A 128,506-nucleotide genomic window follows, 5' to 3' on the forward strand; every position below is an offset into this window, starting at 1 on the left:
TTGGAAGGAGTTTTGCAAAGCTCTTGGTGCCTCCGTAAGTCTTTCGTCTGGATACCACTCCCAATCTAATGGACAGACAGAAAGATGCAACCAGGAACTTGAAGACGCCTTGAGGTGCGTAATAAATGACAACCCCTCTTCTTGGTGCAAACATCTCACATGGATCGAATATGCTCACAACACACATACTTCCTCTGCTACTGGTTTGTCCCCCTTAGAGGCTTCACTGGGCTATCTACCCCCGCTGTTTCCCAGTGTTGAATCTGACATCCTGGTCCCCTCTGTTCAGCAATATGTTTCCAGGTGTCGTAGGATCTGGCAACAAACCAGGAGGACCCTCCTACGCACCCTGGAACAAAATAAGAGGTTCGCTAACCGTCACCGTTCTGCTGGACCTGTCTACCGCATCAATCAGAGAGTCTGGCTTTCCACCAGGAATATTAAATTAAAAGATACTTCTAGAAAGCTGCCCCCCCGTTTCATTGGCCCTTTTCTCATCGAGAGGATCATCAACCCATCTGCGGTGAGACTCAAACTACCATCTTCCATGCACATTCACCCTACTTTCCATGTTTCCCAGATCAAGCCAGTCTCGGAAAGTCCCCTGAATCCTCCCACCAAGCCCCCTCCTCCTGCTCGACTCACTGATGACCACCCTGCATATACGGTCAATCGTATCCTGGATGTTCGGCGTTGGGGGCGTGGTTTTCAATATCTTGTGGATTGGGCAGGATATGGACCTGAAGAGAGAACCTGGGTTCCCCGTTCTCACATCCTGGACCCTGCTCTCATCACGTCCTTTTACAAACGCCATCCTGAAAAGCGTTCTGGATTGCCTGGAGGCAATCGTTGAGGGGAGGGTACTGTAGGATCTCTGCTCCTCCCCTTCTGGTCGGGTCTGGCAGCTCATTGTCTGCAGCTGCAACGCATTCTCCTAATGAGCTCATGGGCTTCTTAAGGTAGCTGCTGATACAGACCTTTGCTGGAACATAATCTCAGTTATGTGGACTCCTGTCTGTCTGCCTATCTGTCTGCCTGCCTGTCTGCCTATTGACCTGCCTATCTGCCTACCAACATCTGGTAATATTCCTTCTTAAGGACTGCACTGTAAATATTCTCATCACCAGTACTCTCTTTCTCTCTCCTTGGATTCCTGGGTTTACCTCCTCGTCCTCTGGCTTCTGGACAACTCCAGCTCAAGATTCCTTAAACAAAGTCTACAGTAGAAATAAACCTCATTTACCGTCTTATCCTGTGTGCTGAGTGTGTTTCATCCTCTGGTTTTGTTCTACTTCGACTATCTAAGCAATTCATGATAATTGGTGGGTCATATATAAGAAATCAAAAAGTTTTCCTGTTCAAAAAATGCATTGAAACTAAAGACTTCCCACCTTTTGAATCTCTAAACTTTAATAAACGTAGTTTGAGATTAATAAAATACAACCTGATAAAACTACCTGATGAACTATGGTCACTGTTTGTTTTGTTTGAATATTGAATTAAAACATTATACATAATGAGTTTATATGTGTTATATTCTGCAGAAAATACAGCAGAATCGCCCAAAATCAAAATCTGGAGGTAAAGCCTCAAAGAAAACACAAAATAATGTTGGTTAGTAAAATTCTGGCAACTGTATCTATGATTTAAACCTAATTTTTATTATAATATCTGGAAAACTGGCACACAAGAAATGCAAATCTTTCACTTAATATCAATTAGCCTAATAAAAAAAAAACTGCGCCACGGAGTGGTGCTACAGGCGAGGTTACTTATGGTTGTGTGTAAATAAAACAAGTAGCTGTTTTAGCTAAAACCAAACCTTAAAGAGGTACTAGACTCGGTGATATTTTTTTGATATGTGCGATATGGCTCTCTGCCCAGGGCAGCACAGCCTGAGGGTAACTAATGGCTTTCATGCTAGGTTCTGTTAATTATGCTCTGAATGAGTTTCGTATTGCTACACTAAAGAGCTATTTCTCTATATGTAAGAAATTGTTGCTTCATTTTAGCATCTGAAATCTACTACTACTACTAAATTACTGAAGTGGACTGATCAAACCTGAAATAAATATAGTAGATCTGTCTGTCCGTCTGTCGGTAGAGCTTGCCCAGGGTTGCCTTCTTCCAAGAAATACACAGAAATACATGTGTGCATGAGTTTTTTGGTGGATCGTTTTTGGTGAGGGTTTTATTTCTGGAGATTCTTTTTTATATTTTGTATGCTACAGTACAGACAAGAAACATCTGAGTGCATAATGATGGGTTCATTGTAGTTCATTAGAAACGCTGCTGTATGTACGTCCTTTTCCTCAGAACGTGCAAAAACCTCTGTAAATGAGCAAATATATATCGTATAAACCCAGACAAGGAAATTTACTTTTACAGTCCCTCTTTAATTTATCAGTAAAGAGTTGCAGTACGCGGTAGAGCATGCACCCCATGTACAGAGGCTATAGTTCTCAACACAGCCATCCTGGGTTCGATTCCTTATCTTGAGACCTTTGCTACATCTCCTTCACCCTTCTCTCTCTACCCCTAAATGTGCATATTATTGGAGCAAAAGCCTTCCCCAGCTCCACCCATCCTATTAACAAACCACACATACACACCACCCTATCTGACCACAGTGACGATCCTGTTTGACCACATTTGACTCCAGTCAAACAAATCCTCAACATAAACAGTGACAATGCTTTACAGCCCTAAGCTGAGCTGGCTATGCTGTTATATAATAGGGAGAGCAGGATAATGTGTGGGAAATTTCACTCATGGACACACAGAATATTTTTGTTGTTACAGTGGGAGTCCCATAGTTGCTTTCTGGTTGTGTAAACATTTAAGTCAAGAATATATTGAGGCAAGGCAAGGCAAGTTTATTTATATAGCACATTTCATTAGCAAGACATTTCATAGTGCTGTACATGAAAAAAGAGAAAGAGACATAATAGAAAAAGTACATCACAGTGGTATAAAGGTGATTAAATAATTAATGAACACAAATAATTAAAAAAAATAAAAATGAATAATAAAAATGATAAGATGATAAAAAAAATTTTTGCTTTCATTTTCTTATCAATCATAAAATGATTGATAAGAAAATGAAAGGCAAGTTGGACTAAAAACTTAACTAGTAATGATTAGATGGCACAGTCAAAGGCCACTCTAAACAAATAAGTTTTTAATCTTGATTTAAAGCAACTTAGAGTTTCAGCGCTTTTACCGTTTTATGGGAGTTTATTCCAGATTAGTGGAGCACAAGATTTAAAAACTGCTTCTCCATGTTTGATTCTGGTTCTGGGTACGCAGAGTAGATTTGAGCCAGAAGACCTGAGAGGTCTGGGTGGTTGATACACTGACAACAAGTTTGTAATGTATTTTGGTGATAAGCCATTCAGTGATTTATAGACTAACAGAAGTATTTTAAACTCTATTATCTGAGCTACAGGGAGCCAGTGTCAGAACTTTAGAACTGGGCTGATGTGCTCCACTTTCTTAGTTCTAGTGAGGACGCGGGCAGCAGCGTTCTCGATCAACTGCAGCTGTCTGATCAACTTTTTTAGGCAGACCTGTGAAGACACCGTTGCAGTAATCAATTCTACTAAAGATGAACGCATGAATTCGTTTTTCAAGGTCCTGCTGAGACATTAGTCCTTTAATCCTGGAGATGTTCTTTAGGTGATAGAAGGCCGACCTTGTTACTGTCTTTATATGCCTCTGAAGATTCAGGTCTGAGTCCATCACTACACTCAGGTTTCGAGCCTGACTGGTGGTTTCTAGCTGTATTAACTGAAGCTGTGTGCTAACTTTTAAACGCTCTTCCTTTGGTCCAAAAAAAATTATTACTTCAGTTTTGTTTTGATTCAGCTGAAGAACATTGATTTCTTCTAAGCATTTACCCAGCCCTTGAATTGGTTCATAGTCACCTGGTGACATCGTAACATATAGCTGTGTCGTCTGCATAGTTATGATAACTTATGTTGTTGTGTGTTATAATCTGAGTTAGGGGGAGCATGTAGATATTGAATAGGAGGGGCCCCAAGATAGACCCTTGGGGAACACCACATGTGATTTTCGTAGTCTCTGATGTAAAGTTACCAACTGACACAAAAAAGTACCTGTCCTTCAAGTAGCATTTAAACCAATCAAGGACTGTTCCAGAAAGGCCAACATAGTTTTCCAGGTGCTCTAATAAAATGGAGTGATCAACTGTGTCGAATGCTGCACTAAGGTCCAATAATACCAGTACTGTGGTTCTTCCACAGTCTGCATTTATACGGATGTCATTGAACACCTTGACAAGAGCAGTCTCTGACATCAAAACGTCTGGTCATTGTTAGGAAGTTGTTTAACTGCTGAAACACAGCTTTAACAATAATCTTACTGATAAAGGTCAGTCATCAATGAATGATATTGCTAAGTGAAAGATGTGAATTAACCCAGGGAAAATTTCTGCTTTAGATTCCCTCCTAAGCACTCATGTATGCAGTCACGAGCACATCTGCCTGCAGGTAAAGCCCCTCAACAAGCACTTGCTGATCTAAAGTAGATATTTATTGTAATATAATATACTGTAGCAATAAAAGTCAAGCACTGTTATATGTAAGATTGGTGTCGGGTGCTGGTATTTCACCTGCATTGTCCTGAGCGTTAATATCTGGCACATTGACCAGATAAATTGTAAAGTGCAGGTGCACTGCCCTGTGGACAGATAATTGGTGGGTGAGGAGTTTTTTATATGCAAACACATACACACTCACTCATACTTGCACAGCTGCATCCAGGTAGATAACCCAGTGTCCAGCAACGCCACACAGTGCTTCACACCTGCAAAAAAAAGATAACTAGATCCAACATTCATTTAAAAAAAACGTCTTAAAGATTTTGCAGGCATGGTGTATGGAGACAGGTCCAAGACCCAGAAGAGAAAAGAAGAGGACATAGAAAATAAAAACAGCAACAGTCAAAAAACATTTAGAACACAGACGAAATGGTTCTAAATGGGTAAACATGCAGTTCAGTGGTGGGTATGCAAATCATCAAATTTGCAAAGAGTTGGAAGATCTGTTATGGGCACCAGAGGGCATAAGCTGTGAAGGTTTTAGTGACATGTGAAAACAGTGAAGGTAATCAGATTTAGAGGATTCTTCCTGGACGCATTAGACTACATTATCAGCACTAGACAGAGTTTAATAGGAGACACTTTGTGGGTTTCAAAAGAGGCCTTGTAGAAACATCAAACTTACCTGCAAGTAGGGGAAACAGAGGTCACAGTGACCCAATGTTGGAAGCACTGGGAACCAGCATATGTTATGAAGATAGTCCAAACAAGGGAGGAACCTTTGTATTCTGTACCCCAGGTCTAGACACATTCTAGATATTGGACCTTTCACAAAATTATGGTATAAAACATCGTCAGTGTTCCTGCTTGGTCTTAAACATTCTTACACTTAATCTTCTCCATTTTAGGCTTTGACATTTTTAAATAAAACTTTTCCATCGGTACACTCAGTGCAACACATGACTATGGGGTTTGCACCTTCATAACACCAACCTTGAGACATTATTGCAACATGCCTATCAAGACGAATGACACAGTTAAAACCCAGGGAGGCCCTGCCCTTTACTGCATAATCTTCTTGCACTTCATCATGCTACCCTGAGTCACTGGCACCGTATATGTGACCTCACTTTCCAATTGAAGGTGAGCTAACTCCCTACCCAGGGCTTTACTATAAGGTTTAGTCCTGCTTGCTAGTTTTGCTTTCTAACAATCAGTATTTCTCTTTTCCATGTTTAGAATAAGCTAACCTACTGCTACAAATGTTTAGCCTGTATTAAGCCTATTTGTTTTACGAACTGGAAAGGATTAAGAGCCAAATGATTATCTTACTATGACAAGAGAGAAATGAACAAAGATCCCCTGTATTTATAGCAAATCTTTCAAGCAGGCAGCCACAGCTCAAGCACATGCCCAAGCATCTGTGGACTTCTCCTGTTGGAAGCAGATACCCCTAATACAGTACTTGCTAATTGTAACCGATTTCAAAAATCAACCCTGAAAAGGCATATGGTCTTCTTGTTGAAGATTTAAGTTTATTGTATCAGAGTACTTACTATAGCCCCTTTTGGATTATGGTTCCACAATAAACAAGCAATCACAAACCCCCATTATGGATCAGTTTTCCTTTTACATCAGACAATTTGATCTGCTGAAATCCTTGAGCACTCTCAGAGCATGTGGGTGCCATCACATATGCATTGATTCCAACCCTCCACCCAAAGTATTCACATACACCTGGACACATTATGTCTAATGAGCACATAGAAACATAAATGTGTTGAACAAATTGTTGTATATGAAGAGGAATAAATGGAAAACTGTAGAAGCAAAAAGTGTAAAGTCATCTGAACATGGGATTTTTATGCAAGATGAAGTATCAGTGTTAGCTAAACTAGCTAGCTTTACCTGATAACATCTTGCTAGCATTTTATAATGGCAAAATACAAGTCGCTTTATACAAAGAGGCTGTTTACTTTTATGACCGATTATCAGAATATTGTAAATGTTTGTTATTCCCTTCAACAAAATTATTTTATGCAGTATCAACAATGTATTTTTAACATAGCAATCATAAGCAGTCTTGTTCAAAAAATTGCATCTCCAAGCAATGCTAAAATGTTTTATTTTTAGTTCAAGCTGCCATATTATGTGCCTTCAATACAATTATGAATATAGCCAGATGGTACCATGCATTGTATGGTTAGTTTATCTGTTTAATGTGTTCCTTATGGAGTTGTTTTTGATAGAGGTTAGCCAGTTGGAAGTGTTTACAACTCTGTTCCATTACAGTTCCAGCAACCATGTAAAGCTGTGAAGGTGTATTGATCTCAATCATTTAGATTTACCAGACTCTTGTTTTCCTAGAATAGAGTACATGACATAAAATGTATTTTTGTTCGCTGGATAATTACTTATTCATATAAATATATATATTTGAAAGATTAACCTGGTATGAATCAGTTTTGGACTTTACAGCTATTTCAATAGATGCTTCAAGTTTGCAAATTAATGTTCTGGCTTCAAAATGCTTAATACCTTTTTAGTTTAATAGCCAAAACCTAAGCTCAGCCTGCAATTTAAAGTGGAAATTGACTGCTTGTCTGCTATTTTGGGTGTATTTAATATGTTTTTTATCTTTTGTTTGTTTAGGGGTTTTATGTTTTTTTTTTTTAATCCACCGTTAGATGAAATTTTAATTATGTTTGGGAAGATCATGTTCTCAATCAAACAAATGACAAACAAACACTGAAACAGTTTGTCTAAGCAAAGCATTAATAAATATGCCTCAGAGCTGAATGCCCTCTTAGAGGGGGGCAGAAACAGGCTGTTCCTGAATCAGCTAGGGCCAGGCGTTGTCTGGGAGGCTGTGGTAAGGCCACGGGGAGGATTGCAAAACAGGAAACATAGGGCCTTGATAGCTCTTACAGAGATACAAAACACATGCAAACAGTGTGTGGGGCATTCAGAGATGGGTTAGATTGAAAAAGAGTGCTTAAATGTGGCACAGCAACAGGGCCCCATCTGATGCTTTCCACTATTTACTTCAGTACAGGATGTATGTGTGTGTGAGGGAGTTGGAAAGATGGAGATGTGTTCAGAGCTTATGGTACTGGTGTGATTAAGGGTGCAGAGGCTTTTAGGTGCCTTTCATGTGCTCTGCAGGACAAACTGCTAACAGACATGGATAGAAACAGAAAGACACCAATCAATGGGGCACACATGAAAAATAAAGAAAACTAACTGAAACAGGTTTCAGCTGAGCAATTCCTCTCTGTGTGCATATTTCTATGAAATACTCACACATTCACATTATGTATGTTCCGTGAATCCTGAACAAGTCTGAACATGCAAATCCGCCCATGATCAGATCCCAACACACCGTACGTACGTGTTGAACCAGTCAAACAACACTCTGTGCCTTTGAAGACTTCATTAGAAACACGATAGGGTTAAGTTATGAGTAGGGCAGGTGTTGCACTTGACAAAATAGCTCCTGAAAGTTGTTGCTACAACATTTACAATATCCTTTACTATCTACTATCAAAGATTAAAGCAATTATTTTTTTAATCTTCGATTCTTCTGTGGTTGATAACATGTAGAACAGTTACAGAAGACGCTACCTACTTTAAAAACTGAAAGAAAAACCTGAGTCTTTTTGATTGAAATGTCTTAATTTCGAAGTAAACGAAAATCATTTTGTATGTCATTTTCACATGTTAATATATAACTATGTCATCTATCTTGTATCTTAGGTATATAATTTAACCTAATATTGTCTTTTTTTATTTTGCTTTAACCGGAAGACAGAAATTCATTATTTCTATGTACAACTCAATACAGCATTAGGGGAGGGGAGGCTATTGATGGATTCAACATCGCGTCACTTTCTTGTCCTGCAAACAATCATGGGAAAATGGACACTATGGTTTACAGAGTTATTGCAACTTCTGGTCTAATTGATGGAACGAAAGCTCAAAATAGGTGCTTTGATGTCATGCCAGACAAGGCACATAATTATATGATAGCTGATAGTCATCAGTTTGCAAAGTTATAGAAAACCTTTAGGGATGTTAAATGTAAGTAGGTTGACAGACTTTTTGTCCTATTATATAAATGTTTTCAGTTACAAAAGTTAAAAATATGCAAACCGTATTATTGTTTAACTTCTATCCTATCACATTCAAGAACTTGAAACTCACCAAACACATTTGTTAGCTTGTTTTTTGCTTTGATTGTGCCAAACCCCCAGAAGATAAATCGATTCCCATTCATACCATAAGGAAGCTTCTAAATAATGTTTGACATAGCAATTTTATTAAATAAAATGGAAATTGAAACAGTTATATTTTTAAATGGTTGCTTCCTTTCACATTGGTTTAAAATCTTTGGAGAGGTGGCCATCTCATTTCCTCTCAGAAACAAACTTAAGGGTTAAATGGAAACTATTTTAGATCTAAACCAGGGGGTGAATAATCTCATACTTTACAGTAATGTTGGGCTTGGTAATAATCAAATATTAATTTATGAAATTAATTATAAATAATAATAACTGTATTTAAAGTAAACATGTGAGTTGGCGCTGCAAAATATAGCTAATCGCAATCATCATTACAATATCAGTGTGTGTATAATCGCAATCGCAAGGTACTGGCTGGATGCAACTTTCGGTTGGATATAATATGTTATGTATCATGCATTCATGCCCTGCATAGCTATGATATATTTGACCAGTTAACCTTAATGCACCAGTAGTCAACTGTGCGAACATTGGTAATTGGTTTTCAGTTAGATTAGATTAAACCTCACACCTCAGTGTATTTTATTCAGATTTTATGTGTTACACCAACAAAACGGTTTGCATAATTGTGGAGAAGAAGAAAAACAATTTGTGGTTTTCATATGCCCTATTTTGTCATGTATTGTGAGTTTGGTTTTTGGTTTTGGGGATTTTCCTTATGTTTTTCACTGTTCACGTTTTGAATCATGTTTCTATTTATTTTCCTGGTCATGCTTTAGTTTTATCGTCTTGTTCATGTTTTGTCAAGTTTGGTTTTCGGATCTGGTTATGCTTTTGCTTCATGTTTTTCTAGTTTGTGTTCAAGAGTCTTTGTTTTGCTCCAGTCACGTTTTGTTCTGTTAATTAAGTTTATTCAGTTCACCTGCTTCAAGTTAATCTGTCTCCTTACTCCACCTGGTTTTCACACCATATATTCACACCTGTTCTGTTAGTCTTTGCGGAAACATCTTTCACTCTCATGCTCATGTCAAGTTTGATGCTCAAGTCTTATTTTTTGATCATGCCATGCCTGTCTTGATTGCCCGTTTGTTTTGTTCCTGCCTCCTGCTGCTTTTCACTTAACATCACGCTGCCTACTCGTCTGCATTCTGGGGTCCATTTCCAAGTAAACCGTGACAGAACCGTGACAGAATGTTTCCGCCAAACATGGACCTCGCGGACAGTAGGCAGGAGAGTGCCAGGGATCGCTGGGTTAAGCAGCAGATGAAGGAGGCGATGAGACTCCTGCCGACTGATTGGGAGGTTCTGCCGTCTCCTCTGCTGCTGGAAGAGATGGAGCGTGAGGCGGCCCAGCGCCAGAGAGTTTGGGAGGGCTGTTCTGTCCCTCCGCCTCAGCTCCGACGTTCCCCACCTGCTTCCATACTGGCAACAAAGCCGTCATCTTCCTCCCGCCGCAAGAATCACCGTCATGCAGGGATTCCCAGCCGGTCGCCTGGCGAGGAGTTGGTTTCCCTGCCAGCTGAGTGAGGGCTGCAGCAAGTAAGCCCTCACCTTCGTCTGCCACAGCACTGTCTCCCAGGCTCGCTGCACCTCCGCCCATGCCGTCTGTGCTCGCTCCAGCCTGGTGTTCTGGGGCAACACCTGCCGAGCTGTAGCAGCGCTTGAGGTTCACTGCAAGCCAAATAAAGATCCTAAGGACGACTGGTCTCCTGTATTCCTCTCCTGAGCTGATGGAGAGGAAAAGGCAGATCGAGATGGAGTATGAAGCGGCAGTAAGGCTGTTTTACTGCCATCCTCCATCGCCCACGTCAAGTCTCCAGGGCGCTGCTGCTGCAGAGCAGCCCACGTCAGGACTCCAGGGAGCTGCTGCTGCTGCAGAGCAGCCCACGTCAGGACTCCAGGGAGCTGCTGCTGCTGCAGAGCAGCCCCCGTCAGGACTCCAGGGAGCTGCTGCTGCTGCAGAGCAGCCCCCGTCAGGACTCCAGGGAGCTGCTGCTGCTGCAGAGCAGCCCACGTCAGGACTCCAGGGAGCTGCTGCTGCTGCAGAGCAGCCCACATCAGGTCCATAGCCAGACACACCACAGCCTGACCCCAGGCCAGACACACCGCAGCCTGACCCCAGGCCAGACACACCACAGCCTGACCCTAAGTCAGCCTCAACCCCCTCCACACGGCGCAGAAGATGTCGTAAGAGGGACGCCCCGGCTCAAGTCATCGGGGGCCCCGGCGATGCCTCAGCCCCTGCTCACGTCACTGAGGGTCCGGTCGACGCCTCAGCCCCTGCTCACGTCAGTGAGGGTCCGGCCGACGCCTCAGCTCCTGCTCACGTCAGTGAGGGTCCGGCCGACGCCTCAGCTCTTGCACACGTCACTGAGGGTCCGGTCGACGTCTCAGCTCCTGCTTACGTCACGGAGGATCCCGTCGACGCCTCAGCTCCTGTTCCTAGTGTGCAGGAGTTTAAGGAACGTTTTGTCCTCGTTCTGGCTTTTGAACCCAGAGCTGAGGGTTCGCCAGGCTCTGCTTCAGCCTCTGAGGGTTCGCCAGGCTCTGCTTCAGCCTCTGAGGGTTCGCCAGGTTCTGCTTCAGCCTCTGAGGGTTCGCCAGGCTCTGCTTCAGCCTCTGAGGGTTCGCCAGGCTCTGCTTCAGCCTCTGAGGGTTCGCCAGGCTCTGCTTCAGCCTCTGAGGGTTCGCCAGGTTCTGCTTCACCCTCTGAGGGTTCGCCAGGCTCTGCTTCAGCCTCTGGAGTTCCACAGAGTGTCTTGGAAGTCCTCTACTCTGCTCAGTCGGCCTCCACGTCTTTGGTGCAGGCCTGGTCGCCCGCCTGAACTCTGTGCCTGCTCGGGACAACCTCCTGGTCGCCCGCTTGAACTCTGTGCCTGCTCGGGACGACATCCTGGTCGCCCGCCTGAACTCTGTTTTTAATATGCTTTTCCCTGCCATGCTCTGATATAACATTTTGCAAAAATAAAGCTTTAACCATTTCATCATCTTTATATTTTATACATACTGGAAGACATTCCCCATGTTTGTAAAAAAAAAAAAACATTCAGGTTCTGTGATGAATCCAAGGAAAACAGCCCTCTCTGTTAAGCCTGTTCAGGTGGCTGAAGAGCCAAAGAAAAAGGTTTACTGCTCTCCATGGGCTCACTATTAAAGGTGCAATGATAGTGCAACAACTTTGCTTGTCCTGTATGTTGGTGTAAGAGAAAATCTCTTTCTAAGGAATAATCTGATCATTTTTCATGTGGTTCACCAGTTTGCATTTTAGCATCTATAAACTACATTGTTTCAGAAGATTGCCTCAATCTCAGATTTGTTGCTGGAGTCTAACTGCAGTGACTTGTGAATATGAGTCATGCATTTGGTTAGAAATCAAAAAATCACTTAATATTCCAAGTCGATAATTTATGTGATGAGTTTCAAGTCTTCAGTGAAGTTTTATGTCCCTGCCATGCAGAGCTGGACTTAGTCGGGACCATGAAGTTTAGCTTTATGCTATGACCTCTGGACTATTAGGCTCATGAGGCTAGCACCTGAATTGCTCAGACTAGTAAACATATTAAAATGCTTTAAATTAAAAAAGTTATTAAAATGCATTTGCTAAAATTGGATTGATCCGAGCAAAAAAATTTAAAGCATAAATCAATTATTTTGATTTTGCAACCACAAAGTAAAAGTTAGGACTCGTACTGGACAATCCTGGACCTTTACACAGTGTTGGATTGTCCACTATTGCTTAAGTAAAGCACAACTCAAAGGTGAAGCTTCATTTTTTTCCATTATGAGGAACTGTCCTGATTGTGGTGTGAGTGGATGTGTGTGTATGTTTGGGTGGGGAAGGGGGGGGGTTCTCTGGAACAGGATGTAGCTTTGCAAACGCCTAAAAGATTCATTTACTTCTGTTTGCACAAGAGATGAAGCAGCGAAAAACCCACAAATCCTTTACTGTAAGCCTCAGGTCTGCAATGCATGCATGGCAGGGATTTTACCATGCCTGACATCTGTTGTCCTATCAGTCAAAAGGTATTAAAATAAAAATAAAAATCTGGGTTCAGGATGTAATTCATTATATCTCAGACTTTTAGAAAAACAGCAAAGTGCAAAATATCCAGCTGAAAGTATAACTTTCCATCCCCACTTGAATGCAAATTATATTCAAACATGCAAATACAATGCAAATAATGAGTCAGTGGTATAATGGAAAATTTCTGTTTGGCTCAGTCACCACTGTGAGTAAGATCAGTAACAGTCTCGAGTCTTTTTTAACAATCCTGGGGGAACTAGATTTGTTTAATTGCCTTTGTGGAGTTGAATTTTAGGCAGCTGTGAGTATTGCTATTGCATTTTTTTTAAATATATTTTTTATAATATATATTATGATATTATTATATTATAATATAATATTTTTCCACCATTTACAATTAATTCTTAAAGTGCCAACTAAACCAAAATCTATTCATTTGGGCTTTGAGATATACTTCAAAAAACATCCACAAACTGGTGGCTCCACTTTGACTCAAATACATCTTTTTACTTTTAAATAAGGGTCTTGCAGAGCATGTTTTTTTTGTTTTTTTTTGTGGCACTAGCGGCATTTATTTGTAAGTTGACAAACAGTAAATGGGGTGGCGAGAGAGTGGAAGACATGCAGCAAAGATCAAATGAGTGGGAGTGAAACCCGTGACGGATGCATCAAGGACTGTGTAGCCTTCATATAAGGGTTGTGCACTTTTAACCCTGCTTCACTGCAGCACCCCTTGCAGAGCTTGTTAACAAAATGCCAATAAGTGCCTTGCCCAGGGGCACAGCGACATAAGGCCAGAATAAGGTGGAATGTAATCCACAGCTTCTTCTCTGCACTGAGCCACAATCGCAATGTTCCTGCAATGCTCCTGCTCCAACTCTTTTGTCAAAGTTGCCATGAGAATGTTGTTCACAGTTCCTTCGAACTTTGAACCAAACAAAGAAATGTTTTGTTGTGGTACTTTAGATGAGCCTAGGGGATTGGTGACATTAAGCAGTGTTTTAAGTGGAATTATACAAGAATCATCGCTCAAGGTGGCAGCAGGTTGGAGTAGCTCTGTTACTTTTCATTTTGATTGATTCTTTTTTGGGAACTCAAATTCCTCTTATGGTGGATACAGTTGATTTTTGTTGGATGACTGTCCTCTCCGGTGTCGGATGCTGTGCAGCTGGGAGGATTTTTCCTAATACTTTTCTTACAGGAGATCCTTACTGCCCACAGCAATCAGCATCTACAACGACTCTTTGAAGAAACCTACATAATGAGCTACAACAACATTTAATTTCCCTTTGGGATTAATAAAGTATTTTTGAATAGAATTGAATAGAATTGAATTGAATTGAATTGAATTGAATTGAATTGCTGTAAACTGGAGGATATTTAGGACACATTTTACTTACTTCATGCAGAAAAGAGCCGGCATGTTTTGCAAATGAAAATCTGTGTCGCATGTAGTTATTTGTACCTCCTTTTAATGGAATACTCCTTCATATGTCATTGAATGTGTAAATCCACATGTAATTAATGAGGTGTGTCCAAACCTTTGGTCTGTACTCTATCTATCTATCTATCTATCTATCTATCTATCTATCTATCTATCTATCTATCTATCTATCTATCTATCTATCTATCTATCTATCTATCTATCTATCTATCTATCTATCTATCTATCTATCTATCTATCTATCTATCTATCTATCTATCTATCTATCTATCTATCTATCTATCTATCTATCTATCTATCTATCTATCTATCTATCTATCTATCTATCTATCTATCTATCTATCTATCTATCTATCTATCTATCTATCTATCTATCTATCTATCTATCTATCTATCTATCTATCTATCTATCTATCTATCTATCTATCTATCTATCTATCTATCTATCTATCTATCTATCTATCTATCTATCTATCTCATCACACATCACAACAAAATAAAAAGATATTCAACTGCATAAAAAGATTTGGTTCATGGTGTTGAGTTTTAAACTTCAGCAGCTGAAACTAACCTTATGGAGAAAAAATGCCAGTCAACTCAAGAGGATTGACTACAAAAACACTTCACACTTAGGCTGCAATGTGTCAGAACTTAGAAATACTTTATGTAAAGGGTGAACTTGCACAACATTGAATTTGATTAACTGGCCTGCTACATCTCTGTCTGTCAGCAGATGACACCAGTTTGCTCTGTTTCTAAGACATACTGTAGCAAATTGTAATACCAGGGTTAATAAGCATTACATCAAAATCAGAATCAGCTTTATTGCCAAGTTCGTACATACAAACAAGGAATTTGACTCCGGTACACTTTGCTCTTTTGTTCTGTTTTTGCATTACAGAATATACAAATTTACAATTTACAATGTACAATATACACATATCTAATAGAAAAGGTGCATTTGCAACATCTGTATGCTGTTGTTCTGTACTCTATTGAATGTTCATCAGAGAAACAGCCTGGGGGAAGAAACTGTCTCTGTGGCGGCTGGTTTTAGTAAACAGTGCTCTGTAACGGCGGCCTGAAGGTAAAGCTCTAAACAGTTTATGTGCAGGGTGTGTGGGGTCTGCAGAGATTTTAGCAGCTCTTTTCTTGACCCTAGACCTGTATAAGTCCTGGATGGAGGGAAGGTCAGCTCTGATTATTCTCTCTGCAGTCCTGATTATTCGTTGCAGTCTGGACCTGTCCTGTTTTGTGGATGAGCCAAACCACACTGAGATGGATGAAGACAGGACAGATTGAATGATGGCAGTGTAGAAGATGACCAACAGCTCCTGTGGAAGGTTGAACTTCTTGAGTTGCCTCAGGAAGTACAGTCTCTGCTGGGCCTTCTTTCGAACAGTGTCTATGTGTGAAGACCATCTCAGGTCCTCAGAGATGGTGGTTCCTAAGAACCTGAAGTGGTCCACGGCCGATACAGTGTTGTTGAGGATGGTGAGGGGGGTGTATATGGGTGGTGTTCTCCGAAAGTCCACCACCATTTCCACAGTCTTGAGTGGGTACAGTTCAAGGTAGTTCTGACCGCACCAGTGTACCAGCCGATCCACCTGCTGTCTGTATGCAGACTCATCACCGTCCTGGATCAGTCCAATGACAGTGGTGTCATCTGCAAACTTAAGGAGTTTCACAAACGAGTCCGATGAGGTGCAGTCATTTGTGTACAGAGAGAAGAGGAGTGGGGATAGAACACACCCCTGGGGGGCACCAGTACTTATTGATCTGGATCGGGAGAAGATGCTCCCCAGTCTCACCTGCTGCTGTCGGTCTGTCAGGAAGCTGTTGATCCACTGACAGGTGGAGGCTGGGACGTTGAGCTGTGTGAGCTTCTGGTGTAGGATGTCTGGTATGATAGTGTTGAAGGCCGAGCTGAAGTCTACAAACAGGATCCTGGCGTACGTCCCTGGGTGGTTGAGGTGTCGCAGGATGAAGTGTAGACCTAAGTTAACAGCATCATCTGCTGACCTGTTTGCTCGGTAAGCAAATTGCAGGGGGTCCAGCAGGGGGCCTGTGATGTCTTTCAGGTGCTTCAGCACCAGCCGCTCAAAGGATTTCATGACCACAGACGTCAGGGCTACAGGCCTGTAGTCATTTAATCCTAGGGTCAGTCATCTGCAACTGGCCCAGAATGCGGCTGCCCGAATTCTTACGGGTACCACCAGATGTGAGCACATCACTCCTGTTTTGTTTTCTTTACACTGGCTTCCTTTCCATTTTAGAATAGATTTAAAATTTCTACAGTTTTTGTTTTTTTTTAGCTTTAAATAGATTGGCCTCATCTTAATTGTCTGATTTGCTGTGTCGTGTGTGTGGCAGATCCCTGCGGTCACAGTTTTTATTGAATGTTCCAAGGACTATGCTTGTACTTTCGGGTGACCGGGCGTTCTCAGTAGCAGCTCCTAGTCTGTGGATCCAGCTACCGCTGGCTTACGCTCTATCACTAACCTGGGCCGTTTTAAATCCAACTTTAAAAACTTTCAACTTTCTAATACTGTCAATTAATATTCGGGGTAACAATAGTGTAGTTTGCCCAAGTGCATGTGAAACTGATGTTCTGTTTCTCCAATTTTCCTTTTAGAAAATTCTCACAATCTCACAATATTACTTCCTGAAGTGACAGATTTACAGCAGAAGTCCTGCTGCAAATAAAGAGACACCATGTAGACGTATTGACCAGGTAAATACTTTTATCTGATTTAGAAGGAGATTTCATCCTTCACCAATGTGAACATTTTATGGAGCACACTTGCAATGTTAATAATGTGTTGAATAATTTATTGATTGCACTAAAGAAGGAACAATGAGACCGCCCCAAAAACAGGAATGGTTTTTCAGCTGGATATCACGGACATTTTTCCCTCCTCATTTTATTTGACAGCTTTTCAGTAGTTTTCCTTTCAACCAGGGTCAGTGTCATTACTATTAACATGAGGCAATACCTGGACCCAACAGAGGTTGCACAGGCAGCCCAACTCCACGAGGATGGAATACGTGCCATTGCCTGAAGGTTTGCTGTCTCCCAGCACAGTCTTAAGAGCATGGAGGAGATTCCAGGAGACAGGCAGTTACTCTAGAAGAGCTGGACAGGGCCATAGTGACCTCCAATGGGTTACTGGGTTGCATCTCTGACCAAACCATTAAAAGCAGACTTCATGAAGGTCACCTGAGGGTCCAGTGTCCTCTAGTAGGCCACCATGGGGTCACTGGCCTGCACCATGGAGCTCGACTGGAATTTGTCAGAGAACACTATTCTTTTGACAGATGAGAGCAAGTTCCCTCTGAACTCATGTAACAAATGTGAAAGGGTCTGGTGGTGAACATTATGCAGGCTGCAACCTTGTTCAGCATCATCAGTTTGGTTGTGGGTCAGTGTTGGTCTGGGGAAGCATACCCATTGAGGGACACACTGACCCATACTGGATAATTGATGGTATCCTGACTGTATCAGGATGAAATCCTTAGACCCATTGCTATACCCTGTAGAATGAAGGAATTGATATCATTGACTGGCCTCCACCGCCCCCTGACCTAAATCCAACAGAACATCTCTGGGACATCATGTTTACGTCCATGCGACGTTACCAGGTTGCACCTCAGACTGGCCAGGAGCTCAGTGATGCCCTGGTCGGGATTTGGGAGGAGGTACCCCAGGACACCGTCCATCATCTAATAAAGAGCAAATATTCAGTAAAGTACAGATCCTCAAAAAATTACTTAAGTACTGTAATAAAGTAAATGTACTTACTTACTATACACCTCTGATACAAACTACTGAGTACCATTTTGAGTTGCTACAATGACATTACAGCAAATTGGACTACCCTACCGCATCAGTTTACAGTTTAAATTTCTGGCTTTCTGACTTCAGATTATGCCCTCTGTGAGGTAATTATTTAGATTTTGTCTATTTTGTATGGGGGTTAATTGGAAAAAACAAGGAAAGGCTTTTAATGGAGAATTTAGAAAACGTTTTAATGTTCTTCTCAGAATTTTTCCTCACATGAATGTTTTAATGATAATATTTTCTGAGCACTCATTATTATTTCCTATGACCCGTTTTAAAGAATAAACTATTTTTTAAGGTGTGAATTTAGATGTCAGCAAACATTTTAAAAGCATGTTGCAGTGTTTTGCTATAGAGGCTTTAGCTAATCTATACTTTTACAATGAGAAGCTCTGAAAATGAGTCAGCAATGCTGATTCTTTTGAACATTTTCTAAACAATATTAAGTCCAGGCGTGGCTGTATGAGTCTATCCTGAGTTGAACTTTTCATACAATAACAACAATGGCAAAAAACCCCATCTGTAGGAGCCGACTGTCAGGTGACTGAATCTAACTGGTAATTCTTGTGGTTTTATTTACAGTACCAAGTAAAAGAAAGAGGGTGACAATGTAGTTTGTTTTTTGCTATTGTGGTTTTTGATGTTTTATTTAGATAAAGCAATAGAAAAAATACAATGTGGACCCCAAAGATATTTTAAGTTTAGATTAATATCACATTGATGACTTCTTATTTTAAGTTTGGAGCAATTTTACAGAACAGAAACACTTTGTTAAATTATTTCATTTAAATAACGTAGTTAAAATTAAAAATGTTTGGAAAGGCCGATCAAGGTCAATAAGTGAGCTAGTTTACGCATGTCAATTAAAAATTGCACACACACATGCACACACTTACAAATAAGGGCAATTCAGAGTTTTTATCTTAATATAATTATGTTTAGACAGATAGAAGAGCCTGGAGTCCCCAGAGGAAGTCAAACCATTTGCTGACTTGGAAGAAGTACAGGTCCTTCTCAAAAAATTAGCATATTGTGATAAAGTTAATTATTTTCCATAATGTAATGATGAAAATTTTACATTCATATATTTTAGATTCATTGCACACTAACTGAAATATTTCAGGTCTTTTATTGTCTTAATACGGATGATTTTGGCATACAGCTCATGAAAACCCAAAATTCCTATCTCACAAAATTAGCATATTTCATCCGACCAATAAAAGAAAAGTGTTTTTAATACAAAAAACGTCAACCTTCAAATAATCATGTACAGTTATGCACTCAATACTTGGTCGGGAATCCTTTTGCAGAAATGACTGCTTCAATGCGGCGTGGCATGGAGGCAATCAGCCTGTGGCACTGCTGAGGTCTTATTGAGGCCCAGGATGCTTCGATAGCGGCCTTTAGCTCATCCAGAGTGTTGGGTCTTGAGTCTCTCAACGTTCTCTTCACAATATCCCACAGATTCTCTATGGGGTTCAGGTCAGGAGAGTTGGCAGGCCAATTGAGCACAGTGATACCATGGTCAGTAAACCATTTACCAGTGGTTTTGGCACTGTGAGCAGGTGCCAGGTCGTGCTGAAAAATGAAATCTTCATCTCCATAAAGCTTTTCAGCAGATGGAAGCATGAAGTGCTCCAAAATCTCCTGATAGCTAGCTGCATTGACCCTGCCCTTGATAAAACACAGTGGACCCACACCAGCAGCTGACACGGCACCCCAGACCATCACTGACTGTGGGTATTTGATACTGGACTTCTGGCATTTTGGCATTTCCTTCTCTCCAGTCTTCCTCCAGACTCTGGCACCTTGATTTCCAAATGACATGCAGAATTTGCTTTCATCCGAAAAAAGTACTTTGGACCACTGAGCAACAGTCCAGTGCTGCTTCTCTGTAGCCCAGGTCTGGGGAATGCGGCACCTGTAGCCCATTTCCTGCACACGCCTGTGCACGGTGGCTCTGGATGTTTCTACTCCAGACTCAGTCCACTACTTCCGCAGGTCCCCCAAGGTCTGGAATCGGCCCTTGTCCACAATCTTCCTCAGGGTCCGGTCACCTCTTCTCGTTGTGCAGCGTTTTCTGCCACACTTTTTCCTTCCCACAGACTTCCCACTGAGGTGCCTTGATACAGCACTCTGGGAACAGCCTATTTGTTCAGAAATGTCTTTCTGTGTCTTACCCTCTTGCTTGAGGGTGTCAATAGTGGCCTTCTGGACAGCAGTCAGGTCGGCAGTCTTACTCATGATTGGGGTTTTGAGTGATGAACCAGGCTGGGAGTTTTAAAGGCCTCAGAAATCTTTTGCAGGTGTTTAGAGTTAACTCGTTGATTCAGATGATTAGGTTCATAGCTCGTTTAGAGACCCTTTTAATGATATGCTAATTTTGTGAGATAGGAATTTTGGGTTTTCATGAGCTGTATGCCAAAATCATCCGTATTAAGACAATAAAAGACCTGAAATATTTCAGTTAGTGTGCAATGAATCTAAAATATATGAATGTTAAATTTTCATCATGACATTATGGAAAATAATTAACTTTATCACAATATGCTAATTTTTTGAGAAGGACCTGTATTTTATTAATTGACTTTTAACTGATAAAAATTAGTGCTTCACAAAAACATAGCATAAAAATTAAAACAGTGCTTGAAAACAAAATAGCACATAAAAAGAAACATACATCAATATTTTAAAAGATCTTAAGATCAAGCATGTTAAGAAATTATCAGCTGTCTTTTAAATGAGTTCAGACTGTCAAAACAAGGTAAAAACAAACAAAGCTTGTTCCACCGTATGAGGTGTAAAAGTCTGGAAAGAGGGATTGCCGCAGGTTTTATAGCTTGTTCTAGGAACCCCGAGTAGATTTTGGTTTAAGAACCGGAGGGCTTGAGCTGGAGTATGTGACAATTTAATAATTTAGAAAGGAGCCTGACCATGCAGGGCCCTGAAAGTTAAAGTCAATATTTTAAAATGAATTGTAAAATGAACTGATAACTAGTGCCAAGACATGGAAACATGGAGTGATTTGAGCTCCCTTGTTTGGTCCTAGTTAAGGGACTTGCTGCAAAGTTTTGGATCAACTGAAGGCAATCAAGGACTTTTTTGTTGATTCATGTCAGACGAGCATTACAGCTGCCTAGACAAGAGAATATAAAAGTCTAAATAACTTTCTCAAGTTCCTGTTTTGACACCAAGTTACTTATTTTGGAAAATTAATTTCTCAAATTATAAAAGCTGTTTCAGACATGTTGTTTTAAGTGATCTGTAAGATACTTTGATTGGTTGAAAATCATACATCAATTCCTTAAATTTGGTCCAATCTGTTGCCTGATCAGAACAACCGTTGACCCTAAAACATGTTTAAAATCCTCCAGATGGATTAAGCTGCACAGTCCTGTTGTAAGTCCTGTGCCTCAGTGGGGAAAGTAGTCGACTTGTGGTTTGATTCCAACTACCTCCTGTTACATATCCTAACCCCAGTTACCTTCTGATCTGTGTATGAGTGTATGAATGTGTGTGCATTTGTGAGTGTGACTGGCTGACCGTGGGTATAGTGTAAAGCTCTTTAAGTGGTCGGCATGTCTAAAAAAGCAATATATAAATTCAGGCCATTTACCTTTTAGGTTGTTTCAAGAGGAAGGAGTGTTGTAGCAAAATGCCAGTCAGTCAGTCAGTCATTTTCTACCGCTTATTCCATAGTGGGTCGCGGGGGAGCTGGTGCCTATCTCCAGCAGTCTATGGGCGAGAGGCAGGTACACCCTGGACAGGTTACCAGTGTAGCAAAATGCATTTTTCCCAAATTCTGTGCACACTGGAGGACCACTAAATGTATCAGTGGTCCTCCAGTATTAAGAGCTTTAGTCTTTGGTTTATTTCTTAAAGTGAAATACAAGAAGCTAGATACAGTGGCAGTAAAGCAGCTATTGTATTTGCAAAAGAAAATATACAACTGCAAAATATTTTATTTTATTTATTGCAACAAATCTTCCTTGATGCATTCTGGGGAAAAAAACTTCTGGTGATGCTGTTTACCAATCTGCTGCCATCTGCTCTGTGTCATACTTTGTTTTATACCTGCAATTTTCCATTTTACCAATAGTTGAGTCGATTTGCATCAACTGCCTGTGCAGATTATTTCATATCTTCTTAATAATACTGAGAAAAGTTTAATATTAATGATTGTTGATAAATTATTACCTACAAATTACCTCTAAATTTTGTTATAATATACAGAAAGCTATTGATTTGGAAATTAGTTCTCCATATGCAGCAGCCAAATTCAATAACAACAGTGGTTTGGTTTTCTATGGGCAGGTTAAAGGTTAGGGTCAGGCTCGTTTTGGGACGTTGCCGGAGGGCAATTTGGATGAGCAGGTGCTGGTCAATCTCAAGTCTTTTTGTTTTTTACTCACCTTGCTGAAATGGTTCACACAGTGAACACGAAGATTAAAGGCTATATTGAAGAATTTACGCCTTTACTTAACTCATAATTGTTCCTTGTGTGTTCCTTAAAAGAGCAGGAAGAGATGGTGAATGAAAAACAATCCTTTCACATCCAGCTGATAAAAGAACAAGAACAGGTTTGACAGCTATGACTAAATGATTTCGACACAGAAGGCGATGGATGATGCGAGCAGTGGGAGAAATAAAGGAAGAAAAGACGAGAAAGGAAGGGAGCAGCATCACAGGCAGTTCCAGGTACATGATAGGACAGACGAGAAGTGCCACACCCCCTATTTTCCAATGTATTTTTGTGGAAACGAGTGGAAAAGCGTAAACTAGAACAAGAGGATTAAACCAGATATGTTATCCTTTTTAGTCAGTGTCATTTATATCCTAATGAAACCAATAGGCGTCAGTTGCTTGTCTCTAAGCTGAACATAGCTCACCAGACTGTTGTGAAAACTTTGTGGTCCAGAGGTGGCCGGCTGATGCCTATCAAGTGGTTTTCTCACTTAATCCCTGTGGGTGTCTTCCTGCTAGTCTCTAAATGGTGTCTTAGACCCCCTCCCATCCCAACCAAAAAAAAAAACAGAATCCTACTTTCCCCCTTGTGGCTCCATGCAGTATCTATCTATATATCTATCACCTTGCTAAGTTCTTTTTTGTCCGCCTTCTACCTGGACCGAAAAACGCCTGGGGTTTTTCTCGTGGGAAACTCTGGGAGAGGTATGCTGCTCCGTGAGCAAGCAATGAGAGAGGAATCCCGTTTTTCCGGGTCCAGTCTCGCTCCTCGCTCCATGATCATATCCCGGGCTCGCCGTCACGACCGGCATCATGTCAGGACTCGTAGTGGAGTTGGGAAACTCTCGTTTTAATCTCGCTCAGCCGGATCCAGTAGTTTTGGTTGTGCACACAACACTGAGGCTTTATTTCACTTTGACTTTTGTTTTATCAACTTGCATTTTTGCCAACTTTGAATAGTATTATATTTTGTATTTTTTTCTTATATTTCCTCTGACATTTAGTAATTTTAGTTCAAACAGTTTGCACAAAAAACATTTCATGATCAACGCATGTTAAATTATAACCATCATCATTTGTATTAATCATTGATTTCATTTTAGGCACTATTTTTAAAAAAATTATATACATTCATGATGGAAAGACACTTTACATATGTGCATGTATACCATGACAGTCCCCACTTGTCAGATGAATGACAAGAAGTCACATGATTTTCAATAAGGAGAATCCTCTTCAAGAAGGCGGGGGAAGGAAATAGTAGGCGGAAAGGAAATAATTTTTCTACAGCTCCAATATGAACACAGATGTTTTGAAATTCCAATATGTTGCTTTATGGTTTTTTACCGACCCTTTGCAGAATTGTTTTAATTCACGTTTTTTGAGATTGAACGGCTTGTTTAAGGTTGTGCCTCAGCATTTCAATTGACTATATGTCCAGACTTTGACTACGCCACTCTAAAACCTGAATTGTGAGATTTTTTTTGCCATTCAGAAGTGGACTACGGGTGTGTTTTGATGCATTTCCCTGCTGCATAATCCAAGTGTGTTTGAGCGCAGGGATCACAACATTCACCTTCAGGATTTTCTGCTCACTCATGGTTCAATCAGTTACAGCAACATATTTGAAGAAGCAAGGCAGCACCAGGGCATTACACTATCACTATCATGTTTGACTGTCAATATGATGTTTTTTTCTAAAATGCTGTGCTAGTTTTACACCAAATGTAACAAGGCACATCTTTCAAAAAGTTACACTTTTGTCACCACAGAATAGTTTTACAAAAGTCATGAAACAGGGCTGTTTTCTTTTTCCTCTGCCTTGGTTTTTCATCTCCCATGCTTGCAATTGTTTCTTGTTGTCCAATCCTGAACACTGACCTTAACACGCTAGGCCTGCAGTGCGACAGATAGTGTTCTGGGTTCTGGACTTACTGGGTGTCGTTTTTAATGCATTCTTTGAGTAGTTTTTGTAGGTCGACCACTCTTGGGAGAGTGTTCCATGTTCTATCCATTCATGGATAATGGCTCTTACTGTGGTTCACTGGAGTCCCAAAGTCTTAGAAATGGCTTTTTAACCATTTCCAGACTGACAGAGGTTGTCTGCTCTTGGTTTTCTTTACATATTACATAATGTGTTGCTGTTTGTGATCTGTAAGCTTACTTCATGTTGTCAAACAGGTTCAAGTTACGTGTGTTCTTGATTCTACAGGTCTGGCAGTTGAATGGTGTGAGTAAAAATGAAAAAACAAATTGGCAATCATAGTAATTTTATTATTTAACAAGAGGGGAGACTATATTTCTCTCTTTTTTTGTTGTACTCGAGTTGTTTGATATTACATCTTATCTACAACTTTTAAGACAAAAAACCTTGTAGAAAGAAATCTGTTTGGGGGCTAGGACATTTTACAATCCACTGTACAGCAAATTGCATGTAGGCCAAAAAGTAACTGACTAAGTATTATTGCTGTCTACTCAGGTCTCCCTTTAGTATGAATATATTAGCCTGCATTCTCCTCAGATAAGGTGTTGTTTTTTAACAAATATACTTGCTGCTCTGATATCATAATGATAGGTATATATTTGTTTACATATGTAATGATGGGAAAAAAAATTATTTTTCTAAACAAAAAAGAGTGACAGACATTGCATTTCCTAACTAAAAGCTGTGAAAATTCTTTAACACATGATTTCGCTCAACCAGATTACAAACATACTCAAAACGTCAATGTATTATGTGCAAAAGGAGGTTTTGGCATAGGGGTTGGTATGTAAGTTACAAAAGCTCGATGTTGATGAATAAAATTAAATACTCATAACAGCTCTAAATCAGACAATCAGAATCAAGATTTTTGTTTCTGGCTGGTTAAAATTGACATTAATGTGTCAGAAAGGAAAGTTGTAAATAACATCCTAACTTCCCTGTATCAAGTCTGTGATTCCTATTTCCAAGAAACTGAAAATACAACATGACGAGCTGGAAATTCAGGAAGAATCATTCTCAAACACGGACACATGCTTTCATTGTAATGCACACTTATTCGTGATCTGTGTGCACACTTTGTCATGATACACAAGTCCAATATGAGTCATTTTATTGATCCTTATTTCCCACGTTAATTGGTTATTTTTGTAAAACTTGATAGCTGAAATAATGAGCTTGAAAACTGTAAATTAACCACAAGCAGAAGTAAGTAGTGTTGAGTTTTTCTAGAATGTCTGCTTTTCAGAGCGAAACATGTCCTCAAACAGATAGAAAAATCTCACATCCGTATCTTTTTTTCTAAATAAAGCCATACATTTTAGGTTGTGTTGTCTAAAATCAACCGTGCTAGCACGGTAGCAGAGAGCACAGAGAGGTGGAGTGCCTAAACCTCTGGGCATTTGAAGCAAGAGAATGAGAAGACCAGACTGCACAGCACTCACGCCGAGGCGACAGAACAGCTGATGTCCTTCCTCAATTGCGCAGACCCAAATACTCTTTGGATTCTCTTTAGTCTCTTAACAAACACAGACAGTGGACAACAGAAAACTGCAGGAAGTGAGTAATATTAGAGGTTGATGTTAATGAGATACCAACGACCCATACTTAAAGCTATCCGTAAAAACATGTGCATTCGACGACAAAAACAAATGATGACGCAAGGGATGCCCTTGTGACCTAACCCCATCTTTGCAAGAGATGTTTGTTTCAGCTGTCGTTTTGCACATTTTAAAATATTTTTCATAGCATCCCTGGTGTAGTATGTTATCTTTTCATTTGTTTAAGCGAGGAAGATCAGCAAAGGTCATGTTAGGAGTTCAGGAAGTATAAAACATAATAAAATTATTTACTCTCACTGGGAAACTGTTTCTTTCTTTATTGTACGCTTTAACAACACTCAAGAGAACTTCTCTTGAGGAAGTCTGATTCAGGAGGAACAAGAGCACAAGTAAATATCCAGTTATGTTTTTGTGCATGTTTATGTGTAAAGAGGCAGGTGTATCCCAGTTTGTACATCATGCACCAGTCCTCTGAAGAAGTGCACCCAGAAACACCCACAGCACATTCACAGAAGAAAAAAAAGAGGAAACTCTCCTTCAATGAGGTGAACAATACTCGGCATATCTTGTCATATTTTTACTACACACTTCCTCTCGTTGTGACAACTTCCCCACAATTTTCACTACCCGTGAAGCTTACTACTACGGGCTGCATATGAATGAAGGGAGATGCACAACACCGAGACAAACACACACACGGAAGCAAAGGCAACGACAAGGAGCACTGTTTTGCAACTAGAAAGAGGAAGGTACAGGTCTCACTCACGCTTTTGTGATGCAATGTGAACACTCTTGCACACTTTCATACACAGTCTTATCCAATCTCGTATGCAAAATATCACACATATCTTCTTAGCGAATTTTCCTCACAAAAAAAGCTCACGTCACCCTATGGACAATGAGTAATCTGAGGGGGGCAAGATGGAGCTTTATCCCTAAAATACACAAATATTTGAACGGACCGACCCTGCTGTGTACACTGCATCTCCCAATTCTTCATGGATCCACCTTTCTGGCACAGTGGATTTGCATTGTATTTGCCAGTCAAATGAGATGCATGGGAAAGTAGGAGTGGATCTTTGGAGATCAAACTCACTCAGAATTCCCCTATCCCTGGTAGATTCCCAAAGCCCATCCAGCACGAAAGGCAAGCAGGATAAGGGCTTATAAGTAGTTGGATATTAACTTCTTTTTACTCATGCATCTGTTGTTTGCATAAAGTCTAAACATGTGGTTGATGGTGTAAATGACTGTAGCAGACTCAGATTGGCCCAAGGGGAGATTCCTGAAATCCTGAAACAGTTTTTACTGTCTGGTGTTGTTGGATTATATATCTGCTAAATGTTGAGTGCTGGCTGTCTCTATGAGTATACCGTTCTCTTAGAGATTTCACTGTAACTGTTACCATTACATCATTCAATCTGTTTAGTTTGTACAGTTCCTTGCAAAATAACGTTTAACCCTAGGATTTCTTTCACATTTAGTGACAAACGTTTTTGCCATTTCTTTATTACAAAACAGTTCAAGATCTGTCAGATTAGAGGCAGAGCATCTGGGAAGATCAATTTTCAAGTCTTGCCACAGATTCTCAATTAAATTTAGGTCAGTGTTATTGTCCTGTCGCGCGTAGCGTTTTGCAAGTAGCTGAAAAAATTCATTTATGGTCTCATCTGACCAGAGAACTTTGTTCCAGATACTTGACGTGCCTCCTACTGGGCTTACAGCAACATTTTAAATAGATCTTTATTCTTGTCGTTCTTTGATAAAAACCAGTGTGGTGGAGTCCATAACTAATAATTGTCTTCTCAACTGATTTTCCCACCCTATTCGTGGATCTTTGCATCTCTTCCAGCGATACCATGGGCCTCTTGGCTGCTTTTCTGACTAATGTTCTTCTTGTCCAGCCTATCAGTTTAAGTGGACGACCATGCCTTGGAATGATTGTCCCATACTCTTTCCATTTTTAGATGATAAATTAAGCAGTGACAATGAGCAGTTCCAAGCTTGAGATGTTGGTTTATCAACCAACCCTACTTGAAGTTTCCCACTTTCTCTCTGACCTGTCTGCTGTGCTCCTTTGTCTTTATAATACATTTTGTTAACTAAAATTTCTAGCAAGAGACTAAATCACACACATATGGGCTTTATTTAAAAATTTAATGACTTTTGAAAGCAGTTATTTGTACTGGATTTTCCTTATACTTCCTAACCATGTGATACTATATGTTGGTCTATGAAATAAAACCCTAGTACAATGCACAAAAATCTGTAGTTGTTACATGAAAACTGATAAAAAAAAGTACAATATTATTTTAAATACTATTGAAATATACTACAATGTATACTCAATCCTTGCAAGTTTGTGGTGGAGCTGCCTTTTTTGGGTGGTCAGTGGGTGAAAGCGGGCTACACCACTGACAGGTGACCACTTTACCATAGGACAACACAGAGACACACCAGACAAACAACCATGCATGCACGCACACACACATAACATCAATTTAAAACAACCAATCAACCTAACATGCATGTTTTGAACAGTCTGCACAAGGAGAACATGCAACTGCTGGAATTGGAACCCACTGTAAAACTGTGGAGCATTTATTGTAATGGTATTTGCAATGTTTTATTTTTTTCTCTAAAAGCGTTATGGCTCAAGAAGAGAATATTTATTGTTTTGTATGGACGGATGATGCTACAATATTTATTTCACGGCTTATTATTATTTTTGAACTTGGTGACATCTAGAGTCAATTTTGCAGATTGCAACCAACAATGAATTTACCACTGCTAAGTCTAGAACTTAGTCTTTATCTAGTACTCTTTGCTTGTATCCAATATTATCTATTAATATATACATATTATTATATTAACACTATTTAGCAAGCAAATCAAGTAGTTTTTTTTGTTTTACAATCAATGTAATATGTTGGGACCCCAGCCATGGGGACAACATGATAAGAACTTTTCTGGAACTTTCAAAATAAATCGCATCAACCTACGTCCAGCACAGCCAGAAACGGGGTAACGGCGGACTTCTGACGTCACTGTCCGAATAAAAACCCCGCTTTTGCAACAAACTGACCTCTTCCACGCAGGTCCCCAGCAGAACTGGACGGAGGGACACAGCGCGCTAATGTCTCTTTGCAGGCAAACAGACATAACTCTTCAAATTGGATCCAAGAGTCATACGATCACGCGATCATATGAACTAAGTTAAGTAGGAATTAATTACTGTATGTGTATCCACTATTCATTCATGAACAGGGTAATGAATGTACAAGCATGGCTTGACTTTTCTCTCTGAGGTCTACAGAAGCAAACTGTGTTCCAGAGTTTTCCCAGCAGAAACTCTGTCTCTACGATGCCGAGTGGAGCAGTTTTCCCGGTCTGAAGGAAGGACAACGGGACCGCATCACCGTGGTTACAGCTGTAACCTGCAGTTTGGCCGGCCAACAGAATGAGCCGCTCCACCCAACAGCTATGGAGGTTAGCAAATTAACCGTTTGTTCACTGTTGTGCACTCAGAAACACATTGCAAATGCAGAGGTGGAAAATTTGACCCAGTTATTTTTATAACTGGACCCTCTGGGTCACACAGCGGTCCACTCCACCCCGTTCAGCCATTTTTGTAGTTTGATGATAGAGATACAATTATCTAGAGACACAGAAACCTTTTATTCCCAAACTGATTAAAATATGTAATTACCCTCTCCATCCATATCATGTAACTACATTATGGAGTGTAGTTTACACTTGTTAAAAGTTCTGAATCTGGGGGACGGTGAAATGAATTGTGTGGATTAGTACACCGAACAACTGGACATCTACACTTATCCACTTGCAGCTTCGGCCTATTTGAGCTTGGACTACAAAATCGCAGCTAGAAACTAAAATGGCGGATTTGCGAAATTAGCTGGAAGTCCATCATCTTGTTTAGCGGACATAATAGTTAAAAAAAACGTGATAGATTGAAAAATATGACCCAAACAGAATATAAGGATATGTACGCAGCACCTGGAGAGATTAAATTAACTTCTGCAGAAACCAAGGGTCTTCTCATAGTCACCATTATGCACCCTCTTTTAACAGACAAATGTTTTCTCAATTACCTACTTTTATTACGAAAGGTAACTTTCTTTAGTGTCCTGTTTTTCTATGCTTTAAAAAGCTATTTGTTTTGGCTAACAAGATAAATTTCTTTCTAACAGTACACAAAACATTTGTTGCTGTTTTGCATATTCATTATAGTGCAAACACCTCTGCTAAACACAAAACAGAATCTGTTGTAAGACCTGATAAAAAGGTAAACATTAAGTTTTCCAGTGTTGTGGTAGAGGTTAATAACCCACAAAAGATCCAACCATAAAACCCTGCCATGCAAACCACAAACAAATATTACATATACCCCCCAACTCTAAACAAAATACACACTGTCACGCATGGATTAGTCTACACCTGTTTTCAGGAGCAACAATATTACTGAGCTAGTGTAATTGTGACTTTGATAGCAATATGGTTTAGACTAAATGATGCTGAACTGGAGACACAGGCTGAGCAAGTTGAGCCACACTTTATTCAAGAGAGCACATGATTTACAGGAAGCTACTCGTGTTTCCTCAGTGAACCAGAGACGCATTAGTGATTAGAAATGGAAAAACACTGAAGAGCAGTTCCTAACAATGTTATTGAAGTTTATCAGCAGCACTAAACTTTAAATAACAAAGGAACATAATTACTATTGGTGAATATCAGTACTTTTCTACTTAACTTTCTAAAGGTATTCAACTTCAATATTACAAGAGGTGAACAAAGTATTTGAAAAGGTGCATAAAAAGACTCCTTTATTGTTGTGGGTTATGCTGCAAAGGTTCAAAGTTCAAACCATAGCATAGATCTATGTAGTACATGGCAGAAATAGACAGGAAACCATAAACATCCCACCTAAACCATATGTTTTTGTCTCAAATCCAAAAGAAACTTTCACTATGTGAAGGCTGCAGAAGAATGAACATCTTAACATAGCTTGAGTGAAAATAGATCTACCAGCGGGATCTGTGTCAAATACCCATTAACCAAACTAAAGTTAATATGTGCCATGTGTCATGCTCTCATCTGCCCACACACTTGCACAAATTTTGGAACAGGCAAATAGTCAAAAGCAGTCGACAAATATGTAAGGTGGCATATGCTTGCACCAACTTAGAACACAAATGAGTTTGTTTGTATCAGATGTAAAGTGCTCACTGGCCATGATTCCCACACACTGAAGGGGGACAGGTGAACTGTGGCAGGTGTGCCTGTACAGGGCAGAGCTTTAGGTTGTTTAATCATCCCATAAACAGTAGCACAGCATGACACTTTATGTTAGGGCTGCAAAAAGGTTTTTTGTTGTTGTTGCTTTTGTAAACTGTTAATTTACATGTTTAGTAATGTACATATTGCAGAGTTTGTGTAGGTGTTCATGTTGAAGATCTGCGGACTGCGTGACAAATCAACGCTTTCCTTCCCCTGAGCGTTCACTTTAGTCATTCTACGACACGATGCGCTGCTTGCAAACCACGTTTCATAAAGATGTTAAAAAAGAAGATATGCTGTTTAAAAAGCAATCAGGATTAGAATATGTTTCAGTTAATGTGGGTAGGAATCATAGTCATAGCAGTAAGATTAGTGTTAGCATCTACCACTTTAAGTCTTAAGTTACCTTCCTCTATCACCCCCTAAAAATTTCCAATATTTGGCTGAACCAGATATTTACATTCACTGTTTAAAAAGACACATACGCTTTATTTTGTGACTGTCTGACATTAAATAGGACTACATTTGTCCTGTTTTAAGACAATCAGGGTTACCAGATTTACCAGAAGGTTTGATTTATTTTGCTTGTTTGTTTTTGTTTATTTTTGTTAGTTTTTCCAAAGTAGGCAGACAGGTTTGTAAGCTGCCTTGCTTACGCAAACATTTCAGCTTTTCCCACAAATTGGGACTGAGATCGGTGCTTTGTGATTGGCCACTCCAAAACATTGACTTTGTTGTCTTTAAACCACTTACTTGTACCCAAGCTTTGACTGTTATCTTGAGATGGCACCCTTTTTCCTCCAAACATTAAAATGGTCATTATGGCCAAACACTTAAATTTAATTTTATCAGACCACTGGACATGTTACTAAAAAGAAATGTCTTTGTCCTGTGGTGCATTTACAAATTGTAATCTGGCTGTCTGTGTTGCTTTACAACAAATGGCTTCTTCCTGTCTGAGTGGCATTTCAGCCCTTGTTGGTCCAGGAATATTTTTAGTGAGGAGGACTTTCTCTAAGCAGCTTCAAACTGGGTGTTTTCATTTGTTTCTGAGGCACATGCACGCGACCCATGTATGAGGCTTCTAGTCCTCAGTGAGGCCCGTGGGCTGGTTCGACTCCCAGTCCGGGCACATTTGCAGCTTCCCCCTCTCTTCACCCCTTTGCTGTCAACTTAAGGAGTAAATAAAGTCCACTATTGCAAAAAAAAGAATATAAAGGTTCATAATGTAGCATTCACCTAAATTGCATTGACTTTTCAATTTGGGGTTATTTTAGGGCAATACAAGTCTGCTTTGGTCTTGGACAATCTGTGACAAACTTTTAGCTTCAGCTGAATTTAGACATAGGAAACTTCAGGGGATTTTCATATGTAAAATAGCTGGGACAAATTTTCATAGAAGAAATAAGTGGTCTATCTAATGCACAATAAACCGATCTCAGTGCTGTATTTTGTTTAAAACAAATTTTAAGCGCCTTTTGCTGTTTTGATTCCCTTTGTGAGATATTAAGGTAAATATAAGGGTCAACAACAGAGCTGGAGTGTACTAGTTCCATTAGGTTGGCTTTGGGAAAACAGGCTCATTAATCTGGTCTACAAGTAGATATCATGTTAGAGGCTGTACATGGAGGAACCTGGAAGTGGAAACTCCATCATATTCTGTTATTTTTATTTCTGTTAAAACTACAAGCTATGGACAGCGGAGGAAACGCTGTTTTAGCTGCTGTTCCTGTGGTACTGATAATAGATTGAATTAGGATCAAACTAATTCCTATTTTGCAGGAGATTAATTACCAGACAATAAAGAAAGAGCAAAGCAAAAAAAAAAAAAAAAAACTGAGAGAGGATGCTGACTAACAAGAGAAGATTAACCCTTTACAGTGCACAGCACAGAAGCCAGACATGCGAACTGAGAAAGACACGGTACATGAATGCCACAAGTTTCATTTTTCACTTTCTGCACATAGCCTTCTCTCCTTATCTTAGCGCTATAGGGCCAAGACAGAATAGAGTTGACATTTCATTTTTTAAATGAAAAAATTTTAATCTACAGTCAGATGTGAGTCCCTCACACCGGGTTTCATGGCCGGGTTACAGCCGGAGGTAGATGCCTATCGGCGCAGTGGTCTGATAGAGCATGTGAGGGAGCGTTTGAATGAGTGTAATTTAAGGGGCTAAAGAGGGGGCTCTGTTTGCAGTGTCAATATTTACAGTGACACATGCTGGATGAACGCTGACTGACTCTGGTGAATTGTATGGGCATGTGTTTGTGTGTGTGTGTGTGTGTGTGTGTGTGGGGCACCTGAATAGGCACCTGATGAAATGCTCCAATGAGAAGGTCATAATCATAACTTTGGTATCTTAAGATCAATAAAATGTTTGTTTTGTTCCCTAAAGTCCCTGTGGTTGGAAGTTTCATGAAGGACAAAAAAGTCCCAGAGAACAAGAGAAAGTCTTGTTGCAGCATCTGAAACAATCTTCTGCTTGTAACTCTGTACAAGATAAACTTTAGAAAAGTCAACCACTACATGTAATGTCATTTATTAGAGGACTCCCCATCTTACACAATATACACTCCTCATTTGCATTGCAAATCGACAGCATGCAAATGAGGGAAACACAGGATGACTGCAACACTTATCTGCACAGAACATCACCCTATGTTCTTTCACTCATGCATTATTGTTGAACTTTAGCTTATTTCTGGCTTTTAGACCTTTTTATCAGAGATGTTCAGTCTTTATAAGTAGGTCATAAGAGCTCGGAGAGCAACTCAGTTTCAAAAGTCAACAGTGTGAGTCATTCATCCTCATCCTCTCTGTTGTTTGACCTGTAAACTACAACCGAACACCACTTTGCCTCCAAAGTTTCTTGTTGACACATTAACTTCATGGCCCCAAGCAATGGTTACATCACAAAAATCATCGCATTGATTCATACGTGACCTAACTACTATTTACTGCAAACAAGGCAGCGTGGAGAGGCCCTGCACAATCCCACCCCTCCATTTTCTCCGTTTTGCTTTTCTCATACATGGTCACCAGAATTAATTTGTTGCCATCTAGTGGTCATGTGATTTTTACAACTTCTCCCTTTTAAAACTTCTGCTGGTAAACACAAACAAGCACACATGGATCTTATTTACCTTGAATGTCCATAAAAAAAAAAACCAACAACTTTATTGTATTGTTCACAGTTCTCAGAAGTATACAAAGAAGCCAGGTGAGCCATCCTGACACCTGGATCATCATTTGAATTGTGAAATGAAAAATTATTTCAGGTTAACATATCTTTATGGGCATTTTTGACACTAAGGGCTTCCATTGAAAGATTACAACCTGCACAAAATGTTACTCCATAAAGTAGTTGTCCTAAAAACACATTAAATCATAAGAAATGCAACCTTCTACTGCTGATATTCAAGGTTTACGATAACTTCCAAATCTTTGACTGCAAATTTTAACATAAAATCAGTACAAAAAATGAAGTAAATCAAAACTTTAACATTGCATTATTTCAAAGCATTAGGTCAGACTTATGACAGTGTATAGAAGTGCACAGTGCCTTGTTATAATATTCACACCCCTTGAATTTCACCTTTTGCCACATTACAACGACAAATTTCAATGTATTTTATTGGGGTTCTGTTATTGGTCAATACAAATTAGTGCTCAAAACTTAAGTAAAAGGAAAAATTTGATTAAAAAAATTTTTTGGGACAAGAAAAAAAAAAAAAAAAGAAAATCTGAAAAATGTGGGATGTCTATTTCAATCTAATACCGCTAAAGTAAATCAAGAGCAACCACCTGCCTTCAGAGATCACCTACTTACCACCTGCATGCAATTTAATCTCTGTATAAATCCAGTTGATCTGTGAAGGCCTCAGAGGTTTGTTAGAGAACCTTAGTGACCAAACTGCATCATTGGGACCAAGGAACAAAGCAGACAGGTGAGAGATAATGGTAATAAAACAATATACCAAGCTTTGAACATCTCACAGAACACCATCATCTAAAAATGAAAACAGTATGGAACAACTGCAAACCTACCAAGACTTAGCTGTCCACCTAAACTGACAGGCCAGCCAAAGAGAGCAATGTTTAGGGAAGCAGCCAATAGGCCCATGGTACCTCTGGAGGAGCTGCAGAGGTCCACACCTCAGGTTAAAATATCTGCTAACAGCATAAGTATTAGTTGTGTACTCCAAATCTGGTCCTAATGAAAGAGTGGCCAGAAGAAAGCCATGGTTTAAAAGAACCCCCAAGTAGTCCTGTTTGAAGTCTTCCAAGAGTTATGCAGGCGATGCAGCACAAATATAGAAGAAGGTTCTCTGGTCAGTTGAGACCAAAGTTTTGTTTTTAACACTTCAGATAACTCTGAACACACCATCCCCACGGTGTAATATAGTGGTGGCACTATCATATTGCAAGAAAGCTTCAGCAGTGACAGGGATTCAGGTCAGAGGTCAGGTCAGAGTTGCTGAAGATAAGTATAAGGCAATTCTGAAGGAAAACCTGTTAGAGGCTGCAAAAGACTTGAGACTGCAAGGTTCACCTTTTAGAAGGATAATCATCCTAAGCATACAACCAGAGCTACATTGGAAAGTTTTAAATCAAAGCAAATCCATGTGTTAGAATGGCACAGTCAAACTACACACCAAAATCCCATTAAGAATCTACATAAAGACTTGAAAATAATGCTCATAGACACTCTCCATCCAGTCTGATATTGAGTTTTTTTGCAAAAAATTGGCAAATACAGGTCCTTCTCAAAATATTAGCATATTGTGATAAAGTTCATTATTTTCCATAATGTCATGATGAAAATTTAACATTCATATATTTTAGATTCATTGCACACTAACTGAAATATTTCAGGTCTTTTATTGTCTTAATATGGATGATTTTGGCATACAGCTCATGAAAACCCAAAATTCCTATCTCACAAAATTAGCATATCATTAAAAGGGTCTCTAAACGAGCTATGAACCTAATCATCTGAATCAACGAGTTAACTCGAAACACCTGCAAAAGATTCCTGAGGCCTTTAAAACTCCCAGCCTGGTTCATCACTCAAAACCCCAATCATGGGTAAGACTGCCGACCTGACTGCTGTCCAGAAGGCCACTATTGGCACCCTCAAGCAAGAGGGTAAGACACAGAAAGAAATTTCTGAACGAATAGGCTGTTCCCAGAGTGCTGTATCAAGGCACCTCAGTGGGAAGTCTGTGGGAAGGAAAAGGTGTGGCAGAAAACGCTGCACAACGAGAAGAGGTGACCGGACCCTGGGGAAAATTGTGGAGAAGGGCCGATTCCAGACCTTGGGGGACCTGCGGAAGCAGTGGACTGAGTCTGGAGTAGAAACATCCAGAGCCAGCGTGCACAGGCGTGTGCAGGAAATGGGCTACAGGTGCCGCATTCCCCAGGTCAAGCCACTTTTGAACCAGAAACAGCGGCAGAAGCGCCTGACCTGGGCTACAGAGAAGCAGCACTGGACTGTTGCTCAGTGGTCCAAAGTACTTTTTTCGGATGAAAGCAAATTCTGCATGTCATTCGGAAATCAAGGTGCCAGAGTCTGGAGGAAGACTGGGGAGAAGGAAATGCCAAAATGCCAGAAGTCCAGTGTCAAGTACCCACAGTCAGTGATGGTCTGGGGTGCCGTGTCAGCTGCTGGTGTTGGTCCACTGTGTTTTATCAAGGGCAGGGTCAATGCAGCTAGCTATCAGGAGATTTTGGAGCACTTCATGCTTCCATCTGCTGAAAAGCTTTATGGAGATGAAGATTTCATTTTTCAGCACGACCTGGCACCTGCTCACAGTGCCAAAACCACTGGTAAATGGTTTACTGACCATGGTATCACTGTGCTCAATTGGCCTGCCAACTCTCCTGACCTGAACCCCATAGAGAATCTGTGAGATATTGTGAAGAAAACGTTGAGAGACTCAAGACCCAACACTCTGGATGAGCTAAAGGCCACTATCGAAGCATCCTGGGCCTCCATAAGACCTCAGCAGTGCCACAGGCTGATTGCCTCCATGCCACGCCGCATTGAAGCAGTAATTTCTGCAAAAGGATTCCTGACCAAGTATTGAGTGCATAACTGTACATGATTATTTGAAGGTTGACGTTTTTTGTATTAAAAACACTTTTCTTTTATTGGTCGGATGAAATATGCTAATTTTGTGAGATAGGAATTTTGGGTTTTCATGAGCTGTATGCCAAAATCATCCGTATTAAGACAATAAAAGACCTGAAATATTTCAGTTAGTGTGCAAGGAATCTAAAATATATGAATGTTAAATTTTCATCATGACATTATGGAAAATAATGAACTTTATCACAATATGCTAATATTTTGAGAAGGACCTGTATTTCAGTCTGTAGCTGTGCACAGCTGCAACCAAGATATCCCATAAGACCTATAACTTTTAACTACATTTATGGTTCTAAACAATACTCCCCTTAGGAGGCCAAATACAAATGAACAAAACCATTTTCAGATTTTTGTTACTATTAAAGTTTAAAAAATATATATATATTATTGTCCCTATACCTCACAATCGTTTTTCTTGGTCTATTGCATAAAAATTCTAATAAAATTTATTAAACTTGTAACATCACAACATGTTGAAATATTTAAGGTGTATGGATACTTTTGCAAAGCTTTTTTATGTTTTATTTGGAAGTGAGTGAAACACACAATCTCTGCTATTTATGTACAAATAAAAACTTCACAGAAAGAGATTTATCTGATCATGTCATGGCATCAAATTACACATTTGATTGTTATAGTTTCACGCTAAACTTGCACATTTTAGTGGTATACCTTAAGATGCTGAACCTAGTGAAGCTGATATTACTCCTCTATGTAGACACACAGTATGTATTAATTTTGCTGAGTAAAACCAGTATGGCTCAGTTACCCTGCAACAGTGTTCATTCTCAGAGGTATTCAAAACAAGGCAGTCTGAGACCTGCTGTCCAGCTCTGCACTGACAGTAAATATGACTCAGAGAATAATCTAGAGCACTACTTCGGTAGCATATTCAGAAAGTGATGTGTCACTTTGTTCCCAGTTCATAGCTGCTTTCAGGTTTGGAAGCTGTAAAAATCAAAACAGGACTGAAACAGACTGTTTCGGGTCACTTTCTGGTGCTCAAAGAGGCAACTGTACGTCTTTGAGTAAGTTAAACCAGTCACAGCTTTCAGACTTATTTTGTCTGTGCTTCCCCGTTGCAACAGTGCTGCTTGAGCAAAGTGAACATTTTAGCAGAGTGCCATTGTGAAGACATATAATTATTTAAGAACAAACAAGTACAATACACAGAAATTTAACATTATTGCACTGCACCTCTTAAAGGAGGCAGATAACAGTTTGTATAACTTCAACAAGCATTTCTTGTCAAGCTGATTATTTTACACCACACTCTGATTGCTGGCTTGCTTTTTTTTTTTTTTTTTTATTCATACAGCTCCTCTAATACTGTGGAAGGATCCGAACTCCAGATATGCAAATACTCCATTTGATGTGTGTGTCATATATCTTAAATTCAACAAACTCTGATATACATATTTTAAGTAGAATGGCAAAAATACATATATTTTATGCTTGTATTTACAAATACCAGATGACCTGATGTCAGAAGCATCATCTTCACGTGGCTTAGTGCATCCACAGATATTACACATAAGTATCTTTTCAGCCAAAGTTGAAAGATAGTAAAGATAGCATATTCTTTGACATTAAGTGCAGGAAATAAATACAGATGCACAGAGAAATTGGCAGGTGACCACGATTTTCAGTCAGTGAACAGCTGACACCAAATAATGTCCCACTGGACTTCTAGCTCCAAGTCTGAAAACCAGTGGGATTTGCACATTTTTGTGGTGCTAACTACTACAGTAGTAGCACTACATGCCAATAACAGTGTATTCCTCTTTATTTTGTGCTTTCAATAATTAAAGGAAAATGTTCGTAAATAGAAGTTAAACATTACCATCTATGCCACTATTTAATTAAATACTAACCATCGGAAGAGCCAATTAATAGTATGTAGCTGCAGCTTTCACAATGGTTTATGTGCCATATTGGAATTTGAACCCGAGCTCTGAAAAGAGACCTCTGACTTTCCAAGTTGGAATTCTAACTCCTGTTGGTGTTCTTGTTGTATTTCAAACCAGAAACTCAGAAAATACGACTTGGGAGTATAAGCAGAATTAAAACGCAGAGCAAGTGCTAACATGTTAGCATTCACTTTTCAGTGTTGAAGAGGTTAGTGATTAAAGAAGAGTGTGAGTTAGCTATTTAAGGTATCAGAGAGATGTTACAAATGAAATCATAGAAAGCACAAAAGGCATAGGAAGTATCCAGAAAGGAAATTGGGTTTTCTAAAAGGGACCCGTCTGCTGTTCATTCAGGGCTGCTACTTTCAAATGGATTTTTTGGGCAAAAGGGTTGAGCATATTACAGCCAAGTTGCTTTGTTTTATCCTCATGAGCTTTAGAACAGCAGTACAAGTTCTGCTATTTTGTTCTCTTTACCGCTTGAGTCCACGTAGAGACAGTCAGTTATGACATCATTTATTGTGTTGGGGGAAATAATTGTTGTGAAAAGAATTTATGAAACTGAAGCTGTTTGCAAACCACCAACAACCCAAGCTGATTGGGAATATTAATATCAGATGACAGATAAATATAAATATTTTAATTACAATACAATAATTGTGTGCCGTTTAGTGGCACTACTCAATGTAACTGGGGTAGTGAAAAAGCCCATTTTAGAATAGTTAAGTATGATTATTAGGGCAGTTTGTGGAACTGTGACTGTATGTAATGATAGATTTATAGCTAAATATAGTGATTATTATTCGAATACTTGATATCACTACTTTTAGGATTGTCGCAATAACTACAAATTGTGGTCATAAAATTTCAAGCCCATGTCAACCATCCCTTGTTCCAAGTATTAAAAACCAGTGGGATTTTCTAAGTAATATTCATATCAACCAGGCTAGGTAATATTACTAATAAAGGCCAATACCCAAAAGTCAGAAGTACACACACACCCCATTTTAACTGCAGCTATGAATAAGGTTTAAATGCAAGGCAGCCATATTGGATTTTGATGTCGGGGTAGGTGAGAAACTCTCAACTTCTACAGGCCTTTTTATTAATGTCAAGCTTAGACATTTGGCTTGTAAGCAGGAATAGAAAGCATAGCTGCACTGTTTTCTTCAATCAATCATCCGGAGCTAATTGGCTAAACCTTTATTTTGTTTTCATGACATAACATAACAAACTGAAAAAGCTAAAGTCTTGTTGTAATACAGTTTTAAAATGTAGGTGAAGATGGTGGTATTTGGAAAATGTGGTACTTTTTGTAATAAGTTTGAGAAGCACTGCTCTAGACCTTTTACAGCTATGAATGCTAACCGTGCTAACTGCTAAAAACAACGTAAAATGTAACCTCCATTGTAATTTTATTTTTAATAAAATAATTGTAAACCCTGTTTAAGAGCAATTCATTTTTTTTTTACACGAGGGTAGACAACAAAAAAACATTATATTGTCTAATTGAGGGACAAGTGTAATTCAGCTAAAAGCAATTCGGGCAGGTCAGAGCTGTACAAAGCTGAAAATCGGACATTGGCCACAAAACCCGGATTGGTGCATCTCTAGCTAATATACATTTAAATTTGATACATTTGTGTTTCTTTTTCAACCTATGAATTAAAAAATACAGCACGCAGGGCCTGCTGCAAGTGTAACAAGAAGGAAGCATTTTAAAACAAAAAGCCTTACAGAGATACTGATGTTTTATAAAAGTACACCGACACCTTGGCAATGCTTCCCAGGTCTGAGAGACCCAAACCTGATACTGGATGAAAGATCAAGCAAGAAGCAAGCTTCTACAGTACTGAGCCTGTGTTTCAGCATGCTGATGTGGCTGACGAACAGGAGGCAGAAACTTTGATACTATGAAACATATTGTTCAAAAAAGCCCATTAAAAAAACATGTTTCACTGACAGACCAAGTGGCTGTTAAGGCTTTGTTGTGTATGAGCTTGTAAAGTGAGGCTGTGATTGAATTCATTTGACTATTAGAGAAAAGTGAGAAGAGTTACATTTCCAAGTGACTTACAGAGTAGAGAGATAAAAAGGTTTTGGCATGGGAAGTGCTGGGGTTACTCATCACAGTATGTACAGTTTATACAACTTATAATATAAAGATAAACCTTTTTTCTAATTTGGCTTTTCACGTTGTTGATTCAGCTCAAGTATGAAACATCAAGCCAGCAACACCGACCTAAGCCACTTTAAGTGTGAATCATTATTTAAATCGATGCGCTGAGTCAGTCTTTCACATAGGACATGCTGTATGTTACAGAGTACAGTACCTCGACGTAGCAACTCAATGCTTAAAGAAAAAAACGCACTTCAGTGATGAAGACCAGTGGTGAGATAGACATGAAAAAACAATGAACAAGAGTGCAAGCATTTTAAAAACAAGAGGGCGAGTAGAGATTATTGGTAGCAAGTTATACAAAAAAATCATAAAAATCAAAATACATACACGTGTGTGTGTGAATACTGTCTTATTTTGTCATATAATTTTCATATAATTCTGCCTTTTTATTGTTCTATCACTATTATGCAAACTAAAACCATATTAGAAATCGTATCTTAACCCTCAGTCGAAATCTTTTAAATAATTAACCTTTTAGTTCCATTTAATTATTTATCTTTTAGTTCCATTTGAGCACAAAGTTCCAAACAAAAGCATGTCAACATTAGCTTTTTTACTGAGATTATTCTGCTCCTTAGTGAATCCCCTTCCATTTCTTTTCTCTCCTGCAATGCTACATTCATCCCCTGCTCCAGCAGGGGGAGCTATTGTCCTTGTTTCCGGCCCACGATGCCCTCCAGTGCTCCCGCTGTAAGAGCAACCAGCTCTTGGAGGAAACATGCTGGAGAATAAACACGGATTTGGATAAAAACGTTTCCCCTCCATGTATAGAGGTGATCAAAAACCATAAACGCAACTGAAGACACATTATGGGATGTTTTCTGCCTCCTTGTGTCCTTCAAGCTCTGGGTCCCCGGGGTGCAGGTGAGTTTTCGTTTCTGCAGGTGTGTGTACGTATCTGAGGCGGCTCCAGCAAGCCTTGTTCTTGTGCAGGTGACCCATCATTATTTGGCTGAGCATGCTGGGTGCAGTGAAGCGCTGCCACTCCTCAAACAAAGGCTCCACGATGTAGGAGATGAAACCTAAAAAATTAGATATTCCTTCATCAGGTCCACATTTGCTACATGGATATTTATGTGATTATTCTGTGAAGTACTCTTGATAATTAAACAGAACACACCAATCTGGATAGCTGGGATAGAGTCTCTCTGTTGGTCACACAGAGGACTGATCTCCAAATCAAATTTCTTCTCCAGGTCACCTTCCAGGTCAACAAAGACAGAATTTATAAAAAACAGTTGCAACAAGAACAATTAAATGAGTGCAGAAAATTGAAATCCAGATGCATCTGTTTTTAAAATGCATCCGTAAAGTCTGACTAATTTGTAGCTAGTTATTATCTGAAACCCTTTGTCTCTATCTTCTAAAAAATGTGTGCAATTATTAAGACTCATTCATTTTACAATTAAATTTGTTATTGTCACCCTAAATCTCTATCTACCTTTCTACCTTAAATAAATTACCTTTCCAGAATTGCACCGCTCAGGATGGAAGCAGGTTGGAGTGCCTCTGTTACTTTTCATTCTGATTAATTGTTTTTAAGAACTCAAATTTATCTTGTGGTGGATGGGTGTTGGTTTTTTTTGGATGATTATCCTCTCCGGTATCAGGTGCTGTGCAGCTGGAAGGATTTTCGCTGATACTTTTTTTACTTTTGGACATTTGTTATGATGCATCATCATGATAACGGGGTGTTTTTTTTTTTTTTTTACAACCAGGAACAGCTGATTAATATCTCAAAAGCTCAAATAATACTACAACACCAAATTATTGAGGAGAATACAGAAGCAACTTAAAGTCAAGATAAGAGACAGCAAGGAGGTGTACAAGAAGAAGCTAGAGAGCAAGCTCCAGCAAAACAATATCAGAGACGTGGTCAGGGATGAAGAAGATCACAAGCTTCCAGCAGAAGGATGATCAGACAGAAGGATGTCTGGAGCCAATGAACTGAACACTTTTCTTCAGCAGGTCCAGTTCAGAAACAAGCTCAGCATCCTCCTCTCCTGCTCAGCCAAACAGACATCCCACCCTTTTTTGACCCACAGCTTTCCTGTCATACTTCAAATGTCAATCTTCCACTTCCGCCATGGTCCCTTCTGCTTCTACACGTTTGCCCTCAACCAAATCAGAAGATGCTGATGCTCCCTTTTCCTCCACCTTCCACCTAGATGTCTCGAGAAGTCAGCTGAAGAGACAACTGGAAAGACTGTCAGAAACTCCAGAAGACTTAGACTCTGTACAAGTCAGACTTCCAGTACAAGACACTCCTGTCATCTGCAGAAATACTCGGATGATTCTGCAGTCGTGGGGTGGATCAGAGATGGACAAGAAGCTGAGTACAGGAAGGTGGTGGACCGCTTTGTGGCATGGTGTGGAAACAATCATCTCATCTTGAACGTGACTAAAACAAAGGAGATGATTGCAGATTTTAAGGGAAACAGGAATAAGTCAAACACTATTTCCATCATAGGAGAAGAAGTGGAGGTGGTGGAGGAGTATAAATACCTCGGTGTTCACCTGGACAACAGACTGGAGTGGAGATGCAACTGTGAAGCCATCTACAAGAAGGGACAGAGCAGACTGTACTTCCTGAGGAAGCTTAGATCCTTCAGTGTTTATCTATCATATCTTCTATAAGTCTGTTGTGAAGAGTGTGATTTCTTCTGCCATTATCTGCTGGGGAAACAGCATCAGAGCCAGGGACTTAAAAAAGCTCAACAAGCTGATAAAGAAGGCTGGTTCTGTTCTGGGGACTCCTCTGGAACCTCTGGAGATCATGGTGCAAAGAAGGATTCTTCATAAAATGAAGACCATTATGGAGAACACTGAGCATCCTCTTCATGACACTGCCCTACAACAACAGAGTGTCTTCAGTCAGTCTTCTTGAGATGTGCTGTAAGAAAGACCGCTACAGAACATTCACAGGGACACAGCTCTGAGCTTTTATTTTGATCAGCTGCTCTTATAAGTGAGCATGTGACAAACAAACCTTTCTCATAAATGTTTTGGTGAGTCTCAAAAGCCATTTTTCTTGGACATTAATACATTAAAACGCAGCATGTATTTTGCCAAAATACTAATAAAAGTAATGTAAAAGTTTACTCACCCTGCCTATAAAATTCCTCACACACCCTCTCACTCCACTGCCTGCTTAGCTCCCAGTCCCGACACGGATTACAGACATCAGCACATTTCAGAGCAATCTAAAGGAAAGAAGAGATATTATTATAAACTATGTCTCTACAACATGGAGGTCTACTCACATATAATTGTTTGAGCAGCTGAACATGTGCATCTTCAAATTGTACCAAAGGATGAACGACCCTTTTGGGAGTCCACAATTCTCTTCCTGATATCTTGTCTATTTTCTTTAGATTGTCCCATGGGAAGCAGTGTGTTTGAGGTGATGTACCTGTCTCTCCAATTAACTCAAATGCTGAGAATTAACTCATCAGAAGCTTACAAAACAATTGCATCATCATCTAAGAAAAATGTTTTTACCTTTTTGTGCAATGTATGTAAATATCTAGATTTAACTGCCCATTTTAAGGGGAGCAAACAGCATACCTGCAGTATGAAATGCCTGTGTGTGACCAGCTGAAGGTCCATGTCCTGGTTGTCCAGATGTTCTCGTAGCGTCATCAGAAATTCATTTTGCCTGTTAATGTCTGTAGCCAAGATGAGAGAGCCCAGCTGCTGCTCTATGTCCAGCCTGTAGAGTTGAGGAATGCAAACCATCAAGTTTATCTTTACCTCCTACAACTTTTTTTAAACATCCACGTGTTTCTTACACCGGTGCCTTCCCTTTAACAGCTAAGGGCTAGTACCCTTCATAGACACATTAAAGATACATAAAGGCAGCAAAAACACTATACAGGTCCTTCTCAAAATATTAGCATATTGTGATAAAGTTCATTATTTTCCATAATGTAATGATGAAAATTTAACATTCATATATTTTAGATTCATTGCACACTAACTGAAATATTTCAGGTCTTTTATTGTCTTAATACGGATGATTTTGGCATACAGCTCATGAAAACCCAAAATTCCTATCTCACAAAATTAGCATATTTCATCCGACCAATAAAAGAAAAGTGTTTTTAATACAAAAAACATCAACCTTCAAATAATCATGTACAGTTATGCACTCAATACTTGGTCGGGAATCCTTTGGCAGAAATGACTGCTTCAATGCGGCGTGGCATGGAGGCAATCAGCCTGTGGCACTGCTGAGGTCTTATGGAGGCCCAGGATGCTTCGATAGCGGCCTTTAGCTCATCCAGAGTGTTGGGTCTTGAGTCTCTCAACGTTCTCTTCACAATATCCCACAGATTCTCTATGGGGTTCAGGTCAGGAGAGTTGGCAGGCCAATTGAGCACAGTGATACCATGGTCAGTAAACCATTTACCAGTGGTTTTGGCACTGTGAGCAGGTGCCAGGTCGTGCTGAAAAATGAAATCTTCATCTCCATAAAGCTTTTCAGCAGATGGAAGCATGAAGTGCTCCAAAATCTCCTGATAGCTAGCTGCATTGACCCTGCCCTTGATAAAACACAGTGGACCAACACCAGCAGCTGACACGGCACCCCAGACCATCACTGACTGTGGGTACTTGACACTGAACTTCTGGCATTTTGGCATTTCCTTCTCCCCAGTCTTCCTCCAGACTCTGGCACCTTGATTTCCGAATGACATGCAGAATTTGCTTTCATCTGAAAAAAGTACTTTGGACCACTGAGCAACAGTCCAGTGCTGCTTCTCTGTAGCGCAGGTCAGGCGCTTCTGCCGTTGTTTCTGGTTCAAAAGTAGCTTGACCCGGGGAATGCGGCACCTGTAGCCCATTTCCTGCACACGCCTGTGCACGGTGGCTCTGGATGTTTCTACTCCAGACTCAGTCCACTGCTTCCACAGGTCCCCCAAGGTCTGGAATCGGCCCTTCTCCACAATCTTCCTCAGGGTCCAGTCACCTCTTCTCGTTGTGCAGCGTTTTCTGCCACACTTTTTCCTTCCCACAGACTTCCCACTGAGGTGCCTTGATACAACACTCTGGGAACAGCCTATTCGTTCAGAAATTTCTTTCTGTGTCTTACCCTCTTGCTTGAGGGTGTCAATAGTGGCCTTCTGGACAGCAGTCAGGTCGGCGGTCTTACCCATGATTGGGGTTTGGAGTGATGAACCAGGCTGGGAGTTTTAAAGGCCTCAGGAATCTTTTGCAGGTGTTTAGAGTTAACTCGTTGATTCAGATGATTAGGTTCATAGCTCGTTTAGAGACCCTTTTAATGATATGCTAATTTTGTGAGATAGGAATTTTGGGTTTTCATGAGCTGTATGCCACAATCATCCGTATTAAGACAATAAAAGACCTGAAATATTTCAGTTAGTGTGCAATGAATCTAAAATATATGAATGTTAAATTTTCATCATGACATTATGGAAAATAATGAACTTTATCACAATATGCTAATATTTTGAGAAGGACCTGTACTTATTGTTATTTAATCCAGTCAAAACTGCCACTGAGCTCCAATTTCATGCTAAACAATTTTTTTTATAAAATAAAAATAAAACTGACACGATATTTACTGGCAGCCCCAATAAAGATGTTTAAAACCCCTTTTAACAATAATATTTTTTCAGTGGCATTACATCACACTGAACAATCCAAGTTTTAAATTTAGTGTGGTATTTCAGTGAAAAAAATCCAATATGAAAAAGTAATTTCATATAAGTTTTTTAACCCCTTAAGATTCGCCCTAAAATGTCTGATAGCTTGTGTTTTTTGTAAAAGTAACACTCAATATTGTGGCATTCCTTTGTGAATAAAAAAAACAATCATAATTTTTTTTTGGCCATCTGGTGGGCCCATCTAACGTCTGACAGTATAAGATGGCCAAAAAATTATTTTGTTAAAACAAGGTTTTGCAGAATGGAGGTTAACAAAACATTGCAAATCTTCTCCATTCAGATTTCCAACGTACAAAATGGTAACAATTTATGGATTAATGAGCTATGTGTAAATAAAGATGAAAACGTTGAGTTAACTTTAAGTAACTACTGTGCTTTTAGGAAATATAGCCCTGTAGCAAAAATGTGGTGTCTGATGCAGTGTCTTTGTAGAGAACTGTAGATCCTTCAAGAAAAAAGGGCAGAAAACTTGCCCAAAATATCAGAATAAAAAAATACATAAAACAAATAAACCTAAAAAGATGATTTCTAAAATCATATCATAAACAATTACAATTAAAAAACAAATTAAATAAGAAATCAGGTGCCAGGGTATGTGTTTGTGCGTTCTTACGACATGTCAGCGGATAGGTGGCTCAGCAGACCCGACTCTCGGAGCATGCCGACAGTGGATCTCCAGTGGTGGCTCTCCAGCACAGAGGTGTTCTGTACAGAGGAAATGTCATTCAGTATGTCCTCCAATACTAAACCCACCATAGGTAAATTTAGACACTGTTTGTGTTTACCTGGTAGAGGGATGCCAGGTGGTGTCTGGTTTTAATAAGAAAAGGCTGGTTGACACCAGGATGATCCACATCATGAGCTGCTGCTGCCATCAGACCCAGGAACACATCCAGAGGAGTCAGCTGCTCTGCCAGCTGCAACACACAAATGTTTTGAGAATCTCCAAGAGAGACGCATGAAAACGTTCTAATTGAGGTATCATTAGTAACCCAAATTCTTACAGTCTATTTTGTCTGGTTGCTTTGGTTATTATGAAATATCTACAACTTGTGAGGATGACCTACAGAATGTTAGCAAAACCCTTAAACAAAACACATGTCAGATTAAAAGTATACTAAAACAAGATTTTTCGATAAAACCGCACCCTTGTCCCACCCCTTATAATTACCTCTGACTATACATATTAGCAAGGTTACGTAAGAAGCCATTTTGTTGTGGCCATTTCTTGACAAATAAAGACCAACACACATCTGTCTTTACTTGAATGGCCAGTTTTCTTGTCTTTCCCATGTTGATGAGTGGCTCAGAGAAATGGGATTCTGTGTCATGTCATATCTTTACCTCCAAATTTGGTTTACCTCCAAATTTATCTCAAAAATCAAAACTGACTTTGTTACAGATTGTTCAATATCCAGCCTCATTAGGCATCATAGCAGGGAGGTAAATCCTGAATGCTAAGTAAAGGACAAAACAGCATATTGATTAGTGAAAATGCAGACTCGCATTTTCTGAGAGCATGTTTGTTATCGTCACTGTATAAATATTGAATTTAATTTAGTGCTTTTAACAAAATAGATTAATCACAAAGTGCCTCTTGGAGCAACAGAAGCAATTATATAATAAGGGGAAAGATGCAGAGACACTTAATCTGGTCAGAGGGCTTCAGAGAAATATCTCCGAGCTCTAGATGGATGTCACTGAGTTCAAGTGAGCGGGAGACGTCCCTCTGGGGGCACAGCTAATAGATTATGTCAAGGAGACGCTCAGGTCTGATGAAGTTTTATAGTGTGGGCATGTCAGAAAAAGACTGACACAATGTGTGTGTGTGTGTGTGTGTGTTTACCTTTGTCTCTTTTAGGTAGCAGTACATGGCTTGAGTTACATCAGCAGCATGAACAGCATTATGATATGGATTGTGGGAATGGTAGTCTTCCTGCACCATTCCTGCAAAACATTGTAAAGCATCAATAAGCACTGATTGTAATAAACAAAACAAGGCTTTTGTTCATTATGGTTCACTGCAACACATCAAGTACAATATAGGTATATTTCTCATAGAATCATATAGGGAAAGTATTTGGTTAAAAAAACACAATAAAACAAAAACAGGTCAGACAAAAGTGTAATTAGAAGTGGTACTAAAAATGAGACATCATATTACTAAAACAGTTCTGTAAAAAAGTAGAAATCTGGTAAGTAATTTTGTTTTAGATTGACAAGCTTTTGGAATTTTATGGCTCCACCGCTGGAAGTTAAAGAGATTAAATATACCTAATGTCCTTTGGCACAGAACACATAAGATATGAAGGATCTAAAGGTACTTAGAATCAAAGCATATCATGTGATTACAAGAGATGTGTGGAGAAATCAGCTGGTGAGCAGCCATAACCTTAATCAGCAAATGGTCAGTCCAAAACTTAAATATACACTTTTCTGATCAGTGAACTCGCTTTACCTTTGTGCTACCAGATCGTGATGATAACAACAGTCCTTGGTGTGGATGCTATTACCAAGTGAAAAACATACATATATTTTCAGTATCAGTGAGGGGTTTAAAAGGGAAGTCATAGAGTTGGCTCAGAGAGAGCAAGACTTTAAACAAAAAACAGGAAGACAGAACAGTGTACAGTAATGTTGCTCTGTTTTATCTCTTTGAGATTTCACCCTCTAATGATAAATATAGGATTGAGAGATTTTGGGATCTTAATGTGAGGTAATATATATATGGTGACTACTGTTCTAATAATGCTAGTCTTACTAACTTCTAATACAAGATGATGGTTTAAAATGAAACCTCCGTAATCATGTAGTAAATTCTTGGCTAAATAATTTGCTGTTTCACAAAATCGGCTTCAGAACTATCCGTGCTCCGACTTCCCTTAGCTTTAGCTTCTTGGAACAGCTAATCTGAATTTAGACATAATGGGGACATTAAGAGTTACGAACTGCACGTAAGACATTGATTGCTCACAAACTTCAATCAGACTCTAACTTCAAAAACTCTAAACCAAAATTCAAAACTTTTGAAGACTTCACAGGAAATTAAACTTCTTATTGCTTATCTGAAAAGCTTGATGAGTTTAATGACCTGGATTTGAACTTTCATGTAAGTACAGAGATAACTAGCAAATGTAACTTGGATTAATTCCCACTGCATTCCATGTGTGAACATAAAAACAGAACGTGAGAGCAACATTTATTATGCTATTGGCTCCTCGATAAATACTGTTAAATACATCAAGGTCAGCACTTTATTTAATCCAAACTAGTTACAGGTCCTAGATTAGCTTATTTCTGTGGACTGACTGTCAAACAAAAAGCAGTTGTGGGATTTCCTGAGGTGGTCATTTTTATATATATTTTGTAATATTTCGATTAATCAGCTTTTTAATAAAAAAGAACAGATTTACCAAACTGTTTATTTAAAAACTGAAATTTTCTTTGCAAGAATGTGGGCCAAAAACAAAATCTATATAAAATACAGAAGCAGTTTAATTTTAAGAAACTATTCATTTTGTAGTTTTATAGTAGTATTAGGGGCAAATGATCACTGATAATAATCATTTTAGGACTTTAAAAGCTCATATCCATTTTGTGACTTGTCGTTCCAGTTGAGCAATATATTATAGTTTCTATTGTACAACTTGTCATATTTATTTTATTCATATTAACTATTATGTTATCTGGTTATGTTGTATTGGTTTTTAGAGTCTTATTCTTTTTTAATTTTACAGAATAAATTTGTGAAGCACTTTGGTCAACTACTGTTATTTTAAATTTGCTATAAAAATACACTTTGATTTTGAATTAGTCTAAATGACCCTGTATAACAGTTTTAAAGCTGTCAACTAGCAGACGTTAAATGTCAATTAGTGTGAACTGGCAATTTAAAAAATACAAAGATGTTATTATAGCTGTTCTTGCTGGAAGAACAAATGAAAACAATAGTAAGAATCTACTGCTAGCTTACCAAGGAATCTGTGTAGTTTAACCATGTCCAGCTGGAAGTGGTGAATCAGTCCACATACATTGAAGAGATGGCACATCAGAGTCACCAGACTGTTACCTAAACAGATTAATTGTATGCAAATCAATCAATCCTTCAGACTTTACAACATAATCATCCCAAAAAGAAAAAAGGCATATAGATAGGAATCATGATAAAATACATGACAGAATATAGATATAGTGGGTGAGGGACATCATTAAATTGATTAATGAACTATCATGTGTAATTAATAAAAAACTCACCATTTGTAAGACGATCAAAAAGGAAAATATCAAAGTTCCATGTGTTTACTTTTGAGAGCATGTGCTGTGAAGAAAGACATTTATCAGAGCTGATTTGTCTTTCACAAACAGTTTCAAAAATTATACATGCATCTTTGTTTGCATGGGAATGTGTTTTTGTGCCCTCACAGCTGCCTGTCCCAAGTAGTCATCATCCAGCAAATGTAGGGACCTGGGAGAGTGGGGCATTAGTCCTTTCAGCAACCTGGATGCATGGCAGTATCTCTGGAAACTTAACAGACGCTTCAGCTTTCTCCTTGTGCCGCACTCGACCTCCCCTGGCCGTGAGCTTGCTAAAATTAAAAAAATTAAAAAGTCAAAGATTAACAGAGACTTAAAGGAATCGGATCAAAAAAAGTTTCAGATTCAGATATACAGGTCCTTCTCAAAATATTAGCATATTGTGATAAAGTTCATTATTTTCCATAATGTCATGAGGAAAATTTAACATTCATATATTTTAGATTCATTGCACACTAACTGAAATATTTCAGGTCTTTTATTGTCTTAATACGGATGATTTTGGCATACAGCTCATGAAAACCCAAAATTCCTATCTCACAAAATTAACATATCATTAAAAGGGTCTCTAAACGAGCTATGAACCTAATCATCTGAATCAACGAGTTAACTCTAAACACCTGCAAAAGATTCCTGAGGCCTTTAAAACTCCCAGCCTGGTGCATCACTCAAAACCCCAATCATGGGTAAGACTGCTGACCTGACTGCTGTCCAGAAGGCCACTATTGACACCCTCAAGCAAGAGGGTAAGACACAGAAAGAAATTTCTGAACGAATAGGCTGTTCCCAGAGTGCTGTATCAAGGCACCTCAGTGGGAAGTCTGTGGGAAGGAAAAAGTGTGGCAGAAAACGCTGCACAACGAGAAGAGGTGACCGGACCCTGAGAAAGATTGTGGAGAAGGGCCGATTCCAGACCTTGGGGGACCTGCGGAAGCAGTGGACTGAGTCTGGAGTAGAAACATCCAGAGCCACCGTGCACAGGCGTGTGCAGGAAATGGGCTACAGGTGCCGCATTCCCCAGGTCAAGCCACTTTTGAACCGGAAACAGCGGCAGAAGCGCCTGACCTGGGCTACAGAGAAGCAGCACTGGACTGTTGCTCAGTGGTCCAAAGTACTTTTTTCGGATGAAAGCAAATTCTGCATGTCATTCGGAAATCAAGGTGCCAGAGTCTGGAGGAAGACTGGGGAGAAGGAAATGCCAAAATGCCAGAAGTCCAGTGTCAAGTACCCACAGTCAGTGATGGTCTGGGGTGCCGTGTCAGCTGCTGGTGTTGGTCCACTGTGTTTTATCAAGGGCAGGGTCAATGCAGCTAGCTATCAGGAGATTTTGGAGCACTTCATGCTTCCATCTGCTGAAAAGCTTTATGGAGATGAAGATTTAATTTTTCAGCACGACCTGGCACCTGCTCACAGTGCCAAAACCACTGGTAAATGGTTTACTGACCATGGTATCACTGTGCTCAATTGGCCTGCCAACTCTCCTGACCTGAACCCCATAGAGAATCTGTGGGATATTGTGAAGAGAACGTTGAGAGACTCAAGACCCAACACTCTGGATGAGCTAAAGGCCGCTATCGAAGCATCCTGGGCCTCCATAAGACCTCAGCAGTGCCACAGGCTGATTGCCTCCATGCCACGCCACATTGAAGCAGTCATTTCTGCAAAAGGATTCCTGACCAAGTATTGAGTGCATAACTGTACATGATTATTTGAAAGTTGACGTTTTTTGTATTAAAAACACTTTTCTTTTATTGGTCGGATGAAATATGCTAATTTTGTGAGATAGGAATTTTGGGTTTTCATGAGCTGTATGCCAAAATCATCCGTAGTAAGACAATAAAAGACCAGAAATATTTTAGTTAGTGTGCAATGAATCTAAAATATATGAATGTTAAATTTTCATCATGACATTATGGAAAATAATGAACTTTATCACAATATGCTAATATTTTGAGAAGGACCTGTACTTTACTGAGCCCCATAGAACAATGATTTTTTAACAGTGCTCCATATGAAATAATAGGCTATGAAATAAAATTAAAAACGAATATAAAACATAATATATCACCGATGGAAAAAAAAAATAACAGTTAGTATCCCGGTAATATTATTATGCCCCCGTCTTGTGTTTCAATGGTGTCTGAAGATGAGCTGCTTAAGGTAAATAACCCTATGGGATCACATTCCTACACATATGACATTGATAATAAAGTGAAAAGGTGCTGCAGGTTATTTGATGGAGAAGTACGTTTTGAATCCAGCAGAGGATAAAGGAATTACAAGATTATCAAAACATATGTCCCTAATCTTTATTTGATTTTTATTAACCTTGCAAAGCTAAATCAAAGTGCATGATGTTGGTTGATTTGTTTATAGTCCAAAAATTGTGGGAGTTCCTTAGTTTTTTTGTATTGATGAATTTAATGAATAGCAATTAAACTTTTTGGTATATACCTGCTTTTAACTGATCAGATCCTATCAGGGCAAGTTCAACTGACTCCAAAATCTGGCCCATTAATTGGTGCATCTCTACCATAACAATACCATAATCTATCGACCGACCCCGCCTCTCGCCCAGTAACCACTGGTGATAGGCACCAGCTCCCTCTGCGACCAAGCCCTAAATTCATCCACAGTGAACAGTATTCCAAAAGCATAAAGGAAGATTTGGAGCATAAAGCCAATGTATAAAACCAAAGTAGGATGTTCACAATTTTAGACCTATTTGAAAGATACTGAAGGTTGGGTTCTATGTGCCAAAGAAAAGATTATCTAGGCTGGTGTTAATAAAATCTGTCTAATAAAATAAAATCTAATCAATTTGATTATATTTTATAAAACACAATAAAGCAATGTGTTTTTTACTCAATTAGAGGTGAAAGAAAAACAGATCGGAGGAAGCAACGAGGAATCTTACTTTTCAGGATCTGCAGATCAATCGGCGGGTAAGAACCTCGTCTCTCAGCCAGCAACACACCAGCATGACCTGAGTTCAGCCTGCCATCAGCTAGCAGAGGAAAGAGAGAAGGACAGGTAGGAAAAAACAGCAAGATTAAAATACATGAAGAAATATTAACATTTGATGGCAAAACAGTATGTCGATCATCAGTGGGGTTTTAAGAGGACAATAGTGCTGCATGTAGATACATGTACATATTTCCATGGAGCTGTTTTTTACATTTTTTATGCAAACCCAAGATTTTCTAAGTCTAATTAGCTAATATGATATGCAAGTACCTGACAGTTGTTTTTCAGCAAAACAAGAAATGTGTAGAGGAAGACGAAACTTAATTGTCACTGAATTCTTAGGTACAATGAAATTTTGTCCATGACATTTCCAGGAGCAGCTACGATGTTTAACAAACGGATTTACATGGATGTGAGCCTAAATTGAGCCATGTTTGTTTTTGTAATTTACTGTAAATATCTGCAGGTCTTTACTTGCTGTAGGAGCTCCAGATTTAGAGAAGTAACAAAAACAAAGGAGAATTCAGAAGTAAAAATGAGCAGTTTATACAGCCGGAGGCCAGCGACTGACTAGATAAAACAGAATGAGGTCTCGAATCATAGTACACACGCACACAAGAAATCTTCCCTTTAACATTTTGAAAACTATGGGAATAATGAATAATTTATAGATCAGCGGTTAGGAACTGGAGCATAGTTTATTCCTAAGGTTGCCAGTTCACATCACCTCAGTGACTCCATCAAAAAGCAGCTGGCAATGGCATTGCTCTCACCATGACAACTGCTGGCATGTGCCAGGTCTTGCCTTCAAACTGCAGCCTCAGAAAGCACTGAGCATGAAGGCAAGTGGCACTTTTTTCAACTTTGTGGGAAACTGGTATCACTTCCTACTTTTGTATGCACAGTTGCCTGAACAAATACACAGAAAAGTGACTCATCGTTTTCAAGTGGCCTACTTTGCGTAACAAAAGAAGCAAACGGGGAAGCACAGTTTTCGTTTAATCTGGAGCGTTGGCAGAGGATGAGGACAAAATGCATCTTCTGGTAAACACCCCAGAAACAGATCACACCCCCAGATTACAGACAAACGCATTCATTCACACAAACAGCCGCCTCTAGCTCTCTTTAACTCTTCATTATTCTCTTTGCCTACTCCATTTCTCCACATTCTTCTTTTAGTTCTGGTTACTGTTTACATCCTCCTCCTTCCATCTGATCCAATCCTTCCGTCTCGCCAGCCCCCTTTCTGCTCTGCCCCTTTCTCTTCCCTTAGCTTGGTGGTAACTAGGTCAATGTTTTCCTACGGCACAGAACTGGGTCATTTACGATGAAAATGCGAGTCAATCAGAAAGTGGGCTTAAAGATGCGCTAATGTGCCCAAACTTTAACACTCGCTTTGCATGCGAAAAACACACACTTGCAAATGAGGTCAAATCCCAGTTTCCACAAGCACAAATATGAGTTTACACTTGGCACACATCACCCACACACACTGACACGGGGAGCTGATTGAAATATGTTGACTCGGCTTCACTGTGTCTGTGGGTGTTTGTGGCACAAACTGTGCTTTGGGGTCGTTTTCCCTTTTTATAATGTTCCTATGCTGAACGGTGCTGAAACTCATATCTACATTTAAATGCACAGAAAGAGACGAAGTTTCCTCCTGCCTGCAGCTGTTGCTGCTTTATTGACACACTTCCAATGCATCCAAACAGCTGTATGTTAATGATCGCCAAATTTTTCTACATACAATTACAGAATTTGTTTTTAGTGCAATATACAGTTGAAATAAGAGATTTGTATACACTGTATTAGGGATTCTCAAACATTTCAGCCTGTGACCCTCAAAATAATAGTCCCAGAGACTGGCAACCCCCTAAAAATACAAATAATTATTTCCCTCTATTCTTACCTTTTACAATGACAAAAGTGAGCGCAACTGCAACACTAATCATTAAACTGTACGTGATATGAAGGAAAGCGATATGTATAAAACAGGAGAACGTTTCTTGCTTTACATTTTGTCCACACATGACTAACCCAAACAAAACATGTTATGAAATGAACTGTCAACATGTCATATCAAAACAGACAGCAGTGTTACATTCAACAGACTTGCTTCAAATGAAAATATCAGCAGAGAAAAATGTGAGTTCATAGAAGAATGCAGTTGTATGTGTAAAGTTAAATAAGAAAATAGAACCATAAGCTTATCCCTCTGAAAAACTTCTTCTGGGACAAAATATTTGTTGCTGTCAAGAGAACTGATTCAGTCATAGAGCACTAATGAAAACCATGTGATCCCGATGAAATGTACTGTGAAAATTAACTGCAAACTATTATGTTTTCAAGCATATATATGGCCTTGATTTTACTGAACTATGCTAGTATGGAACTCTATATCCGGAAATGTCTTTTCTTAAATGGCTGGGACCTATTTGGGGACAGAAATCTTAAAACTTCCCAATATATAATGCTATAATTTTAACATAAGGAGAATACATTAAACTCTTATCCAATATATCATCGCTGTAAAAATAAGGGACTGTTGTCTAATCAGTTCCCTCCAGCTTATGGAGATAGGTAAGGTGGGTATCTTTTCAGACTTCACCTCATCCCTGCTAACCTATCCTTTAATCAAAGTTACCAGATTCTTCAACTTGCAACTTGTTACCTGGGCTTGTTTTTAGAACTGACTCCAACAGGTACGTCTTACTTATTTATTTTGTCAGACCTGCCCAAGAAGCATGTAGTGAAGCTGCAACCACTGTTGTAGCTTGACTACATGCTTTTAGACAAATATTTTATGAACCGTATATTTTCACAAATAAAATAAAAGCTGTAATCAATTGTGATCCAAAAAATAAAATCTAAGACTTCTTTGCAAATTATCAATTATAACATTTCTAAAAACCAATAAGTAGTTGAGCCCAAATGGGACATTTTTAAAAATCTAAAGAATATTACCAAGAAACAAATGGGTCAAGCATATATTTATTATCATATTAAGACTTCAGAAATATACTTCGAAAATATAATATATATTCTTTTTTTTACATTTTAAAGAGTGAAACTGTCAAAAATGAACTTCAGATACTATTTTAAAAGCAACCTTTTACACGCTGGACCTCCTTGGAGAATTAATTTTATGGTTGTTTCAGGTCAGACCTTTTCACCCTTAGGCCCTTTCGAAATGTAGCCAAAGTCAAGCTTGGTCAGCTCATTTTATCACTCCTTATAATTTTTCTACCACATGTAACCCATCTTTAGACTTCTTTATAAAGACACCTTTTTTCACATTTAAAAAAGCAAAGCATTCTGACTTTACATTTAAGATCTGTAATTGACACAATTATCCCAATGACTATCACTGTTTATCTTTTTAAATCTCTCACAGTATCTGGAAACAATAGGCCTGCAATATCGTAGGCTTTTCACAACTTTAAAAAAAAATCATATTTTTGAGGTCATTACAGTTGAAGGGGAAAGTTCATAGGCAAATCTTAGTGTTCCACCTTATGAGTCACCGCAGGGAATTCCCCACATAATTAATCAGAACTTTCCCAGTAATTAGTCAAATTTTCTGTGATTTACAGATGAGTTACAATTATTGACAGTAGTGGTATTAAGTGTCAAGTCTAATGTGTTAAGGTTTGCCCTTTTCTCTGAGGTGATCCCACAGCTTATTTATTGGAAACTCCAGCCCTGATACCCCAAATCCCTCTTTTCTCCCGCACAACTACTCTGCTGAACGCCTCCTAGCCTCCGCCTACATCATTTGTAAACATACGTTGATTTGTCACACATGCACCTGTGCACTTGTCAAAAACCCAAAAGATGAACAGAAGCACAGGGGCAGGAGAGGGATTTTTTTTGCGGCACTAGTGGTCTTCATTTTTGCTATTTTTCTGAAGTAGGCAGACAGGAAGCGGTGCGGAGAGAGGGGGAAGACATGTAGCATAGGTCTCGGGGGTCAGGACTCGAACCCAGGTAGCTCCGTCGAGGTCTGAGGTCTCTGCACATGAGCTGCACACTCTACCGCTACACCACACGCTGCGCCCTGAGGGGGGAGTTCTGATTTAAAGATCATGCATGAACAAACATTGGTTATTCAATCAGGAATCCTAAAAATGGGCTGCTAAAAAAGTTATTAAATTGCTATAGGGGAGAAAGTGAGATATAAGATAAATAACATCACACTGTTAAGAATTGTTAATGGGTAACGGACTTTAAGATATTCCTGTCCAATCTAATGCAGCATGAACTGCTGCTTCCTTAAAGTTCAGCAGACACGCATTATACATTATATATTTATCACAAGCTTTACTTTCCTTAGATGATGTATTATGGATTCTTTACCTTCCAGATGAGCACTGTTGTTCTCTATGACCTGCTTGATCTCCTTAACCTCCTCAACATCTTCCTGTTCTCCTTCCACCCAAGTGCTGCCTTCACTTGTCTCTGGCCCCTGAGGGTTCCTCCTGTGAGATCTACAAGTTTCCCTGAGCTGCCGGGTCAGAGCAGGAAACTCCAGGGCAATAGACAGGCCAGCACAAGTAACAGGAGTCCACACTTGTGAGCCAGGAGGCTCATCTGGACAGACCCTGACACCAAGACTGGGGTGCCGCATCCTAAGCTCTGGACCCCAGGGCCCGTCTAGTACTGGCATTGTAATACCATAAGGAAATGGATGATGCAGAGGCAAGAGGAGGTGAAGCTGGATGAGGGTGACAATGAGACAAGGAGGAAGGAACAGCTCACCATTAGATTGTAATGAAAGATGAAAAGGATTGCTAACTAAGACAGAAACAACTCCAGATTCAGGACAGAGTATCGAAGACTGTGTGGAGGGACAAGATCAGCAGCACGGAGGATAGATTTAAAGGAAGCAAAGCAATCCATAATGGCCAAAAAGATGAGAAGCAGAGAAAGTCCCAACACCAAGATAATAATCTGTCAGTATCCTTCGGTCTCAGAGTCCAGATCTGATATTCTTCTCCCTCCTTCTGCCGCATTCCCGCTCAGTGTGTGCTGTTGAGTCTAAAGCCCCCTCCTCTCTCAGCTCCAAGCACACTTACTGTCACTCTACCAATATACAGCTACCCTAACAACACACCAAATGATGCGGCTGACAGCCATTCTTACCAGTACCATGAAAACAGATCAATGCTCTACCCACACATTTGCTTTTCTAACAATAATCTATGTAAGAGCACAACATCAAGTATAGTCAAGTTTATTCCCAAAAATATTTGACCTAAAACACAAAGACATGAACAAACTAAGATCTGTGTTAAAATGTAAATTTCACATCACTTGTGTCTCTAAACTAAATTGAAAAAACAGTCATATTCAGTTAATGATTTAAATTAAAAGACACATTATTACATCAGGACTTAAAAAACAAATCTAATTTAAAGATGCCGTCCAGTGGTATATATTATTTTTACAAGCATATGTACACTGACAACAAAACCACAGCTGGATAATGAAGTATGGATTTCCACTGCAAGGTTTTACAAATTACAAAGGGTTTAAAAATGCACAGAAGAAAATAACCCCGCTAATGCTGCTTCATGTGAATCTGGGTTGATGACATCACAAAAGGCACAACAAACCAGCTGGAGTTAGCACACACTTGTGACTTTTGACAGGTTAGAAGATAGATTCTGAATTGTTTGAGTTGTAGGTGGTTCAACCCTGCTATTTAAGCCAGAATTTGTCTCCCAGGCTGTGGATGGCGAAGCGGTAACAATAACAATTTCAGAACCTTAGCTGGCACAAATATGTTAACATTCCTGTTTGGTTTCAGTGCATATTTGCCTCTTGTAAAATGTCACTGGTCGTCTTACCGCAAACAATATTAGTAGGTATAGTGGGATTGCATGCAGTCTGAACTCAATCTTTAGTTTACCTGAACAACTGCTCTCTTCCTGACTTACTTTATTATTATTTAATCGTCAGAAACCACATTGAAGAAGAAATCGCATTTTTGTTGAATCCGAGTTGCACATATTGCAAAGAAATACAGTCAACAACAAAATATGCAGTTACATCAAACCGAACAAGAATAACGGCCTAGCAATAGGATACTTTTTCTTACTTCTTCCTTCTGGTTTTGACACAAATAATGGCGATGGTATAGGCTTTACCAAAAGAGTGTGCATGATGGGGGCTCAAAAGTGTCATTGTCAGTGGAAGTATCATGTAAAGCAGCAGTTATGCAGAAAATATCTTTTTCTGTGTGTTTTATTGTTACCAAATTTTCCTGATGTCCATGCAGTGTTCTAATATATGGCTCACACATTTTGCTGCATCGGTACAGATTACAAGCAAACATCTCAGAAGGAGGAACCTCTTTACAGACAAGAAAAATCAAGTAAAAAAAAACATAAAATTAAAAACACGTGGACCCACTTAAAAGAACTCTGATCAGTTGGCGTATGCCTTATGTGATCTCATCAGAAGCATTTGTCTTGATTAAAAACTGTTTACAACAATACCAAAACAACTAGAAAAGCTGACCATGACATGATGTTCTATAGATAATAAGTGAAGAGAGTGTGATTGATATTTATAGAAAAGTCTGACTGGTAGCCTTAAAAAATAAAATTCTTATGTATATATTTTATCTGTAGAGAACAAAGGCCCTTTGTCACACAAACCTTGTTCTAATGTAACATGGCCACAGGTGGATATTCCAACAGAATAAATTTAAGAAATGTGCATGCTGTGTCACTTTTGATTAAGGTTTCCATGGAATAGAAACATTTTATGGGATTGATTTTATGAGTTTTTTCTAAATTGTGGATGGCTGAGTATCTGATTCCTTTGAGCCTGTATCCCCCCCAATTACCAGAAACAATAACCTAATTAGAAACTGACTCACTCGTCAGCAAAATCGTTAAAATCACCTAAAAAATAATTTTAACAAATCATCAGACCTGCTCCACATGATTTACATTCATACAAGCATAAAGGATGCAGTGCAAAAAATGTGCAGACAAATCGACACACTCACTGACCTGTACACACATCACATCTACATCACATATCAGTCACAAGGAGTTGGCTACAAGAAATCTTTAGAGTGATAAGAGCTATAATATAAAGATACAGCTTGGGAGAAAAACAGAAAGGCAGGCAGGGGGATGATGTACAACACTGAAGCATCTAAAGCATCATGGCAACATGCAGCTGTTTCTGTTTTGATTGTTGACAACTCTTAGAAGTAAAATATTGGATTTGTTGCACTCTGTGTAAAAGTGAAAAGTAGCCAAACCACAAATAGGCAATCTACTCCAAGTAGTCAAATAATTAGGTGTAGAATTATTAAAGACAGATGGATAAAAATCTATAATACACTTCACGTTTGTGTGGCAAAAAAAGAACATATATCTTCCAGGAACAGCATATTTTGAATGGAGTTACTGCATAAAACCATACAGTAAATATTTGAGTATATGTATCTAATTGGTAGTAGATTTGTACTGTATTTTTAATCAAATTATTGTTTCCATCTTTGCTACTTAAGATTGTGATAATAAAACTGTTAAGTACTGTAAAAAAGAACCATAGCAAGATTGTCTCAAAACAAGTCTTTTTTGGCAGACAAGCACAAACTCTGTATTATTTGGGCGCCTAATGCCGAACCAGACCTAAATTCTATGTCGTTTTATTTTTGTTGTTTTTTTAATGTGGCAATAAATCTAAAAATGTCACCAGAAACGAAAAGGATCTCAGAAATTTTCTGAATGTGTGACATAAAGAAGATTTTACAGAAAAAAAAGCTAACTGCAAAGAAAGTAAGCAGAATGTCATGATCCTCACCTGTTTGTGTTTCGTTAATTGCACCCACCTGTTTTCCATGTAGTTCTTTTCACCTCAGTGTATTTAAGTTCCTGTTTTCTGATCCCTTTATTGTCAGGTCATCTGTCATCCAGATTTCTGTGCTTCCTCTGTTGTACTGAGTATTCATTAAAATGTTTACATCAACTATGTGCCTGCCGATGTCCTGTTGCTGCTTTGGTCTTTTACAACCATACAACGTGACACAGACAAACAAGGTCAGGGGTTTGATAAACTCTGGCAGGGAGAGGACAGCTGGCTCCAAAGCAATTCTTGCAAATCCTCCCTTCCAAAACTAAACATGGCCTTAATAATGATCACTCAAGTCAGGGGACACCTATACAACTTATACTGTTGCATTTCTTTTGATCCACTTTTAGGCCTGAACTGGTCACGCTTTTTGATAGGTCAGGATATCACCAATCGGGTCAGCCATTAAAATATGTATGAGTCTGTTTTTTCACTTGCAAAAATGTGAACAAGTGAGAACTTCCTTTTACAAAGTCATACACCATATACAGGTTTTCATCTTGCAGTATGTTGAGGGTTACAGCCTCTTACACTTTGGGATACACTTTAGGTATCCGTTAGGAACTTTAAAACTTATGTCTGTTTGTGCAAATTACGTATTAAAAGGATGAAAAAAATTACTCTCACAGGAACTTGACTCTGTCTTAAAATGAAAAACTGTCCTCATCCATTTCTTCACTCTAGAACGGGACAAATAGTTCTGGGCCTTGAGGCGCCAGTGTACTGCCTGTTTTAGATGTTGCTTGGTTAAACACTCAAAATTTAGATTAATGTGCCACCAGCAGGCTCTTGCAGAACTTGGTGCCATGCCAAAGAGATAATAAAACTATCAGAGTCTGATGTGGTTGAGCAGAAACACGGCCAAAACTCTCCTCTTTGTTTGGAATTTGGCCTTATTCGCATTGCTCTGTAAAGGTAGGATGGATATACTTTATCAGGCTTCCTTGTACTGATGTCTAAGGAATGGTAGCAATCTGTTGAGTCAAAAATGAAATGGTCCTCAGATGCAAGCACAGGTAGTCACAGAGCCCAAACTGTGTAGGTGTCAGGAAGAGCTGGCACAACTTCAATGAACATTTGTGTTGTTGCTCAGCTGATTCGGTGAAATCATTGTCCTATTTAAAGACACTATGATGCAACATTGCTTCTATTTTATCAGCATAAACAACTAAAGGGAAACAGTGGTAACTTACTGGTGACATTGTTTTATGCAAATAAATACAATTCTTGCTCCAGTTTAATTGCAAAAATGTACAAGTTTACTTTGGTCGAAGAAATACTATTGATCACAAACCAGCTTTTTAAAATAATTTTTAAATAATCTTTAAACATTTTTTAAATATAGATTTTTAATAATCATATTTTGTGCATGTAATAAATTACAAAAGTAAAAATATTTGACATCAGAAAAGGTTAAAATTGTTGTTATATCTTGCTCTGATTGTAATTGCAAAATATACATTTAATAATATCCTGAAGAGCCAACATCTTAACTTTGTCTGTAATGTAGATCAAATATCCAAAATATTGCACTTATACAAACTATAACTAAGATGTACTGAATGGTCTATTTGCATTTCTGATCCTTGAAATAAACAGTCATTAACTTTTACTGGACTAATACTTTGTATTCCATTCATACTGGAGTCTTTTACTGCCTTTCGATGATGCCTTCGATCAGCGTAACACCACAGAAAGATGTATGCAACATTATCATGTGCATGATCTCTATTGCCAGAGGACCTGTGAGTGATGTCACTGAATTTGGCTATTCTTTAAAATAATTTGATATGGACTGCTTAAATCCTTAACTAAAGACAACATGTAATGATCCTCATCAAGTTCATTTTTAATAGAGCTCTTTATTAGCACAAACAAAGCTTTGTTTATGGTTTATTCATGGTCTTACAGTTTCACCAACTCAATAATGTATAGGCTACTGTTTCATTCTGCAGTGGAAAGGTAAAGATTATGTAGACTTCCTAGAAATCATCTTTGTATTGTGTTTAAAAGCAACTTTTGGGTTTAAACCCTAGAAGCAGTCAAGGTTTTACCCATTTATCTTTACAAAATAGTTCAAGCTCAAGACCGGTGTTCAGGGTGATGCAGAGTGTCGTTTCCCACTACACATAAATGTCGGTTTTATTGGAGAGGCATGACAATAAAATACAGTTTAAAGCAGACTTACTTTTGAACTTCAGGTCATAGGTACACCAACACACTTACACCTGAAGCAAATAACTGCCTTTTACACCCAGTCTACCCTGAGTGAATCACAGAAAGAAATGATTAAAAAGGTACCTAATAAATATTTAAACAAATACAAATCCCTATAACTATACAAATGAAATGTCAACCAAAATAATAAATCAAATTTAGCATAACGTTTGTTCTGACTTTTGCTGCCCACCCTGTTGAGGAGACAAACCAAGAAGCGGTGAGTGCTTGTCCCACTAAACATGTTTATTGTAAAACTGATAAGTTAAATCCTTAGAAATTTAAGGTAACATTTGTAACAGCATTCTATTTATACAGAAAGGATAACCAGACCTACTGCTTCTCGAGAATATCTCTCCAAATGTCTGAACACAGCTACAATAAAGAACTCAAATAACCCAACCATTTGGTCTGTAATTCAATTATACATCAGACAATACCAATAAATAAATTTCATGAAGTAATGGAACCCCTGGTATCCATTGCAACATGGTATTTTGCATCTAGGTCAAAAATTTAGTTGTGGTCCCATCTGAACAGAGCCCTTTCCCCTACATACTGTATTTGCTGTTTTCCCTACATGACTTGTGGGAAACAAGACTTGCTAAGGCAGGGGTCTTAACAATAGCTTCCTTCTTCCCACACTATCATAAAGACCAGATAGGTGGACTGCACTGTTAACTGCTGTATCATCCAATTAGCTAAAGTCCTCCAGACTTACCGTGGACTACTCCTCCAACAGGTCTTTTGATCAATGTCCCCCATAACCTGCTCGTTCCATTTTTGGTTAGTGGATGGAACAGTGCTCTGTGAGATGTTTTTTATACTTTAGATATTATTTTATAACCAACCCTTCTTTAATCTTCTCCACAACTTTCTCCGTGACTTGTCTACCATGTTTCTTGGTCTTCATGATGCAGTTTTTTCATTGGTGTTGCCCAGGAAACCTCTGAGGCCTTCACAGAACAGCAGGATTTATACAGAGAATACAAACACACTTGCACACAGGTGGACCCTACACTTATGAAGACAGTTTGCTGCACTTGATCTTATTTAGGTGCGTTGTAGTGAAGGGGGCTGAATACAAAAGCATTACTCTTTGAAATTTGAAAACCATGCATCTTCCTTTCACAATGATACATTACTTTGTGTTGGTCTATCACACAAGTTTCCAATAAATTACACAGTTTGTGGTTGTAATGTGAAAAGGCTGGAAAATGCCTTCAAGGTCTGCCCTCTCTCACATATAAATAAAAAAAACCTGTTTAAAATGTCAAGCACTAAATCCTCGAGATCTGAGTCTGTGGTTCGGATTTACAGCCACAGGATAATCCACTGATCTAAGTTATGGCAGATTGTAGAATGTGCTAAACTACATGCAAAACACATGCACACAGACTGGACATTAAATACTGAGTATATACAGAGATTTCAAGGGTGTGTCTCTGTGTTTAACCTAGACGTCACACTGGGTAAAAGGCAAGCGAATCAACACCAAACTGCAAGTGGCTGCACACAGTATGTATCTCTCACGTTTTGCACAGGGCTGATGAGGAGCATCAAATGTTCTTACCCAGCATGCGGACCTGTATGACATTCTGCTCCGACCATTTAAATGCGACACATCCACACCTCTGTGGCAAAGAGAAAGATGGAAGAAGGAAGAAAAAAATGAATGGCCCATATTAGTATTGGTTTAGCTAAAAATACACACCGCCTTCAGAGTAACCCTTATGCACAAATAAATTGTGCTAAAAGTCATGAGAGGAGCCGCAGAGCTTTCTCACACTCATGTGATGCATGGAAAGCAAGGACAGCTTGTCCCACAGGCTGTTTTATTTAGTCTGCTATTAGTTTACACCCAGGAGTTAGTCTGTAAAACTTCAATAATTGTACATGTTTAACAAACTGTTATCTATGGCATTCTTTATTTAGGACAAAATCCATAGTTTTAAGTCTGCAAATGATCCAATTACCAGTGTGTACAATCCAATGTTATGTTATAAATTACAAACTTTATTATTTTTATATAAAATATCTACTTTTGTCATAATCGCAGAGGGTATAACAACTGAGTAAGGAGCTGCACTTAGTGACCCTGGCATCTGTTGTTCCAGTATCAACACGTCTTTGTTTGGGCCACTGACACTGGAATAAGTGGGTCAAGCAACACAGTGCCACACACTGCCAATGATCTACACATTAATCACACGCTTCCACATGGCTCAGCCTCATGGACAGTGGGCTTTTTTTAGTCATTCACTATCAGAGGTGTGTTTGTATCAATTTCAGATCACAAGATTATCATGTTTTGTTTCTCTTTCTTTAGCAGAACGCAGAAAATGAAGAACAAGACCTTTTATATTCAGATCATACCACCATACTCGGTTTGCTACTAGACAATTTATTCATATACACAAAACAATCAACACTCTTAGAAGAAAACATTGTGAACCTAAGTGTTTTTAAATAATTGAATTCAGGTCCTGATCTAATCTAAAACTTCTGCACCTTTCGCAATGGTGACGCTGCTCTTTGTCTAAAAATGTGCAGAATCTATTTGTAACAGAGGTGTTTATTTATTTTTTTTTTTTTAAATGGGTTTGTTTGTCTTTTCTGAAATAAAGCTGATCGAATGAAAAACCAGTGTGTGCTTTTGCCCACTGTAGCCTGATTGAGATCAGGTTATTGTAACTCAAAGTTCTGTCTTGAAGTAGAGGAACATGTTCTGATATACAGTGCCTTATAAAAGTATTCATTCTCCTTCAACTTTTCCATATTATGTCACTCTACAATCACAAAATACAAACTTCGTTTCACAAATAAAAATCTGAAAAGGGTGTGGAGTTAATATATTGTGCCCCTTACGCAAATACCCTAAAATAAAATCCAGTTCAGAGAAGTTGGCTTTGGAATTCACCTAATTAGTAAATACAGCTAACTGGTATTTATTACATTTTAGTCTAAACACAGCTGCTCTGCGAAGGTTTGTTAAAGAACACGAGTGTGCAAAAGGCATCATGAAGATCAAGGAACACTCTGGCCAAGTCAGGGGGAAGGTTGTGGAGACGTTACAAAGAATCTCACAAGCTCTGAACATGTAAAGAGTTTGAGACAAAAGCAAACCTACCAAAACATGGCCGTCCACCTGAACTGACAAGGCCAGGCAAAGACAGGGTTTATGTGAGAAGCAGCCAAGTGGCCCATGGTAACTCTGGAGGAGCTGAACAGAGCCACAACTCAGGTGGGATAATCTGTTGATTGGATAAATATTAGTGACGCACTCCAAATATCTGACTTTTATGGAAGAGTGGCTAATAGAAAGCCGTTGTTAATAGAAACTCATAAAGAGATCGTATTTGCAGTTTGCCCCAAGCCATGGAGGAGACATAGCAAACATGTGGTAGACTGCTCTGGATAGATCAGACCAAAATGTGACTTTTTACATGCAAAATACTATTTATGGCTGAAAACTAACACTCCACACAACCCTGAGCACAATATCCACACTATGCAACATGGTGGTGGCAGCATCACATACTGGAAAGCTGATCACAGTTGATGAGAAGATGGGTGGAGCTAAATACAGAGCAGTCCTGGAGGAAAGCCTGTTAGAGACACCAAATATCTTGTGACTGACTGTAGCAGAGCTCATCTTCCAGAAACACAATGACAATTAAGATACAGCCAGTGGCAAGACTTAAAAACTGGTGTTTGCAGATGCTCTCCATCCAATCTGACTAAGCTGCAGCTGCTTTGCAAAGGAGGATTTCAGTCTGTAGATGTGTAAAGCTGCGAAAGAAACACTCCAAACGACTTGGGAAGTTGGTTCTACAAAATACTGACTCGGGGGGCCAGAATACACAGAAAACACATGACTATTTTTGAATTTAATGTTAATTTTAATGTTAATTGTATGTACAAACCATCCATAAATTTACTACAAAATTGAGCAGTACATTGTGTTTCGCTAGAACATAAAATCCTGATGAAATACACTGAAGTTTGTGGAAAATTTGGTAAAGCTTCAATTCACCATAGATCGGGTATAATAACAGCTAGTAATGGCTGTAACAGTTAAAATAACTGTGTGTGAGTACATGGAGGATAAAGGTGAGAGTGGACTGAGTGCACAGAGCTGTGGTATTTTAACCACATGAGGGCAGACATGCGCACATCGACATTTTGGCTGTAGGCTGATAAACTCACTGGCCTGATCAACACTCAACAAATCATTTGTTATCTGCTAGTGTTCAGTCTCAGCCCTCCTGAGGAAGACACTTAACCTTGAGCAGGAGGATTTATATGTGAGCTAGCACACACTGTTTACTGGCAGGCAGGAAACGGGCGGATGGAGGTAACCCAGCTGCAGTGACTGATCACTCATCCTCCCCACGTGGTTATGGCATGTTTACAGGACAACAGATTGGGTTTTTTTCCCCCTCTCTATTCCTGATGGAATATTATTCATCTCAACCTACCACCTGAACTCTATACCCCCTCCTTTGGGTGCTTATGTTTTACAAAACCCTGAAACGGCAGACGTGTGTCTTCAAAAATGGTATTGAGTGCATGTAGATCCCCATGTAACATTTCATGTTTATTTCCCTTGTAAAATGTGAGCATTTCACCTAATCTTTATGAGTCTAAATGTTCCCCTTTACAATACTGTGTCTTAACACTTAAAAAAAGAGGACCGATTATTTAATAGGTGAATATGTTTGATATAACTGAATCCTTTAATGTAAACATAGGCATAGTAAATTCTGTTACTTCTGTGTACTGCTGGTCAGCTGGCTAAAAATAAGCCACAACATGCTTAAAACTAAGACAAATTTGGTAGTTTGGAAATATTTTCAGTCACAAAAAGACAGTTTGAATCTACAAGCTGGCTGGTGAGCTCTTTTTATAAAAGCAGATTATGGTCAACATTTTTGTGTTAGATCTTTGGGATAACATAGTGGACAATGATATTTTACTCAAGAATATAACACCATGAGAATCTCAACTTAAAATGAAAGACAGCTGTGTAAATAACGAGTTATAATGAAAAACGCTTGCTAATAGGAACAAATTCCAGAATACATTTTTATACAAAATATATAGAAATTTCAGCTCAAGTACCTATTTATATGTTCAGGCTGTATTCTACAATGAAACTGTTTGATTTTTTTTTTAGCTTTCCACACATTTTCCTGTAAAGAAAAAAAAAAAAAAAAAAAGCATGTTTTTTAGCGAAAATTTAACAATCTCTGATATGTTTTCAATCAGAAAATTGAAAGAATTCCTACAAAAAGGGGGAGTTGTTTTCCTTGATTTATTTGAAATGCCACATGAACCTTAATTTATAGGATCAAAATCCTGTTTTCCTTTATGTACGCATGTCTATTTAGGCATTAGTTAATGTTTGTACCATGAACTGTCCTATAGGTAAACACAAAGAGCAAGTCCTTCTTGTTTTTATAAGGTGTCTGCGCCCTGTTTGCATGTTTTTTTTCTGCAGCGTGGACGCTGCAGGTAGACTGCTGTAAATCTGTCAATACACTGACGTGACACATTGCAATAATAATAAACAAGGCCTGCTGTACCCTGTTAAGAGAAGGAAGCAAATTATATAAAAGATGAACTTGGCATATACAACCTTACCATTAAAGGTCATTATGAATGTGCAGCATACCATTTTAATAATAAACAAGCTTATGAATATAATATTAAAACACTACTATAAGGACAAGGATATAACATACTGAGACCTTCATAGGTTTAAGTTTCCTCGTATCATTGTAGAGACTTCACAGGTCATTAAAGTCTAACAGTTATTGTCTGTGAGGTCTCAGGAGTACTTTCACATTAACACAACACTGTTCCCTATTTTAAGGAACAGCTGTAAAATTGGCAGTGTTACATACCTCGACCATTAAACAGGACATTTAACCATCCCGGCTGCTCGCAGAGAATAAGTGAAGGCGACGGAACCTGGCGGCGTGTTTTCATGTCAGGAGAAAAACAGGAGAGCTCAGCTCCGCATTCAGCAGGAGAGGTAACGGAGCCCCGGCTGACACCTGTTTATAAACCCGGCTGCTTCATGCTCCACTCGTGGGTGACCTTATTCGTCCTGTGTGGGAGCAACAGGAGGCTGTTTAAAGAAAAACCAGGCGGTGTTTTCCCCCGCAGCGCCTGTCCGCGTGTTCTGCGTGTGTATTTGATCATGAGCTGAACCGCAGAGAGCGGAGAGGGGAGGGGCTGGTTGTAGCATCGGGGGGCGGGACTTAAGATGGAGAGGACCAATCCGGGATTGGTAATATCCCAGCTTTCATTACGATTGGTTAGTTAGAAATGTTGGCAAACAACATGGTTTGTATTATGATTACTAGTCTGTTAAGATTTATTTAAGCTTTATTGCCTTCTTTGATTACAAATGCAATCAAAACACGTTTATTTGTGCACCACGAGGTAAAATTATATTAAAAACTAATAACTGAAGACAGTAAAAATGATCTGATGAAAATAATATTTTACCTTTGATGGGAAAGTTGCTATAACGTTTTCAGGAAATTAGTTCCAAAGCTGAGAAACAAAAAAATTAAATGCTGGTCTCCCTTATTTAGTTCTGGTTCCAGAAGAACTGAGTAAAAATGTCTTTGGTAACCTGAGGGGTCGACATGGTTCATACCTGACATATATGAACCATGTAACCACAAATGTGGTACTCAGATTCAAGACTGTTCAGTGTGTTACAGACCAATAATTCCAAAACAAAATCTCTCATTAGGACTGAACCCACATCAACACCTGTCTTGCTAGCTTGTTTTTGCAGGCCTTGTGGTTTTTAGGCTCTTTGATGTACTCTTTCACAACATAAGAAGTCTTTAAATAAATAAAAAAGTGGTCATTGAGCTGTTAGTTTTTCTTCCTTGAGCTTCCAACTGTATGGACACAAAGAGGGAAAATATTCAAGTATAAGTAAATTAGGTTAGGTGTAACAAAGTGGAATAACACAAGGAATACGTATTGAACAGTCTTACTTATAATTTTGAGCTTACATTTTAGACAAACAAATACTGGAGAGTTAATTAATTCATGTGGCGTCCATGGTGATCCTCTCTGTGGACTGATGCTCAGATTTTAATCTGGCTTCAGGATTGGAAGTACTAAAATAGAAGCCAAACTGACTTCCCTGAATGTTTTTAAAATGTCTAAACAATAAATCTTTCTCAGTTCTCAGTGAATGCTCTGACTTTTAATAAAGCGTATATTGTTGAGATACTTACAACACTAAGACACAATAAAATCACACACATATCATTAACTTAACCATATCCGGAGGCAACTGTATACCCTACTTTGGTTTCTTTTTATTTAAAGAGTGAATTGTGAAAGTGCCTGATGAGATCAAGGCCATGTGAATGTTTAAAAGTGATTCATGGTTGTCACAGGTGTATATTGATTATGTTGTGTTATGTATGTTTAAGTTAAAAGACATTAGACCTTTCTCATATCTAGATCTGGGGTCTGCAACATTTACAATCCAAAGAGCCATTTTGACCTCAGTACAGCAAAACAAAACTTTAGAGCCACAAATGTTACATGACTGAAAAAAATGCCAACTTTGCAACTCCACTATAGGATATGTGTTATTTTTTTAAGAGCCTTCACAATTCTACTGACACACCTATCAACCAAAAGACTGGGGGATGTTACTCTCTTCACTTATAGAATATCTACCTTCTCACAGTCCCAAGGGCCTGGTCTGACCTAGGGAAGGTCTTTTCAGTAGGTGGCTTTCTGTGCCTAGAATCGGTTGCAGAATCTCTCAGGTCTCCAGAAGCATGATAATAAGTAGATCTCTTTGCAAATATTTTTAAACATGCACTTACTTTTATTTGCATTGATGTTTGAAATACTAAACCGTTTACGTGCTGCTGCCTTGGCAGAAATCCTTTTGTAGAAGATATTTTAAATTTCAATGAGTATTTCTTGGTAACATGAAGTGGAGATGAAATGTGGAGAGTACTTGTCAAAATAAAAACAGAAATAACGTTTTCTAAAACACATTGTATTGTGGTTATCCGGTTTAATTACAACGTTTCGGATAAAATCTTTCCAATTTGTGTAGATTAAATTTTGTTTTGACAAATGTATGGTAAAATTACTCAGTTTATTTTAGTTCTTTCAGTCCTGCTTGAAAAATGTTTACTTCAAAAAGAGCATGAACACTCTCTTGCAATCCAAAAAGACACCTACACATATTTGCTTAGTGTTTATTGGCTGATAATGCGGCCAATAAATGAGTGTGTGGGTATTCATGTATTCACTTCTCTCACTAACAAGTACTGTGGTGAAACATGAAGTGAATATTGGGAGTTTGTGATACATTTACTCTGACTCTATTTATCTATTGGAAACTCATCTAATAAAAACAAAATATTTAAAGGGGATGTTTTTTCAGTTCTTAATGAGCCTGAAATGTTTGATAAAAGTTTTTGCAGAATGATCTTTGAAAAGGGAACATGATGGGAGGTAGTTAAGAGACTTCACTGCATAGACTAAACGGAAAAGAAAGTAAAATTGCACTCTGTGCTGTTTCAAGATTTTTACTTTTCTGAAAGGGAAAAACAACCAAGCAAAAATATAATGGTTTCTATACATGAAGGTTTTGCAGAAAAAAAAAAAAACAGATCTACTAGTTCCCCTGGGGAAACCTGTCAGTTGCTACAATATACAGCAACTAATTTTAAGATTTTAACTGTATAAAAGAAAACAAAACAAGCATCAGGAGACATTAAAAATAAAACAGTGCAAATGTATTTTTAATGAGCAAAAACAACTTCAGAAATTGCATAGAATAGCTCTGAATATGAATCTCCAAGACATTCCTCATCAAATAATATCTGTAACTATCAAGGCAGGTAGCTACGAGCTGAAGTCCGTACCTGCTTCAATATTCGTTCACATTATTTTCACAAACGTTTAGATTAGAAACAATAAAACTCCCATGTACAAAAATATAAACAGTACCTGAACCCCAGTTTACAGTGAGTTTTGAAAATGTTTTTAATCCCAACACATAACATCAACAAAGACATTTTGAGACAAATACTGCTCTCAGAACCCCCCAAGAGAGAAGCTAAAACAACGTGGTAATCAGTAGCTGCTGCGGAAATCTGTTAAAAGGCTTGACCATCCTAAGCGATGGTCACATGTGACGTGTCGGGAGTTTAACCAGTTAATAAATGCCGACGACCCTGACTGCGTCTGCCGTGATGAGACACCTGAAACAGAAGAACCAGGTTAATATCTCTGCAGACTGACGCTGGAAAAAAGGGAGTTTGGGCTATGACTGGCAACATACCGGAGGAGTATCTGGACTGCCAAAAGGAGAAAGTTCCAGTGAATTCTCTTTGTCTGTGGAGGTGTTGTGACGATGCTGAGCAAACTTCTTCTTAAGTGCCCGAGCAATTAGAGCTGCGGGGTCATTCCGCAAAGCAGCATCCCCCTTACAACTTTTCCTCCTGACTGGAGTGCCTCCTGGTGATCTATAGAGAAAAGAGTCTGTAATGTTTGCCAAAGAGTTTGTTTTCTGTAACAATTAAACAAGAAGTGTACACAAACACTTCCAATAGGAACTTTCACCTACAAGGGCAGAGCCTGTGAGTGGGCAGCAAAGCCTCGGTGACCTGTCCCCTCCTTGGATGGGTTGTACTGGAATTCTAATTTCCCCTCGGGGATCAATAAAGTATCTTTGAATTGAATTGAAGAACTGCTAGTCTCCAGGTCCCTTTTAAAATGTTCTTCTTGGACTATAGGTCTTATCAAGCTAACGCCTGATTCAACAAAGGTGGCATCCAAAGCTCTAAATAATTGAGGGGCATATGAATTCTTAATTTGCTATGCTGAAAAATGTTTGGTCTGGATGCCCCTGTATGTACATCATCTTCAGGTGAATAATTTTATTTAACTAAAAACAGTAAGTTTTAACTACTAATTAGTCGGAATTGATTCAAACAAGCTCTGGGTGACGGGTCAGACAAAGAGCGGTTCCAGACGCCTTCATCAGGACCACAAAATTAAGGCACTTTACGTTGCCCGGTATGGTGGAGCAGGGGTCCTACCCTGGAGCCAGGCCTGGGGTTGGGACTCGTCGGAGAGCGCCTGGTGGCCGGGTTGCTCCTTGCGGGACCCAGCTGGGCCAAGCCCGAACGAGAGATGCGAGGCTATTCCCCAGTGGACCCGCCACCTGCAGGGGGAACCATGAGGGACCAGTACAAAGAGGATCGGGCAGCGGACGAAAGTGGAGACCTCGACGGCCCGATCTCCAGATGCTTAGGCTGGCTCTAGGGACGTGGAATGTCACCTCGCTGAGGGGGAAAGAGCCTGAGCTTGTGCGGGAGGTCGAGAGATATCGACTAGAAATAGTTGGGCTCACCTCTACGCACAGCGTGGGCTCTGGAACCCAGCTCCTCGAGAGAGGCTGGATTCTCTTCTACTCTGAAGTGGCCTGCGGGAAGAGGTGGATCCGAGTGGTGTTTCATTATTGGACTTCTGTGCTAGTCATGGATTGTCCATAATGAACACCATGTTCAAGCATAAGGGTGTTCACCAGGACACCCTAGGCAGGAGGTAGATCATTGACTTTGTTGTTGTGTCTTCAGACCTTGAGCCGCATGTTTTGGAAACTCGGGTGAAGAGAGGGGCTGAGCTGTCCAATGATCACCACCTGGTGGTGAGTTGGATCCTCTGGAGGAGGAGAAAGCCGGACAGACTTGGCAGGTCCAAGCATATAGTGAGGGTCTGCTGGGAACGTCCTCGGCCAGCGATGTATTTAGCTCCCACCTCTGGGAGAGCTTTAACCAGATTCCAGAGGAGGTTGGAGACATGCGAGTCTGAGTGGACCATGTTCTCCGCGTCTATTGTCGATGCTGTCGCTCGTTGCTGTGGCCGTAAGGTCTGCGGTTCCTGTCGCGGCAGCAATCCCTGAACCAGGTGGTGGACACCGGCAGTAAGGGACGATGTCAAGCTGAAGGAGTCCTATCATCTGTGGTTGGCTTGTGGAACTCCTGAGGCAGCTGGCGGGTACAATGAGACCAAGCGTGCTGCGGCCCTGGCTGTGGGAGAGGCTAAAACGCAGGCCTGGGAGGAGTTCGGTGAGGCCATGGAGAAAGACTACTGGTTGGCCTTGAAGCGATTGTGGCAAACTGTCCGGCGCCTCAGGGCGGGGAAGCAGTGCTTCGCCAACACTATTTACAGTGGGGGTGGAGAGCTGCTGACCACAACTGGGGACATTTTTGGGCGGTGGAAGGAGTACTTCGAGGATCTCCTCAATCCTGCCGTCACGCATTCCCTGGTGGAAGCAGAGGCCAGGGACTTGGGGTTGGACTCATCACCCAGGCTGAAGTCACCAAGTTGGTTAAAAAGCTCCACGGTGGCAGGGCTTCAGGGGTGGATGGGATCTGCCCTGAGTACCTCATGTGTCTGGATGTTGTGAGGCTGTCATGGTTGACATGCCTCCTCAATATTGCATGGCGGTCCGGGACAGTGCCTCTGGACTGCAAAACCGGGGAGAGTGTGTTCCAACTACAGGGGGATCACACTCCTCAGCCTCCCTGATAAGGCCTACGCCAGGGTATTGGAGAGGAGAGTCTGGCCGATAGTCAAACCTCGGCTTCAGGAGGAGCAGTGTGGTTTTTGTCCCCGCAGTTGAACACTGGACCAGCTCTATACCCTCTACAGGGTACTCGAGGGTTCATGAGAGTTTGCCCAACCGGTCCACATGTGTTTTGTGGACCTGGAGAAGGCATTCAACTGTGCTCCTAGTGGTGCCCCACGTGAGTCGGGGGCCCTTTATTAAGGACCATCTGGTCTCCGTACAAGCAGAGCAGGAGTTTGGTCTGCATTGCCAGCACTAAGTCGGACCTGTTCCCGGTGCGTGTTGGACTCTGGCAGGGCTGCCCTTTGTCACCGGTCCTGTTCATAACTTTTGGACTGGATTTCTAGGCGCAGACAAGGGCCGGAAGGGGTCTGGGGACCAGTGGATTTCGTCTCTTCTTTTTGCAGATGACGTGGTCCTGCTGGCCCCCCTAGACAAGACCTACAGTATGCACTGGGGCAGTTCGCAGCTGAGTGTGAAGCGACTGGGATGAAGATCAGCTTCTCCAAGTCCGAGGCCATGGTTCTCGACCAGAAAAGGGTGGCTTGTCCTCTTCAGGTTGGAGGGGAGTTCCTGCCTCAAGTGGAGGAGTTTAAGTATCTCGGGGTCTTGTTCATGAGTGAGGGGGGAATGGAGCGGGAGATCGACAGACAGATCGGTGCGGCTGCTGCAGTAATGGGGGCGCTGTGCCGGTCCGTTGTGGTGAAGAGAGAGCTGAGTCAAAAAGTCCAGGACACGCTGGAGTGACTATGTCTCTAGGGTTGCCTGGGAATGCCTTGGGCTCCCCCTGGAGGAGGTGTCTGAGGAGAAGGAAGTCTGGGTGTCTCTTCTGCCCCAGCAACCCGGATGAAGCGGGTACGACAACAAGTACGAGTTAATTAGTGGTTAAATCTTAGTAAGATAAACAGTACATTTAATTCTTTCAGTTACCAGCTCTTGTTGAATTTCACTATAATCATGGTTTAAGTGTAATTATTTTTTATTCACAATAAATTTTTTACAGAAATCTCCTTTATTCTTTTCTGTGAGAGAAATCTCAGTGAAAAGATCAAGAGTTTATCTATCAGTCTGATTCTCAAATATGAGACCAAATAATAAACCTTAATATCGTTTAAACTAGCTTTATCATTCCACAGGAGAAATCTAGAAAACAAAGTTATTAAATAAAAAACAGAAAAAGTGCTCCTTGAGAATTGACCAACTCTTACCTCTCCACTGAGCGCAGTTTGACTTGATTTAAATCCCTCAGAACGTCCAGCATCGAAGGAACCTGTCTGTTTTCCATATTTCTGCTGAGCCCTGAGTCCTGGGCCTGAAGTTGGCCCCTATCAGAGCTGTTGTTCCTGCGCTCTTTGATCAGATCCATCACAGACGATTTCTCATTGGAGAAGCTTTGGCAGGGAGGAAGAGGTGGAGGCGGTGGAGGAGGAGCATCATGACGAGGTGTGGAGGTGAGAGTTTGGAGTGGAGCAGGGGACATCAAAGGTGAACATGGAGCATTCAGGGTCTCAGTCAGAGCTGAAATATAAAGAAAGGTTCATTAAGATCTTTATTTTTAACGTGTCTAGTTTACAGAAAAAGCTCAAATGTACCTGGGGATGGAGCTGCAGTAACAATCATGGCGATCTGCGCCCGTAGCTTGAGCAGCTCACTCTCCAGCTGTGTGATCTTCTGCAGGGCTTCAGGGTCAGCCCTCTGTCGCACGGACCCTCCTCCTATCCGAGCTTGATTCAGAGCTAGTCTGGGGTACCTTATCAGATCTTGACTCATAGTGTTGTCCTTCGTTGGAGGTAAATGGTTCCTTAAAATGCCACACATCAATCATATAGGTAATTAGTATATTTCTTATAAAAACATGTTTAATATGTGGATATTTTGCTAACGTGTGGTCACCATTTTCTTTAGGTTTTAGAGATTTTGATTATAACTCCCAAATATTGAACTGCAAATGCAAAGTATTGTTTCCTCTGTAAAACATCTCATAATCAATGTTTTATGATTACAGTGGATACCTTAAATTTCAACTTTTGGATAACTTTATCAAACTTTAAATTGACACAGTCAGTCAGTCATTTTCTACCGCTTATTCCATAGTGGGTCGCGGGGGAGCTGGTGCCTATCTCCAGCAGTCTATGGGAGGGAAGCGGGGTACACCCTGGACAGGTCGCCAGTCCATCGCAGGGCAACACACAAACAACCATGCACAAACTCATTCATACACCTAAGGGCAATTTAGAGTTACCAATTAACCTAACAGGCATGTTTTTGGACTGTGGGAGGAAGCCGGAGTACCCGGTGAGAACCCACGCATGCACGGGGAGAACATGCAAACTCCATGCAGAAAGACCCCTGACCGAGAATCGAACCCAGGACCTTCTTGCTGCAAGGCAACAGTGCTACCAACTGCTCCACCGTGCAGCCTAAATGGACACATATCCTGTTCAATTCAACTGAAAAACAAATCTGTCACCTGGGAGTACAAACTAATCTAAAAAGATTACATAACCTGGCTCCTTTCGACTCCATTTCAGCATTTAATCTTCCTTAGTAGAAGTCTGTGAGCAAACAACACCTTGTATTGGCATATAGTCCACTTGCAAAAGTTCTCAAATCTATCAGATTGTCAGGATATCTTTTGTCCACAGCCCAACTCAGGTGACCCCACAGATCTTTTATCAAATTTAGATCTGGACTCTAGATACGCTATTCCAAAATTGTCACCTTCATCTGACCATGTCTTTATTTTTTATTCTGTTTATTTTAAGTCATTCTGAACAATGAAATTCATTTTAATGTTCACCTTTGTAGCAGAGACCTGGAGGGCTTAAATTGTAGGATGGCCCTATTTATTTGCCAGGACTAGTGTTGCATGCAGTTGTTTTGTTTTTTTTTTATTAGTATTTGACATTGTTCAGTATCTTGTCCCTCTTGACAAAAAACCCATTAAAAAAAAAAAAAAAAATTGGCCCACAGCATGATTCTGCCACCCCCATGTTTTGCAGCAGGTAGGAGGCTTTTCTGGTAAGAGTTGTTTTTTTGTGCCAAACATACATTTGAAATTGTGGGAGTAGGTGGGCAAGTAGATAGAGAATGATATGGAATTCATTTTTTATTCTTCTCCTGACTGATACCTGTGTACAAAATGAGATATTTTTGATCCTTCCTAATCTCTCTCCAAATTATGGCATTGGCTAAACTTTGCAAGTGAGCCAATGTCCAGGAACGCCTAGTCCAATAGCCTTTCTTTATTTCAGGTTCAATACAACTGATGGCAGGTGTGAACTCAAGAGAACCAATTACTGAAAAAGTAACAAAAAGGGCTTCAACCAAATATTAGCTTAGGGGTATGCAACCTTTTTGTACTTTTTCATTTTTTAAAGCTTTCCCCTGTAACAGTTTTTTGTTCTATTTCTGTTGAATTGTTCAGGGTGTATGTCACAATCCATGTGGTCACGATTTATTAAGAGGGTGCTCACTTTCTCGATGGCTTAAAATGAGAAATTGTGGTCTGATCAGCCAAGTTCCATGGCAACAAAAGGTTTAGAACAACCTCACAGAAAAATGCCAAAAACTGCAACATTTTGAGGTATTTAAAAGTCTTTGGACCAATAAGTTTTGATCATTTATCTTTTGTCATAAATAATTAACAGGTTTAGCAGTGGTTAATAAAAGCCATGTTACATTTCTAACTGACTGCAGAACATAAAAATGACCCAGTTCTATTGTTTATAATAAGAAGTACAGAGTGTTTATTTGCTTTTTACAGGATGTCACTAAATAGGTTTATAGTTTGCGTGTACTGAAACAATTAGCAGAGATAATAAAAAACCCTTCTGATGTGTTTGCATTGTGTATACCTGGTTCTGGCAAAGTTCTCCCCTTTGTAGTCAAACACCCACATGACATCTGCAAATGTAGGAATGACGGGTGTGTCGACCGCAACTTCCGTGTATCCATTGGGCCTAATAGTGACCAGGGGGATCTGAGGACAAAAATAGTGATAGAAATAATGAGATTCAGAGGACATAACGAGTATTGTATTTTAAGTTTTCCCAGTAAATATCAGAAAATAGTATAAATCTCAATGTCTTGACTTATTAGGGTTAGGGAAAACACTTGTGGCCAAAAGGTTTAAAAAAAAAAAAGGTTCATAATTAAATCTTTGATAAAATATTTCTCCTCCACATTGCTGTGTGTAATTGCAAGATCAGTTAAAAACCTACTATGTAAAAAAAGGACGTTTCAGTATCTTAAGACAGGTACAGCGTTGTAGATTACCTGAAAATGGACACGTGGAGTGGGTTTCAGTGGGAGATTTGTCCCGATCATTCGCACAATGCTGCGATACTGACCACAGAGCTGAGTTTCCCACACAGGAACAATCTGCAGTCGGGATGAAACGCACACGTAAACAACAAGTTTATCAGAAATGAAACATGATGTAGAGGAGATGAGAGAGATAATAAATAATACCTAACTGTGCAGGCTGAGAAACAGTTACTTAACTGCAACAGAGCTGCAGTGTCAGCAAGCTTACCATTTCTGGAGGTACACCAAAATACTCCAGGACCATACGCAGTACATCCAGAATATCCTCTACTAAAGACATGGCAAGGACTTTCCCCTGCAGCAGCCGATGACTGCAAAGCTCCTGTTTCTGCTGACGGTTTTAGTGTGAGGCCAATGCGAGAAGAAGTCACATACTTTACACCTGAAGGAAACAAATAAGCAAACACACAACACAGCTTTAAAGAGGTGAAACTCCAGAAAACAAACACAGACATCTTAATGTAGCAGACGTTTACACTCTAACAAAAAAGTCAATCATAACACATCATAAAGTATTGAGAACCTATGAGAACAAATTTAGTGGGTAAATGGTCTTTTTAAAAAGGTGTTTTGTTTTATTGGGGATAATAGGTATACTATTATTTTTCCTTAAAGCCTTGATGAACTAGTATTTTATATTTTAGTATAAATCCACATTGGGGTGCACGAAAAATACAAACAAAAATATGAATAATTTCAGATACACCAATAAAGATTTTTATGCCTTATTGGTGTAAAAACCAGATTCAATTTCTGGATTTCTTTGAAGTTTGACCTCCTTCAACTTGAACTGATCCGTTTTTTTTTATTTTTAAGGACTAATTTAGACATAAAAGAGAGAGGAAAATATGTCCAGCAGGTTGGTTGATTGAGGTAGCAATATTTAATCCAACACAAAATGAATGATTTAAAAGATTATCTCCACTTATCAATAAAGCCTGTTGTTCCTACACTTTATCTGATTTTTCAGAAAGGTTGACAAATTTCAACGTGTTTATGCGTGTGCGTGTAATCAGCATTAGCCAAAAGGACATGACTAACTTCAACGATGGAAAAATTTTTAAACAGGACCAAATGAGACAATGAAACAGCAATCTGGATATCCGCAGAGCTAGTAATGCAAACCATTTCAAACTGTCGTCATTTAATTCAAAACATCAACACAACGAACCTCGTTGCTGATGCACAATTTTTACCTGAACGCATCACAAACTGAAGCTCAGGAGGTATTTTAGATCTTTGCTCATCTCCTTTCATATTTATTCGGCTGTCAACCCTCGCGATATATTTGCAGATATCAGAGCTTTAATATTTGGTTACAAAATAAAAACAATTGTCCTGACTGAGGACTGCAGTCCCGCAGTGGATGAGGAAAAGCTGCAGAGGTCATCAAAAATAACTATATGAGACCGCCGCAGCGAAGATAAAGTTTTAAAGAAATAGAACATATGAACTTACCATCCACAACTCTCCTTGTCAAAGAAGCCACATGCTAGTAGCCAGACATCGCCTCAATCTTCTACCGAAATCGAAATTATATTAGTTCAGAAAGGTAGCTTTAAGAACCCTTGTTTCCTCACGCGTCTAAACAACACATCCTTAAAGTCAAATAATGCCGCAGTAGCAAAACCCTTCATCATTGGCTGCAAACACAGAAGTAAGACGAGTATCCAATAGGAAAGGGCGACTTACCAACGTTTGGAACGGTTTGACAACCAATGATACGTCGCGAAAGAAAAGCCACCAAATTTGTATTTTTCTGCACGAGCTACTTGTTCTCTTTGGTGAGAAAACATATTTAAGATGAATAACTTAACTTCTGATGTGTTTTTGAGGCGTTTATCTTATATAAGCAGAGAGACTTCAGTGTTTGAAGTTTGAATAATGTAACGAAATGAATAGAAATTTTGAATTTAAAGTCGGTCAGCGTTTTAACGTGTCATTAGGTATTAGTTAGCTTCTTTAGCTTGCCTTAATGAAACGCAGAGGCTCGAAAATTTAACATTTATTCATACATTGTAAAACAACCTTTTCCAAAATAAGTGTTAGACTTTATTTTCTGTTAGTATTTACCTTCTCCCTCTTTTGTAAAACTGAGATTTAGGCGCTTCAGGACATATGTCCTCAGCTAATTTTGACATCAATAATGGACGTGTTACCATTGAATGTATCTTCTAGTTTCGGGTCTGGTGAGTTTTCAGTCATGATGGATGCACTGTCGGTGGTATGTCAGCTGCGGGACCTAGCCTCAGAACCGCAGAACCGAGCTGTGATCGTGCAGGACCAGGGCTGTCTTCCTGGGCTAGTTCTTTTTCTGGACCACCAGAATCCTGAAGTGTTGTTTTCAACCCTACAGGTATAGAAATTTTACAAAAGTATTAATTCCCCTTGTTTTTACATTTGCAAAATATGTATTTTATTTAAATTAAAACTGAAAGGTGGATAGATGATAAATGGTTTCAAAATGTTTCATATATCTCTAAAGAATTTAGTGCCTATAGATAATGCCTCCTGAGTCAATAAGTTGTAGAACTACCGCTTGTTGTAAATACAGCTACATTTCTGCACATTATTTGCAAAATAGCTCAAGCTCAATGGGTTTGGGCAGAGAGCTGTTTTATTTATACAACTTAAAATTTTCAAGCTACAGCTACTTGACTGGATTTTGATTTGGACTTTGACTGGACCATACAGCTCCTATGGAACGGATACTAACATTAGTATCCGTTCCATAGGAGCTCCTGCTTTAAGATTAGGGTTGTTATCCTGCAGTAAGGTGAAACCTTGACCCTGATTCTCCCAACATTAAAATATTTTCTTGCAGGAGAACAGCTGTCTTTATACTGAGATTAAATAAGAGACATGGACTCTATTTACTAATTAGGTAACCCACCAAAGGTTGCAATGAATTTTATTTAGGGGTATTGGTGTGAAGGGGACTGCGTACAAATACACACATTTGAGATTTGTATTGTCGGAATGTTTTGAAAACCATGTATCATTTTCCCACCACTTAATTATGGACTACTTTGTGTTGATCTATATAAAAAAATCCCCATTTGTTGTTTTAGTGCTAATTTTGATAGTTAAAAATGAAATCAGTCTAGGCTAAACAACCCAATCTTTGTGTAACGAATGGGGGAGAAAAAAGGATAATGCACAATGATTATTTTTTCTTTTGTTCTCAGACTCTTCGGTATCTGGCTGAATTGCCTCCCAACGTACCCATTATGAAGAATGAGCTGGGTATGATGGTGAGCTTGGAAAATCTTATCAGACGGTAGGAAAATTTAATGCAGTTGTTGCAAAAATACAATATATATTTACTTCAATGTGATACATTTATGCTGGCAAACATGATATTAATCATTCTAAATGATCAAATATATTTAAACATATGATTATTTTTTTCCACACAGAGAGGGTGTGTCTCTTGATATCACAGTTCTGGCTAAAGAGGTTTACGGCATTCTGAGAGAGCCTGCTAATCCAGCTCCACGCACACCAGAGAGGGAGAACAGAAGGAAGCCTCAGTTTTTCATCAATTCCACCAATAAGAAGTCCAAGTCTGTCACACTGCACATCCAGGGGCTGGACAACGCTGTAAGTTTACTGATTTACAATCTCATCTATATTCAGAAGCAACTTTATCTAGTGTATACATGCTTGTTCTTGCTCCTTTCAAGCATCAAAGAAGCTTATGTGAGGAGGCTCTTCTAAAAGTCAAAGGGGTCATCAGCTTCACTTTCCAAATGGCCTCTAAGCGATGTACAGTCCGTATCCGCTCAGACCTTCCCACTGAGGTAAAACAGAAACGCATTCAGTATCATTTTGTTCTGGTTTATGTCTGAGAAAGTCAGTCAATACTAACCCGAAATTTGGATTGGAAAAAAAGGTAATCTATTTTGTCTAACTTTTGTCTTTTTCAGAGTCTGGCAACAGCTATTGCTTCCACTAAGGTGTTGTCAGTTCAGCAAGTGATGAAAAATGAGGCAGGAGATGAGGTAAACAACATTCAAATAGCATTTTTGCAAGTTACCACTGAGCATTTAAAATACGTAATGCCTTCTTCTCTTATATTGCTGCCTTAAGGTTTATGTACCTCTGAACTCAAGTGGTGTTGAGGTGCCACAAAACTCAGCCCTCCCAGACTACCTCCCAGAGGAAGAGAGCCCAGAGAGGGAGGTTGATAAAGCCATTTCCCGCACTGCAGCTAAAGAAGATTCCAGTGGGAGCTGGCTGAATGCTGCTGCAAGCTTCCTCACAAAAACCTTCTACTGGTGAAGCTCAGACTGTCTCGAAAAAGTATCCAGATAGAGTCCTCCTTCTGATTGCAATGGGCCTCACCGAGGATGAGAGCTCATATGAGGGCTTTAAGTCTTTCATTCAGTGAGCAACTACAAATCATTGCTATGTATATATACAGATTTGTTGTCTAAAAATCTTTCAAACTGAACAAAAGTCTAAATTTGGGATGTATCCCTCACTTCTGTTTTCTGTCCACAAATTCCATATAAATGTTCCTTCCATCTTCATTTACCTCCTAACATGTGCAAAGGTAAATTTCTGATCATTTCTATTATTCCTTTAAGTCTTACACTGTCCTGCTGTTTGTAAGTAGTTGAACTGGTTTATATCGAAATAAATGTGCAAAATCTGATCTGTATAGTTTGTGTGCATTGCATTTTTTCCTCTAAAAAGTAAAAGAAAGTCAGCCCAGAACAAGAGTGAATATGTAATAGGTTCCAAAAATGTTTATTTGCCCACATATAGAGCTGTAATAATTTTACACTTCAGTAATACAATATTTAAAGAACTCCTTCCATCTTGTGTCCTTAAAGTAAAGGATTTTTTGCTTTCAAAGCTTTGTGGCCTTTAAGAAAATGTCCACTTAGTATAATTAACAGACCTATGTAGTTACCATGACGTTAACACTCCTGCTGGGAGAAACCTCCTGCTCCCAACTAGTCCATGTGAAGGGTAGTTTGTTTTAGCGACAAAAGCAAGACCTAAACACCGGGATGCAAAGAGAGCAGCATGAAGAGCTGAGGGAAAAAAGGGATGAGATGCTGCTTATGGTAGGGACAGAGCATTTAATCTGGCTTTCCATATTTGCATCAAAAGACAGGAGAGTTTAGTTGCAAATGCCAGAGCTCAGGAATGCAGATCTACCTTCAGCGTAGAGGCAATGTCACCTTACACCACTGCAACACAGTAAGGCAAAGAAACTTCACAATTAGCAGCATCCCTTCATTAGAATATTAGGTTGATTCAGTATCAATAGTAAATTGAACTGGCTTAGACCAAAATTCAGCTTCTAACAACAAAAGTCTTCCAGCACTGTGGGGCAGATTGTAGAATGCAACTGTGAGTTTAACTGTAAAAAGGATAAACAAAATGGCTCAAACCCAAAGCAAATTTGATTTACCTAAATCTGAACAAAAAAGCACACAGGCAACTTAAAGAATCACATTTTATCTGTACAGCAATTAAATAAAACTAAACGAAAGTCAGAGGTTTTTGCCCCATTTCTCTGTTGCCTGAGAAAACAGAATCTTAATAATTACTGAACCTAAAGTTAGCAATACTCAATCACCCTGGTCACAATCTTATAACCTCTAGTTTTAAACACTGTAGACAGAATATATTGCATTACATGACACTCTCAGGTAGTCTCTTTACACCTTTGTGCCATTATCCAATTTCTTATGTAATGATTTGCTGAAACTACAAGAAAACTGCAGCTCTGAGTCTTTTCTTTTTTTCCAGATATAAAGTCACATTGCAGATGCTGAAAATCAGATTAAACAACATCGACAACAACAAAAACTCTTCAAGTATCATGGTTGGAGACTTAGTTTACACTATTATTAGAGTTCAATGCCGTCCTGTGATTTCGGGGCATTTGAGAATTTTTTTTGGGGGGGGGGGGGGGGTACACGAGGAACAAAAAATCATGACCAAGTATCAGAAATGAGCTCTTTGCCTGAGTTTCCTAAAGGAAAAGACACTTTTCTTGGGCAGGATGCCTTTTTGGAGTTTTTTGGTGACACCAGCATTGGGACATGGCTACAATGTTTCTGTCCACAGGAGAAAGAATCTGAAAATGGTGCTGCAAATCCCTCCTTTGATTCAGTCCTCATAGCTCCATGATTCTTTGCGTTCTTCCGAGTGCCCCTTCTGTTTCTGTGGCTGTGGAGTCATCACATCCCAAAGCAAAATCAGGCTACATCTGGATTTCAGAAGGGCAAAGAAAGAATAGCAAATATATAAATACAACATGGCTTACTGAACTAAAATATGTAGGAATAAAGGACTTTTTTCTGATTTCCAGTTTCTCTGAAGCACGCCACAGGAACTGTCTCTCTGATAAATATAAATCTACAATCCAACAGTCCTGTACAGTACAGTTGCAGTCCAAGTTTGTCATTTGTTTTTTGCTGAAGTTATCCTAAATCATGAATAGTTTTATGCACTTGGTATCAGACAACACTGACATGATCTGGTACTACCTAAGAAGAGATAAGTGTTTTTGACCTGGTTCCTGCTGGGCTGATATATCTTCTACTCCACTCAGAGGCTTTAAAAGACCATTCTCCACGAAGGCTACTACAGAAACTTTACTCTCCTTTTCCTCCTTCTCCTGCTGCTCCTCTCTAGGAGGAGACAAACTGGAATGTGAAGGTAGCGTGATCACCTCTTCGAACTCCCCGTTCTCCCTGTCAGAATGAAAGTACATCTTGAAACATTTTACTCTCGGTGCAATAATAAATATCAACATGATGGAAGGGGTTTGGTGTGATTTCTTTGTGCTTCCCACCACCTCTGGTCAGGGCGGCTCAGTGCAGTGGTGCCGGGCTGCTGGCTGGGGTTAAGTTGGTGACTGTTGCTGTTGTGTGTCTGAGGCACGGTGGCTGCAGGTGCTGCAGGAGAACCAGGGCTCACTGATGAAACAAAAACACCAATATTAGGAGCATCGTTCACAGGAGCAACAGAGAAGAGATATTCTTGGGAGAAGAGGAGAAAAAAGGTGTATCAGGTTACCTGTGCTGTCTCCGGCCCTGGCTTTCTGGAAATTAGAGAAATGGGAATCAGCTCTCTGAAAGATGACCTAGGTGTGTTTTCTGTTTTTACCCAATATGCGCTTTTACCTTATCTGATATATCCGAACGTCTGGTTCTCTTCATGATCTCCTCAAGACGCTACAGCAGGTAAAGAAGGATGTAAAGAAAATTTAAATATAGATGATTTCGACCAATATGGATTATTTATTCATATTTGAGGACATCACCTTCTTTCTCTCCAGTCGTTCAGCCTCTTCTTTCTGAAAGTGCTTCTCCCTCTCCTGCCTCAGTCGCTCTGCTTCCTCCCTCAATCGAGACTCTTCCTCTTCTTTCTAATGCAAACACAAAGGGAGGAGAATTGGTAAGATGAGAAAGAGCTCAGCTAAATTCAGCATCTACAGGTCCATCTAAATTAATCAGTATATCACTGACAAATTAAACTATTTTAGAAAGTGACACTACTGTATATAGATTCCTTACACAGAGTTTATTTCTATTAGTTCTGATGATTTGGACTTACAGCTAGTCCTGCATAATATTAGAAAACCACTTGTGTCTTTTCCATCTTTGCCTTCTCTCAAAAGACAATGAAAAAAAACAAAAAACTATAAATTATGAAGTATACAAATTCACTGTTTTTATCTAAATCTGTAAATAGCATGTTGAAGATTATTTATACCCGTCTTAATAACAAATTGAAAACTGCTTGTTGGCATCACAGCCATTAAACCCTTCTTGCTGACCAGCAGTTTGCCTGTTTCCATTGGTATTTCTGACAATTCAACTTTTACTATACTTTTACTACCAATCTTTGAGACGAGAAGGTCTACCTGGCCATCACCCTAATCTTTAGCTCCCTCTACAGAATCTCTATCAGATTTCAGTTAGGACTCCGGCTGGGTCACTCCAAAACATTCACATTACTTCCAGTCAGAAGAAACATGTTGATCAAATTAAAAGCCTCTCCAATCTTCTTCCAAATCTTGGGACTTTTCAAATGAAATGTAAATTTTACTTTGATTTTAAAAAGAGGACTTTGGATCACTGAGCTACAGTCCAGTCATTTTTCCCCACCAGGGTAGGTGTCTGGTTCTAAATCTGTGTGGTGGCTGCTGAGGCAATGGACTCCAGCTGCAGTAGCGGGGAATCTCCCTCTTGAATGGCTTTTGCCTCACAACCCTTTAAAGGCTGAGGTTATTACTTTTGCTTGTGCACCTTTTCAACACACTTTTTTCCTATCACTCAACTTTCCATTACTTTGATTTAGCAATGCCAATTTGTAGGTTTCCCTTGTTGTGGAAGGTCTCACTGAATGTCTGCTAGACTACGGTCAAGTTCATGACATAGGTCATGACATAACCTTTCTGTGTAAAAAAAAAAAGTCTTATATAATAATTATTTTTTGATAAACTGATTGAAGTCTTTTTATATGCTGTTAAACCCCAAGAAATAAATGCTTGAACTATATCACTCTATTTGTAGTGAATCTTTATGTTTCACTTTGAATTGCATTAGTTAAACATCCACATTTTTGATGATGTTGAGATGCACCTGCATCACTAAATGTATTTATAATCCTCTAAGGTGTTTATGTTCTTCAACCTGTTTATGGAGTCTCTCTGCCTCTTCTCTTTCCCTCTGTAGCCTCTCCTCCTCAGCCTTTCTCTCCTCCTCCTCCTCCTGCCTTCTCCTCTCCTCTGCCAGACGCTGGGCCTCTTCTTCTCTCCTCGCTCGCTCTTCGGCTTTACGGCGGGACATCTCCTCCTTCGCTAACCTAAGCATAAAGGAAAAAATGATACTGTTGCAAGTCCACCTGCACTGTCTGCACCATATGGAAGCTGCAGCTTCATGCATCCTTCCAGACCCTCTGTACCTCGCCTGCTCCTCTTGTTGCCTACGCTCTTCCTCCTCTCTCTCCCTCTGCTCTCGGGCCAGCCGTCGTTTTTCTGCCAGGATCCGACTTGCCTCCTCTGGGTCTGTGGTACCAGCTGAAGGTTTCTGAACTTGAGGACTGCTTGTACTCTCTATACAGCATCAGAAAAGAAATGTTAAAAAAAACATTAATCCAGCACACTATCCTTCTGTGCGTCTTATGACTGACCTGTGGCTCCAGCTGGTGTTGTTGCAACCTGCTCATTCGAGGGTTTGTTCTGACCCAGTGGCTGGGGTCTGGGTAGAGAAGGACTGAAAATATGCTCTTCCTTCTCTTCTTCTTTCGAAGCTGCTGTTGGTGTTGAGGGTTGGGAGTTCTCAGGTGTGATCCTGACAGGACGAAGGTTTCCAGGATCTTCTGAAGCTGGAGACTTAAGCAGCTTGGGGGTTGGGGGGCGTCCTATAATTTTCTGTGGAGGTCTGTGAGCAGAGAAGAAAAAAGCATTTGGCAGCAAATGTCAAAACAAGAGCCTTATCCAACTTTCACATTATTTTATTATTTTGCAGACACAGATAAATTCCACTACCTGCCAGCAGAGGGTATTGTAGCTTTGTTTGACTTCTTGCTTGAAGAAATGGTGGACTTGTTGGGGGGTAATGTCAGAGTAGGAGCAAGAGGAAGGGACAGGTTGCTCCAAGACTTCCTAACGCTCTCACGGTCCTTTTGCTTATACAGATTTTTAAAAAGAATCAATATAAAAAAAAAAACATTATTAGTTTTTTCAGACTTTTTGTTCATCTTCAAAATCTGAGCAAAAATCTGTCTACTAAAGTATTTCTAAGCATTAATTAAAGAAGCATCCCCGATGCCCATGGGAAGTCTGGAGGAGCTGCAGAGATTCACAGCTCAGATAGGAGAATCTGTCGACAGGACAACTATTTACCCCTTTAAAGCTAACTGTCTTAGCTCAGAGGATGGACTAATATCAAAACAAAAAAAGTAGTGTTATAAAGTATCACTGATTGATTGTTTATGCAATAAAACTACAGTAATGTAATACCTTAAAAAGATACAAAGTTTGCTAACCACTTTCACAAGATTGAAAACTTCAAATGTAACCAAAAAGAAAGCCGCTTTTAGCAGGAAAGAGAACAAGTATGACCACAGGGGTTATTTAAACAACACTTTGGCACCAACCAATTATTCTTGGACAATCATAAATCGTAGATGAAAAATTTCAGAGTTTGCTTCCTAAGCAACATTTTGATGCAGATAAATATTCCTTTCCTACCTGCATCGTTCCTGTGGTCCTCCTCCGGGGCGTGGCGCAGGCTGGCGGAGCTTTCTCTCTGCTGAGGCTCCTCTCCTGGCTGCGACAATGAGGGAGCAGTTGGGCCTGCAAGGCCTTGAACGACATGGCGCCCATGGGGTGGCAGGAAACTGAGCGAGGACACACAGGCATGGCTACAGTGATGATGCACAAGGTGGGAATGGTGGTTTGGAGTGTTTGGGTATGGATTGGAACAGTGTGGGAATTTGTGGGACACCAGAAAAGATTTGGTAAAAAAAAAAAAAAATCAGAAGGAGAGGAAGTAGTGAGAAGGATGTTAGGTGATTAGGTGAGTAGCACGAAGAAAGCCATGCGTTTAGGGAGGTCAAACATGGGGTTAAAGGAATGAAAAGAGGATGTTTGGTAGTAAGAAAGAAGAGAAACAAGCTGTTAGTGCTAGAGATTGGCAGAAGCACTACATATATACTGACAATACCTATCACACAAAGCGCCCTGAAGAGGGAAACATATTTAGTTTGTTATTCAATCAGGACAAACTAGTTAGTAAGGCACATTACACCCAACACTATACAGAGGAAATATGCATGAACTGCAACACAAACACAAACACAACAACAACAAACACTGTGCCAAATGTCAGGACAAAGAGCAACGTAAAACAATACAGGAAGTGCTTTGTTTAAGTGTGCAGGTAAAACACAGATGAGGACTTTAGGTCAGTACATCCCCGAGCAATTACTGGTTAATAATTACTAATTTATTCCATACTTCTGACCAGAGGCAAGATGTCAGGATGGAGCGAATCATACAAGCTTGTTGTTACTGTGGCAACAAGCTGAATTCTCTGACATGCATGTAAATCTAATTGAGACAATAACAATCTATCTTTTTCATTATACTCCTGGATATTCTTTTCTCATTCTGAATCGGCCTGGAAACACGAGTTCATTACAATAAATAATTTGTTATGTCCTTACACACATCCTTCAATAAGCAGGCTCTTTGTACACATACTTAAAACAAGACTTAATATTTTCCCCAATCATGTCGCAAACTTTGCGCTAAGAGATACTCCATCTGTACGACAGAGTATTAGTGCCTAGACTTAGAGAATTTTTTTTTTTTATGTGGAAAATACAAGAATAAAGTAGGAATATTATGAGAATAACGTCGTACTTTTTAAGAAAACCCGTACAAAAAAAAAAAAATTTTTATTAAAATAAGGAATGTTGAGCATCTTGTAAACTTATACTTTAGTATCTGGTTTACAAATAAGGACATTCTTAATATTTTAGCACATCAACATCAGTCCAGTATCTGGACTTTGAAGGGATTGTGCAAACAAATGTGTCTGTTTCGAAGAAAGAACCACACGGACTTGGAAGAAATTGCTTGGTTTGTGGAAGGGGAGCTGTCATTACTTTTTTCTCGCAATGTCACAATTTTATTCTCCAAATATTAAGACTTTATTCTCAAAATATTAGCCTACGACTTTATTCTCGTAATGTTCCGACTTCATTCTAGCCTGGCCCTAATACTCTGTTGTACATCTGCCTGTTGATCTCATTATGAATAGTATATTTCTTCAGATGCACAGCTGGTACTAATATTTGCTAAAAGATATATGTACATTGTACTAATTGTATTTATTTGTACATTTGTTATATAAAAAGCCACACATAATCGGCTATGTAAGATGTTCCTCAAAAAATAGGGCAATATTATTTTCTATTAAGTAACTCACATCAGTGGTGATTGGTCGGTGGAAAATGCACAAGCAATCCTTTGTAAGCGTTCTCTAATAAGAAACCGTCACCCTTTTAATAAAAACTACCCACGGCTGAAGACCAATAATCTGATATGTCTCGGCACAAAAGAGATTAACACTAGATCTCTAGCTCTCTAGTGCTCCACTCCCACCTTAGGGGAACCTGGGCTTGGGATCACTGTCTTAGCTCATAAAAATGTAAAAGAAATGAAAAAAAAAAAAAAAAAAACATTCAGATTTTCTAATATATGGACCTTTGATGGAGCCACATATTGTTTTGCAATCCTTTCCAACATTTTTAACATGACAAAAACGCAACACATTATTATTTTTAATGGGTATCATATAAACTTTATGTATTATCTTTTAAAATAAAAAATGTCTCACAACAAACCTAAAAAAAAAAAAGCAAAGGTTAACAAGCCATTGTTTCTTTGGTAACAGGAGGGGCAGACAGCCTGGTATCAATAGGTAAATATCTCCTAAACAGCTTAGAAACCAGGGCCTTGGAGTCTGCTTCGGTGCATGAGTGTGTTTGTTTATGTGTGTGTGGTGACCAACAGTAAGCTTTGGGTTGCTGATACAGGCTGGTAAAAGGCAGTTAGGGACAGTATAATGCTTTAAGTCAAGCCAAACATTCAAAACCCTCCAGGTCAAGAGACTCTATGGAAATATTATACTACTTTTAACTCCTGGGCTGGAGAATTCAATCTAACCTATGACAACCAAATGCCCCTGACTGAAAGAATTATAGACTGGACTGCATGGATGTTACCTGACTGGTCTCCAGACAAGCTCATGGCACTGCGGCTGCGGGCCAGATATGAGTGTGTTGGCTGCTGTAGACGGTTCACCATGCTGCTCTCCCATGGCGTCAGCGGAAGGTGGCGGAGTCCTGAACACAGACGCATATAATACCTGACCTTTGATAACAGCTAAAACTATTAGCAACCCAGTGATCAGCCCAAGCAGTCACTTAAAGCAGATTATAAACCATTCGCAGGCCCAGCACATCTTCTCTTTACTTCTTTGAGGCAACAGGTGAAGAGTCAGTTTAAATCATGCACACCCCATTGCATGCATTAAACTGGTAATTATCAGAGAAAGCAAACACCCTGGAGTGAACAGCACACAAAAGGCAAAAGGCAAGATGGAGAGCCATAACAGAATGCTGCAGCACAAAGTTTATAATGCAGCATCAAATTACAAAATCCATTTTTTCTTAAGTCCCAGGCTTTTAAGCAAGTAGTTTAAATATCTGACCATAATCCCCCAATAGCTCACTGGAAACATTAAATAATGTTCATTATAATCCATTTACTCACTTTAACATACTGTATCAAGCAAAACATGCAGTACTGCAGTGCAGGTTTGGATCTTATTTAGTGCCCTCAAAAAGCATTTGCACCCCAGATTTCTTCAGGTTTTTTTAATTGTTTTTGCACACTTCAATAGATAAAAGATAACCTGAGTAAATGCTAAGTGCAGTTTTTTAAAGATGACTTTATCAAGGGAAAAAAAAGAAAAATCTCCATTTCCTCTCTGAGATTGCATACCTGTAGTCAAGTTAAGGGAAAAAATAGCTATCCAAATCTACCAGCCCCTATGTGGAAAAAGTCACATAGGGGCCCCTAACTCTATTAATTGGTTCAGCCCACCTTTGAGGCAACAACTGCGGTCAAGCATTTGAAATAAATTGAGGAAATTTGGTTTACTCTTCTTTTAAGAGCTTTAATGCAGCTAGAGTTGAGGTTTACTGAGCGTGAAGGACCTGTTTAACATCTCAACACAGCATCCTAATTTGATTTACGTATGAAGTTTAGTTAGGCCACTTGAAAATCTTAGCATTGTTTTTTTCGTCATTCAGAGGTGGACTTGTTGGTGTGCTCCACATCGCTGTCTTGCAGCATAAATCAAGTGCATATGAAGTCAAGATTATAACCAAATGGCTTTACATTCTCCTCCAGGATTTGTTGGTAGGAAGCAGAATTCATTGTTCCTTCAATCCCAGCAATTTGCCAAGTGATGCAGAAGCAAAAAAGCCCCAGACTATCACGCTACCACCACGTTTGGCTGGCTATATGAGGGTCTTTTTCTGAAATGCTGTTAGTTTTAAGTGTAATATAAGAAGACAGTCCCACAAATGTCTACTTTTGTCTCATCACTCTACAGAATGTTTTCCTAAAAGTATTTGGGGTTTTCTGTTCTTTTGGGCAGCAGTGGTTTTCACCTTTGAACTCTTGGAGAGGTTGGCATTTTTGCCCAGTCTCTTTCTTGTTGGCGAATCATGAACTCTGACTGTCCTGCAGTGCTTCAGATGTTGTTTTAGGTTCTTTTGTGACCTCCTGGATGAGTCAGTGACGGACTCTTGGATAAGTTTTGGTAGTCCGGCCACTTCTTGTAAGCTTCCCCACTGTTCCATGTTTTATCCATTTGGAGAGAACGGCTCTCACTGTGGTTCACTGCAGTCCCAAAACCTTAGAAAAGGCTTTGATCTTACTGGCCTACTTCAGGTTGACATGCAAAAGTTGTTTAAATGATTTCTTGATTTTATATGTCAGGCAGGTTCATTTTGATACATTTTTCCATAATAAGCAAATTATAATAAAAAGTGATTTTTATTTACTCAGCTTATCTTTGATTGATATTAAAGTTTCTGAATCTGAAATACACAAAAAAGAAGCAAGCTAATGGGGTAAATACTTTTCATAACTATGCAAAAAAGATAATAGGCTGAAAACTGAAGGAATGAATCATCAGAGCATTGTTCAGTTAAAATTTAGGATGTTACTGTTTTTATTACACCTAATTATTGTTTCTTTTTTTAACTAATAAGCCAAGATGCATACAGCATTCCCACAAAATAAAACAAGATTCTCTTACAGGGGATTATAGAAAGGGGTTGAAGCATGTGCACCATTTACAATAAACTGAAATGTTGAGAGTTGTAATGTAAGTATAATCTGCAACCACACTGGGAATAAGAAAAAAAAAAACCATGTACCTCTATAATTTGTATTTAATCAAATGTTTTTCTACTTTCTTTCACAGTTTTTAGCCCATCATCTTTTCTTCTCTGTGTGTGCATTATATTATAGGAACCCAGAAGTTCCCCGAATGAAACCTGTGCTTTTGTGCTGCGTGGTCTTCCCCTGATGTAGGTGGGGTTTGGATTGGGTTTTGCTTATGACAGGGGTGGAAGTTGTTCTCATCTGTAAGCCTGTCAGCAACATATAAACATCAGACAATACATGATGTAGTGAACATAGATCCAGAAAAAAAACTTTAGAAACAAAAATTAAACAATGTAGGAAAACTTAGCTGTTTCTCTGCAGAGTTAGATAACAGGATCAATTTAAATCACATATTTGTCCGCTAAGTATGATGCCGCAGTAAGCAACTATCTAAGATAAATAAAACAAAATATAAAGGAATTACTTTGTGCTAAATTAATGTTTCCTTTCTGTGCATTCATCTATTGGCCCCATATTCTTTTTAACTGTCACAGAAAAGATTTAGCGGTTTAAATTAACTCTCAGCAAAAAGGCTTACAGAAATCCTGAATGGGACATCTCTACAACAATATCAATCAACAATCAATTCTAAAAGCAAATAAAATGAAAACAATTCATCAAAAAGGCTAAGATAATGTAAGGAAATCACATGTGCATGTTGTTGTTTTTTTCATTACCTCTGTCTGGTGTGTGCAGCAGTGTGGCAGAAGAGGAGGAGAGGCGCTTGGTAATGATGGGGTCTGTGTGCTTGGATAGATTCACAGTGGACACTGACCTTCTGTCAGCATCTAGAGTCAAAATGAAGAAAATAAAATTGGTGATAGCAAGCAGGAGGAACTGAGAGCTGTATAAGTAGTCTAACAGTTTCTATGCCTTAGTTAATTTAGGTTAGATCTGAAAAACTACCAAAACCTAAGGAAATAAATGGATTAGTGCTAAATGTAGAGATAACATCCTCGCAACACAACTTCAGGTAACAAGTGGCGGGCTGCTAACCAAATACTAACAATACCACTGACATCGGTCTACATGTGTAATACTACAAGAGCTCTAACACTAGTCAGCTAACTGACACAGAACTATAATATTCACAGTGGGACGTCAATCCATATCTGCGGTAGAAACTGAAAGCACTCTGCATGTGCTCCAGTCCAGCAAGGTCGAGTGGACAGAGGAAAGCAGACTCGACAAAACCTGAACCAAGAAAGGAAGAGTACAAAGAGCAAAGACCAGGTAGAGGGGGAAATGAGTCAGAGAGAGGTTGAATTCGAGAATAAAAGAGAGAAAGAGAGGGAAAGGCAGAGAAGGGTGTGAGTAAGTAGTAACAACAGAAAGCAGCAAACCTGAAAAATGCAAAATAAACATGGCCAAACAATCCTGACAAGCTGAGGTCGACTGCCATAGACACAAATCAAACAATGTTCGGAGTTTTAAATCCAGCCTGTGTGAGATTTCTGTGGGAGAGCTTGGTGTGTTTGTATAGGGCCTGTGCAGGTGTGAGATGTGTCTTAGTACCGGATGGTATGCTCAAAGTGTTGGCGTGCAGCACTCCTCCCCAGGACCAGCGGTTTTGCTTGGGTCTGGTTTTCTGTCTCCTCTCCAGTGTGCGCCGTATCACCGCCTCATGACGTGCCTTCAGTCAGAACAACAACAAGAAAATCCTCAGTTTGGCAACTTTTTATGCTTTGAAAAAGCTCAATATAATCTGTTACGTGGGTGGCAGTGAAGAATGTTTTGTGTACACTAGTTTCACGACTACATGGTATGCACCATATTAGCAGAATGAAATCAACCAAATAATTCGTGGTAGTAATGTAGCAATGCAAAAAAGTGGAAACAACTGCCAGAATTCTATCAGGTCACTTAAAGATCAACTTTAGTGTGATTGAGCCATAGTATAAGTAATAACATGACAATCATAACTTGTTGTGAAGTAAATTTCAGCATCTAGATATCCTCGGAGCATTGTTCAAGCATACATTAAGCCCATAATCTATGTAATGATTGCATTATCTTCAACATAACAATCTTTTGGAAGACTTTTGATTTACAGTGCCTTGCGAAAGTACTCGGCCCGTTTGAACTTTTCAACCTTTTGCCACATTTCCAGCTTCAAACATAAAGATAGAAAATTCTAATTTTTTGTGAAGAATCAACAACAAGTGGGACACAATTGTGAAGTGGAATGAAATTTATTGGATGTGTCAAACCTTTTTAACAAATACAAATCTGAAAAGGGGGGCGTGCAATATTATTCGGCCCCTTTACTTTCAGGGCAGCAAACTCACTCCAGAAGTTCAGTGAGGATCTCTGAATGATCCAATGTTGTCCCAAATGACTGATGATGATAAATAGAATCCACCTGTGTGTAATCAAGTCTCCATATAAATGCACCTGTTCTGCGATAGTCTCAGGGTTCTGTTCAAAGCGCAGAGAGCATCATGAAGACCAAGGAACACACCAGGCAGGTCCGAGATACTGTTGTGGAGAAGTTTAAAGCTGGATTTGGATACAAAAAGATTTCCCAAGCTTTAAACATCCCAAGGAGCACTGTGCAAGCAATCATATTGAAATGGAAGGAGTATCAGACCACTGCAAATCTACCAAGACCCGGCCGTCCCTCTAAACTTTCATCTCGAACAAGGAGAAGACTGATCAGAGATGCAACCAAGAGGCCCATGATCACTCTGGATGAACTGCAGAGATCTACAGCTGAGGTGGGAGAGTCTGTCCATAGGACAACAATCAGTCGTACACTGCACAAATCTGGCCTTTATGGAAGAGTGGCAAGAAGAAAGCCATTTCTTAAAGATATCCATAAAAAGTCTCATTTAAAGTTTGCCACAAGCCACCTGGGAGACACAGCAAATTATATGTTTGGCGTAAAAGCAACACAGCTCATCACCCTGAACACACCATCCCCACTGTCAAACACGGTGGTGGCAGCATCATGGTTTGGGCCTGCTTTTCGTCAGCAGGGACAGGGAAGATGATCAAAACTGATGGGAAGATGGATGGGTCCAAATACAGGACCATTCTGGAAGAAAACTTGTTGGAGTCTGCAAGAGACCTGAGACTGGGACGGAGATTTATCTTCCAACAAGACAATGATCCAAAACATAAAGCCAAATCTACAATGAATGGTTCACAAATAAACGTATCCAGGTGTTGGAATGGCCTAGTCAAAGTCCAGACCTGAATCCAATCGAGAATCTGTGGAAAGAGCTGAAGACTGCTGTTTACGAACGCTCTCCATCCAACCTCACTGAGCTCCAGCTGTTTTGCAAGGAAGAATGGGCAATAATTTCAGTCTCTCGATGTGAAAAACTGATAGAGACATACCCCAGGAGACTTGCAGCTGTAATTGCAGCAAAGGGTGGCGCCACAAAGTATTAACACAAGGGGGCCAAATAATATTGCACGCCCCATTTTTCAGTTTTTTATTTGTTAAAAAAGTTTGACACATCCAATAAATTTCATTCCACTTCACGATTGTGTCCCACTTGTTGTTGATTCTTCACAAAAAATTTGAATTTTATATCTTTATGTTTGAAGCCTGAAACGTGGCAAGAGGTTGAAAAGTTCAAGGGGGCCGAATACTTTCGCAAGGCACTGTAGCATTTGGAGCAGTAGGTGCTCTTTTTGATCTTAACGTAATTTGTTTAGATAAAAAGATTGAGTAAATGGAAGGAAAGTTGCATATGTTAAATTCCAAAACTAAAAAGGAATGCAGGAACAGAAAACAAAACTATAATGGTGTTTATCCTTTTTAACCAGTTTAAAATCAGATGTTACATACATCGCCACCAGAGTAATTAGCACACCTAGTGGTACAAGCCTTAAATTTAATTAATCTTTTTTGCCGTAGCATAATCTAATAATACAAATGAAATTTTTTAATCAACTGGAAGATAGTAAAGAGGTGGGAATAAAACAACAGTGCTAGAAAACTGCAGCAAAAACAGGCATTTTGGATTCAACGAGTGTCCATAATTCATGAATGCTTTTGTGCATGTTTACCGTTAGTGTCATTAGTTGTGGAGGGTGCGTGCAAATCCTTTTCTCCACTTATCTTTTTTAAGTCTGACTATAAGCAACATTGTACTTGAAACACTGACAACAATTTGAATCAATACAATATTTAGGAACAGGTTTAAGTTGTAAGATAAGTTCTATTTCATTTAAGTTTATTTTTGTGACAGAGTAAAAGTAGTAAAGGTTTCTTGTAAAAGAAATAAATTGACTCATTTAAGAGGCTTGTCAGGCATAGAAAAGACAGATGTGTACCTGGTCCTCCTCCTGTTTTTGCCGCCGCTTCTCCTCCACAGCGGCCCGTCTTTTCTCCTCCTTCATTCTCTGTTCTTCCTGTTTTTTTCTCCTCTCCTCCAACTGCTTCTCATAGTGCTGCCTGGCTCGCTCCTCGCGCGCCTGCCACTGGGCCTCCTTGGCAGCTACATGCGCATAAACGCACAGACAAGTTGGAATTTGACATGCATTATTAAATTCACACAGATAACCCACGCACACAGGCGTATACCAACAATGTGAAGGGTCAACTGCACATCATGTGAGAACGCTGTAGCTTGCAGCACAAAGTAAATCCATGAGTTCCTTAGATGAAGCCAGATCTTTGACTTATGTAAAACATGATCAGAATGTCTAACAAACAGCTTTTGACTTTTCAGCCTTCCTAAAACCTGCCTGACGGACTGCCACATTATGTAAGGTGGAGTCCATGGCAACTGGGTGCCTGGGTTCACCCTGGATTTTATGTAACATCCAGGGAAACCGGGACTTCACAGCTGCCAACCAAGTTCAGCCACAAAATGTCAGGAGAGAAAAAACAAGAACAGTCTGAGATTCACTTTAAGTTGCCTTAGACATCAACTTTTCTCTGAATACCTTTCAAACACGTGAAGATACAGAGTGCTCACCATTCTGCTTTTCCTGCTCCTCCCTGCGCTCACGGGCCAGCCTCTGTCTCTCATCAATCTTGTTGAAAAGCAACGAGTCTGCAGCACAGTTTACTAGTATTGTTAGCAAGTCTTCCCTTTAAAGGGAACAAAACAGGAAAAAACTGGCAGTTTTGTAGTCAAATTTATTTATTTTGCAGTTGATTCACCTGTTTTAGTGACAGCATAGCTACTAGTGTTTTTGCTGGTGGTACGATTAGGAAAGGGAGTTGGTATAGGTGTCCCGGTGGGGGAGTAGGTCTGCCCAGATGCTGAAGATGCTCTTCCATCCTCTGACTTATACTGGGAGAAGGACGCTGAGAAGAATAACAACAGAAAGGCATAAAAACATGGAGGAAAGTGACAGAGATGAAAAAAACTAGGATACATTTGGACCAGGAAAACAGAAAGCCACTGTTGCAGATTAAAGTAGTCCACAACAGAAATATGTCCCATGACTCCTCATGCACCTACAGCCGTAAAGGTTTTACTTCCATTTACACTCAACATTTATCCCACAGAATGGTACGACTTGAAGTAAAATAAAAACCACTACTTACATCCTATTTTATTCAAATACATTTAAACCCACAAAGTATTTAACATACATTTCAAATATGTTTCTATTTTATGGTCAAAGTAAACATTTACACTGTTAACATATGGCTTTTCCACACGTCAAGCATACATGTAAACAATCAAACGTCTACAGTCAAAGTAAATGGTTCTAGAACAAGAAGCTTATTTCTTGCATTCTAGCCTGGATCTACCTTAAGGCCAAAGATGTCCTTTGTGTAGGACAAAAAACAGAGAGAGTTAAGGCCAGGATTTTTAACCAATGAATATCTAATAAAAGTTGCTTCCAGCCCGTTTTATACAAATGATTAAACCTTGCATTGGACTTTTATTGGTTATTGAAGTATTGATTTGTTTTTAATTAGAACACTTTGTCTTGATCGGCCAATTCTAGCAGGGATGGGCACCATAAACAGGCAGATTATTTGCTCCGACTCAAGATCAGCTTTTTTTTTCCAAGCAATCAAGTAAAACCTATCTACGAGGATTTCTTCTTAGATCATGTGCCATTGCCTTTTTAATAGAACGTGCTCATATACCTTAACAGCTTGTTTTTCATCTGTTTCAACAATTTTTTGTCAAGTTTTTCAAACCAACTGTAGTAACGTTAACAAGTTTGACATCTCTTTATATTGTTGGTGATAATCAAACTACACTAACAAAAACACAAAGCATCAACCATGTCACGTCTAATTAGTTGTACCCAAGACGTTTTATGATAAATGTCATAATGGAGACTAACTGATTTTTTCTAAACTCAAACAAAATGCACCAAAGTCATCTTTTCGGTATTTGACTCATCAATAACATGTGAGAGCCCTATCAAGGGAACCCGGCCGAATCTAACCTCTGGCTGACTGATAAGTGCATCTATTCTCTGAGCTCCTCCTGAATAGATGCAATCCTAACCCCGTTCTCAGGAATTAGCGTCACCTTATTCTAGGCCAGCAGAAGTCACTGATAAAACTCAACAAAACTCACTGCAAATGCCTGAATTCAAAGGCTGACATGATGATAATTATCAACCACAAGAAATAACTTAACTAATAATCATAGTCCAGACTAATCATTCCATTGGTGAAGATTAAAATGTAGTTGTCTGGTGTTGCATATAAAATTGGGATTTATGTCTCTGCAGCCATTGGGTTGAACCGAAAATTCCCCTGCTTAAAACGTATTGGTCATTTCTTCAAGTCTGACTTCTTCACAGTCAAACTGCCAAAGTAGTAGGCAGGCCATTTCAAATCCCACCTGTGTGGCTTCATCCTTTAGCAGTGCCAACAGTGCTAACAACTGCAATAAAAACATATGGTTTTTGTTTTTTTTAAACAGCAGGACTTAATTAAATACTATAGCCCCAGCATATAAAATGTTATACATCACTTATGTCAATTGTATCTAAGCTTTCCAACAGCAGTATGCACCCCAAAGTGCACAAATTGAGTAAAAAAAATTATTTTGCCTTCATTTAAATGCAAGTATTTGTCTAAAAAATGGTCAAGAGTGACTTTGTTATTGTTTATGTATTTAAATAATAATGGCTACCTGCGTCCACCTAAGTCTTCAAAACAAAAACAAAAAGTGCAAGTGCATCCACACATCTTATTGCGTAAAAATAGGTGACATAAAAGTATGGCAGCCCCGTCTGTGTAGCTCACTCCAAACCAACCTGCAATTGTGCTATGGTAAACTCATGCATCAGGTTTAAGTCCTACTGTAGCTGCATCAGAGTGTAAAGGTCCAAACATTGGAGGGGTGTGTTTGTAGGTCTGGGACATGCTTGTGGCAATAAATGCACGGTTTGTAAAAAGAAGCAGATCTTTGAAAGTCTTTAATGGAGCAGAGAGATGGGAAAAAACAAAGAGTGGAATAAGAGTGTGCGTGCAGTTTCTACTGTATGCTTGCTAAGGCCTGATAGGAAACAAAATGAGGCAAAACAGCATTCAGTATCAGTTTTTTCTGTTATCACCAGTGTTCTTTTCTCATAGAGCTGGGCTATTGATTACTAGGCACGTTGGCTCCAGGGTGACTTGGGCCTTTCCGAGTTGCCTTTTGGAAACAAAGCTTTGTTTAAAACGGGATGAAGCACTAAAAACAACCTTTTAAGTTGTAACATTAGCAACATCAATAAGTCAAGATGAGAAAAACAGAGTAAACTAGAAGAACTTAACAGAAATGTGTGTGAAGGCAAATGTCACAATTAGGGATACACGATTTATTAGCAATGACATCGGTATCGGCCAATGTTAGTTACTTTTGAACATATCGGTATTGGTCCAATAAGTAAAACTGGGCCAAAATGACACACTACATTACTCTCTCTGCTACATGTGCTTATTATCTATCAGAAACATGACACCTTGTCTAGTCATTACTCACTAAGCGAAAAAGGAGCAAAGTACAGATTTTATATCTAACTCCGCCAGTTGGACAAAGTTTCTATTTAAAACGCCTGATCTATTCTCCCTTTCCTGCATACTTTCATGCATCTGGCATGTAGAAGAATGTTGTAAACCCAATGTTGCTGACTCCATCCACAGCAGGCTTACTATTTTACAGTGAGTTACAAAAAGAGTGGACAAAAAGACATGAGATCATACTTGACAGGGTATTGCATGTCACCGCCTATGGAGCAGCTGCACAAGTGTGTACACAAGCATTTACCGGTCTGCACTGCCTCAGGAGGATGTGGTTATAATGACTATTGTTATAACAAGAAAGGCAGCAGCCGGACTTTGCTCGCACCTGAAAATCATTTTCCTAATATAAAAGATTCGTTTAAAAAAGGAAAGGATTATTTCCCGCAGCTCAATATTTAACTTGACATTTGTTAAGAAGCTACTCATTATGAGCTTGACATGACATAAAACACTTTTGCTTGAGAATATATATTTGCGTATCTGAGGTCATTACCAAGTCTGGGAGAGAAAAAACACAGATCACCACCACAACTGGCAACCTGTTTGGATTCCCAAACCTCGCTCAGTGTCCCATTCAAATACGTTCCCTCCTAACCATCTTTTCCCAGTTTTTTTTTTTTTTTAATGACTCATCCAGAGAAGGCGAGAACCAGATGGGATAAAATCTATTCATCCGGTTCATCTAGGTTCTGCCCTAGAAGGCCTTTTTCTAGTAGTAGATGCATAAAATGTATTCCTAGAGAGTTCTCAGAAAGGAATCCTTACAAGATGTCCAAACCACCTGTCTCTACGAATTCAGAGCAGGCTAAACTTTACTCTGTGCTAGAGCTGTAGCGATTGGCCTTTGTCTTGTTGATACCAATTTCTAGTTTTCTTTGATGTCTGACATGCCGCTTTTGATATAGTCATAGACTATGACATAGAAGAGAAAAATGTGCTGCAGGTTCATTGATAGACATGGTAGTTTTTCAAACAGAAATGAAGGTTTTCCATTATCCCCATGAATGCATCGAAGCATATGTTGCTAAGCTTTAACTGATTTTTCTAAACTCAAAAAAAGTGCACCAAAGTCATCTTTTCGGTATTTGACTTATCAATAATATGTGAGAGCCCTATCAGAGGAAACCCGGCCGAATCTAACTTCTGGCTGAATGATAAGTGCATCTATTCTCTGAGCTCCTCCTGAATAGATGCAATCCTAACCCTGTTCTCAGGAATTAGCGTCACCTTATTCTAGGCCAGCAGAAGTCACTGATAAAACTCAACAAAACTTACTGCAGCATGAAAGAACATACGTTGCCAATGTCCACAATTAAGGCTAATTGTTTAAATAAACTAACTTTCTCCACTGGTCTAATGTACATTGCAACTGTGTCTCTGAATCTCACAGGTATCCATCTGTTGCAGAGGTCATTCAGCCAACAAACCTCAGACAGACCTAAGTATATTTGCTCGTCCACACTCGCCTGCTGTTTAATAGCATTCGCAAACACATTGAGTTTTTTTTGTACCTTCCAACAATAAAAGCTGCCTGTAACAAGGTTGACCCATCATTCTGCTCTTAAGCATCCAACAAATTTTTACATTTAAAATTCGAACAGTTTGGTTTATGCAATATTCTACATTACAACACATAATGAGACAGGGCTTATCAGAAGCCCAGGAACTGAAAAACTAGAGAAGGAGAGATACAAGCAAAGAGATCTGGATTTTATCAATCTGGATGTAAACCTGAGACACTGGTGTATGTGTTTAACGATGTCAAAACTGATCATTTATGGGTGTAAGAGCATGCAGCTATTTAAATTCAAATTTTTGGATTTCCATACTTATAATATTACATTTTGCCACTGTCAGGTGAAAACCTTTACATGTTTTTGTCTTTGTGTAAAAGTCCACTCTGTTTATCATCCTTCACTTCTATCTGTTGTTTCATTGATAAATGTTAATTGAAAGTAATTAAAACAGCATGTAACCTATACCAAACAGTATAAATTTTCATACCATTTCATGCTTTTTTCTACCTTCTGAAAAGTTCCATTTTTATACGTACAATGTTTTTTTGTCTGACAGCGCCCAAATGTAATATTGTAAAGTTTGTAAAAACAATAAAAAAAATTAAAAAAAAACAAATGGTAATGAGATTTTTGTGGACTAAAAGCATAATGATAAAAGATACAGTTTAAGGCTCTTCTTTGACTTCTGACACTAATAAAACAACCTTATGCCCTTTCACTCCTCTTTTCCACATTTCTTATTTACAACTATTGCTTAATCAAAATACAAGAAAAATTAATTTAATTCCGATCCTCCAGGGGCTAAAAGCACAACGTTTTACCTGAATTGTTCATAATTTTAGATGTTTTATCCAAACGTGGGACCTGTGACCCTGACTGGTCTGTCTACTTCAGCCAGATAAACCAAAATTGCCCAAAGTATGATTCCTACTTCCTGAAAACATTCTTCATGGCAGAATCTAGGCTCAAATACAAAGTCCAAAGTCCTGGTAGATGCCAAAAGGAAAACAATTCCATCCTGCTCTTAGAAAAATCAGCGAGGTCAGTCGGTGTCACCGCTGTTGACTCTCCAGTCCCCATCCTTTTGTCTGAATGTGCGTGTATGTTTGTGTTTATGTGTTTTGCATGAGTATGTGATAGAGAGTGAGATATGAGTGTGACTGTTTAATCTGCTCCTCCCTCCTCCTGTGCTCGGTCTGTCTCTCTGCAGAACCCACCCTGCCCCCAGTCTATCTGTATTCATCGGCAGTCAGATTAAATGGTCAGAGTTGGCGATTAATGCTCTGTCGTCCAGGCCAGTGGGTAACAGGCAGGCACAGCTACTTCCTTTTCTGCAGCCTGAGAGGATTAGCTGCTGCTAATGCTAAGCCAAACTGTAACCTCCAACCACCGGAGAGGCAAAGGGGGCAGGGTTAGGAGTATTCCTTTATAGCTCAAGAATGGGCATTCAGGTCCAGATGAAAGGTGAAACAGCAGCTTTTATGTTTTTGTGGTCCAAGTTGCATTCGCTGCGCATAGACAACATGTTTCAGCTCAAATGTAAGAAGTGGGGTTTCACAAAAAGCAATGTCTAACCAACAACAACCCGGCTAAAAATGTACCATCTTACTTTTGTCAAGACGTTTTCCAGAAGCTTTATTGTTACTTTGTTAGCCATGGTACTATATTTGGAGTTACAAGAAGGAGAATGAGAATCAGCTTTATTTGCCAGGTTTGGGTGCACAAACAAGGAATTCAACTCCAGTGCTCACAACGGTCCCGGCTGGTGCTTTTTAGCTCCCTGCTGGGGCTTCTATTAGCTGCCCTGATCTCCTTTGTCAGTTTGTTTCTTGCCTGCTTATACAGGGCCCAGTCCCCATTGCTGAAATATTCCTCAGATGTGAAGAAAACTAAACACAGCTACATTCTTATAATTTGAAACGTCATCAACACTAGGGTTAAAAACCACATTATTACATTTGATAGTTTTTTTTTTGAGAAAATAATTACAAAACAAGTTAAAAAGTGAAATTACAATGTGTGAAAGATTTAAGCGATTCCTTCCAATTCAAACAGTGCCAATCAAAAGTATTAATATCTTTTTTATCATGTTACACCCCTAAACTTCAGTATATTATTTTGGGATTTTATATGATAGACTAAAGCAAACTAGTGCATAGTTGTAAAATGAAAGGACAAACAAAATGCTTTTCTAATTTACTTTGTAGAACCACCGTCTATCAAGCAGGGGGCTGCCCACCTTGGTGGGTTGTTGTCTGTTTGGGGGCTCGGGCCACGTCCTGTTGCCGGGGGTTGTAGCGGGCCCTGGGCTGCCAGGGGGAGCGGTTTCAGGGCTTGGCCTGCGTTGCTGGTGGTGGCGATGTGGCTGGGTCAGGGAGGCTCAGTTCTCTGTGTCTCGCTGTGTGCCTCTTTGGCCTGGGAGCCGCTGCTCCTGTTCCTTGCTGGGGACCTACTTCTGTGCTGGATGTAAGCTGACAGCACAGACGTGTGTGGTGTCAGCTTACACCCAGCACCCAGGTGATGCTTTCTGTCTGGCTGCCTGGGACTGCTGCAGCCTCCAGGAGCGGAGTCTACCTGTCCTTTGTTGCTACCCGGCGCTTGGATTGCAGGCCTTCTTCCATTCTTGCCACTTTACAAATGTACACTTCCAGGTGACAAACTCACACACACCCACTCAACACAAACACACCTATTTCTACAGATATGCCTATCCACCATCACACACACAGACATGCACGCACCCACGCAGCAACACACGATTACTCAAAATGTGTGAAGGTCATACAGTTACAGGTTATAATAACATCAATGTGTCCTGCCTACTTTGATGCTGGATTGAATCTGGGATTAATAAAGTTAATCACGCAATTAGTGTCAGGGTTAGGGTTAGGACAAGTAAAAAACAAAACCCAAAAAAAACACCTTTTGCTGCAACTACAGCTGTGTGTTTTGGGGTGGATGGAAACTTTTGCCCATTCTTCTTTACAAAATAGATGAAGTCAATCAATGAACATGCAGTCAGTGAGAAGCAATTTAAGTAGTAGAAGCAATTTAAAAATTTAAGTTTTGCTAAACCTTCTTCATTGAATTTAGGTTTGGAATTTGACTTGGCAACTCCAGCACATGAATTTGTTAAGATCTAAACTACTCCACCATAGCTAGTTGTATGTTTAAGGTCATCCCAAAGGAGGGTGAACCTCAGCCCCAGCTTTTACAGCGTCTGCTTTGTTTTTCTTCCAGGTTTCCCCCGTATTTAGCTCAGTCCATCTTCTTATAGGCTCTGTCAAAAAAATCATTCTCACAGAATGATGCTGCTACACCCATGTTTCACAGTGGAAATTTTGTCTTTAGGGTGCGAGTTCTCTGCCACCAATACTGTCAATTATGGTTTCATCTGACCAGAGCGCCATCTTCCAGATGTTTGCTGTATGCCCTTGATGGCTTGTAGCAAACTACAAGATATTTCTTAGGGTTTCTTTTAACAATGGCTTTTTTTCTTCCGAAGGAAAGTGGGTATCAATACGTTTGCAAGTCACTGTAATCAGCCTGCTTAAAACAAAGGTGAACATGGAACATTTTCCAATCTTATCATCCATGTTTTAAGGTTTAAGTGAGTTGTTGTATGTTTGCTTAATTGGGGAACTGCAATAATTTAGAGCCAGGTTAGCCGTTGACAACTAAAAGACAGAATAATTACTTAAAGTTTGGGCTCGGATAGACTATTCATAGACTAAAAGAATCAAACAGCAAAATGAATAATTGACTGAATATTGGTGAAGAGGACAAACACAACTAAAGAGTATAAAATAAAATGAATATTTCAACAGTACAACCCATCATTGGCATTTCTTAGTGAACAGTGTTACTGTCTTAAATACCATCTGGTTTTAGACTTATGAAACATTTAGTCACATGTTGGGACCCACATCCATGAGTTACAACGTGAAAGGCCAGTACAAACTTTCCTGGAACTTTCAAAATAAATTGCATTAACCTACTTCCGGCACAGCCAGGAAATGGGGTAACTGCGGACTTCCTGTGACATCATTGGCCAAATAAAAGCACCCCCTTTCCAATGGTCCGATCTCTTCCACTGTTCCTCTTCGCGGGACCAGGATCGGAGAGGCAGCGCGCTAATGTCTCTTTGCTGGCAAACAAACATAAACTCTTTAACTGGATCCAAGGGTGTCATAAGATCATGCGATCATATGCACAAGATAAGTAGAAATAAATCATTGTCTGCGTATCCGGTGATTTTCATTCATGAACGGGGTAATCAAGGTACAAGCATAGCTTCACTGTTCTCTCTGAGATCTGCAGAAGCGAACTGTTTCCAGAAAGTTCCCAGCAAGACGCCGAGTGCAGCAGTTTCCCAAGGAAGGACAACGGAGGCCGCATCACCGTGGTAACGTGCAGTTTGGTGGGCCCGACAGAGCGGCCGCACCTTCAAACCCCTCCGCAGCTAAGGAGGTTAGCTGTAGCTAACCATTGTTCACTGTGGATGCTTTCTTCAAACTTCGCCGCCCCGGACAACCTTTCCTCAGCATGGTCAGAGGTTAAGTTTGGGCAGAACAATAATAGAAAGATTTAGATTGAAATGATCTAAACGTTTTTCATCTTTCAAGTTTGGGTTTGTTTGTGTTGAACTCAACTATCTGGGTGCTAGCAGAATATCTGCAGCACACGTGTTCAGGTTGTGTTCTTTGTTTGTGTGTTTTTAAAGTTAAGACAAACTTTATTTAAAGGGTGATTTTAAACAGAAGGTTGATCATAACGCGCTGTCTGTGCTTATATATTTTAACCCTTTTATTAACCTTGGTATTTTAAAGGTATGTGTTTGATTCTGGAGGCGACTGGAGGCGATTTTGTATGCTGCAAGACATCAGGAACGACTGCTCACTGGTCGATTTAGGTCACCCAAAAAGAAGGCTGTTTATGCAGGAGTTGAAAGCACAAAAAGGTGTGTACTTGGTTCTTCTGGTTCTGCTGCTCAATGGCCAGATTGCAGCCGACTTATTGAAATGATCTTTATCAGGTTGTGCAACATTCATAATAGCCCCCAAAAAATTGGACACCAAACGTTTTCTAGATGGTCACAAATTCTAAATGATTACAAAAAAATTCGACAGCTAATTTTGAACAATGGCATTATTATGAAAGACACAAACCTGCAACTTTTCACTGTAAACCAGACCACCTTAATACATTGGCATAACAAAAGATTTAAAGCACAAGATGTTGCCATTCTGATGCAAGGGCTGGTACTGCTTCAGGAACGGCCCATTGCCAGTGAACCACTGCTCCCAGTAAATGCTAGGCCCACTCAACTCACACCACACAAACATGAACACACTTACAACCTGCCACTTGACACCACTGGCCAGGCAAAAACAAAACTCACCGTCAGAGACAGAGCTGAGCTGAAAACCATTCAGCCAAAACCCCTTGCATCTCAGCCAACAGTTTTTTATATGCCCCTCCACATGCCATCAACAACTGCAGCAGGCAACAATTTGCCACTGCTTCTGCTGCCACCCCCCAGCTTCCCACTACACCAAATATCATATTCTAAAACAACACCTGCAGGCCTTACCCAAACCAAAGAGACAACCCAAAAAGAAAAGCGCAAATACACAAGGACAGTTACATCCAACAGATGCACTAAATGCGGTGAGCCACGCACCACAGAAACTGGCCATAGCCAATACAAAGGCAGGATTTACTGCCCAAACAGGGAGACACTGACCAAAGAGCAGTGGCTCAGAAGGATGAGAAAATAAGGGAGTACAATTGGGTACCTTTTCACACTAATTTTATTGTGTGTGTGCATGTGTGTATATATGTTCATTTATATATATGATGTTAGTGTGTGTGTATATATGTTCATTTATATATACAATGTTAGTGTGTGTATATATGTTCATTTATATACAATGTTAGTGTGTGTGTATATATGTTCATTTATATATACAATGTTAGTGTGTGTATATATGTTCATTTATATACAGGATGTTAGTGTGTGTGTATATATGTTCATTTATATATACAATGTTAGTGTGTGTGTATATATGTTCATTTATATATACAATGTTAGTGTGTGTATATATGTTCATTTATATACAGGATGTTAGTGTGTGTGTATATATGTTCATTTATATATATGATGTTAGTGTGTGTGTATATATGTTCATTTATATACAGGATGTTAGTGTGTGTGTATATATGTTCATTTATATACAGGATGTTAGTGTGAGTGTATACATAACATGTTTTTAAATAAAGAATAACAAATGAAAATTACTCAGCTTATTGACCTCTTTGTTTAGATATTTGCTGACAGTGACTGTAATGTGCTCTAGCATGCTTATGTGAAGGTAACCATATTAAAGGGAAAACAACTATATATTCAGTAGGTCCATACATGCTAATAGGTTGCAGTATACTCTACATCATGAATAAATTGAGATATCCATGTGCAATAAATGCACATTCATTGGGGCCCATTACACCTTGAAAGTTTTGTACTTCAAAGAGTAATGAAGTGTCAACAACCTTAAGTGGACTGGTCATAAAACTTAGAACAAAGGGTTTATCTGAAGGGCATGCACCTGCTGTTCTGGTGTCAAAACAACTTTGACAACTCAAATTTACCTGGCATAAGATTTACTGTGCTTTATGCTCAAATTTCCCATTTGATAATACTGGGTCCTCAATGCAGAGCTTTTTATAAAGCTAAGATCCTTGTGCCCAAGTGTGCTTTAGTTACTCTTTTTAATATACACGCAAGAGTTGATGTTATTTGCAGATCAATCTGTCTCCTGCCAGGTTAACTAATTGAGTGTAAAATAGAAATCATATTTAGATTACATTATTTTAGCAGTTTACAGCTCTATGATAGCACTTATGAAGCACTAAATTGTAGCTTAAATTAATTTAAAACGGTCTACAATGCACAATAAGCAACCATATTATGCTTTATTTGTCGCCAAAAAAGTTAACAAAAAAAAAGGTGCTTTAGAGCGCATGTCCTTTTGGTGCGATCGAACCCGGCTCGCTTACCTGTTTGAGGTTGAACATTGTCTTCTTGACTTGCGTTTCCCTTCTGATCGTGAGAAGCTGAGACTTATTTGGAAAACAACAGCTAAGAGTCTTCATGTGTTCATAAAAACTCTTCCTCCCGAAATTAGTGACAGCTATCCAGCTCTCTGCCAGGCTCTTAGAGAAGAGTACTATGTTTACAGAGATGAAGCCGCTGCCACTATTAATGCTTTGACAGTTTTGCAAAAACAGGATGAACTTCCCAGAGAATATTTCCACCGTTTAAAGACAGCTTACTTTCAGGGATGTTATGCTCCAGGTCTTGAAGAAGACCACACTTTTAAGTCGTTGTTTCTTCACAACCTCCACGTTAGCATGCAGTATGACATGACCATGCATTGTATAATCGAGAATCTCTCCATGCACGAGACTTGTAGATACGCTCAGCTTGTGTGGGAAACACGTGTCCGTTCAGACAGAGCAGGAAAAGGCAAAGTTAGTGTTAAACATTCAAACAGAGAACAGACCTAAGAAGAAGCACAAAGTAACTCCCCAAGTGATGCAACAGAACCAGAGGGGTGGTAACTGGCGTCAGCCACAACCCGAACCACCAGTTAAAAGACAAACACCTTTTCACAGTGAAACATCGAACTGTAAGGTTGGTGGTAAAGAGTGGAGCCACTCCAAAGATGTCATCACAAAGGAGGAGTTTGAGATGATCTGCAGGTGTGTTATAACTGAGGTAACGGCATTCCTAAAAGACATGGCAAGCCGTTGCAGTCCAGAATCAACCCTGTAAAATCTATCAAACAAGGTATGAAGATGGTAAATAATTTCCAACACCCTATATTCTGTTTTAATCGTTTTCTTTCTTATGGTTATGAACTTGAGAAATTATTAAGGTTTTGAAAGCAGTATTATTATGGTGTTAAAATTATTGCATGATTTTTGTTTTGTGTTTTTTTTCTTTAAACATTTTATTAGCGTTAGTCTGCCCAAACCTGCCTCACTCTTGTCCAAACACTAACCTCTGAACCAAAATGAACTGTTAAACTCTGCCTACCTACAGGAAACCTACAGGAAACCTACATAATCCCAACACACTGAATAAATCATTCCTTCTTGTTTTACAGTCTCCCAATTGTCCTCCGACCACAAATTTCACTGCAACAGAAACAGGTAAAAGCTGTCATTCCAGGCTCTTCCTAAAAGGTAAGACCAGACAAACACTTTACTTTTGAAGAGCTGCCAATCTTAAGGGAAAGTCCGAGCACTGCACCTTTCTTACTGCTGTGACTGCAGTTGAATGTTGGCATGCTGACAGACCTCTTCGCTTACTAATGCATTACAGCCACATACAGTTGTAAAGCGCACTGCACATTCGCTCTCATCTCTGCTGTCCTTGTCTTGTCCAAAATTTGCATTCTCAGCTATTTTTTTCTTCCACAAACAAAACTATTATTTCAGGCCCTGTGCACCAACTGTGTCTGCAAAGCGCAGGCTGATCCAAAATCTGTGTACTGATGAAGCACAGTGCAGCAAGATATTTTATGCTTGAGCATAAATATATAATTAGCTATACAGTAAAAAACAGAGATCCACAAAACTTTGGTGCGTTACATTTTCAGAGCATCTGGAGCCCTGACTCACTCGCTTCAAGTTTCAATTATAAACTCTCTGTCCTAGATAATGTCCTTAATTTAGATACATCTATGCACACCCAAACTTGCACTATGACACCAGACACCTGACAATCTCATTTCCTTCATACCTCGATTCTTCTTCCTCCCAGCCTCCTTCCGTCTCTGTACCTCCTCTTCCTCAGTGATGGTAAAGAGCGGTTGTATCGTCAGCCGGCTGCCTCTCTTCCTCAGCTTCCACTTGTCTCTGGATGTTCCACTTCCTCCGCCTCCTCCTGCTTTCTTATCCGGCATCGCCTGCCCTGTTGCAACCACTCGAGCCCCCAGGCTAACTCAACAGAGCCCTACCCATCCCACCCCACCCAAAGTGGATAGGGTATTGTGCCAGAGGACTGTGGAGGTCAGGGTCACCCCTAAAAGCTTTGTTCTTCAGGAAGATGCAGATGTCTTACAGATAAATGCTAGCAGCCATGTTCATCAGGCTACCTTAAAGCTAGTAAGCTCAGATGATACAAAAAAGACGAAAGTAATGTTGAGGAAAGCCAAAGAAAGGCAAAAATGATGAGTCAAGAATAAGTCCATTGCAGTGCAGAGGAAAGAGTGGGAAGCAGAGAAATAGAGCAACTGAGTGTACCAGTGAGCCTTGCATAGAGAGAGAGTGAGGATGAGCTCTTGTGGTGCGGCTTAGAAAAGAAGACTTAATCCATAAAAGTGGCTCGGTGGAGGTCTGTAAGAACCACGCAACTGACTCCTGCACTTCTCAGGAGGATGCTGCCTCTGCTGTCTCCACTTTCACTGCAAACCCCCCCCCCCACCCCCTTTATAGTCCCACCACTAGGTCTGATCCACACATTTGTCAGAAGAATAACATCACAGAGCATTTCCTTCTTCTGTACGAAGATGCACACACAGGGAAGAGGGGGGATAAAAAAGAGGTCAGGAGAGTTGATAAAATATTCAGTGCAGATCCAGTAGTGGAAGGTGAGCTGGTACTACGTAATAGGTATCCCTGACAACAGCAGCACGTGGACCAGTGACAGTGCAAGAGTAGAAGTCTGACAGGTAGACGTCAGTGCAATGAACACAGTTGCTGAGGTTACCACTCAAAATGATATTATGCAGTACTGAAGCCATCTCTTTGGAAGGAAGCCAGAGAGCACATGGTTTACAGCTACACCCACAGCCTCCATTTAAAGAGATACCATATTATTTTTCTACAATATAAGCTAGCCATGAGTCTGTGACTGGTAACAAGTTAAGCTTGATTAGGTTGTGTATATGAACTATTGTTTTATGTCCCCACAAAACTCTGCATTCCTATGTTTTGGCATATTTCTCAAAAGAAAAAGAGGAAAACAAACAAGCAAGAAAAAAAAACCTTTAGTAGATGCTAGTGAATATATATATATATATATATATATATATATATATATATATATATATATATATATGGAAGAGATGAGCGTTTTCACCGTCCGGTTCAAAATGCGACTAAAGATGTGTTTTTGATATTCTTCTCTTCGTCCAAGCTCATCTAGATTTTAGATATGTGGTTCTTTCATTTGTTCCTATTCATTTATATTTGCCTTGTGGAGTAAAAAAATACCTGGGAGAAGAACTTTAAAGTTCTGGTGTGTCGGATACAATGGTGACATTTATGAGCTGTACACTTTCCCTTTTAAATATGTAGAGTAAGAGTAGCCTTAAAGCATTTTTTGCAGCTTCACTGCAGGAACAAATTCTAAACTACGCGTCCCTTTTAATTATAGATTTGCATCAGTAGTATAAAAAGTGTAAGAAAAAAAAGACATTAAAATCAATAGCGCATTGACCATTTTCAAACAGACAGAAAATAAAAGGGAATAAAGGTAGTAATGTTACAGAAAGCCACATCATAACAACAAAAACCTTAATAAAAAAGGTGCAAACATTAGCCTGAACAAACATCACTCCTGGTGTGTCTATGCATGCAAATCCCATACCTACCAAGACTTAAACACAAAGCATAAAACAGCCAGCAAAATTTAAAAACACACTCAACCAGCATCTAAGAAAGGATAACAACTTGATAATTAAAAAGGGAGGTAATGTCATTCAGAACTATAACAAGTCCATTTCTTACTGTGCATAGCTTTAGAGTTTCTAATATGTTGCCTTACAAAAGCTAATCACACCCGTTGAACTTATCCATATTTTGTTATGTTGCAACCACACAATTTAATGTATTTTATTGGTATTTTAATTTATTTACTGAGACCCTTAACTGAAGTCACCTAGTTAGTAAATACCGCCCAACTGTGTGTAATTTTGCATCAAGATAAATACAGTTGTTATTGTTAAGGTTTATTGGTTACTCTATTTACTATTTGCAGTTTGCTATAAACCATATAGGGAAGGCAGCAAGCATAAAAAAGTAGGTGCTCTGATCAGGTGAAATAAAAATGGTTGGCCTTTAAGCATAATGCTATTAGAGGAAGAAAACAAACAATGCACATAACCACCACCTTATGGTGAAACGTGGTGATGGCAACATTATGGTGTGGGGTGCGGCATTTTTAAGTCCATCAGGATGATACTAAACATACAACCTGAGCTACAATGAAATGGTTCAGAGCAAAGGAGAATCAGTAGCAATAATTAAAAGTTAACGTTCACAGATGCTCTCCATCCGATATAATTCATCTTGAGCTACTTTGGTAAGAAGAAATGGAACAAAAGGAACCTACTGGTTGTGCAAAGCTAATAGAGAGATACCCCAAATGACTGCTATGACTGTGTTTCCTTTTCTTTTCACTCCACAATCATGCACTACTTTATTCCTAATCTCACACAATCTCAGTATGAAAAACTGACATTTATAGTTATAACAATCTAAAATGTGAAGTTTGAAGGGTTGTGAATACTTGTCAAAATTCTTAATAGGGAGTTTAAAAGTACCTTTTAAGTAATAAATGACATAAAGGAATCCAGGCCAAGAGCTACTGCCTCATCTCCACAGAGAGCATGTGCTGCACTAACAATCATGGATGAGGAACCTGATCTTTGTCCCCACCGGACACAGCAGTGCTGCAAGACTACACCTGACTTTAACATGATATGCTTTGCAACACGCCCTTCTCACACATATTTAGTGGGCAGAAATCAAATAGATATTTAAAAGTTTATTGTTCAGTGTGGATGTTCAGTACCGCATGTTAATTTAAGATATTAATTACTAAAGTTCAACATAAATTTACAACCAATACTTCTACAGGGAATAGAACCAGAAACTGAAAGACAGGAAGGGCAAAATAAAAGAAAGAGGGAAGCACACAATGAAGTAAGGAAAAAGGGAAGGGCAAACGGGGGGAAGTGAGGTGGGACACAAGGAAGGAAGGGAAAAAGGAAGGACACAAGGGTGGAAAGGGAAATAGGACACAAGAAAGGAAGACACAATTAAGCTAGGAAAGACTGAAGGTAGAACAAGGTAGGAGGGATAAACAGAACAATAAGAAGAAGGAAGGGTGTAGGGCACAAAAGGAAGGAAAGGAACCGAGTGATGGAAAGGACGATGCAAGGAAGGTCAGACAAAAAGGAAAAGGAGGTAAGAATAAAGAAAGGTAGACGGAGGAGCACAAGGAAGGAAGGACAAAAGGAAGGAAAAAAGGTAGAACGAAAGAGGGACAAAGGGAAATCTGTCAGAGAGGAAGTAAGGAGACAAAGAATGGTGGAAAAGGGGAGGGACGTGACATGTAGACAATAGGATAGAGAGTAAAGTCTGGAAATTCAAATATTTTTCAACACACTATTTCCCTTTTCCATACTTATCCAAATCTGCAAAACACTTAAATTAAATCCTGTACATTTACTATCTTGCAACTTGTAGATGTACTCCTGCTTCAACACACCTGAATCAGGTGGCTAAATTCCCTCTTCGCCGTTTCATTCAGCTTTGCAGAGGCCTGATCACGAGCCATTCATTTGATTTAGGTGTGATGGGAGAAGGCATGCATCTAAACTGCAAACAACAACAGGCAAACAACACTTCCCTGGCATTATGTAGGCATGGGGTGGTCTGTTTTTTTTTTTTTTTTTTTATGTTATGCATACCATTTCTTTTTTAATACTAAGAAACAATATAAGAAAAACACAGTTAGCTTCTTAACACACATGCTGCTCTTTTTGTAGTTTCAATTGCATCACAGTCAGTGATTTTTTGCAACCAAAAATGTTTAGACATTTTTTTCTTCTACGCAAGAAAAAAGGTGTACTGACCCTAAATGAGCCAGCTGACTTTCAGTAAGCAGCAGCAGATGAGAATGTGTGAGAAAACTCCACATGTTCCAGCATTTTTTTCTGACATTTAACTAAAAGGATTTTAAGTTGTGATGCTGAATTTTAGCAGTTTTGGAACCATAAGTTTTTAAAACCTAGTATACCTCGATACAGGTAACCAGCACATGGCTGCAGTTGACCGGACTTTATATGTAACTGAAAGCAGTATAAAAATCTAAAATTGATCAAAAATGGATGAAAACGTAATGTGAATAAAACCAAATAACGGCTACATTTTCACATAAATGAAGGATAATAGTGGTGAGCTACCAGTGTTACAATAGCACAATATTTCATTAATTTTAGCTTCATGTAAATGCGTTTATTTTTACAGATGGTCTCTTGCTGGTCGTAGTTCTATTTTTGGTTCGTTTGTTTCTGTTACCACATTGCTGCACTAATAGCCAAAAAAAAAAAACAAGTACAGTGGGAAAAAGTTTAGCACCAAGGGCATTTTTATTCACCGAAAGTGACTAAAAAAAGAACAAAAATCCTGAGAACCTACATTTAGAGTGTCTGTAAAACTTAAACACAACATTGTTCAATTGCATTATGTTGGAACAAGTAGCATTGAATCTTACAAAATCCTATAGAAAATTCAGTGTCAAATATTTAGGATAAAGATTTCTACAAAACGTAATATATGTGACTGCACTAGTTATGGTGTAACTGCAAGTGAAGCTACTCTATGTTAGGCTCAAATCAAAAGAGACTGTTTTTTTATTTACTCATTTAGCTTTTCTTATAGTTTTGTAGAAATAGAGATTTTTTTCATACAATCACACATTTATAAAAGATGGAGTTCAGTGCCATCCCATTCTTCATCTTATCAATCAATCAATCGTAATTGTTTCTTTACAGAGGATACAAAACAGACATAAAAACATACCTAAAAATGTAAAACAAAGTGAATCAAAATAACAAATTTCTCAGACAAATCATATAATTTTAAGATAACAAACCAGAGGAATTCCAATCATGGGTGGAGGCCTCTGAGGTTAGACGTTCTATTGTACAGAAACATCAAGAAACACATTTTTGACATACGACTGAAGGATAAGCAACATTATCAGCTAACAAAAAAACTAACAGGGTTGATGTGTACGTAACAGCACTTTGAGTTTTTTTTCATTTATCACATAATCAGGAACAAGCTCACTAATATTCCTCAGAGTGAGTGATATAAATTAATTAAATCCTAACTCGGGCAAGACTCTTGATCTTTTCATTGACGATGCAAACTTAAAAAAAAGTCTCTTTCTAAAAACAAACACCTAATATGCCACAGCAAAATGCTGATTTTTACACCTATATTTGCTTTTAATCAACTTACAGAACATATTTCAAAGGGATGCCAGCAGAACACCAGTGTTACCTTAGAAGACGAGTTGTAAAATTTTGGTCACTTACACAAATTGCTAATTAGGCATTGGCCTGTTACTTGTATCTACGGTGGCCAGTTACAGTTCCAAAAACTCCATCATATTGTTTCTACGTTTTAACCCTCCCACAGTCCTGGCTATGTGCTAGTACAGAGCGAGGCAGATGTCACGGGAAGCGCCAGGAAGAACTGCACGTGGGGTTGCTGTGACCCCCCCAGAACCAAAAATCTAGGGCAGTGGTTGGAAATGTGATTTGGAGGGCTCCCTGCAGCCTGGCGTGTGGGAAAACCACGAAAGAGACAGGGGTAACCTTGAGTAGCACACACGGGGTCTGTGAGACCCCTCCGGGACTGATAACGACTAAATTGGGTGTTCAATCTAGGGTTTGCACAATATTAGAAAAAACAAAACTGCAATGTTATTGTTGAATGTTGTGATGATTACATCAATTTGAGTTTAAATATTATGAGCAAGCAACATTTGAATGCATAGCACCTGATATTTTACACCCAAGCGGTTCTAAATGACTGCAACACTGCACACATGGAAATTCCAATGACGACTGTGATTTTCAATTGGTGCTGATCAAGTAATTCCTTCAGTCTATGGACTAAGATCAAATGGGCAAAGGATCTGTAAAAGATGATGTTATAATGTGTATGTCATATTATTTGAGCTGAAGCATGAATAATAATTGCCAGCATGCTTTTTTGTTTCAAATAAAAGCAGTTAGATCATAATTTACTTTTTGTTTGCAATCAGTACCTCCACAATGCTCCAGAATTGGAGGATCTTATGGTAAACCAACTTATACTGTAAAATAATACTGTCATCTCCATTTGCAAACCGTGAAATGTGTTTGTAAAACTCTCCAAACAGGAAATGGTTCACTGGTGAGACACTGCATTACAGAAGACAGAACAATGCCAAATCCCAATCATGGAGTTACAGTACACTAATAGACAAACAGCACCTACTCAATCCTTATTAGACTGAGGGGTGTGGTTAAATCTGGGTGGAAAAAAAGTTTCTCTTTTATTTTCTTTATGGTAATAAGAGATCAACAGAGTTTGTTTGCTATAAACTAAAATTCACTAACACAAAGTAAAAGAATCTACTTTTAGTCATCTTTTTCTATAATGCTACTAATAGATGCTAAAAGAAAAATAGTTAAGGAACAAATTTCAGATTGTTTTAAAGCATAATTTCTCAGACAGCCACATTTTAAAGTAGCCGTTTTTAAATCGTATTATTACATATCTTATGCCGTCAAAAAGAACACACCTCCGTTCATTTCCATTAATCCACCTGTCACACGCAGTACCTGAGCCCAGCTGACAAAATGTCAGCAACAGGTGTTTGTCAGGACAGGAGGAGCTCACAATGTCGTTCAAAAACAAAAACAAATGTACAACCAAGCAGACTCGAAAGGTGTAAATATGAACGGGTCGTGGTAAAGTAAAGAAAGGCAACCGGTTGGGTGAGTTGGTTGATAGATAATCCTATTCCCGTGACCGACCGGTGGAGAACTCGAGTTTCTCAGTAATTCAGAGTTAAAAACAGCGAGAAGAAACAACCAGAGCGGCTCAGGTGAGGCCCTGCTTTACAGCTCAGACAGCATGTCTGCAAGTTAAAAACACTGTAAGTGTTTAAAGTCCTCTCGGTATGAGAGCTCACCTTGGGACTCCGGAGGAGAGGTGTCGCTGCCATCCTGCTCCGCCATTTCTCCTGACGTCAGCTGAGAGGGATCAGCAGCAAGAACCCGAGGGACCTGATCCCGACACCGAGCCACGAAGAAAGGGGCCCCTCCCACGGACAGGTATATCATCTCCTGCCCACCAATAGCAAATTATACTTAGAATTAATAAATATACATTAAATCAATTAGAATGATTCTTTGTGCAGAGAAAAAAAACTTTTAAAATGACTGATATTCTTGTGTTTGTGCTTTCAAAAAGTCAGAGACGACATACATGCATACACGATTAACTGAAAAAAAAAAAAAAAAGTCTGAGGGACAAATTTATCTAACTAGCCTTTTGCAGATATTTTAATAAGAGAGTGGCAGGTGAAACTGCAGTTTTGAATTCAAAGCACAAAATATTATGGCGTCATCTGGTGGCTGGTAGAAGTCATTGCAGAAAACAATTTACTGACGTCAAATTTCCCTAAAGGATCTCAGTTGGTCTGTTTCATGGCAGCAATATTTGGAGAACACGTGTTAACAGTGGCAGGTTTTGTACAAATAAGCCTGCTTCTTGATATGGGGTATGCGCTTCACTGCTCAGGGCGGCACAGGCTGAGGAACGACATAGATACCTTCCAAAAATCATTTTCATCTTGAACAAGCTCTTTATTGATTATATGTGCAGTCAACTGAGAGTGGCCAATACATAGCAACTGCCTAATTAAACTGAAGTCGCTATTTTATTTGAAACGGCCATTTTAATTAAGAAAACAAATTTCACAGTTTGATTGTTTAAAGGATAATGGACTGCAATTTATCATCTCTAGGTTCAAGACCTGAAAAGCTTTATATTGTGCAGAAGAAGGGGCTTGCCCAGGGTACCTGTGCCATTATTAATGCAGGAATCACCACTGTTTGATTTAGTTTAAACATTCATATGAAATAGATCAATCAATCATCGTCTGAGTTGAGAAAAAATCCATATGAAGGGATGTTGACCCAGATTTATGACGTTCATATCCATCCGTCTGTATGTCCATCGTCTATGCCCACAGGTCCTGGCAGGGTCACAGGAGGACTGGTCCTATCTCCAGGCGAGATACAACCTGGAAACTTTGCCAGTCCATCACAGGGCAACAGACATATATACAGGGCAAACCACCATGCATGAACATATTCATACCTAAGAGAGCCCAATTCATCTAACGTGTGTTTTTGGACTGTTGGAGGAAGCTGGAATACCTGGTGAGAACACATGTATGAGGGGCATTTAAACTCCTTGCAAAAAGAGCCCAGAGTCTGAACCCAGGACCTTCCTTTTGGAAGGCAAAATTGCTAACAAATGCACTACTGTGCAGCTTTATTGAGTGCACATTGATTTCTAATGTTTTTGTTGTTTTTTAATGACCATTAAAGACATGTTTAAAATATACAGAATACAACAGATCCCTTCAGGTTGAAGAGTAAAAAAAGGAGTTAAAACGTTAGGATGAAAACTGTGTACAAAGTTCTGATAAATATGAAACTGTTATTTCTATTTCTATAAGTACATTTATTTTTTTATTAGCTTATTTTTATTCTTATGACTATTTTGCGACAACAAATCTGAATGTCAGTGAACTGCATAGAATTCCAAATCATAAATAGCATTACATGTAAATCACATATTGTGTGGCTTGATAATACATTATTAATACAGTCATTGGTTAATGAGTTCAGAAACTGTTTTCGGTTTCCCTGTTGGTACATTTTAAATAATAATGATTTTCCTATACCCCTGTTGTGATTTATAATACAGAAATGTTACTGTGTTTCATTCACGTGTTCCTCTATAATCTTTTTTTGTTTGTTTTTCATCTGAGGTTAGTCTTGTCACTTGTGTTCAGTAAGTTATTATGCCCCTTTCTTGATATCACTGTGTAATATGAGTTGCCCTCTTTTTTGGATCTAGTAAAGAACAGTGCAAGGCTTTTGATCTGCTCAGGTTTGGGTTCATTTGAGATACATTTGCTTCCATTGAAAACTGCACTTGAAATATTTAATAGTTAGCTAATTTCTGAAGGCAGTTGGATGCACTGGATTTTATAGAGGGGTACTAGAGCAGAGGGCCTGAATGCACTTTTCAGATTTTTGTTTCTGAACAAAAAGTGAAACCCATGTGTCATTTTCCTTCCACTTCACAATTCTTCCCTTGTGTGTGTTGGTCTATTACAGAAGATCCCAATGAAATAGTTAAGTACTGTTTGTGGTTGTAACTTTACAAAATTTGGAAATGTTTCTTTTGAAGGTAATCCGGAATGGTCCATGTTGGTCGTTATTTATAATTCAATTGCGGCACACTACCAGCAGAGGGAGCCCTGTTTTCACATTACAAACCTTTCATCAAAACATCATTCAGTGCCTTTTGTTGCTTCAGAATCTTTGTTATTTTGGTTCTTTCGTAATTTTAATGTTTACAGCGCAGGAGGTGGATGGTAGAGATTTTATTTCAATATCAAAAATGTATGACCTTATTACACCAAGACAGAAGGAATATAACAGAGGTACATTAAACAAAATCAGACCAAAACATCACAAGCTCATCATCTGTTAATCTACTGTGTGATATTTGTATACGGCTTTGTTGTTCCTGGCTGAAAGAGTGCTAATCTCTCCTAATATCCCTGCTTTTGAACCAGACTGTGCTGGTGTAGCCCCTTCTCTTTACCCTCAGCAAAACGGCCTCTGATTGGTGCACAGAAATCTGGAGCCATGGCAACCAGCTGTTTGGCCATTTCTCAGATGGAGGAGGTGGAAGGAGGAGATTGGCCTGTAGGTATATACTCAGATATTGGCAAACAGATAAACATGTTGTCTGACAGGGTGGGTGATGCTGGGAGCAAATGACGACTGGTAATAAAAGAATAAAAAAAGATTCAGCTCTCCTGTATTTTTATTTCAAGAGGTTTGATCCGAGACAGTCAACCCTACAGCTGTTTTGCTAGACAGATCCCCTCCAGACGAAGACATCCCATCTCTTTCAGCTCCTCAGTTGTATGTAGAGTCTGGGTTTTTCCTTTTTTTTTGTTAATTTAAGTTGTATGTCTCAAAATCTCAGATCAGGATCTCAGATCAGGTATTGGTTAAGCCCTAGGTCAGATCCAGGGTCAAATGTATCTGTCTGTGTTCACATGTTTTGATGAAAGCATGATTAAGCTGTCATTATTTGGTTCCTAGGAGAATAACATTTTGGAAATGTCCCCCCAAACAGACAAATCTTGAAATTTTTAATCCACAGAATGTCCATTTTACTTTTACTCCATGCACTTTGTAAAAGGGAAGGCTCTTAAAAAACATCTTTACAATTCCTTGAATGAAGCTGGAGTGGGAATGAATGCCAGGGGTAAGTTGTTTGGGAATAAGCCAATTGAGGAACTGATTGATTTCTGTAGCGAATACACTCTTTCTCTTTGTATGTTCACTTGGATTAATTTTCTGATAAAAGCCAGGGTTGGCTCCCTAACCAAAGGAAGCTTCGGGGTAGATAATGGTTTAAATGTTGTAGTTGCAAACAATAACACGTAGACTATTCTCACTGTACGACTAGAAGTTAAAGTTTTATCTGGCTATAGAGGACTACTAGCGGTGTTTAATGCATCTAATTTGATTGCTTTTCTGTTTGCAGCACTTGCCTCCCTGCAGGCGGTAGACGAAGTGCCCCTCTCTGTGTCAGTGAGCTGTTTTACATTAACAGCCCTACAGTTGAAATACACGCACCAAACAGCCCAAATGTCTTGTAATCCCATCTATTGGTAGTGTCCACTACCTCCATTTCCCCATAGTCATTGTTTTCTGTGTTTAAAATAAACCCACCTAATGGAAATGTGACAATTGTTTAAAGGTGGATACTACTACATTAACATAAACCTACTACATTTTTAATAATAATAATAATAATAATAATAATCATCATCATCTTTATTGGTCATTGCACATGTACATTACAACGAAATTTGTCCTCTGCATTTAACCCATCCCTTACAGGGAGCAGTAAGATAGGGGTTGTTTTAGAATGGGAAAACTTTGCTTTGGTCTTCGCTTCTCTCTGTCTTAACAACCTCGTGACCAACTAATCTGGAATTATACCAGAGATGTTCACAAGACATTTACCAATTCCAAGTTGGGTCTCAAGTCACTGAGGTTGTTTTTTGGCCTAAGTTCAAAACAAGTCCCAAGTCTCTAATGACTGAAATAAACATTTTCACATCATCTCCATGACATCTAGGTCACCTCTAACCCTCCATCGCAGTAGGTTGGAAATCCACACCTGAACTGCTCATCCTTAGGTCTAAATTACCACATGAACATTTAAAAATGATCTCTAAATCTTTTAATTTTCAAGAACATTTATGTCTTAATCTTTTAACATTTAATTCAGCATGCAAAACACTGCTAAATTATGCTTAATATTATTTTGAGAATTGATCAAATGTAATATTTACCTTGTTAGAAATATAAGTAGGCATTTGTGTTATAAGAAAAATAATAGAAAGAGATTAAAACCTATTGATGTTGAATTTCTGGATGAATTAAACAAAGTTAACACCTGTTTATACCTGTCGTTGCAATGATATGGTTTGGTAGGTTTTCTTCTCCTCATTCTGAGTTGGAGAATTATTTTGTAAATCCACATTTAAAACTTTTGTTCTCAATTCAAAATGGTAAAGATGTTCAAATTTAAGGTATGAATTACGACATAATGAACAAAGCACAGTATAGTGGATAGTGGAATGAAAAAGTGCTTTTAGTTTAATTTCTCCATCCGGAAGTATCCTTGCAATGACAGAGTTAGCTAAACAGTTAGAGAATGTGGGATGTAAGTTATGTTTATAATTTTCTGAAATGATTCAAAGTCATTTAATACAGCAATCCTTTGGAGACAAATGTATATGGTCATTACGGTGAAGCTGCAGCTAACAAGAACAGATTGTTATTCACCAATAGCCCATAATCCATGAATGTCACTGGCTACTAATTAAGTGCATCCTTTCACAGTAAAACATGGACAGCAGTGCATCACCTGTCTGAGCTTCAATCTGAAGCTCATACATGTCAATAAGACTCGATTCTCACACCAAGAGTCCAAGTCAAGTCTTAAGGGCACGATCTAAGTCGAGTCTGAAGTCTTTCATTTTTGCGACTTCTGTCTAACTCGAGTCAGAGTCTTAAACTCAAATTGCTTAGAGAGTTATCTGCTGCAGGAATGATGTTAACTGCGTAAAGCCTACTAACAGAACCTCACTTCAAACATTCTTTAACTTGCCGATTATAAGCCAAGTCAGGGGCTCACGTGGTAGTGGTTCGCTCTGTAACCAGTGGGTTGCTGGTTCAGATGTCCACTCCGGACCTCTCCGTCGTGTCCTTGGGCAAGACGCTTCACCCGCCTTGCCTGCTAATGATGGTCATAGGTCCTGGTGGTGCCAATTGTATGGCAGCCCCAGTTCTGTCAATCTGTGGCAGGGCAGCTGTGGCTACAGTGTAGCCTACCACTGTCAGTGTGTGAATGGGTGGATGACCAATTGCAGTGTAAAGCACTTTGGAGTCCTTGGACTTGATAAAGTTTACTATTGTAAGCGTTTTTGAATGGTATTAATTTTAGTTTATTTATTATATGTACACTGAATTCTCCTCTTTACATGAACTAAGGGTGTTCTCTTTGTTGTTATGGGTGGTGAAAATAACCTCTATAATTATCTAAATGATTTTCTACAAGCAGATGGCATTGAGGAGAATGATCTGAGAGACACAGATCCCCCATCAGCTTTCTTCCCATATTGTCTAAACAGACTTGCCCTTCCTATGTGCAAAGTCAGACACACACACACACACACACACACACACACACACACACACACACACACACACACACACTAAGCCTTCTGTACAATGTGTACAGTAATGGGAGACCAATCTAATTCCTTTGTGTTTGCACACAAGAGGCCATTCGCAATAAATTAAACAAATCTCAAAAACAAGAAGCTCATGCACAAACAGGTCAACAAGCATATGGCTCTGTGTTTGTAGGAAATGGTGTCATTCATATAAATCCTTGATTTAATCCAATAGCTGGCAGTGGTACTATTTCAGGCAATGTTTATAGATGTAATGTTTATAGTGTGACATCCAGCAGTTTATTGTTTTCCGAATAAGCATAGAGGCTATAAATGCACACACATCTTGATAGTTTAGCCTCAATTCCAATGAAGTTGGGACTTTGTGTAAAACACAAAAAAAACAGTATACAATGATTTGCAAATCCTCGACCCTTAAGCAATTAAATACACTACAAAGACAAGATATTTATAGTTCAAACTGATAAACTTTCTTTTTTTTCTAACACTTACTCATTTTGAATTTTATGGAACATGTTCCAAAAAATTTGGGACAGGGGCAACAAAAGATTGGGAAAGTTGAGGAATGCTAAAAAAATCTGTTTGGAATATTCCACAGGTGAGCAGGTTAATGGACCCTTTTCATTGACATTACTAAAGTCCCAGCCACACTTCCAGTTTTCACAATACTGCATCATTGCATACTTTTTCGCCCATGGATAAGTATCTAGAATCGTTATAGCCTCCTGATAAGGCCATGTACCTCAAGAAAATTGCAGCCATCAACAAAGTGGATCCATATGTACTGCTGTTGGTTTGTTTAGCGCAAATCCGGACGATTGGCTGCACATATCACACAATGGAGGAAGGGTAGGTTTTAAAACACTTTAAAATATGTGACAGTCCGTTAGGGCTTGTTATATGTTTCTTTCTTTATGATTATTATCGAGGAAATATTGCTTGAAATAATGCTTGCATTTTATATATACAGTACAGACCAAAAGTTTGGACACACCTTCTCATTCAAAGAGTTTTCTTTATTTTCATGACTATGAATATTGTAGCTTCACACTGAAGGCATCAAAACTATGAATTAACACATCTGGAATTATATACTGAACAAAAAAGTGTGAAACAACTGAAAATATGTCTTATTTTCTAGGTTCTTCAAAGTAGCCACCTTTGGCTTTGATTACTGCTCCGCACACTCTTGGTATTCTGTTGATGAGCTTCAAGAGGTAGTCACCTGAAATGGTTTTCCAACAGTCTTGAAGGAGTTCCCAGAGATGCTTAGCACTTGTTGGCCTTTTTGCCTTCACTCTGCGGTCCAGCTCACCGCAAACCATCTCGATTGGGTTCACGTCCGGTGACTGTGGAGGCCAGGTCATCTGGCGCAGCAC

The 128,506-nt window shown here is 39.3% G+C and overlaps 4 protein-coding genes across 14 annotated transcripts; 1 reads left to right on the top strand and 3 right to left on the bottom strand.

The window, feature by feature from the left end:
* Window positions 1-38,077: 38,077 nt before the first annotated feature.
* LOC124882300 (cAMP-specific 3',5'-cyclic phosphodiesterase 7B-like) lies at window positions 38,078-70,931 on the bottom strand. 3 transcript variants are annotated; one of them, XM_047388608.1, is made up of 13 exons: window positions 70,634-70,931; window positions 66,298-66,358; window positions 54,580-54,669; window positions 51,771-51,934; window positions 51,603-51,666; window positions 51,322-51,417; window positions 49,195-49,295; window positions 48,134-48,265; window positions 47,962-48,053; window positions 45,229-45,373; window positions 44,768-44,864; window positions 42,782-42,862; window positions 38,078-42,683 (listed from the first exon to the last, which is right to left on the bottom strand). In XM_047388608.1, exons 1-13 carry the CDS (start codon window positions 70,652-70,654, stop codon window positions 42,469-42,471), a joined length of 1,359 nt encoding a protein of 452 aa, XP_047244564.1. In that variant the 5' UTR covers window positions 70,655-70,931; the 3' UTR covers window positions 38,078-42,468. The 3 variants fall into 3 exon arrangements, with proteins under 3 accessions (XP_047244564.1, XP_047244563.1, XP_047244565.1); XM_047388607.1 differs by lacking the exon at window positions 66,298-66,358; XM_047388609.1 differs by lacking the exons at window positions 66,298-66,358; window positions 70,634-70,931 and adding an exon at window positions 58,989-59,298.
* A 2,582-nt stretch (window positions 70,932-73,513) lies between these two features.
* mtfr2 (mitochondrial fission regulator 2) lies at window positions 73,514-82,307 on the bottom strand. Its single transcript, XM_047387984.1, has 8 exons — window positions 82,159-82,307; window positions 80,909-81,082; window positions 80,650-80,754; window positions 80,229-80,353; window positions 77,964-78,172; window positions 77,580-77,889; window positions 74,077-74,260; window positions 73,514-73,996 (listed from the first exon to the last, which is right to left on the bottom strand). Exons 2-8 carry the CDS (start codon window positions 80,978-80,980, stop codon window positions 73,943-73,945), a joined length of 1,059 nt encoding a protein of 352 aa, XP_047243940.1. The 5' UTR covers window positions 80,981-81,082; window positions 82,159-82,307; the 3' UTR covers window positions 73,514-73,942.
* A 49-nt stretch (window positions 82,308-82,356) lies between these two features.
* armc1l (armadillo repeat containing 1, like) lies at window positions 82,357-85,366 on the top strand. The gene is made up of 7 exons (XM_047387985.1): window positions 82,357-82,484; window positions 82,879-83,056; window positions 83,889-83,980; window positions 84,120-84,303; window positions 84,387-84,503; window positions 84,630-84,704; window positions 84,793-85,366. Exons 2-7 carry the CDS (start codon window positions 82,904-82,906, stop codon window positions 84,982-84,984), a joined length of 813 nt encoding a protein of 270 aa, XP_047243941.1. The 5' UTR covers window positions 82,357-82,484; window positions 82,879-82,903; the 3' UTR covers window positions 84,985-85,366.
* A 62-nt stretch (window positions 85,367-85,428) lies between these two features.
* map7b (microtubule-associated protein 7b) lies at window positions 85,429-121,392 on the bottom strand. 9 transcript variants are annotated; one of them, XM_047387977.1, is made up of 20 exons: window positions 121,227-121,392; window positions 100,833-100,979; window positions 100,645-100,722; window positions 99,998-100,161; window positions 97,226-97,343; window positions 96,803-96,904; window positions 96,388-96,498; window positions 95,821-95,916; window positions 93,472-93,591; window positions 90,929-91,101; window positions 90,224-90,363; window positions 89,866-90,116; window positions 89,638-89,788; window positions 89,367-89,538; window positions 87,992-88,096; window positions 87,852-87,902; window positions 87,745-87,769; window positions 87,524-87,644; window positions 87,238-87,419; window positions 85,429-86,932 (listed from the first exon to the last, which is right to left on the bottom strand). In XM_047387977.1, exons 1-20 carry the CDS (start codon window positions 121,375-121,377, stop codon window positions 86,922-86,924), a joined length of 2,469 nt encoding a protein of 822 aa, XP_047243933.1. In that variant the 5' UTR covers window positions 121,378-121,392; the 3' UTR covers window positions 85,429-86,921. The 9 variants fall into 9 exon arrangements, with proteins under 9 accessions (XP_047243933.1, XP_047243932.1, XP_047243934.1 ...); XM_047387976.1 differs by lacking the exon at window positions 121,227-121,392 and adding an exon at window positions 113,985-114,617 and having other exon boundaries at window positions 90,224-90,357; XM_047387978.1 differs by lacking the exon at window positions 121,227-121,392 and adding an exon at window positions 113,985-114,616 and having other exon boundaries at window positions 90,929-91,077.
* Window positions 121,393-128,506: the final 7,114 nt, after the last annotated feature.

This window comes from Girardinichthys multiradiatus, chromosome 15, assembly GCF_021462225.1.
Source record: "Girardinichthys multiradiatus isolate DD_20200921_A chromosome 15, DD_fGirMul_XY1, whole genome shotgun sequence".
Classification (NCBI taxonomy): domain Eukaryota; kingdom Metazoa; phylum Chordata; class Actinopteri; order Cyprinodontiformes; family Goodeidae; genus Girardinichthys; species Girardinichthys multiradiatus.

Excerpts from the sequence above, each read along its gene's own strand:
- mtfr2 (XM_047387984.1), bottom strand. The coding sequence starts at position 80,980 with ATGTCTTTAGTAGAGGATATTCTGGATGTACTGCGTATGGTCCTGGAG. Across the intron at positions 77,890-77,963 it reads TACTGCAGCTCCATCCCCAG|CTCTGACTGAGACCCTGAAT; the intron begins GTACATTTGAGC and ends TTTATATTTCAG. Across the intron at positions 74,261-77,579 it reads AAACTGCGCTCAGTGGAGAG|ATCACCAGGAGGCACTCCAG; the intron begins GTAAGAGTTGGT and ends TTTTCTCTATAG.
- map7b (XM_047387975.1), bottom strand. The coding sequence starts at position 114,147 with ATGCCGGATAAGAAAGCAGGAGGAGGCGGAGGAAGTGGAACATCCAGA. Across the intron at positions 97,344-99,997 it reads AAAAACAGGAGGAGGACCAG|GCACGTCATGAGGCGGTGAT; the intron begins GTACACATCTGT and ends TTCTGACTGAAG. Across the intron at positions 87,645-87,744 it reads CAGGGCCGGAGACAGCACAG|TGAGCCCTGGTTCTCCTGCA; the intron begins GTAACCTGATAC and ends TTGTTTCATCAG.
- armc1l (XM_047387985.1), top strand. The coding sequence starts at position 82,904 with ATGATGGATGCACTGTCGGTGGTATGTCAGCTGCGGGACCTAGCCTCA. Across the intron at positions 84,504-84,629 it reads GCTCAGACCTTCCCACTGAG|AGTCTGGCAACAGCTATTGC; the intron begins GTAAAACAGAAA and ends TGTCTTTTTCAG. Across the intron at positions 84,705-84,792 it reads AAAATGAGGCAGGAGATGAG|GTTTATGTACCTCTGAACTC; the intron begins GTAAACAACATT and ends TGCTGCCTTAAG.
- LOC124882300 (XM_047388609.1), bottom strand. The coding sequence starts at position 59,298 with ATGCCAGTACTAGACGGGCCCTGGGGTCCAGAGCTTAGGATGCGGCAC. Across the intron at positions 51,935-54,579 it reads TGATCTGCAGATCCTGAAAA|CAAGCTCACGGCCAGGGGAG; the intron begins GTAAGATTCCTC and ends TTTTAATTTTAG. Across the intron at positions 45,374-47,961 it reads CACCTATCCGCTGACATGTC|GCTGGACATAGAGCAGCAGC; the intron begins GTAAGAACGCAC and ends TCAACTCTACAG.